The 144,179-nt window shown below is 37.8% G+C and overlaps 2 protein-coding genes and 2 pseudogenes across 2 annotated transcripts; 3 read left to right on the top strand and 1 right to left on the bottom strand.

Moving 5' to 3' along the window:
- The first annotated feature begins 14,282 nt into the window (after positions 1-14,282).
- Positions 14,283-115,376, top strand: FRMD6 (FERM domain containing 6). Its single transcript, XM_036752407.1, has 14 exons — positions 14,283-14,403; positions 49,676-49,927; positions 68,406-68,496; positions 78,768-78,847; positions 79,372-79,448; positions 84,756-84,942; positions 85,476-85,631; positions 88,877-88,942; positions 91,328-91,396; positions 93,959-94,133; positions 98,322-98,657; positions 99,479-99,610; positions 109,114-109,205; positions 112,669-115,376. Exons 2-14 carry the CDS (start codon positions 49,829-49,831, stop codon positions 112,951-112,953), a joined length of 1,845 nt encoding a protein of 614 aa, XP_036608302.1. The 5' UTR covers positions 14,283-14,403; positions 49,676-49,828; the 3' UTR covers positions 112,954-115,376.
- Positions 31,224-31,699, bottom strand: LOC118844507 (annotated as a pseudogene).
- On the top strand, positions 94,332-97,169 carry LOC118841125 (annotated as a pseudogene).
- A 24,210-nt stretch (positions 115,377-139,586) lies between the features above and the next one.
- LOC118840955 (V-type proton ATPase subunit E 1) lies at positions 139,587-140,404 on the top strand. The gene has a single exon (XM_036748343.1). It carries the CDS (start codon positions 139,629-139,631, stop codon positions 140,307-140,309), a length of 681 nt encoding a protein of 226 aa, XP_036604238.1. The 5' UTR covers positions 139,587-139,628; the 3' UTR covers positions 140,310-140,404.
- Positions 140,405-144,179: the final 3,775 nt, after the last annotated feature.

Genomic DNA, 144,179 nt, shown 5'->3' on the forward strand with positions numbered 1-144,179 from the left:
ACTATTACTTATAAAAATTATGAATGTACTAGTTCTTACGGGTTATTTTCATAATACCAAAACCCATCAAATATTTATCTGGTTATGTTTTTATTTATTTTAAAATATTTTTTCCAATTACATGTAAAAAATTTTAAAAGATCACTTTCTAAAATTTTGAGTCCCAAATTATCTTCTTCCCTCCCTCCACATATCTTGAGTCACCTTAGTCTCAATACACTCAAGTCTTAAAGCTTTATTTCTGCCCAAATATACAACAATGTAAGATACCTGTTAATCTGGGGGATTATAGCAATCAGCCAATGTTTTTCTGGGTTTTGAGTAAACTATCATATATTCAATATTTACATGGAATTCCAGAATGTAGTTATTTTCTTGATTTCTAATGATAGATTTTTACACCAGGATGAGTTTGAACTCAAGAAGAACAAGAAGAAAATGAAGGCAAGGATGTCGAGTGAAATTTTTTAAAGGCCTGGTAAGTTTTTATTTCAGCACCATGAGAGAAATAACTTATGCCTGAACTGTGGTGAGTGAAACTTGCCATTTGAGGTAATATCTTGCAGGACTATAATCTGATAGTGTTCTATATTTTGATTTCAGGCATGATTGTTTACACTGTCTTGAGGCCAATAGTCTACCATTCAAGGGGGCTGCCATGTGCTGCCCAAAGGGAGTTGAGTCTGAGAACTGCTACAGTGTCTATAGTTTGAGAGGAGGACCTTGACATAGCCAAAGAAAGGATCTTCCTGACTTCATTTCCTAGCTGTGTAACTTCATTTTGAACAGGAATGTTTCTCATCAGGTTATCATGAATCTGGCTATGACACTCCATAAATGAGGTGAAATTTTGTTCTATGATTGATTGTTCCAAAAATTTACCTATAACTCTTACCTGAAATAAAACAGAGATAGGGATGTTTTATCCTAGTATAACTATGTTGAGTCATTCTTTTCCAGGTATAACTTCTTTTTTTTTTTCAGTTTCTATTTATTTTGTTTTTAATTTCTGGGCTATGTACAATTTGTTATTCCTTTCAGATATACAACAAAATTATCCTATAAATTCTTTCTTTTTCTTTTCTTCCCTCCTCTTCCTGCCTTAGAGATGGCTACCACTAGACACAAATAGGTGTCCTGTTTGAAGAACAAGTAGCAAGTCCTTGCTATTTGTCCTCTGTCATTCAAAATGAAATGTAAGAAGACTGGAAAGGTAAGTGTCCTCAAGAAACTTACAAATCCTGTAGGGATAAGCAAATACAAACTATACAGGGTGTTCCAAAAATTTTAAAAGTAATACAAACTGATTTCAAGATCATAATAAATTGGGGGATCAAGGAAGGTCCCATCCTTAAGTAATTTTAAAGCATAACACTTATCCTCACCTTGTTTCATGAAAGGTATTGAGTAGGTAGTTGTTACAAGACTTAGCTAAACCTCAAATGGACTCGAATGGATTAATTCTCTGGCCTGCCACCTGCAACAATAAGACCGTATCCAGCTGGGAAAAGAGGCCCTGAACACTGGCAGGTTCAAGAAGGTGGCTGAGAAAGCTCCTAAGTTGGAGTCACAGAAATCCTCTTGTTTAGCTACCTTTCTGTTTCCATTCTGGAGAGGGGATGTGTCCCTTGTGACACATAAGAGAAAACAGATGAAGAAATCCTTCAAGTGATCCCAAGAGTGCTTATTAACAAGAGAAACACACAAGCAGGAAATTGGACAGGGTTCCTTTTATCCTCAACTTTCAGCCCTGCCACCCACACATAATTAAAGAAACCATCCTCCCTCAAATCAGACTCTACTAAATGAGGTCTCAAGCTTCTCTTCTGACCTGCTTTCTGTGACATAAATGTGCCTATTTGTGCTGAATGAAAAGTAACTGCCACCAATCCAGGAAGGTTATGGTTCTGATAGAGGCTGTTGGAACGTGGCACATGCCCATATCTGTGTTCTTTTGGTATTGGCTCAGAAGACACCTGGCAATTGCCACCCCCCAGTGCAGGTTGATACATATTCATTGTCTACCTAGAGCACAAAATGTTGATTTATAGTAAAAGATTGTTACCCTATGCATCAGAAGTGACTTGGGAAAAGGAGGGGTGAGTGGAGCAGCCTCACTTCCACATCCTTTTTTGCAACACGAAGAATAACAGTTTCATGCATTAAACCAGGATTCCTACCTAAATATGTTTTTAAAAAAAATATCCAATTTTCAAAATGCTTTCTTCTTTAATTATGCTCAAGCCATTTGAGCATGTAATCCTTTCAGCCAATAGTAAACTTCCTCTCTCATCTCTATTTCTGTGTATGTGTGTGTAAAATTATTCTATACATATTTCTATATATCAGTTCTTTCTCTGGATGTAGAGAAAGCATATGTCCTTTATAGATAATTTGGGTAAAATAACTTATTCGCTCAAAGTCATTTGCTGTTACTGTATACTATACACAATGTTCGCTTGGTTCTACTCATTTCACTCTTCATTATTTCATGTATGTCCTTTCATTTTTTTCTGAAATCATTGGGCTCATCATTTCTTATAGCACAGTAATATTCCATCACTATCATATACCACAACTTGTTCAGCCTTTCCCCAATTATTGGGCATCCCTACAATTTCACCACCAAAAGAGCTGCTATAAACATTTTAGAACATATAGGTACTTTTCCATTTTCCCTAATCATCTTTGGAAATAAACCAAATAGTGTTATTGCTGGGTCAAAAATAGTTTAATAACTCTTTGGACATAATTCCAAATTGTTCTCCAAAATGGTTGGATCATTTTACAATTCCACCAACAATGAGTTAATGTCCCAATTTTTTCCACATCCTCTATAACATTTGTCACTTTTCCTCTCTATCATTTTAGCCAATCTGGTAGATGTAAAATGATATCTCAAGGTTATTTTAATCTCCATTTCTCTAATCAGTAATAATTTAGAGTATTTTTAATGACTATAAATTGTTTTGATTTCTTCATTGGAAAACTGCCAAATATTCTTTGGTCATTTATCAATTGGGGAATGACTCACATTCTTATAGATTTGACAAAGTTCTTTACATATGCATATTTGAGATATGAGATCTTTATCTGAGAAACTGTCTATAAAAAGTCCCCCCCCACCACCAATTTTCTGCTTTCCTTCTGATCTTGGTTAAATATTTGTTTTATTTGTACAAAAACTTTTTAATTTAATGTAATCAGAATTATCCATTTTACACCTAACTTTGCTCTCTAGCTCTTGTTTATTCATGAATTTTTCACCTGTCCATAAGTCTGATCTTAATATGTTCCATGTCCTTCTAACTTTCTTGTAAAATCTCTCTTTACATTTGGGTCATGTATCCATTTTGACCTTATCTTAGTAAATGGTGTGAAATATTGGTTTATGCCCAGTTTCTGCTATCCTGCTTTCCAGTTTTCCCAACAATTTTTTACTAAATAATGAATTCTTATCCCAAAATCTTAAGTCTTTACACTTTTCAAGTATAAGGTTGTTAGCTGCTGTAAATTGCATGTCTACTCTATTCCAGCAATTTACCTTTCTATTTCTTAGCCAGTACCAGATAGTTTTGATCATTACTGCCTTATAATATAGCTTGAGATCTGGTATTGCTTAATTTTCTTTCTTTATATTTTTATTAGTTCCTTTGATATTCTTGACTTTTTGTTTTTCCAAATGAATTTTTTTCTAATTCAGTAAAAAAAAAAATTTTTTTGGTAATTTAGTTGTTATAGCTTTGAATATATAAATTAGTTTTGGTAAAATTCTCATTTTTGTTGCATTGGCCCTGCCTACCCATGAATAATTAATATTTTTCCAATTATTTAAATCTGATTTATTTGTCTAAAAAGCTTGTTATATAATTTCATTTATATAATTTCTAAGTTTCTTTTGGCAGGTATACCTCCAGCTATTTTATATTGTCTAGAGTTATTTTAAATGGGGTATTTTTTGCTATCTCTTCTTGCAGGTTTTTGTTTGTGATGTATAGGAATGCTGATGATTTATTCGGAGTTGCTTTATATCCTGCTACTTTGCTAAAATTACTAATTGCTTCAACTAACATTTCAGCTGAATCTTTGGGATTTCCCAAGAATATAATCATATCATGTGCAAAAAGATAGTTTTATCACCTCATTCCCTATTCTGATTCCTTCAATTTTTTTTTCTTCTCTTATTGGTATTGCTACAACTTCCAGTACAGTATTGAATAATATTTGTCACAATGGGCATCCTCGTTTCACACCTGATCTTCCTGGGAAGGCTTCTAGTTTATCTGAATTACCAATAATGCTTGCTGATTGTTTTACTTAAATTTCTTTTACCAATTTAAAGAAAAAATCCATTTATATGAATACTTTCAAGTGTTCTTAATAGAAATGAGTGTTGTACTTTATCGAAAGCTTTTTCTGCATCTATTGACACAATCATATCATCTTTTAAAACTTTTATTATTGATGTAATCAATTACATGAATAGTTTTCCTCATGTTAAATCATCCCTGCATTCCTGGTATAAATCCCACTTGATCATAATGTAAAATTTTTGTAATATATTGTTGTAATCTCCCAGCCAGAATTTTATTTAGGATTTTTACATCTATATACATTAATGAAATTGGTCTATAATTTTCTTTCTCTGTTTTTGCTCTTCCCAGTTTACATATTGGTGTCATATTTGTTTCATAAAACAAGTTTGATAAAAATGCTTCTTTACCTATCATTCCAAATAATTTATTTAATATTGGAATTAGTTGATCTTTAAATGTTTGATAGAATTCACTTGGAAATCCATCTGGTCCTAGTGATTTTCTCTTAGTAAGCTCATTTGTGGATTGTTCAATTTCTTTTTCTAAAATAGGTCTATTTAGATGTTCTGTTTCCTCTTCTGCTAATCTAGGCAATTTATATTTTTCTAAATATTCTTCCATTTCTCTTAAATTGTTAAATTTATGGGCATATAATTGGGCAAAAGAACTCTTTGTAATTGCTTTAATTTCATTCTCAGTAGCATATTCACCCTTTTCATTTTTGATACTAATGATTTGGTTTTCTTCTCTCTTTTTTTAAATCAAATTAACCAATTGAGTATCTATGTTATTTGTTTTTTTGTAAAACTAACTCCTAGTTCTATTTATTAATTCAGTGTTTTTTTACTCTCAATTTTATTAATCTTATCTTTACTATTTAGGATTTTCAATTTAGTGTTTAATTGGGGAAAAAATAATTTGTTCTTTTTCTAGTTTTGTAAAAATTGCATACCCAATTCATTAATTTGCTCTTTCTCTATTTTAATGATATAAAAAGATATAACTTCATAATTTTCATAATCACTAATCATCACATAAAGCACTTATGTCTACACTGGAAACAAACTTGTAAATTCTTCCCTCCCCCACCCCTTTTGTCTAGGAGTGTTTGTAATGGAGGAGGGATCTCATTAACTCAGTAAACCAATCATGATTTAGGAATTTCACAACACCAGCAAGCTCTTGCACAGGGCTCATAAGATTTTATGACCTTGCCCAAGTGGATGGTCTCAAGAAACCTTCTAAGTTTATAAATAATGACATTTTATACAGTCTTTTCTCTGTACCTTTTCCCATATAGTAATTACCAAATTTTCCCTTTAAAAGAGGCAGGGACTAAATACTGATCCAACTCTTCGAAGAAATAGGGGGAAAGGTTATACGAAGCTGGGAATTATGACCAGTATATTTTTAAAAAATGAGTTTTTGGATAATAATGGGCTCTCTCTTTTGAAGAGAGATATTATGATGGCTAATTTAATTGGGCATATTTTTGGGCATTATTTCATTTAGAGAACTGAATCTTGAAACTGAATTTTGAACAGTAGATGGACCTTGGATAAATTGAGATTTAAATGTTACCATTAGTGATTATAAATCTGGATTTGATTGGATCCTGGATTGGATCCTGAAGGAAATCAGAATGTGGTCTAAATGTATTCTACCAAGGTAATTATGGTAAATCAGAGCCTAACATAAACTACATTTGCTATTCTACCAAGGTAATTATGGTAAATCAGAGCCTAACATAAACTACATTAGCTGTGTGACCTCAAGCAAGTTACCTTTCACCTGTTTATCTCAGTTTACTACTCTGTTAGGGGATAGTAATAGCACCCACCTCTCACAGTTGCTGAGTGGATCACATGATTGTAAAGTGCTTAACCCCATGCTTGGTATCTAGGGCAAGTGCAATATAAATGTTAACTGCTATTATTATTTCTTCAATTAGATGTAATTGCTTCATGCTTGATAAAGCTATATGAGATTTGAGATGTGATCAGTACACAATGGTGAGATGCATGATTTTCTCTGTTAGCTAATTTAGAAATGCATTCAACTGAATTGAGGTCACTTGATTGGTAATGGATTTTGTTTCAAATTTCAAATACATAATATTGTTTATGGTATAGTTATGTTTCTAAAGGTTCTTATATTGTGAAATTTGATAAACTATTATATCAGATGCTGTTAGAAGAGCAATTTCTTTTATAATCTGGATGTTAGATCATGAATTATATTGGTAAAAGGAGGTGGAAAAATGTTTGAAAACTGTAATGTCATTTCATCAGCCCTGCTGAGCCCGTATTGGAATATTCTGAAGTACAAGTTTGCCTATATGTAAGAGGAAGTTTCATCTAAAATTATTTAGCTATCACTTATGAAAATTATTGCTTAAACTATTAGAGGATATTATGATGGCTAATTTAGTTGCGCATATTTTTGGCATTACTTCACTTAGAAAATGAATCTTCTTCTGCACTGCAAATACTTTTTTGGGTAAAGGTGGAGATAATTAGGAATTTATGATAATTAATAATTTATTTATGGTACTTTGAGGATTCATTTACTATACTTAAAGACATTTGATATCAACTTGATTTTGACAAATTCCAATTTTACTGATTTATTTTGCTTTAAGGGTAGAATAATAGATCGATATCAGTCAGTTTAGAGTTTTCCAACTAATTTACTTTATAAAATGATTATCTTTTTACATCAAGATAAATTTCAAGCTATTTTTAAGAAAGAGAAATATTTTCAAAAGAAATGTTTAAGTAAAAATCTTTTTGTAATTCTTAGAAGGCCTGCTAAATTTTAATTTGTTAGCTAATATATTGCAACAACTTGATGATATTGATAACAATTATGTCCAGTCCTACTGTGATTACTGACACTTTACTGTTTCAGGTGAAACCTTTTTGGGACCCTGAATATTCTTTTTGAGTTTATTCTTAGGTTTGTTGTGTCATTGGGACACCCTTAAATGAGGGCTTCAAAAACATCGGCAGTCAGCGGCTCAATGAGTGACATCTGAGAACTAAGGCTAGTGGATATCTGTCTTTGGGAATGAGGTTGGGACCTTGGGGAGGCTAAGGTTGGATTCTTTTAATTCATTTTCCCATACAAGACATCTATCCATCTGGTTCCGTATACTTGGCTGCTTATAGTTATTCTGAACCTTGAAGTAGGCCTTTAGGACTAGTATTGATATGGGGTATTCATGTCCCTTATTTCCACCTCTAATAGCAAATATCTTTAACTAAAGGGAGGTAAGTTGTGATTTTTCATGATGAATCTATTACTGTTACCAAAGTGAGATTATAGTCAATACTTGTCATCAAGGATATGTGATTCTCAACAACTGAATGTACCCAAAGCTATGATTGTCGTAACTTGCTATTTAAGACCTTATGGGACTGTAATTATTATCCTTCTCAGTATTACTCCAGGTCTGATTGTCAAGGACTGTTGGATCTTAGCTCTGGAAAACAGGGTGTCTCCTAATAACAGTAAAAAGAGAAGAGTGAAAGAGAGGGTTGGTCTTGGCATGGGGATTCTGACACTAGCCATAATTAATAAATTGATTACTAGTTACCCAGAAAGTATGTCTTTCAGACTTTTCATTCATCATACCCTCACATACAGCAATTAAGGAGGAAGTGAGATGCAATGGCCCATACCATTTGCTGACCTGCACCTATCCAAATAGTCCTTATTTCATTATAAAAGTTATCAATAAAAGCTGGCTCCATCTTGAATCCCTTGCTGATCTCCAGTGATCAACCTGTCAATGTTTTGCTACTTTGATGTATGTTTCACCTCTTTAATCATGGCAAAAGCCCAAAGAATTTTCCTTTTCACAACACTCTTGCCAGTTTGCTTTCAATTTTATTATGCTGCTAGTTAAACTTTTCCAGGGCAGTCAACAATTAGGGAATGCTGGACTTGGTACTTTCTTTATCCTCCCAGGTAGCAAAAGGACTCTTTTGCTGGGGAACCATATAGTATCCCACCATTTGATCAACTTGCCCCCTGTATTTGCAATGCCCTTCCCCCAACTCAATTGTGATGTGAGCCATGCTGCTAGCTCATCTCTTCCTGATCACCAACTTTGCCAAATGTTAGGGTTAGGGGTCTACCTAATGCTAGAACCCTGCTAATTTAGGTTCAATGTTGAGACAAAATTAGAAATCATTGGACAGTTAACTCAGCAAGTATGTATATGTATATATATATGTATATGAACCAAGGATATAGTGGTACATAGCTTTTCTACAAGAAACTCTACATGGGCATAATTTTTTATGCCTTTTGGGGACGAGGAAGCTGCAACAAGGGAGTCAGGGGCCAATCAAATCCCTGGCTTTTTTGCCTTTTAAGGAAAACTAATTCCTTTTTTAAACATTTAATTAGAAAACAAATTCCTAGTGCAAAGAAATAGGAACCCTAGCCTAGTCCTATCATGTCAGTGTTAATTCATAAGAATTTTACCTTGTCTGGGTTCTCTTTTGTCTTCTTTTTCTTCTGGATTTAACTATAATTACTCTTCATTTTGGAGCAGCTAGGAGTTAGGAAGACTCATCTTCCTGATTTCAAATCTGGTCTCAGACACTTACCAACTGGGTGACCCTGGAGTGCCCAGGTGAAGTGACTTCATTTCACTCTGTTTGCCTCTGTTTCCTCATCTGTAAAATGAGTTGGAGAAGAAAATGGCAAACCTTTCTAATATCTTTGCCAAGCAAACCCCAAATGGGGCCATGAAGAAGTGGACACAATTGAAAATGACAGAACAATGACAACAAACTCTTTATCTGGTACATCATTTCTCTGTGCATGTGCCTGTGCTTGTGTGTGTGTGTGTGTGTATGTTCCTGTTGCCTTGGTTGGACTTTATTTTATGTTATTTGGAGGATAAAGCAGTCTTGGATAAAGTGACTAATCTGCCATCTTGGAAGTTCTATCATTTTTTTTCTTTAAATTATTTTTATTTATTTTGTAAAATATTTCCCAATTACATGTAAAATTTTTTCATAACTCATTTTAAAAATTTTGAGCTCCACCAGCAATGCAACAATGTTCCAATTTCCCCACATCCTTTCCAGCATTTATCATTTTCCTGTTTTGTTATTTTAGCCAATCTGACAGGAGAGATGTGGTATCTAAGAGTTGTTTTGATTTGCATTTCTCTAATCAGTAGTGATCCAAGAGCATTTTTTCATATGCCTGTAGATAGCTTTAATTTCTTCCTCTGAAAACTGCCTGTTCATATCCTTTGACCATTTCTCAATTGGGGAATGGCTTGTATTCCTATATATTTGGCTCAGCTCCCTGTATATTTTAGAGATGAGGCCTTTATCAGAGATACTAGTTGCAAAGATTTTCTCCCAATTTTCTGCTTCCCTCCTAATTCTTGTTGCATTGGCTTTTTTTGTACAAAAACATTTCAATTTGACATAATCAAAATTATCCATTTTGCATTTTGTAATGCTCTCTATCTCTTGTTGGGTCATGAATTCTTTACTTTTCCACAAATCTGATAAGTAAACTATTCCTTGCTTTCCCAAGTTGTGAGCTGATCCAGCCATTTTGGAGAGCAGTTTGGAACTATGCCCAAAGGGCTATAGAAATGTTCATACCCTTTGACCCAGCAATACCACTTCTAGGGTTGTATCCCAAAGAAATCACACAAGCGGGAAAAGGACCCATATGTACAAGGATATTTATAGCAGCTCTTTTTGTGGTAGCCAAGAATTGGAAATCAAAGGGATGCCCATCAATTGGGGAATGGCTGAACAAGCTGTGGTATATGAAGGTGATGGAATACTATTGTGCCATAAGAAATGGGGATGATGCAGACTTCGTAACAACCTGGAAAAACCTACACAACATAATGCTGAGTGAGCGGAGCAGAGCCAGGAGAACGTTGTGCACAGCCACAGATATATGGATTCCGTGAGGACCAACCCTGACATACTGCGCTCTTCTCAGCAACCTAAGGGGCAAGGACAACTCCAGGGGCCTCACGATGGAGAATGCTATCTTCATCCAGAGAAAGAACTGTGAAGTTTGAATACAGATCGAGGGGCACTACATGATCGCCTTTTTTTTGCTTCTCTTTTGTTTTTTTGGGTTGATTTTTTTTTTTGGTTCTGTTTCTTCTTTCTCATGATTCATTCCATTGGTCAAAATTCTTCTCCACGACTTGACTAGTGCATAAATTAATTCAATGCGAAGTTATACATGACAGTTATATGAGATTCCATGCCGTCTTGGGGAGGGAGGGGGGAGGGAGGGGAGAAAATTTGGAACTCAAAACTATGTAGAACCGTGTGTGGTAGACTAAAAATAAATAAAGAAATTAAAAAAAAATAAACAAAAATTTTGAGCTCCAAATTATCTCCCTCCTTCCTCTCTTTGAGAAGATTTGATATCGACTATACATGTGAAGTCATGAAAGACATTTCCATATTAGCCATTGTTGCAAAAAAAAGCAGAAACAAAAGAAACATAAAGTTTTCAAAAAGTATGCTTCACTCTGCATTGAGTTCATTAGTTCTCTCTCTGGCAGTGGATAGCATCTTTCCACATCCTATCATATTAAAAATGTTTTTCTTCACCTTTAATTTTGTGATTGTTTAGACAGTGAAATAGGCACTGTGCTCTTAATTTTAATCTTTTGCTAGATGAACAAGACATGTGGGCATATACAGGTCTGACCAAGTCACTCCCCTGCTTGTCAATCTCCAGTGGCTACGTATTGCCTCTAAAACACATTTATATTTAAAATGTTTTGGTATTTAAACCTCTGCACAATCTGGCTACAACTTATCTTTCAGACTTATTTCATGACTCCCTTTCATGTACTCTACATTCCAGTCAAACTGGTCTATTTGTAGTGTCTGCAATTTCAAGCTTGGTTTGACCTGCCTCACTTCTCCACTCAGAAGTTTTTGATTCCTTCAAGGCTTACTTAGCTCCCAAAGGAACCTTTCCCGGTTGTTAGCTCCCTTCCCTCCTCAAATGATCTTTCACTTACTTACCTGCCTATGTGTATTGCCCAGTAGAATGAAAGTTCCTTTAGAGTTAGATTGCTTTTTGTGGTTCTTTTGGGAGGGTAGACTCAACCCTGTGCAAGTGCCTTCTAGACAGGAGATGTTTTTAAAAGGCTTATTGAATTGGACTGAATTGCTGTTAATACTGGTGTATCTTAACGATTTTTGTGTAACTCTCTCCAAAACAAAAAAGCAGCATGATTTTTTAAAATTAATTTTTAAGTTTTATAAGGTTGATTCCTATTCGACATAATTTATCTTTGCATCCTTGATTCTCATATTCACCTCTATTGATCTCCTCTGTGAAGAACTCATTTTGAGTGGTTTCCACTTCCATTCTTTACCGGTCCGCTAGGACCCAGACTTTATGGTCAAAGGCAGAGGGAAAAGAAAGGAAGAAGAGCTAGGAAGGTAGAAAAGTTGGAGCTACATTTGTTAATGTTGAATGATCATGTTCAGGTTAAAGAAAAATGATGATGGTAGGGAACCATTGGTTTTTAGGGGTGCTGGAGACCCCAAAATACCAACATGCCAAGTCCTGCTGAATGAATTCAACCAAGCCTTCTCAGCCAAGGAAAAAGACAAAGTCTATTAAGGATTCGCCATAATGCGTTTTAAGAAATCTCACCTTTTGTGACACTCTACTGAGCTAGATTGAATTTGAGTGCCTTCATGGAGGCAAGAGGGATTGAGGGGTGGTCAAATAGTCTGGGGTGACCAGAGGAGAGGTTTAGGGAGGGTCTTGAGGAGGGGTCTAAGGAGGATCTTGATGGGACTGGGGTGACTAGAGGTCAAGACTCCAGGAATGGGATTTTCATAGGATTAAGGGTGGGAAGCAGCCAGACAAGAGGGCTAGGCTAGGTAGAGATTTGGGCCTAGATAATGAGAGGCTTATGGCCTCAGGGGAAGGCCAGATCTAATGGGAAGATTCAAGGAGAGTTCAAGAGGGCTTCCAAAGACTGTACCCTCATCAGGTTCAAGGGGGTTCCCAGAGACTGTACCCTGATCACTACCCCCTCAAACGAATAGGACCCAAAGTCCTTTGGGGTGCAAGGGGGTTCCCACAGTCTAAACCACATCATTCATACTCAGGGTAAGGCATGGATGGGGTAATTCTAGATATCCACCTAATTGGTTTTAGACTGTGGGAACCCTCCACCCTTCTCAAGACCTCAAGAAGGGGAAGGACAGGGGAGTCTGCAGTTTGGCAGTGCTCCCACTTTCTCTACCTCTCTCGCCTAACCCGGGGCATAATCGAGGCTGAAGGTTTGTCTCCTCCAGGCTCCAAGCCAACAACTTCCAGACAACTGCTCCAACTATGAACCCCTTATACGGGACCCATCGAGACAGAGACAGCTTGACACCCCTCATCAGCAGGAAGCAGTTTCAGAAGCTGAGACCTTCATCCCTGACTCTAAAAGAATTTGGGTCCCATTCATTTGAGGGGGAATGATGGGGTTTAGACTGTGGGAACCCCCTTGAATCCCACTCTGAATCTTCCCACTTGATCTGGCTTTTCAGGCCCAAATAGTCTTCCATTGTCTGGTTACCTCTGGATTGCCTTCTGGCTGTTTCCCACCCTTGATCATATCAAACTATCTATACCCAAATCTGTTACCCTAGCCCTCTGTGGTATGTCATCTCCAGGTAGCCTTCAGCTATTTCCCACTCTGGAGTCTGACCTCACCCCAGTCATCCCAGTCCATCCTTAATCCCTCCTCCCATCACCCCAGACTACTCAACCACCCTAGATCCCTCCCACAATCTTTCTGTATATAAGCTCCATCTTGCCTCCATGAAGGTGCTCAGATTCAATCTAGCGTAACTCCGGTTAACCTGACCCGTTGGCATACTGGTGTCACAAATGCTCGGGGCTCCCTAATATGACGAATCTTTCATAAACTTTGCCTTTTCTTTGGCTGAGAAGGCTTCAGTCGAATTCATTTGGCAGGACTCAGCATGTCGGTATTTAAGGATCTGGAACACCCCTCAACCCCAATTAAGGCTTCCTTACAGTTACAGGGGAGAGAGACAGAGAGAAAGAGACAGAGAGAGACAGAGAGAGAGAGTGAGAGTTCCAGCATTCAAGGAGCTGGCATTCTAACAGATAAAAAGCTTGTAAATAAGAATCTATCCTAGAGAAATTCTTCTCTTCCAGTGTCTCTGCTCCTCAAAAAGACTTCATCCCTAAATAAAACCAATCTTTGAATTTCCTCAAGCTAACCTGAGCTATTTGATGAATAGTAGAGGGGGGATGAGTCATTTCTGTTCTCCAGATAGTAATGGCAGATGCGTTCATTTTTCAGACACTGTAAAACACACTTTAAAATACTTAGAGTCTATCTAGTAAAAGCTCTGCCTTGTGAAGATGGTTGTTGCGGTATCATAACAATGGAAGAGGAAGAACAGCTGGGAAAAGAAGGCACAGACTCCTCTTTTGCTACCTCCTCTGAGTTATCACCCCTAATTTCATGGAAGTAGAGAAACAACTGGTTAAGCATCCCCGTCCACACAAATCTCCCAAATCCAACTCATATTTAAGGAGTCAGAGAGCAGACCCAGGGGAGGCTATATCTCGGAGAAGGGGAGCCATACCAAGAATTTTTCTGTTAAAGTGAGGGATATTTCTTGTATTGCAAATTTTGCATATTTCTGAAGAATTTTAAACTTGTGGTTCTACTCCAGATTTATGATCCATCGTTTACCGAAGCTTAGCCGCCTGTCTCAATCTCCATCCTTCTGTTTTCCAAGTTTTCCTCCCCTGAAGGAATTTGGTATCGTCCCTGGGGCGGGGCTGCTCGGGCGTCCACGTGCCGCTCCCCGCAGGAGTTCCGATGTAGCTCGGCGGCCACCTAGTGACGAGTGGAGGGAGAGGACGTGGAGGAGGAGGGACTAGGGCGGGACGGAAGCAGGGCGAGTGCTACCAAGGCTAAAGGCAGAGGAGGCTGAGACGGGGAGGAGGTGGAGGAAAGCCCCGGGGAGAGAGAAGCGAAAGGAGTTTCTGATGCCTCCCATCTTCGAATTTATTTAAGGTACGGGAGGTGGAAGGCTGCACCCCACGATGGGGGTGGGGAAAGGTCCGGTGGTGTTTCAATCCGAGCCCTAATAGGCCCCACACAGTCTGTTTTGGCTTCGCTGGCAGACGCGGCAGAGCAGGGCTTTCAGGGTTGGGGAGGGGGGAGGGGGTGCTTCAAAGTGGAAAAAGCTGGCGGGCCTCAGGGGAAGGAATATCTCGGCTCTTTTTCTCCTCCGCCCTGGGCAGTCACCCATGTTTCTGCTCCCCCCACCGCTTGGTTTTTAGGGTCGTTTTGCCTGTTTACAAATTCGCCTCTCCCAGCGAATCCCTCGGACTGGAGGATGCATTAGCCTTGTGGCTTGTAGTCCTAGCTGTGGGGTGAGGCTGCTGGAGGCAGGCGGTGCTGGTGATTTGCTCCCTTAAAGAAATGAGGCTATGCCTCCCGGTTGCTGCCTCCTTTCAACTCTCCGTTCCCGCCCCCGCTTTTCCTTCCCTCCTCCTTCCCTTGCTCCCGCACTTCGCGGCTTCTCTGGGCTCACCGTGCACTGCTTGGTGCTCGACCCCCATCCTAGGACTGGCGGATGGGGGAGAAGGCTGGGGTGGGAGGAACCCGAGGCTGTCACTTGCCCTCGTATTCCCAGCAGGGAGGGAGGCAGCTCCCTAAAGTTATTGCAGCGGACCTGAGCAGCCAGCCTTTGCTCTTGGTGAAAGCTCCTCCGCCTAAGTTTTGGGACCCGGAGGTGGGTGCTGGGACGCAGCAAAGCTGTGGGGCGGCCTCGGGGGTCCCTCGCACCCCAAGGAGCCGATGCTCCCCAGGTTTGAGAGACCCAGGAGCGGCCGAGTCAGCAGGACGGCACGTGTGGAGGCCGAGGACCCTGTACTTCTCACCGACGGGTGCTTTCAGAAGTCGAGATGTCAGGACTAAGAGCAGTTTATCTTTATTTGGTCAGTAGTCGTCTAGCGAGATGAAATAGCGCATTTAAGTGATGTGTTTTGCCCAGAAGGTAAGAGTTGAGTCCCTAATGGAATAAGTTAATAGGGGGATTATTTTTTGGAAGCTGTGAATTAGTGAAAAACTGCCCCTCCAAGCGTATTTTGGGCCGAAGTGAAGAGCAACAGTTTTTCGAGTCACTCATTTGTGGTATGGTCTCCGTAGACTCCAGTGTCTGAACTTCCTCACCTTTCTTTGTTTTTGCCGGCCCCCCCCCCCCCCACCGTGTTTGGATTTATTAACGTATCACAAAATCCTTTGTTTTCTTCTGGAGTCCAGTTGAGCCAGCGAATTTGTTGTTTTAGAGTACTAAGGGAAACTATAATAAACCATCGAAAATTTGTCCTGGCATTTAAATTTAAGGTTCTGTCCTCCGGTGGTTCTGAATCTGATCTTGGAATGCACGGTAAATGTCAAGCCTTCTTGGGATTTCCTCTGTGTTACATATAATCCTAATTGCCTTTCTAGGGGAACCCTAGGTATTTTATTTATTAGCTTTGAAAGAATCTATATAAATTTATTTATACACAAAATACTCTTTTGCTACAGGGTTCAGTTTTAGGGATTATGTTGGAGAAAGCTGCCAGTGGCTTCATTTTCCAAGAATGTTAGTCATTTCCTTTCAGTGATTTCAGCGAGTTGATATTTCACTGCCTCAAAACTTTCTGTGGGGAAACTTTTTTCCCCCCTAGTTATCTTGAGATATATGTATGTTATATGTTTGTTTTAAAATAAGAGCGTACATTTACATGTGGCAGTAAGCAGTGTGAGTTTTTCAAAATAGGACTCTTGAGAATTTTGAAGGAAATAATTTAAATAGCCATCAAGTCTTATAAACATCTCATTCATAAAATGAGGGAAAGGAACAGAAAAAAGAACAGATGTGACTGTGGCCCTCATGTATAAAATTTGCTAGAAATTTAAGCCTTTGTGGTTTGAAGAATGAAGTATAGGGCAGAATATTATAAATATATGTGATACATATGACATCTGGATGACTTCAGTATATTTACAAACATTAAATTCATATTTCACATATAACATATCTTCAGAAAATTTCTTAGACTTATGCTGGCTATCTTCTCCAAAGAGAGTAAGCTTTTATATAACTCCCACTATGTGCTCTAACCCTGTGAAGTAGCAGTTCTATCCACTGAGCCCCCAGCTGCCTGTGGCAGAGCAGAGTGCTTGTAATATGAACTGGACTTTTTTGTTTTTTGATGGGGGTGGGGAAGGGGGTGATTAAGATCTTACACTGATTGACCACTGGAATGTTCCAAAAAAGTTTGTGTGCAGGAAATAATTTGTTTCTCCTCTACTCTCCCCCTTTTTTCTTTCTTTTGGTGCACTGTATTTCTTGAATTTGCACGTTTACGATACTGCAGGGTTGATCAGGACAGAGAACTTTTTGGAAAATGAGTAAAATAGTACAAATGAAAACATGAATTTGTCAAAGTTTAATATTGGTATAATTCAGATCTTCACTGTGGGTTGGATATTCTGGCTGTGTAGGTATTTTGTCTAAGAATTCTTTAAAATTGTTATTGAACTAATGGATTTTCTTGTAAAATATTTAAGTCAATTATGCTCTTTAGTTTTTCTAGTTTGTGGCACTTGGTTTCCAGTTTTACTTTGCAGTGGTCTTATAGTTTTTGGCTCTCAGAATTTATTGACAATAAACTTTAAGGATAATTCTGAAAAGGAAAGATTTCAGATTAATCAGTCTTTTTGACGATGTCAGATTTTAGTGTGAAGGAATATTATCTATTTGGGGGCAAAGTAATTTTGAACTTGGAAGTTGCACATTTTGATGTCTAAAGGGATTTTTGTATAAAATCTGCAAGCAATTATTTTACTGCATGAAATTTGATACCAAGGAGAGATTAATACATACCAGGTGGTAAAATGTATATGAACCTGAGGTTTGAATGATCTCAATGAGATTTTTCTTTGTTTGTGAATGATGCCTGGACCCCAGCTGGAACATATAGAAAGCATAGTTATTTTGAGATTTCTCTAAAACTTCAAATTGGGAGCTAAGTTTCATGTTATATTTCTGTCAGGTATCTTTATGATTTTGTTTAAGCTCTTTAGAAATATGTATTTTTTTTTTCTGCTGAGATGGGTTTTTTAAAAACAGCTAGTTGGAATAAGCCTCATTAGGTGCTAATATTATATATAATTATTTCTACTGAGGCAGAAAAAGTGAACTGGTAGTTTTTAGAGTAAACACAACCTGCCATATAGTTATGTTTGATCCAATCTTTGGATTTTACTTTTTAAAAGTCAGATTTGAAAATGGGCTTAGTAATTATAAAATTATAGTAGAGTTTTGCTATAGCAGCATATAAATGGGCTAAATCATATGTTCCCATTAAAAAAAAATATAACATGAATTTTAGATCACTTCCTCCCCAGATATATGGGCAAAATGCAATTTGTGCATATATCTTCCAATGAAAAAATGAGAAGTTAAAGTATAGGAACTTTTTATGTTTTAGCTATTTAAAAAAATTTTAATTTGTGGAATAAAACATGTGCATATATCTTTCAATGAAAAAATGAGAAGTTAAAGTATATGAACTTTTAATGTTTTAACTATTTAAAAATATTTTAATTTATGGAATAAAACAAGCATTTCCATGACATAATACAATAAAAATATTATTGTACGTAAAACTGCAAATTTACTATGCATAACTTGCTATTCTTTCTTTTGCTGCCCCCCCCTTAATAATACTTTATTTTTTCCAACTATATGTAAAGATGGTTTTCAGCATTTACTACTATAAGATTTTGAGTTCCAAATTTTCCTCCCTTCCTTCTCCAAGGACAGCAAGCAATCTGATATAGACTATACATGTACAATCATGTTAAATATTTCCATATTAGTCATGTTGTGAAAGAAGAGTCAGAACAAAAGGGAAAAACCACGAGGAAGTAAAAACAACAACAAAAAAATACTCTGCTTCAATCTGTATTCAGATTCAGATTCAGTCTCTGGATGTGGATAGCATTTTCCATCATGAGTCTTTTGGATCATTGTATTGCTGAGGAGAGAGCTAAGTCTGTAAAACTTGGCTATCACACAATGGTGCTGTTACTGTGTGTAGTGTTCTCTTAGTTTTGCTCACTTCACTCAGCATCAGTTCATGTAAGTCTTTCCTGGTTTTTCTGAAATCAGCTTACTCATCACTTCTTAGAGCACAATAGTATTCCATTACATTCATATACCACAACTTGTTCAGCCATTGCCCAATTGATGGGCATCCCCTCAATTTCCAATTCTTTGCCACCATTAACAGAGCTGCTATAAATATTTTTGTACATGTGGGTCCTTTCCCCTTTTTTATGATCTCTTTGGGATATGGACTTAGTAGTGGTACTGTTAGATCAAAGGGTATGCAGTTTTATAGCCCTTTGAGCATAGTTCTAAATTGCTCTACAGAATGGTTGGATCAGTTTATAACTTCACCAACAATGCATTAGTGTTCCATTTTTCCCACATCTGCTCCAACATTTATCATTTTCCTTTTTTGTCATATTAGCCAATCTGATAGGTATGAGAGGGTACCTCAGAGTTGCTTTAATTTGTATTTCTCTAATCAGTAGTAATTTAGAGCATTTTTTCATATGATTATAGCTTTAATTTCTTCATCTGAAAATTGCCTATTCATATCTTTTGACTATCAATTGGGGCAATGACTTGTATTCTTATAAATTGGACTTAGTTCTCTATGTATTTTAGAAATGAAACTGTAAAAATTGTTTTCCAGCTTTCTTATTTCCTTCAATTCTTGGTTGCACTGGCTTTTTAATTTGATGTAATCAATATTATCCATTTTGCATTTCATAATGCTTTCTGTCTCATTTGGTTAGAAATTCTTCCCTTCTGCATAGATCTGACAAGTAAACTATTCCGTGCTCTTCTAATTTGCTTATGGTAACATCCGTTATATCTCATTCATGTGTCCATTTTGACCTTATATTTGTATATGATGTAAGATGTTGATCTATGCCTAGTTTCTGCCATATTAATTTTTTCTCAGCAGTTTTTGTCAAATAGTGAGTTGTTATCCCAGAAGCTGGAGTCTTTGTGTTTATCAAACAGTAGATTACTATAATCATTGACTATTGTATCTTGTGCACCTAACGTGATTGATCCACCACTCGCTCTATTTTATATCCTGCAACTTGGATTAGTTATTAATTATTTCAAGTAGTTTTTTAGTTAATTCTCTAGGATTCTCTTAAGGTTATATAATCATATCTGCAAAGAGTGATAGCTCTGTTTCTTTTTTGCCTATTCTAATTCCTTCACTTTCCTTTTCTTCTTTTATAGCTAAAGATAACATTTCTAGTACAATATTGAATAACGTGGTGATAAGGGGCATCCTTGTTTCATCCCTGATCTTACTGGAAATGCCTCTAGCTTATCCCCATTACATATAATGCTTGCTGATAGTTTTAGATAGATGCTACTTATCATTTTAAGGAAAACTCCATTTATTCCTATGCTGTCTATTGTTTTTAATAGGAATGTGTGCTGTATTTTGTCAAGCTTTTTCTGCATCTATTGAGATAATCCTATGGTTTTTGTTAATTTTGTTATTAATATGGCCATTATGCTGGTAGTTTTCATAATATTGAACCAGTCCTGCATTCCTGCTATAATCTCTTTTGCTAATATTTTATTTAATTTTTTTACTTCTATATTCATTAGGAAAATGATTCTATAATTTTCTATAATTGTTAATATATTCTATGATTTATAATTTTTTCCTCTGTTTTAGCTCTTTCCAGTTTAGGTATTGGCACCATATTTGTATCATAAAAGTAATTTGGTAGTTTCCTTAGTAGTTTATAGGGTATTGGAATTAATTGTTCTCTAAATGTTTGGTAGAATTCACTCGTAAATCCACCTGGCCCTGGAGATTCTTTGATGGCTTGTTCAGTTTCTTTTTCTGAAATGGGGTAATTTAAGTATTTTTTCCTGTTCTCTTAATCTGGGCAATGTATATTTTTGTAAATATTCATCCATTTCACTAAAATTGTCAGATTTATTGGCATACATTTGGCCAAAATAGGACATAATTATTGTTTTAATTCCGTCTTCATTGGTGGTGAATTCACCCTTTTCATTTTTGATAACTGGTAGTTTGGCTTTCTTCTTTCTTTAGTTTAATTAAATTAACCAAAGGTTTATCTATTTTATTGGTTTATTTAATAGAATCAGCTTGTAGTTTTACTTATTAGTTCAACAGTTTTCTTAATTTCAGTCTCTTCTTTGCTTTTCAGAATTTTTAATTTCGTATTTAATTAGGGATTTTTAATTTGTTCCTTTTCTAGCCTTTTTAGTTGGATGCTCAATTCATTGATCTCCTCTTTCACTACTTTATTCATATGTAAACATTTAGAGATATAAAATTTCCCCTAAGAGCTGCTTTGGCTGCATCCCATAAATTTTGTTATGTTGTCTCATTGTCATTCTCTTGGATGAAATTATTTATTGTTTTTTATCATTTGTTGTTTGACCCACTCATTCTTTAGGATTAGATTATTTAGTTTCCAATTAATTTTTAATCTGTCTCTTCATGGCCCTTTATTACATGTCACTTTTGTTGCATCATGATCTGGAAAGGATGCATTTAATAGTTCTGTCTTTCTGCATTGTATTGTGAGGTTTTTAATACTCTGATACAGGGCTGTCCAACCTTAGGTTTGTATTGTAACAATAGACAAGCTTGGCTTTGTTTACTAAACTGTTTATGTAAATTTCTATGTTTGTAGGCGGCCCACATAAATTGAACTGGGGACCTCATTTTGGACAGCCTTGCACTAATACATGGTCATTTTTTGTGTAAGTCCCATGTACTGCTAAGAAAAAGGTATATTCTTTTCTGTCCCCATTCAGTTTTCTCTTTAATGTAGAATGATACCTTTTATGTCGTTTCCTTCCTTATCTCTTTTAATTAGATCTATTTTTGCTTTTGCTTTGTCTGAGATCAGGATTGCTACCCCTGTCTTTTTTTTTACTTCAGCTGGAGCATAATATATTCCACTCCAGCCCTTTACCTTCACTCTGTGTGTATCTCTCTGCTTTAAATATGTTTCTTGTAAACAACATATGGTAGCATTATGGTTTTTCCCACTTTGCTATCCACTCCTGATTTGTATGGGAGAGTTTATCACATTCACATTCACAGTTATGATTTCTAACTCTCTTTCTCTTCATCCTATTTTCCCATTTATGCTTTTTTCTCAACTTTCTCCCTTTCACTCTTCACTAGTGTTTTGCTTTTCAACACCAACCACCTCCCTTAATCTGCCCTCCCTTCTATCAGCCCCTCTCCCTTTTTTCCCCTTACCCTTTCTACTTCCTCTAGGGTAAGAAAGATTTTTATACCCAAGTGGATGTGTATGTTATTCCCTCTTTGAGTCAAATCTGATGATGGTAAGGTTCAAACCATGCTCACCTCCCTCCCTACTTTCCCTCTGCTATTATAGGTCTTTATGCCATTTCTTGTGATATAATGTCCCCTTTTCCGTCTCCTCCTTTCCTCTTTTCCCAGTACAATCCTTTTTTTCCGCCCCTTATTTTTTTTATCATCATATCAAAGTCAACTTATACCCACACGCTCTATATATACCTCTTCTAAATGTAATTATGGGAGAGCTTAGGCCAGTAGCTGCCTTTTCTCTTCCATCTTGGCTCTGCCCATTTGTTTCTTATAAAAAGTGATTTTTTTTTTGTATTTTGGTTTCTAATCCATTCTCTTATCCTCTTCTGTTTTATGGGTGAGTTCATCCCATCCACTGTTATGAATTGCTAAATGCTTATTTCTCTCCATCCTATTCTCTTATACTTATTCTTCTCTTTTTTTATCCCTCTATCCTTCTCAGGAGTCTGTTTTGCTTCTGACTACTGCCTTCCTTAATTTACCCTATCTCTAATACCCCCAACCCCTTTCCTTCCTACTTCCCTGTTGGATAAATTGAATATCTCTACTCAACTGTATGTATATGTGTATTCTTCCCTGCCTTGAACCAGTTGAGATGAGAATAAGGTTTAAAGGTAGCACACTCCCCCAATCCTCCCTTCCATTGTATAACTCCTTGCTTTCCCCATTTTCGTGAGGTAATTTTTCCCGTTAATCCTCTCCCATGCCCCCTGCCCCGTTGTAGTCCTCTTTTTCACCTTCCATTTAGTCTTTTGAGATCATCCCATCATAATATAATCACACCCTTGACCTCTCAGTAGACTCCCTTTAACAGCCATAGCAATAAAATTCTCAGGCTTTATGTGTATCATCTTCCCATATAGGGATTTAACCCGTTTAACCTTGTTTAGTCTCTTAGGATATCTCACTCATGTATGTCTTTTTGTACTTCTCTTGAGGCTTGTGCTTGAATGTCAGATTTTCTCTTCACCTTTAGTCTTTTCATCAGGAGTACTTGAAAGTCATTTAATTCAATGAATATCCATTTTTCCTTCTGAAGGATTATACTGTTTTGCTGGGTAAGGTATTCTTGGCTATAATCCTAACTCCTTTGCTTTCTGGAATGTTGTATTCCAAGCCTTCAACTCCTTGTAGTGGTTAACTGCTAAATCTTGTGTCATCCTGATTGTGGCTCCATGTATTTGAATTATTTCTTTCTGGCTGCTTGTAGTATTTTTTCTTAATGTAGGAATTCTGGATTTTGACTATACTATTTCTTCAAGTTTTCGTTTTGTAATTTCTTTTTAGGGGGTGACTAGTGGAATCTTTGAATTTTTACTGCATCCTCTTGTCCTGAGATGTCTGCGGTTTTCCTTTATGATTTCTTGAAATATGAAGTCTGGGCTCTTTTTTTTTTTCCATGACTTTTAGGTATTCCAATGATTCTTAAATACATTTTCTTCGAAATAGAAAGCAATTCTTTGGTAGGGCACCAAAATGTTAATTTGTTCAGTGTTTCCATTTTTGTTATATTGGCACATCCCAAGCATGAACAATTAATATTTCTCTTATTTTTAGGTCTGTCCTTATTTTTGTGAGTAGTGTTCGCAGAGTTCCTATTTATGTTTTTGTAGATAGGCTTCCAGATATTTTATATTCTGTAATTACTTTAAATGGAATTTCTCTTTCTGCTACGTTTTATTTGTAGTATATAGACAAGGTAATGATTTATATGGATTTATTTTATATTATGTCATTTTGCTAAAGCAGTTTCAATTAATTTTAGTTGATTCCTTAGAAATCTCTAAATAAAAGATCATATTAGCAAAAAACTGTAGTACTGTATAATCTGTAGCTAAGATTTCCAGATGTAATTCAGTAGTTGTGATAATCAGTATCATTATTTTGCTTCCTGTTCTTACTGGAAAGATCTCTCATTGTTTTACATATAATCTTGGCACTTGATTTAAAATGTGTGCAAATTAACACAGTAAAGTAAGGTCCGTTTATCCCTTTGCGTTTTATTGCATTTTTTTTGTTTGTTTAATTTATATTATTTTTCAGATCACATTTTTTGAGATATTTTACAATTTCTATTTTATACAATCTTTTGAATTTTTTTGTTTCTTAATTTCTTTTTTTGTGTATTTTATTTTTCCAAATTACATACTAACAATTTTTTTAATCTTTGTTTTCTTTTTGAAGTTTTGAGTTCCAAATTCTATCCCTGTCTCCCTCCCATCCCCCTTTCCTGATAGGGTAACCAATCAGATACAGGTTATGCATGTACAATCAAATAAAATGTTTCTGTATTAGTCATTTTGCACAAGGAGACTAAAATTTTGTTTTAAATGAAAAAAAGTGAAAAATAGCATGCTTCAGTCTGTATCCAGACAATAATCAGTTCTTTTTCTGGAGGTAGAAAATATTCATCATGAGTCATTTGGGATTGTCTTGCATCATTGTATTGCTGAGAATTACTAAGTCATTAACAATCTTCATCATACAATATTGCTATTACTGTGTACAATGTTCTGCTTCTACTTACTTCACTTTGCATTAGTTCATGTAAGTCTTTCCAGGTTTTCCTGAAATCATCCTGCTTGCTATTTCTTATTGCACAATAATATTCCGTCACAATCCACAGTACCACAACTTGTTTAGTCATTTTCCCCAGTAGATGGATATCCCCTCAATTTCCAATTCTCAGCCACCATAGAAAGAGTAGTTATGAAAGTTTTTGTACAAATAGGTCCTTTTCCCTTTTTTTGGATGTCTTCAAGATATATACCTAGCAGTGGTATTGCTGGATCAGAGGGTATACAGTTTTATAGTTCTTTGGGCATAGTTCCAAGTTGCTCTCTAGAATAGTTGGACAAGTTTACAACTCTACCAACTATGCATTAGTGTTCCAGTTTTTCCACATTTCCTCCAACATTTATCATTTTCCTTTTTTGTCATATTAACTAATCTGATAGGGGTGAGGTGGTGCCTCAGAATTGTTATAATTTGCATTTCTCTAATCAGTGATTTACAGCATTTCTTCATATGACTATAGATAGCTTTGATTTCTTTGTCTCAACACTGCCTGTTCATATCCTTTGACCGTTTATCAATTAGGGAATGACTCGTATTCTTACAAATTTGACTTAGTTCTCTATATTTTTGAGAAATAAGGCCTTTATCAGAGATACTTGTTGCAAAATTCCCCTCTCCCCAGTTTTCTGCTTTTCTTTTAATTTTGGTTGCATTGCTTTTGTTTGTGTAAAACCTTTTTAATTTAATGTAATCAAAATTATTTATTTTACATTTTGTAATGCTCTCTACATTTTCTTAGGTCCTAAATTCTTCCCTTATCTATGAATCTGAGAAATAAACTATTCCATGGTCTCCTAATATTTTATTAAAGTTTTTTTTATCAATATTCATTAGAGAAATTGGTCAACAAATTTTTTCTCAGTTTTAATTCTTCCTGGTTTAAGTATCATCACAGTATTTGTTTTGCAAAAGGAATTTGGTCAGACTCCACCTATTTTTCCAAATAATTTATAATAGTATTGGAATTAATTGTTCTTTAGATGCTTGATAGAATTTGCTTGTGAATACATCTGTCCCTGGGGATTTTTTCTTAGGAAGTTCATTGATGGTTTGTTCTATTTCTTTTTTTGGGCAGGGCAATTGGGGTTAAGTGATTTGCCCAAGGTCACACAGCTAGTACATGTGTCAAGTGTCTGAGGCTAGATTTGAACTCAGGTCTTCCTGACTCCAGGGGTGGTGCTCTACTCACTGCACCACCTAGCTGCTCCTATTTCTTTTTTTTAAAATGGGAATATTTAAGTATTTTATTTCTTTTCTGTTAATCTGAATTATTTATGTTTTTGTAGATATATATCCATTCCATTTATCTTGCTACATTTTGGAATCATTAGCTTCCACTTAGCAAGGTCTAATTTTTAAAGATTTATTTTCTTCAGTGAGTGTTTTGTTCCTCGTACCTTTTGGGAAATTACCAATTTTTAAGTAGTTCTTTTCTTCAGTGTTTTTTGTCCCTCTTTTAAATAACTGTTCATTCTCTTTTGATAATTATCATGCATAGTTCTCATTTCTTTCCCCAATTTTTCCTCACTTGCTCTTAGTTGATTTTTAAAATCATCAATTATTCCTGCTTTATTTAACTCTTCTAGAAATTCTTGTTGTTCTTAAATCCAATCTGCATTTTATTTTTGAGGTTTCACTTGTAGATGTCTTTAGGTCATTGGGAATGGTCTAGACCTCAATCAATATTATACAGCCATGGGCATCAAAATCATCTAATAGTGGCTTTAAAAGTAGATCAGTGGAGGGGCGTTGAACCCCGATTGCCTTCCCCTCTGCAAAAAAAAAAAATACATCAATGGAATAGAGTAGGGAAGGGAATCAGATATAATGAAACTCAACCCAGTTTTCAATAAAATAGAAAATAAAAGTTACTTAGGAGAAAACTACTCGTTTGATAAAAATTGATGGGAAAACTGAGCATTCTGGCAGAAATTAGGCTTACATGAAGAACTTAAGTACTCCATGCTCCACATATATTCTACATGGATATACAATTTTAATATTAAAGATTATATATACTATTAGAAAAAAAAGAGAAACAGATCACATACTTCTCACAGCTATGGGTAGGAGATGTATTCTTAAACAAACTAGTGATAGAGCCAATTACAAAAGATTTAATAGATACTTTGGTTACTTGAATCTGGAAAGAGTCTGTATAGATAAAATAATGTGCCTAGGATAAGAAGCGAAGTTGTTGAATGGGAAAAAAATCTTTTTATCAAATTGTTTGGTTTCCTAGACATATAAACAATATATGTATTTATGACATAATCATTTTCCAGTATACAAGTAGTTTAAAGATATGAGTAAACAGTTCTTAAAGAGGAATGCAGAGTATTTACAACCAAATGAAAGAATGTCCAAAATAATAATAAGAGAAATTCAAATCAAAACAACCTTGAGGTTTTACCTCACAGTTGGGCAAAAAATGACAACAGTGTTGGAGAGATTGTGGAATGGTAAGGACAGTAAGTCATTGTTGGTGAAATGGTTGTTGTGAAATGGTATCACCATTTTGTAAAAGCAATTTGGAATTATATGTATACAGTGTCTATACTCTTTGAATGAGAGATTGTATTGCTGGGCATATACCCCAAGGAAGCTATCTATAAGATAAAAATCTTCACATACTTAGAAATATTTATAAGAGCACTTTTTTCTGATAGGCAAGAAATAGAATCGAAGTAGATGCTCATTAGTTGGGCAATGGCTAAACAAACTGTGGTATATTAAGGTAATGAAATATTGTATTGTAGGAAATGATGTGTGTAATAAGTACAGAGATGTATAGATGTATACTGACTGATGCAGTGAAGTGAGCCAAGAAGACAATATACACAGTAACTACTACAACATTAATGCATGAAACTACCACCCCCCCAAAAAAAAAATCAAAAGCAAATGTGACAAAATTATAAAGATCCGGCAGGACTCTATTGAAGAAAGTTCATTCTTGATTCATCCCCTCATCAGCTAGGTAAGTCAATAGGTAGTACACACTCTACATGTTTTTTAGACTCTTTCAGTGTATTGATCAGTTCTGCTGATTTTTTTCCCCCTTTAAAAAATACTATTTGCCATATTAGGATGGCTCTCTGGGAGGGGGAGTGGGTGGAATACATAGGGTAACACTGATGATGTGCAAGAATCAAGATAATCAACAAAAGCTTTCTTTTTTAAAGATAAGTCTAAAACTTTCAGATTGCTCTTCAGAACCCTTCCTGCTGTTGAACCATACCATTTTTTCAACCTTATTTCCATCTACTTTCTAAATAAATGCTGCTCATCATCCTTCTCTCCTCTCTTGCCTGTAATATTACTGTCTTTTTCTGACTTATGTAAGTCTTAATCTTCCTTTAAGGCCAACAGCAAGCCACAACAAATCTTTCTGTGGAGCTCTACTTGTTAATATTAACTGTGAGTATCTTCACCCATCTACTGTACTCTTGTAGCAACTTATTGTCTGTGCTACTTGCTGTCGTATGTACACATACATATATACATGTCTTGTTTACTCAAGTAGGGCATCAGCTTCATGAGGGTGGGAACCATTTCTCATCTTTCGCACTACCATTGCATAGCGTAACACCTCACACCTCATAAATATATATTAAGTATTTATTATTAAGGTAAATAAGGTTTTTCATTATTTCCCAAATGCATTTTAGGAATCTGTCCTATTGCTCCATGCTTCAGGCTACCACACATCCACATAACATGCCTTGGGGTAGCCAATTAACTCATGAGAACTTTTGCTGTAGAGCTGAACTGTCCTTATGCGGAAGTGAGCTAGCAGAAATTAACATAACCTACTATATCTTGCTTTCCTGGGACCAGGTCATGTTTCACATCCTATCCAGCCATCCACTCTTCTTGCCAACTGTGCCTGTGCATCACCTCCCACCGCCCTTCTTCCACCTCTTGTTCTGGAAATAACAATCAAATCAGTACTATTATTGCTTCTACAAAAACTACCCTGTGGCTTTACTTGTTTCCCCTGAGATTTCACAGACCAAGCATTTCCCTGTCTACTATTCTTATAGATACTGTCTCCACCCATTTGAATGTTAGCTTCTTCAAGGCAGAAGGTGACTTGCTTTTTTATTTGTACCCCTAGTGCTTAGCACAGTTTCTGGCATGTAGTAAATACTTAATTTGTTCATTTGGCCTTGGAACACTTTTGTGCTTGAATATTACTAATGGAACCTATAAATGCTAGTTTGGGGATATGACATTATCCATATGAAGACAGATCAGGGAAATTTAAGAGTAAAATGGAATTAATCTCATTTTCATGCTAAAAATTGATTTCCCATAGTGAGCATTTTGAGAAATAATATCCACAAAGTACTGAGTACTCTGGACCTGGGTTTAAATCTCACCTCTAATGCTTTGTAATTGTGGATTCTTGATCTCCCTGGCATCAGTTTCCTTATCTATAAAATGAGAGAGTTGTGGCTCCTTCCAGCTCTAGATCTGTGATCCCAGGAATGCTTGAGTTCTGCAGAAAAATGTCACTAGCACTGAAATTTTTTTCTTATAACCCCCATGCACGTTCCTATGAAACCAAGAGTTCTGTGAAATACAATTTGAAAAACACTCATCTAGATGCATTTTGGGAAATTGTTTTCTAGGGCTATTGCAGAAATAGTGCTGCTGGTTATCATGGATCACTGATCTTTTAACAAAGTGCTGATAGTATGAGTTAATGTTCAATAGCTCATCCAACTCTAGTGCTTTATGGGTTCATATAATTTAAATTTGTATTATGATAATACGTTGCTTTGTTGCAGTGAAATGTATATTACATGAAATGACTTTTCTAGATAGTTAAAGCTTGCCTTTGTAAGTGCCAAAGACTTTTTTTTTTTTGGGCAGGGCAATTGGGGTTAAGTGACTTGCCCAAAGTCACACAGCTAGTACATGTGTCAAGTGTCTGAGGCCGGATTTGAACTCAGGTCCTCCTGACTCCAAGGCTGGTGCTCTACTCACTGCGCCACCTAGGTGCCCCTGACAAAGACCTTTTTAAAAAATTGAATCCTTTTGGATGGAATTTTCTGAATTGTGGCATATACTCTACCTTTCTCATGTAGCATAAATCTAATTTAATCTTTTTTATTACTTGTGATTTTTAGTATTACACACTATAATAATTGGTACTCATTTTTAAAAATTTTACCCTAGTATAGTGATGACTATCACCAGAAAGATAGTGCAACATAGTGAATCGAAAGTTTTCCTGAGAGTCTGGAGAAACTGGGTTCAAGTCTTGCCTCTGATACGTACTGGCTTAGTGACCCTGTGCAAGTCACTTAATCTCCCAGTGTCCCCCAAAAATGAGATTATAAATTGTAGGGACTGTGCTTATATGTCTTGCTAGTGGGATTTTCCCTATTGGGAACGGACAATCTGAAAAAAAAAATGAAGTGATGCTTGTTAACTAGAATAGTCATTTGATTTTTAATTTTCTTGTCTGCTTTGAAATTTTATGACTTCTGTCAGCAATTGCTTCTTACTGCTTTTACTCTCCCTCGCTTTAGATTCAGCTTCTAATTTATGTGCATAAACCACATAACTAAACTTGTTAAAAGTTTGTCAGTATAGGAGTGTTGGTTTCTATTCAGGGCCAAATATTTGTCTGAATTTTAGTATTTATGGAATGATTATAGGGTATTCAAGGGTCTTTATTGGGAAAAGGTGCTACTCTCTCTTACATGGGACTCAAATGGGTGGAACTATCTTTTCTTAATTCTTCCTTTCAGCTGGGTCTGACTTCTTCTTAGTTACTCAGGAATTTATGGCCCCTTTTTTCCTACTGGGAGAGAATAACAGAAAAATCAAAATTGCCTGAGGCCACTGCCCCTGAGGAAAGAGGCCTGCTTACTACCATAGTCTTTTTTTCCTTTACTTAAAATGTCTTCAATTTGACCTGGAGACATCGATCCAGTTTCACCTGGCTTGATCTTTTCTCTGCTTTTCAGGGAGTTATGAAATATTAAAAATCATTTGGGTTCTTTCTCATTCGGCACTAGACCTCCCAGTCAGTATAATTTCAACAGTTCTGACAGGTGTATCTTGTATCTTTTTCCTTTATCTACGTGCCTTGGCATCATTGTCCCTCCAATTTTTAATTCTTAGAATTAAATATAATCTTAATGCATTGTGATCTGCGAAGGATCTATTTAGCATTTCTTTTCTGCATTTGTGAGGATTTTATGATCTTATACAGTGATGTCAAATATAAACAGAAACATCCCTGTTGGCCACATATTGACTTTAAACTACAAATGAACATTGGCTGTGTTTTATTGTATTTATATTTATTTTGTTAAATGTTTCTTTTTAAATATTTATTTATTTTTAGTTTCAACATTCCCTTTTATAAGATTTTTTTTTAATCTTCAAAAAGCTTAGAAATAAATCTCATTTATAGGCTATTGCCACAGATCATTACACTCATTTCATACAAATTTCATGAGGATCTTTTCCCTAAATGACCACTCCAAGTCATGACCAGTAAGTAGCACAGTCATATAATGAGACTTTTCTAATCTTGTGCTATATTGGGTTAAAATCTACCAACAGAGCCACTCAAGGCTCCAACACAGTCACTTGCTTAGTTTTGGACATTTAATGATTTTCAAAGTGGAAAAGCCAAGTCAAGGTTTGGGGTGTAATTCCTGTATGGAGGCAGAGAAACCAAAGACAGCCTGTTCTGTATCAGCTGTTTTCAGGACTTGAGCGTTGCTATTCGAGGGATGGTCAACCAGCCAACATTGTCTGTTTGTACATGAGGGGCTTCCATCACTCATTGATTTTGCACATTTTCCCATAGCCTTTTCTGCCAGCATCATAATCTTTTCGATACTCATCTGGTACCTGGCCCCCAGATCGTCCTCGTCCATACTGTCGGCCCTCTTTGAAGCCTGCATCCCAGTCTTTTCGGATAATTCCATTGTCCAGGCGGGTCCCATTAATGTAGTGCATGGCATTTTCAGCATCTGCTCTGGAGTAGTATTCCACAAAGCAGAACCCCCATGCCGTTTTCTTCCCTTTATCTAGGCCCATGATAATTTTCTTGATGTCACTGCTTTTGCCAAAGAGCTCGTAGATCTCGAGATCTCAGTGGTGTAAAAAGACAGGTTCCCAACGTACAGAGTGCAGCTTTTCTTCAATAACTTCTCTTGGTCCTTCTTGTCACCCCAGAAGTGCTGGTTGCGGTACTGGCCCAGCTGCACGTAGGAGTCGCTGTGCAGCGCGCTCAGGAGCCCGCCTGACATGGCAGGGGTGCCGGCAGAGGCTACTTTCATAAGATTTTGAGTTTTAAATTTCCTTCCCTTCTTTCCCCTCTCTCCTCCCCAAGACAGCATGCAATCTGATGTAGGCCATACATGTACAATCATATTAAACATATTTCTATATTGGTCATGTTATAAAGAAGAATTAGAACCAAAGGGAAAAACCATGAGAAAGGAAAGATAGTCTGCTTTGATCTGCATTCAGACTCCATAGTCCTTTCTCTGGATGTGGATAGTATTTTCCATCATGAGTCTTTTGGAATTGTCTTAGATCATTGCATTGCTGAGAAGAGCTTAAACATTTTTGAATTACATTTTAATCCAGTTCAAGCCACACTTAGGAGTTTTGAGTGTCACAAGTTGACACCTCTGCTCTAGTACATGGCCAATTTTTGTAAAGTTTCCAGTACGTGTGAAAAAAATGTTGACTCCTTTCTTTTTCCTGTTTAATAACCTCCCAGAGATATCATCTATACTATTTCTAAAGTTCTTCTCAGGTCCTTGTTTGCTTTATTTGTCTTTGTCAGATTTGTCTCTTGAAAAGGAGTACCTTGAAACCCCACTATTACCTATATTACTCCCTGTAATTGTTACATTTTCCTTTAAAAATGTAAATGCTGTGCTTGTAATGTGATGAACGTTAATATAACATATAAAGCATAATAGATTTTGCTCCAGCCCCTCATTTTAGCTTGTGTAAATTTTCATTTAAATGACATTCTACTAAAAAGTCTTTATTTTCCAATTCATCTCTTTTATATTAGCAGTTTATCCCATTCTTGTTTACCATTGTGATTTGTTAATTGTGTGTTTCCCTTCATCCATAACTCATGTTCTTTTCCTCTCTTTACCTCTCTTTAAAGAGAAGATACGTGACTCTCACCTGATCCATAAATAATAGTATCTGTTTCTACTCTATTACCTGTCACCTTCTCTTTGCCTGCCCTTAATAACAACTTTTCATTGTTTCTCTTATTTTAATCCCTCTTTATGATGCCCTCTCCAATGCTGAAGGTGTGTTTTGCTTATAACTACTCGTTTACCTATCCTACTCTTCTTCTTAAGCCTCCCTTTACCCTTTCACTGTTGAACCTGTTGTATTTGTGCACCGCGCTCTGTGTATTCAGTGAGAGAGAGAGAGAGAGAGCGCGTGTGTGCGTGTGTGTTTGTGTGTGTGTGTGAGTGTGCGTGTGTGTTTTCAAAACGTACTTTGTTAGTTCCTGTATAGCTACATCAAGTATCATGCAAGGTATCGACTCCACTTTCTTTTAGAAGCTCTGCTTGGCTTCTACTCCATGGAACATAGTCTAACACGCTTAGAACACAAACATGGTACAAAAAAACCCCCAAAAAACCCTGAGGAGCTAATAGCAGAGAAAGCTGATTCCAAACCTCTAACACATTCCCTCAACACCTCCTCCCCCATCACCCACCACACCTTCAAGCAGCAGGGCTGCATAAGTCCATGCATGGATTGCAACAGAACTCAGTTGAACACCCTGACCACCCACTTTGCCCCAGTACCGCAGAGATCCAAATGGCACAAATTTACTCAGGCTGCAGTAGCATAATGTAATGCTCTGTGCTGCAACAAAACTTGGGCAGAGAATGGAGGAATACAGAGAAAGTGGGCAGGGCATGTATATGAGGCTGAGTGGCACTCCACCAAACCTAAGAAAAAGATCCCAGCATTCAAATGGGCATAGTTCTACCTTCCTAAAAGTCACTTAGGGTAGAGACTGAAGTTGGTAAATCTTGAATTGTTCATCATGGGAAAAGACTGAGATGCTTTGAGAACCAGCACCTAGGGTAACCATCATCAAAGCAAGGGGAGTCAGAACATGAGCAATAGGGGAAAATAAAGAAAAAAAAATTACTGATTAGCTGAGGAACTACCATCTTGGCTCCAGGTTCCTTTTATTAGGCAACTGTAAATAAATATTGCAAGTCTAAGGAAAATGAATTGGCAGAGAAAGCTGTGGTTTACCAACCCAGCATAGGACTACAGCCAGATTTTTTCCAAATGGTTTAAAAGAGAAATAAGAATTGTGAGAGCAGAATTTATGTCCTGCACAGCAGAAATAAATGTAGAATATTAAAAACTTGAGTCCAAAGTGACAGATCTCACCAAGGAAAAAAGAGAGGATAACTGATTGGGAATGCAGATACATAGAAATTAAAGAAAATATGGAAGAAAAAAACCAAAAATCAGTGACATTAAAAGAAATTATGATCTCTGTACCAGTAAAACATACTGAACATGAAGGCAGGATATATGAACAAATAAAGAATTACAGGTCTCCCCAAAGAACATGGCAAGTCAAAAAAACCCAAATACCATAGGGTAAGAAATTATACAAGAAAACTGTGCATAATTTCTTGTGTGTGTGTGTGTGTGTGTGTGTGTGTATGTGTATGTGTATGTGTGTGTAATTTATTTATTTTCAGCTTCCAATATTCACTTCCACAAGATTCTGAATTCCAAATTCCCCATCTCTCCTTTCCCCCTACCCCAAGACAGTTGCATTTTGACTACGCCTTCCTCCAATCTGCCCTCCATTCTATTAACCCCCACCCCTTTCTTTTATCCCCTTCCCTTCTATTTTCTTGTAGGGCAAGACAGATTACTATACCCCATTCCTTGTATATCTTATTTCCCATTTGCATGTAAAAAGTTTTTAACATTTCATTTTTAAAGCCTTGAGTTCCATATTCTCTCCCTTACTCCCCACTCACCCTCATTGAGAAATCAAGCAATTCGATATAAGCTATACATGTGTAGTCATGCAAAATACTTCCATAACAATCATATTGTGAAAGACTAACTATATTACTCTCTATCCTGTCCTGCACTGTATTTATTCTATTCTCTCCTTTGACTTTTCCTTCCACAAGTATTTGCTTCTGATTGCCCCTTCTCCCAATCTGCCATCTCTTCTATCATCTTCCTCCTCTTATCCCCTTCCCCCCTGCTTTCCTGTAGGGTAAGATAGATTTCCATGCCCAATTTACCGTGTATGTTATTGCCTCCTTAAGCCAAATCCAGTGAGAGTAAGGCTCACTTATTCCCTCACTTCCCTGCTCTTTCCCACCATTGTAAAAGCTCTTTCTTGCCTCTTTTATGTGAGATGATTGATGACATTCCACCTACCCCTCCCTTTCTCAGTACATTCCTCTCAACACTTTATTTTTTAGGTATTATCCCTTCATATTCAGCTCACCCTATGCCCTCTGTCTACACACACACACACACACACACACTCACACACTCACACACTCACACTCCCTCTAACTTCCTTAATACTGAGAAAGGTCTCTTGAGCTACAAATATCATCTTTCCATGTAGGAATGTAAGCAGTTCACCTTTATTAAGTCTGTTATGACTTCTCTTTCATGCTTCAATTGATTCTTGTTTTTGAAAGTCAGATTTTCTATTCAGCTCTGGTCTTTTCAACAAGAATGCTTGGGAATCCTCTATTTCATTGAAATTCCATTTTTCCCCTTGAAATTTTACACTCAGTTTTGCTGGGTAGCTGATTCTTGGTTTTAATCCTATTTCCTTTGATGTCTGGAATATCATATTCCAAGCCCTCCAGTCCCTTAGTGTAGAAGCTGCTAAATCTTGTGTTAACGTGATTGTATTTCTACAATACTTGAATTATTTGTGGCCACTTGCAATATTTTCTCCTTGACCTGGGAACTCTGGAATTTGGCTACAATATTCCTAGGAGTTTTCCTTTTGGGATCATTTTCAAGAGGTGGTCAGTGGATTTCTTTCTTTTTTTTAATTAAGATTTTTTATTTTTTGTTTGCAACACTCAGTTCTACATGTTCTTGAGTTTCAGATCTTCTTCCCCTCCTTCCTCTTCCCCTCCCCCCCAAGATGGCATGGAATCCGATATATATTCTACATATACCTTTGCATTAAACTTATTTACACAGTAGTCAAGTTGTAAAGAATTATGACCAATGGAATGAATCATGGGAAAGAAGAAACAAAACCGAAAAAAAAAAAGAGAGAGCAAATAGTTTGCCTCAATCTGCATTCAGACTCTATAGTTCTTTCTCTGGATGTAGATAACTCTTTCTATCATGAATCCTTTGGAGTTGTCTTTGAACCTTGAATTGCTGAGAAGAGCCAAGTCTATCAAAATTAGTCATCACAGAATCAATATCTCTGTGGTTGTATACAATGTTCTCCTGGTTCTGCTTTGCTCTCAGCATCATATCATGTAGGTCTTTCCAGGTTATTATGAAATCTGTATCTTCCCCATTTCTTATAGCACAATAGTATTCCATTACCTTCATTTACCACAGCTTGTTTAGCCATTCCCCAACTGATGAGAATCCCCTTGATTTCCAATTCTTTGCCACCAGAAAAAGAGCTGCTATAAATATTTTTGTACATACAGGTCCATCTCCCACTTGTGCAATCTCTTTGGGATACAACCGTAGAAGTGGTATTGCTGGGTCAAAGGGTATGAATATTTTTGTAGCCCTTTGGCCATAGTTCTGAATTGCTCTCCAGAATGGCTGGATCAGTTCACAACTCCACCAGCAATGTAACAGTGTTCCAATTTTCCTACATCCTCTCCAGCATTTATCATTTTCCTGTTTTGTCATGTTAGTCAACCTGACAGAAGAGATGTGGTAGCTAAGAGTTGTTTTGATTTGCATTTCTCTCATCAATGGTGATTTAGAGCATTTTCTCATATGCCTATAGATATCTTTAATTTCTTCCTCTGAAAACTGCCTGTTCATATCCTTTGACCATTTCTCAACTGGGAAATGACTTGTATTCCTATAAATTTGGCTCAGTTCCCTGTATGTTTTAGAGATGAGGCCTTTATCAGAGACACTAGTTGTAAAGATTTTCTCCCAGTTTTCTGCTTCCCTCCTAATCTTTGTTGCATTGGCTTTTATGCAAAAACTTTTCAATTTAACATAATCAGAATTTTCCATTTTGCATTTTGTAGTGCTCTCTATCTCTTGTTGTGTCATTAATTCTTCCTTTCCCATAAATCTGATAGGTAAGCTATTCCTTGCTCTCCTAAATTGCTTACAGTATCAGCCTTTATTCCTAAATCATGAACCCATTTTGACTTTTTTTGGTATACGGTGTAAGATATTGGTCTATGCCCAGTTTCTGCTGTACCGTTTTCCAATTTTCCCAGCAGTTTTGGTGAAATAGTGAAATCTTAAACCAGAAATTGGACTCTCTGGGTTTATCAAAGAGTAGATGGCTATAGTCATTGACTGCTGTGTCTTGTGTACCTAAACTATTCCACTTACCCACCACTCTGTTGCTTCATTGTCTATGGTGCCTTTTAGCAGGATATAGTGTCCTTCCTTATCTCTTTTAATTGGATCTGTCTTTGTTTTTGCTTTGTCTGAGATTACCCCTACTTTTTTTACTTTATCTGAAGCACAATATATTCTACTCCAGTCTTTTACCTTTACCCTGTGTGTATCCCCCTATTTCAGATGTTTCTTGTAAACAACGTATTGTAGGATTATGGTTTTTAATCCATTCTGCTATCCTACTCCATTTTATGGGAGAGTTCATCCCATTCACATTTACTATTATGATTACTATCTGTGTCTTTTTCTCCATCCTATTTCCCCCTTCTTTATGCTGTTATTTCTCTCTTCTCCCTTCCACTCCTCAAAAGAGTTTTGCTTTTGACCACTGCCTTCCTCAGTTTACCCTCCCTCTTGATTCACCTCCCTTATCTTACCTTTTTCCTCTTGCTGCCTCTGTCTATCCCCTCCCTTTTCTTTCCCCTTTCTCTTCCTACTACCTGTAGGACAGGTTTGATTTCTATACTTATCAGAGTATGTTATTCCCTTCTTGAACCAAATCTGATGAGAGTAAAGCTCAAATACTGCCCTTCTCCCTCCCTTCTTTCCTTCTACTATAATGTGTTTTTGTGCCTTTTCATGTGGTGTAATTTACCCTTTTCTACTACCTCTTCTCCCAGAACCATCCTTTTATATATCTTAATTGTGTTTTTTATCATTATATCAGTTATTTTATACTGACACCCACAGTCTATGTATATCCCTTTCAATTGTCATAAATGTACTATTCTCAAGATTGACATATATATACATATATATATATATAAAACATAAATAAAACAATATAATCCTATATAAGGATGTAAATAATTTGCCTTATTGATTAACAAGGGATTTTCCCCCCTGTTTACCTTTTTATGTCTCTCTTGAGTTTTGTATTTGAAGATCACATTTTCCATTGAGCTCCGGCCTTTTCTTCAGGAAGGTCTGGAATTCCCTTATTTCATTGAATATCAGTCTCCTTGCCTGGAAAATTATGCTCAGTTTTTGTGGGTAGTTGATCCTTGGTTGTAGTCCAAGTTCCTTTGCCTTTCAAAATGTCATATTCAAATTTCTCCTGTCATTTAATGTAGAAGCTGAAAGATCCTGCATGATCCTGACTGTGGTTCCATGATATTTGAATTGTTTCTGGCTGCTTGAAGTATTTTCTCCTTGACCTGATAATTCTGGAATTTGGCTATATTTCTTGGAGTTTTCAATTTGGGATCTCTTTCAAGGGGTGATAGGTGGATTTGTTCAATGACTATTTTACTCTCTGGTTCTAGGACCTCAGGGCAGTTATTCTTGGTGATTTCTTGGAAAATACCGTCCAGACTCCTTTTTTCATTGTGGCTTTCTGGTAGACCAATAATTCTTAGACTGTTTCTCCTGTATCTGTTTTCCAGGTCAGTTGTTTTTCCAATCAAATATTTCACATTTTCTTCTATTTTTTCATTCTTTAGAATTTGTTTCACTGATCCTTGATGTCTCATAGAGTCATTAGCTTCTACTTGCCCAATTCTAATCATGCAGCTGTTTTCAGAGATATCTCTAGGGACTTGTAAATTCTCAGTTCCTCCAAAGTGGTATGATCAAAAGAGAGGGCTTTACTCTTCTCTTTGCCTGTGCTCTGGTCCATGAGTAACCAACCACAGGCACTCTTTTCTGCCCTGGAACTGCCACCAGCTCAGCCATGCCAGTGCTCCTCCTCACCTCAGGACTCTGACCCAGATCAGCCACTTGATTCTCTCACCATGTGTAGGCCAAGAACTCCAGAAGCAGCCACAGCTGAGGCAGTGGCTACCACTGCCCGGGGACTGAGGCTGTGGCTGTCCCTGTCCCTAGCTCCTCTCTCATCCGGGTAAGAGAGCTTTCCCACTGATCTTTGAAGCCATCTTTGGCGTTTGTGGGTTAAGAAATCTGTCAACTGCTGCAGCTGCCAGTGATTTAGTGCCCTGAGGTCTACTCCGAGCCCAGTGTGAGCTGTGCTCTGCTCAAGCACTGTGTGATAGATCCTCCCTGTCGGCCTTCCAGATTGTCTTCGGCTGGAAATCTGCTCCATTCTGTCATTTTGTGGCTTTTGCTGCTCTAGAATTTGTTTTGAGTCATATTTTACAGGCGTTTCAAGAGGATTGGAGGGGAGAGCTCAGTCAGGTCTTTGCTTCTACTCTGCCATATTTGCTCTGCCCCCTCTCTATCCATAACTTCTGAACAGAAAACAAATAGAAAGAATCCACTGATCACCTTAAGAGGAAAAAAACAGAACAAAACCCTAAGCTGCAAACTCTAAGAAAGAAATTAGTTAAGACACTAGAAACAAAGGGGATCAGGAAAGGTTTCAGATAGAAGATAAGATTTTAGCTGGACTTAAAGGAAGCCAGGGAGTGGAGATGAGGAAGGAGAACATTCCAAGTATGAGGTATGGGGAGGGCAAATGAAAATGCCCAGAGACAGGAGGTAGTGTCCTCTTTAATGAACAGTAAGGAGGCCGGTGTCATTGAGAGTACATGGAGGGGAGTAAGGAGAAAGAATACTGGAAACGTGTGTATCGGGCAGGTTATGACAGACTTTGAATATGAAACAGAATTTTATATTTGGTCCTGAGGTATCCACTGGAATTTATTAAGTAGGAAAGTGATGTGGTAATCCATTTATTCATTTCAGGAAGATCACTTTGACAGTTGAATGGAAGATATAGACTAAAGGGGAGAGACTTGTGTCAGGGAGACCAGCCAGCAGGCTATTGCAGTGATAGTACAAGCATGAGGTAATGAGGACATCAGAAAGGTGGTACTTTCAGAGGAAAAGTATATTTGAGAGTGTTAATAAAGGTCAGGTCCACTAACTGTGGGTGTCCCACAGGTTGATAGGCCTTAGCAAGATACTGAATATAGAGGATTGAGAGAGTGTGAGGAGCTAAGGATGACACCTGGATTTTTAGCCTGAGTTTTTGGGAGGATAGTAGTACCCTTCACAATAGGGAAGTTTGGAAGGGGCCAGGGTTTAGAGGGAAAGAGAATGAGTTCAGTTTTGGATGTGTTGAATTTAAGATTTCCCGTTCGATATGTCCAATAGGCAGTTGGTGATGTGAGACTGAAGGTCAGTAGAGAGTTGAGTGAGAGAAAAGGAAGTCGACCTCAGGGATTCTAGCCACTATAGGGAGGAGAGATGACAAGACAATATCTGACGGATGGATGGATGGATGGATGGATGGACAGATGGATGGATAGATAATTGATGATTGGATGAAGTAAGGATTTTTTGTAGGTGAATGTGGAAGATGTAGTTATAATCGTAGATAGTAAGAAAGTAGCCAGTAGACAAGGAGAGAATTTTAGTGAGAGAGGATGATAGAGGGAAATCTCCTGAAGAAGATGGGATCATTTATGCTTTTAAAGGGGTTTGCCTTGGCAAGGAGAAGGGCCACTTGACTATGTGAGACAGGAATGAAGGCTCAGATGGTAACAGAAGACATCTGGGTTATTTGAGATGTGGAAGAGAGGAGAAGAGGGAGCTCTAGGTGAGTGGCTTCAATTTTTAAGTAAAATATCAAGCAAAATTCTTGGCTGAGTGACAAAGAGGAGCCATGGAGTTTTGAGGAGAGGTGAAAAGATTTCAAAGAACCACTGTGGTGAGAGATGGTTAGGGAGGTGTAAAAGATTGCCTTGCATCTTTTATCTACAAAGATGCACTTGATTCATGTGTACATGACTTTCATAAAGATTCTGTTTAGTTTGGAGAAGTAGGCATATCAGGCAATAATTGTTTTTTAGCCATCTATTCTGTTATTAATAAGGTCTGATTTTTTAAAATAAGCTTAAGAATGCAATAATAGATTCCTTGTGTCACCTTTTCCACCTCCCCTCTGTATCTTGTGTTCGTCTTTTAATATGCTTTACTGATGTTTAAGAGAACAAATAGAAGCACTCCCTTATAAGCTTATATCTATATCTATGGTGAAGCAAAACAAAGCAACCTTTTGGTCCTCTGTGAGAATACATGTCTGATTTTGTACCTGTAGTCTTACCACTTATACCTGAGGGTAGAAGGTAGTGTTTTTTTTCTTACCCTTTTGAAGTCACATTTGGTCCATGCTTTAGTTCTGAGGTCTTTCAGAGTTATTCCCCTATTTTTGGTTATTGTTGTGTTTTGTTCTCCTTTGCCTGTTTTCTTTTCTGAATCTTATCATATTCACTTATAAAATTCTATACAGCAAAATTTCCTTAGTCTCATAGTGCAATTTATTTAGCCTTTCTCCAATTTATGGAGTCTTCTACCCTCCACCCAATGATTTTTGCTATAATGGAAAGTTGCACTATAAATATTCTTATGCATAGGGAACCTTTCTGTCTTTGATTTCATTGAGTATGAGCATAATCTCTGGGTCAAAGAGGAGGCACAGTTTAGTCAACTTTTTGGTCTAATTCCAAATTGTTTTCAAAAATGGTTGAACCAAATACACAACTTCACCAACCATATACTTTTATGCTTTTATGACCAACCTATCTAACGCTTTCTGTTTTTGTCATTATCTTTGCCAATCTGATTAGTATAAGGTAGTTGTTTTAATTTGCGTTTCTCCCATTATTACTGATTTGGAGCATATTGAAATAGGTACCTTACATCTCTTTTGAGAAATAAGTTTTTATCTTTTGACCATTTATCTTACTTATGGTTACTCTTATTCTTGTATGTATTATTTTTTCTATGAATTACTTATATCCTGGATATTAGAACTTTATTCTGATTATTAGATTTATTTGTCCTAGATGTTAGAATTTTATCAAAGAAATTTGCTATGGATATTTTTCCCAGTGATTTCTCTTAAATAATAACTTTGCTTATGAAGAAGCTGTTTTTTATGTGATCAAAATTGTACATTTTGTCTTTTATGGTCATCTGTCTTTAAGTAAGTGTTCTTTTCTTAGCTGTAGTTGTACAAAGTATATGGTATTACATATGATTCTATTTAAAGTATATTATAATAGATAGTATAAGATTTTGGCATAAACCTAATTTCTGCTGGACTGATTTCTTGAAGTTTTTCTCAGATAGTTATTTACCCCAGTCTTCTGTGTCCTTGGTTTTATTGAACATTATGTTACTGTGTTTGATTCCTTTTGGGTCTTATTTACCCAATTGGTTCTATTGATCAACTTTACTAAATTTTAACACGTATCAAATAGTTTTGGTGATTGTTACTTTGTAATATGTTTTAAGATCTGGTACTGCTACTTTTTTTTTTTTAAATCGTTGACCTTTTGTTCCTCCAGATTGACTTAGTAATGTCTTTGGATAATTTCACTATGATTTTGTTTTGGTAGTTTGATTGGTATGGCAATAAATTTCTAACTTAATTTAGATGGTATTTAAATTTTTATTATAATTTGAATATATTTATTATTATTTGTGGCTTGAATGTGAAGTTAATATCTTTCCAATTAAGTCCTCTATTTCTGTATTTTGCTATAGTCGTATGTTCTGAGTGTCTTTTGTAGACTTTTAGATACTTTATACATTCTGCATTTCTTTTGACCCTGGTTGTTTTCTATCACTTCCTGCTATTAAAAAAAAGTAATATACAGAAAGACTGATCATTTTTTATGGGTTTACTTTATGTTCTGCCACTTTACTGATATTATTTCAGTGAATATTTGAATATGTTGATGATTTTGTTTCCTCTTAGCCTGTACTTATTTTTCTCAATTTCGTTTTCAAATTTCCCATAATAGGGAGTATTTTTAGAACTATATTAAATAATAGCATTGGATAGTCTTGCTGTACTCTGGATCTTATTGGAAAAGCCCCTAATGCCATTCCCCAAATGATAAATGGTCAAAGGATATGAATGGGCAGTTTTCAGAAGAAGAAACCAAAGCTATCAATAGTCATATGAAAAAATGCTCTAAATTGCAATTGATTAGAGAAATGCAAATTAAAACTGCTTTGAGGTACCATCTCACACCAGTCAGTTAGCTAAATGACAGAGAAGGAAAAACAATAAATGTTAGAGGGGATGAGGGAGCATGGAAAAATAGGTATATTAATGGGTGGAATTGTGAACTAGTCAAACTGTCCTGGAGAGCAGTTTGGAACTATGCCCAAAGGGCTGTAAAACTGTGCATACCCTTTGACCTAGCAGTACTACTACTACATCTGTATTCCAAAGAGAACACAGAAATAAAGAAAGTGACCTATATGTACAAATATATTTTTAGCACCTCTTATCTATTTATTTTTTATTAGTTCTCAACATTCGCTTTTATAAGATTTTGTGTTCTAGATTTTCCTCCCCTTCCTCTTCCACAAGACATCATGCAATCTGATATAGACTATACATGTACAGTCATATTAAATATTTCCATATTAGTCATGTGAAAGAAGAACCCGAACAAAAGGGAAAAGCCATGAGAGAGAAAAAAAAATAATATGCCTCAGACTCCGTGATTCTTTCTCTGGATGTGTATAGCCTTTTCCATCATGAGTCTTTTGAAATTGTCGTAGATCATCGCATTGCTGAGAAGAGCTAAGACTAACAAAGTTCATCATTGCACAGTGTTACTGTGTATAATGTTCTCCTGGTTCTGAAGCTCAGTTCACTCAACATCAGTTCATTCAAGTCTTTACAGGTTTTTCTGAAATCTGCCTGCTCACCATTTCTTATGGAACAATAGTGTTCCATTACATTCATATACTACAGCTTGTTCAGCCATTCCCCAGTTAACGGGCATCCCCTTGGTTTCCAATTCTTTGCCCCCACAAAAGAGCTGCTATAAATATTTTTGTACATCTCTTTGGGGTACAGACCTGGATGAAAGGGTATACAGTTTTATAGCCCTTTGGGCATAGTTCCAAATTGCTCTCCAGAATGATTTGATCACTTCACAAGTCCAGCAACTGCGTTAGTGTTCCAATTTTCCCACATCTTCAACATTTATCATTTTCCTCTTTTGCCATGTTAGCCAATCTGATAGGTATGATGTAATACCTCAGCTTTTTTAATTTAGCGGTTCTTTTTCTGGTGGCAGTGAGTTGGAAATTGGGAGAATGCCCATCAATCATATGATGGTGATGGAATGCTATAAGAAATGATGAGGGGGATCATCTCAGAAAAACCTGGGAAGACTTAAATAAGCTGATACAAAATAGAGTAGAGCCAGGAGAACGATTTATGCAGCAACAGCTATATTATAATAACGATCATCTGTGAAAGATTTAGGTACTTTAATCAGTATTGTGATCCAAGACAATTCAAAGAACTCATGATGAAAAATGCTGTCTACCTACAAAGATAACTAATGAACTCTGAGTGCAGATTGAGGCATGCTTTTTTAACTTTATTTTTCTTGCCGCCGGCCCCCCCCACCACACCGTTCAACATAGGCTAATATGGAAATATGTTTTGCATTATTTCTCATCTATAATTAATATCATATTGGTTGCCTTCTCAGTGGGTGGGGAAGGAATTACAGGGAGGAAGAGAATTTGGAACTCAACATTTTAAAAAATGAATGTTAAAATAAACTGTAAAACTATAAAAAAGAAGAAAATGGAAAAAAATGTTTCTCCATTATAGATAATACTGAGTCTTGCTTTTAGGTTGTTTACCATTTTGAAGAAATGTTCATTTATTCTTATGCTTTCTAGTGTTTTTAAACATAAATATTTTATCAAGTTTTTTCTACATCTGTCAATGATTTTGTGATTTATTTAAATTTTTAAATGTATGATTATGGTGTATTATAGTATTCATAGTGTTGCAATATCTTTTCTTGGCATACATCCAGGTTCATCATAGGAGATAAAATTTTTTATATTTTCTTGTAGACTCCTTACTAATAGTCAACAAGCATTTATTAAGTGCCTCCTATGAGACAGGAGCTGTACTAAGCATTGGAGATACAAAAAAAAGAGAAAAAGTGTCAGTGGTCAGTCCCAGTCCTCATGTAAACAACTATCAACAAACAAGATATATACAGAATAAAATTGAGGGTGATCTTAGAGGGAAGACAGTTAAAAGGATCTGGGAAGTGTTCTGGCAGGAGGTGAGAAACATTAGTTGGTTGAAAGTTGAAGGAAACCAGAAGATAGAGATGATGAGAAGAGAGAGTTACAAACATGAGGGGACAGACAGTGAAAACACTCAGTTCAAAGTGTTATGCATGTGAGGAATACCAAGGAAGCCAGTGTAACTGTATCACAGAGTATGGGGGGAATGGGGGTGGTGAGTAAAGTATAAGAAGATTGGAAAGGTATGCAGGATCCAGGTTATGAAGGGATTTAAAGACCAAACAGAGAATTCAGTATTCATACCTAGAGGTATAGAGCTGTGTGGGTCTGAGACCACTACTCACATTAAAAATAAACAGAGACTGTTCTTGAGAAAAGGCAAAAAGGAGTTTATTATTTCTTTCTCATGAGAAGGGACACACCCTAGCGTGGCCCAAGATGATGCCAGTATGTGTGTGTTTGGGGGGGGGGCATATAGCTCAAAGCAAGACCCTAATGCAGAGTTCCCCCATCCCCTACTGGCTCCTCTTCCCATTGACTGGGTTTGGAGCTCATATTCTAAATGCAGAATTTTTTCCCAGCAACAGAGAACAAAGAACAAAAAGACAGGCCAGAGACCAGAGACTAGTATTCAGCAAAAAGAGAGTAAAAGCTAGATAAACAGGACCTTGCATGTGTCTGTACTGATGTAATTTCTTATCTCTACTTTCTCAGCAGAGCAGTTTCTAAAAATATAGAAGGGGTGCAGGGTGGGGGTGGATGGTAGGAGAGGTATGGTCTTGTCCCACACTGAGGGGGGGGGGCTTCACTATTTCAATATTCTATTCAATACCATACTGAAGGGACTTCACTATTTCAGCATTCCACTCAGAGCCACTGAAGTTTATTTAATCAGTATGTGTGAAGGTGTGACATGGTCAGACCCGTGCTTAAGAAAGATCAGTTTGACAGCAAAGTCAAGGGTAGACTGGAGTGAGAAGAAACTTGAGGCAGGAAGACCAACTAGCAGGGTCTTGCAGTAATTTAGGGGTGAGATGATTAAGGCCTGTACCAGAGTGGTGGCAGTGTCAGCAGAGAGAGAGAAGTGGTTATATTTTAGAGATCAAAACAAAGATCAAAAAAACGGAATTTGGCAACTGATTCAATATGGCGGATGACAGAGAGGAGTTGAGAATGACACCTAGGTTGTGAGCACAAGTGATTGGGAGGTTGGTGGGTACAATAGGGGAGGTTGGTGGCTACAATAATAAGAAAGGAAGAGGAGAGGTTTGCTGGGAATAGGTAATGAATCCAGTTTTGCACATGGCGAGTTTAAATGACTGTGAGACAGGTAAAAGGAGAACCAGGTAAAAGCAGTGTCATGAAAACTGACAGAGAATGAAAAAGAGGGTATTTAAAGGCTTCAGAGAGGTCAAGAAGAATGAGAACTGAGAAATGGCCATTAGATTTGACAATTTAAAACATCTTTGGTAACTTTGGAGGGAGCAGTTTGAGTGGAATGATTAAGTTGGATGTCAGACTTTAGAGTTAAACAATAGAGTGAGCAAAGGAAATGGAAAAACCTGTTAAAGATGGTCTTCTCAGAGATTTTAGCCACAAAAGGAGAGATAAGAACAATTGCTAGCAGGATTGGATGGATCAAGGGAGGCTTTTTTACAGAGAGGGACACATGAGCGTGTATATAGGCAATCAGGAAATAGCCAGTAAACAGGGAGAGATTGACATTAGTGAGGAAATAGATTATAGAGGTGGCAGTCTGATGTAAAAGATGGGATGGAATGGGATCACTTAGGCACATAGAGGGGCCACTTCTTCATATGAGAGAAGAGTAAAGGAGGTAATGGCAGCAGGCATCTGGGTTAGGTGAGATGAACAGGGCAGAAGAAGGAGTTCTTAGAGAATTGGCCTGAATTTTTTCACTGAAATACGAGGAAAGATTTTTGGCTCAGAGAGTAGGGGGAGTGGGAACTACGGAGTTTTGGAAAAGCCAATGTAGTAAGGGGAATAATGCATTGATTAGGGAGGTATAAAAGAATCGCCTTGCTATAGTGGCAGCCCAGTTCACATTTGTAACATAATTTGTAGTGAACCTAGTCGGCATGGTTTTGTGTTTTTCTCCATCTTCATTCAGCTGTGTGAGTAGGGTAAATGCAGGGGATGGTGTGAGTAGTATAGGTTTGAGGTGTGATTGGGTAATATCAGTAACAGGATGTTGGGGGAAGGGACTTAAGGAAAGGAGACTGAAGTCCTCTTCAACTAGAGTTGAACTGGTTCACCATGGGGTCAAGATGGAGAAGGGTAATTTATGGATACCCATTTTTCAAGTTGTTTACTACAGCAGAAAGTTCTGTTACAAATATTTTTGCGTACGTATTTTATTTGTCACTTTGTGTAAGCCTAGTAATGGTAAGGCTGTGTCAGTGGTTATGCCTAGTTTAGTGGCTTTTGGGGTATACTTCTAAACTACTTTCCAGAATATTTGGACTTTGTAGTTTCCCCAGTAGCATTTCAATGTACCTATCCTTCTGAAACCCTTTCAACAATGATAAATTTCTATTTTTGTCATCTTTGCTACCTTTGTGTATTAATTTAATTTGATTTAATTTAATTTGATTTGACTTGATTTTAACATTTGTTTTAAATGGATCTTCTTCTGCAGTGTCACAATCTTAGAAATATTTATGAAGGAAGCTGTATTGTGTCATTCTGTATCTCCAATCATAAGGACCTATCCCATTCTCTCAGCCTTCTCGGAAAGTGATGTGAGTGAGGGTATAAGCCAAGTTTGTATCCTTTTCCAGAATGAATTCTTTGGAGAGAGGACCGATCCTAATTAGACTTCTAATTTCTTTTCCCTCAAGAATGGAAACCCCTATAGTTTCCCCTCTAGCTGGTTTTGTGCTGTTTCTCCTAGCACAGTTACTCTTTTTTTCCTTCACATGGATAGACAGAGTCAGTGTCATCTTCCTCTTGCAAGATATGGAATGGTTTCAGGTTGAGGCCCTATCTTAGAGGTACAGGAAGGGATCCCTCTATCCTGAAACACAGCCCTTTCAGGTTACTTTTGTTAGCTGTGTCTGACAAGTGATAAAGGCCTGGGGTGGGATGTCAGTAAGGAGGATTCTGTTATCCTTTTAGAGTTTAGTTTCTCAGCATCCATGGCCATGGGAATGTCTAGTTTTCAGGTGTTAGATAGTATCCCAGAGTAGTTTTAAGGATCCTAGATAGTAATTCTTAGAATCATAGTGACAGACAGTCCTACTGAGGCTTCACCATGAGATACAGGGGTTCATAATTGATATTTGCTATGCTTGCGCAGAATGATGATATTGCTAAAGTTAACTTGTGAGCTTAATGTTGGCAAGATGCCTTCATTGTCTGGTGCCCTATAAAACAAGTGGGCATTGGTCAATGTGTTGAGGAATCCATGGGGAATCTATGGGGAATCCACAGGTAACCCATGGGTAATGCATAGAGGAATGCATGTACTTGCTTCAGCTGGCCCCCATTTAGGCTTGAGGGGATTTAGGAGAGTGCACGAGCTGTGCTTGTTCCAATTGACCCCGTCAAGATGTAGCAGTAATTGCCCCCCCTTTTTGCTGGCCCCTGTGAGAAGGGTGATTAGGGAATACTGTAGGAGTTTGTGCTTATTATCAGCAGTACTGTGTTAGAGAAACTAGACTAGAATAAAGCTTATTATTAACCCCTTTGAAGCTGTTTCCTGCCTGACCAGATCAAGAGTGAACTTGTCAGAGGCTAGAGTCCAGAACTCCAGTGCCTCCTGTATGTTATCTGTGAAACATGGGAACACAGAGTGAGAACCCCAAGTTGTCCAATGTTATTTCATGCATCTTTTTTATAAAAAAAACCTTGTACTGTTTCTGTCTTATCCTGTAGATTGAATTATCCTAGATTTGACACTGTTTTCTTTTTGAGGTTGTTTGAAACAGGTGTGAAAAATACCTACCATCTTACTACTTGTTGTCAGTTTTGAATCAAGGTACCATACCCTGTTAATGATCACAAACATGCCTCTTCAGTTGAGTCAGCTTGACTGGGGGCTCATCTCTGATTGAAGTCAAGAAGGGAAAGGGTTTTTTCCCCCCTCCCATTTCCAAGTAGCTACAACTGTTAATCGTAGCGTTGCCAAAGATGACTGAGTACACACGTTCTTCACAATGCTTCGTGTATTCTTCTTCTGTACATGTGTTCATACTGTTCACTTTGCCTTGAACACCTTCTTTTTTCCTTTCTACCTAATTCCTACCCTTCCTTCAAAGTCTAATTCGAATCTTACCTTTTCTGCCTTAGAACATATCCCTCAATGATGAGCCTTTCCCTGGGCATCTCTACTGAATTTACCACTCAACTAGATTTTAAGTTCCTTGAAGGGAAGGACCATGTTATACTTTCTTTGTATTCACTGCAGCACATAGTAGGCACTTAGTAGTTTGAGACTTAAAATTCATGTTCTGAATTACTAATACGTATGAGATCTGTCTTTTTAACATATAACTGTGAAAAGTCAACAATGTTGATACTATGTTTAAATTCTTTACTTTTCCCACTATATACTTGTTGTACCAGTATCTTCATTTCCTTTTCAGCTGTGATGCTTTTGGAGACAGATGCCACCTTTCCTGTCCTGTGAAGTGTGTGATGAGGAGTAACATTTGGCTCCCTTCTGAGTGCTCTGAACCTGTGGAATCTACAAGGTCTCAGAGCACAACTCTAAGCCAATAGAGTAAGCCCGGAATACAATGAACAAATTGAACTTCCAAAATAATAGAGTCATGCAAGACCGCAGAAGTGTTTGCATTTTTCTACCAAATGATGAGTCTCTGAATATCATCATAAATGTGAGTAAACCTAACACTAGAAGTTCATAAATGTGTTATTTTCCATCCACAACTCCCAGGTTTATGATAGGAAATTTTGTCAGTACATAAGGATACTATATTTATTAATATGGTAACATTATGGGATCACCATGTAGTATATGTGCTTTAGTATAAACAAAAAGGTATGGTTTAAGTTCATAATCTAGGGATTGTTGACTTTACCCAGCTAAACTTGGCAGCCAGAAAATTCAGGCAAACCTTATATCTTATGAAAAAAAAGTTTGCCCTTGAAGTGGATATCGAAAAGTGTCATCCACTAACTTGAAGGCCTAATAATTGCTTGCCGTTCATGTTTTATTGTTGATGTTAAAATTATATTAAATCTTGATCAAACTTTTCTCTCTAGTATAGTAAAATTATATAAAATTTAGTGATAATATATGATTCTGAGTCAGTAGATCATTTTTAGTTATTTGTAGTATTGGATAGTAGCAAAGTAAATTGATTGTGATGATTTACTATTCACTATCCTATTTTACTCTATCTTTGATTCTTGTGTATTTTTGTCCTCAGTTTCATATTTTTAACAATAAACACAAGTCACATTTATCTCTTATCACCTTGCTTTCTCTACCATTACTTTGGAAGTAGATGATTAAGAGAAAAAAGGCAGCTTTGTCTTACTTTGGTTATTTTTTTTCTGCTTATGTAGTATGTTTTATAGACTTATTTAAAAGAATGTAATTTAAATTATTTTTTTCCCTTAATATACAATCTCTATAATTTCATGAAATTTTTTTGCTTATGTTTCCCTTCTTAGCAATAAAATCTGACCTATTCATTGGAACTGTAATTTTCATAGTATAAAAAGTATTCCTGATTCACAAATAAACACAATTTTTGCCCAAACATTTAAAAGCTCTATTCATTTTTGGCAACTTTAGCACTTCCTTAATTGCAGAGATGCCAGTTTGCAGGTAGAGGATGTTCCTGACCAGGAAATTCCCTACCCTGATGAAACAGTAGTTTCAGTTTTAAAAAATAACAGTCACATTCCACAATTTTGAAGAGGAAAACATGAATTCAAACAAATAACTATTATCCTATTTTCTACATTTCTGCCTTTTTTTAATGCAACTCGACTTAATTCAAGTCAAACAAACATGTATTATATAATTATTCTAAGATTCTAGGGATATAGTACTTACTATAAGCCTGTAAAAATCCAAAGTAAAAAAAATAAAGTGCCTCTGCCTTTAAAGGAGTTCATATTTTGTTGGGGGTAGGGTGCAAACAACACGTACACAGATAAATATATACAAAGTAATTTCAAGAAAGATACATAATGTGTCAATGAAGGATATCAATAAAGGCTCTATGTAGGAGGTAGCTTTTGAACGAAGTCTGAAGAAAGCCAGGGAGAAGAAGCACCATGGTTTAGTGGAAAGAGCATGGACTCTCGTGTCAAAGGACCCAAGTTCAAATGCTTACTCATTAGCACATGTAATACTTTACCAGAGATCTTGAGCAAGCCATATAACCTCTGTGAGTCTTAGTTTCCTCCTCTCTAACTTGAGAGGGTGGCTCTACATTTATGATTCTACGATCTCTGATTCTAAGGGGCAGGGATAATTGGAGGGTACGTTCCAGGCATGTAGACAAGTCTATGCAAAGGCAAAGGGATGGAGTACAGAACATGTGATTGAGAAATAGCAAATAAAAGTGCAGTTTGTGTGGAATGTAATAAACACAGAACTTGAGAGTTGGAAGGAAACACACATGCCATCTAGTCCAAGCTACAGCCAAAAGGAATTCTCTCAGCTTGAAGACCTCCAAGGAAGAAGGATCCACCAACTACCTCTCAAGGCAGCACATTCTACTTTTGGACAGTCCTAACTGTTAGAAAGTTTTTACTGACATTAATTATAAATTTTCTTCTTTGCAACTTTAACCCATTGCTTCTGGTTCTCGGGCCAAACAGAACCAGTCTAATCCTTCTTACAGAAGACAGTTATTCCAAGTTTTTTCTGGTAAACATTCCCAGTTCCTTCAAGTGAACCTCCTATGACATGGACTTAAGTCACTTAATCAACAAATATTTATGAAGTACCTACTATCAGATACTGAGTTAGGTGGTGGTGATATAAAGACAAAAATGAAAATCCCTGTCCTTAAGGAATTTACATTCTGGAAGAGCATGTGTATATGTGTACATACATACATACACACACCTTTGTATATATGTGTGTGAGTTTAGGTTTGTGATTAGTTGGAGAGATGAATAGATGTAGACAGGGGTGTGTTTATGTATATTTGTGTATAGGCATAAGTATTAAGTATAGATACAAATGTAGGCACATATATATTTAGATGTATTACCTAAGTGGCTGTGCATGTAAGCATAGGTTATGTAATATAGATATATAGGTTTAAATATATTATACGTAGAGAGGCAGTTCGGTGGCTCAGTGGATGGAGCATTAGACCAGGTCAGATCCTTCCCGAAACACTTGTTAGCTTTGTGACTCTGGGCAAGTCACTTGACCTCTGTTTGCCTTAATCCATTGGAGAATGAAACGGCAGGCCACTCCAGTATCTTTGCCAAGAAAATCCCATGGCCAGTATTGGCATACTATAATCCACAGGGTCATGAAGAGTCAAACACAACTAAACAGTAACATATACGTGTACACACATGCATTCAGGTTTTGGTGTGTTATATAATTACATACCTATATAGTTATAGGTATGTAAGACATAACTGAACAATGACAACATATACGGATACATACAGGTATCGGTGTGTTATATACTTATATACGTATGTAGGTGTGTGTTTGCACATGCATATATTTTTGTGTGTGTGGTTGTGTGTATGTATGGTCAGTCAGTAAGCATTTATTAAGTACTTACTATGTGCCTAACACTGTACTAAGCTCTAGGGATATAAAGCAAGCCAAAAGACAGTCCTTACTCTTTAAGTAGAGTTCACAGTCTAATGGAGTGGATATCATGTAAACAGGTATAAAGATGTGTGTGTATCTGTATCTGTCTCTATATACAGGATAACTTAGAAACAATCGACAAAGCAACATCACCAATATTAAGGGGAGATAGGCACCAGCATTAAGGGGGTGGGCATAGGTATGTGCCATATAACTGTGGAGATGTATCTTGTATGTGTGTAAAGTAAATACAAGGTACAAACAGACAACAACAGGCTACATAAAGCTTAAGCTGAATCTTCAAGGAAACTAGAGATTCTTAGAGACAGAAGTGAGAAGGAAATATATGTTAGACATGATGAGTACCTGTACAAAGATACAGAAATGAGAAATGGAGTGCTGTTTTTGAGGAACAGTAAGAAGGCTAGTTGGACTAAACCATATAGTATGTGAAGGGGAATAATGTATAACAGCTCTGGAAAAGTAGATTGGAACCAGATGTTAAATAAATAAAAGTCCAGAAAGCTTCAGGGCACTTAAGCATGCAATTCAATGGGAAATTTGAAGGTCAGAGAACTCCATTAAAGAGGCCCTAGGCAGTTAAATACCTATAAAGCTCTGGAAGTAGGACATGAAGTATAGGGCCAGTAAAGCTCCTTCTATCAAGAAGGCAGTAATCAATTCCTATATGTTGAGGGCTTAGAGAGTTTGCAGAAAACCTTTAACTCTTCTAAATCTCTTTATTACTATATCATCAATACTTTTTCCCCATTTAACCAGTCTTACAGTTTTTGTGTCATCTTTGACACCTTTCACTCACTCTACATATCCAGTCCACTACCACATCTTGCCATTTCTGCCTTCACAATGTTTTTTGTATGTGTCCCTTTATCTCCACTCCTTACTACAACCATAGTTTAGACCCTCATAACAGAATACCCAGACTAAAGCAGTAGCTTTCTGGCTGGTCTCCCTAATTCTAATCTCTCCTGAAGTGTAGATCTAACACTGTTATCCTTCCCCCTCTCAATGCCAACTTCCACTCTCCTCCCCCACCCCCCAACCTCGATCCCCTCCTCCAGTGGTTTCCTGTTTACTTCCAGGGTCAAATATGAAATCCTCTGGCATTTAAAGGTCTTTCCAATCTTTACTCCTTTCATGTACTCCATGATCCAGCTATACCAGTCCACTTCTTTTGCCTTGATTCTTTGTATCCCATCTCTGTGCCTTTCATGCTTTCCTTCATGCCTCTCCTTCCTTCCTTTCTCTTTTTACCTTCTTTGGCATTCTTTGACACTCAGCTCTAATCCTACCTTCTGTAGAAGGACTTCTCAGCTAATGCCTTCCCCTTTCAGATTATGTATAAGTAAGTATAACTTCTAATAAGCAGCATTTATTTCCGTAAAATGTATGTTGAGGCTGTGAAGATCTTCTGCATTAAAACTTGGGTTTGGAAACAAAAAAAGACCTTGGAGCGCAACTTGGAATTTGCAAAAAAGCATTCCTTAGAGTCAGAGGTGGTCTTCTTTCAATAGATGTGTAAACCCACTTTTTAAAGAATTTATTATTAGTTTTTAACCTTCACTTTTATAAGATTTTGAGTTCTAAAATTTTTCCTCCTTCTTCCCCTTCCCTCTCCCCAAGATAGCATGAAATCTGATATAGGCTGTACATGTACAGTCATACTAAAAATATTTCCACATTAGTCTTGTTGTGAAAGAATGTGAAAGAAAAAAGAGAAAGAGAAGAAAAAAAAAACAAATAGAAAATAGTATGCTTCAGTCTGAATTCAGACTATAGTTATTTCTCTGGATATGTATAGCATTTTCCATCATGAGTCTTTTGGAATTGTCACATCATTGTATCGCTGAGAACAACTAAATCTAACAGAGTTGGTCATTGCACAGTGTTGCTGGTACTGTGTGCAATGTTCTCCTGATTTTGCTCATTTCACTCAGCATCAGTTCATGCAAGTGTTTCTAGGTTTTATGGAAATCTACCTCCTCCACCATTTCTTGTGGAACAATAGTATTCCATTATATTCATATGCCACAACGTGTTCAGCCATTCCTCAATTGATGGGCATCCCCTTGATTGCCATTTCTTTGCCACCAGAAAAAGTCCTGCTATAAATATTTTTGTACATGTGGATCCTCTTTCCTTTTTTATGATCTCTTTGGGATACAGACCTAGTAGATCAAAAGGTAAACATAGTTTTATAGCCCAAAGCATAATTTCAAATTACTCTCCAGAATGGCTGGATTAGTTCACAACTCCATCATTAATGTTCCAATTTTTCCACATCTTCTCCAATATTTACCATTTTCCTGTTTTGTCATATTAGCCAGTCTGATAGGTGTGAGGTGTTTTAAGTTGCATTTCTCTAATCAGTAGTGATTTAGAGCATTTTTTTATATGACTACAACATGCCCTGGTTTACCATTTTGTTAAATTTTGCTCATGACATAGTTATCCCAATAGCTTTTATCAAATAGGGACTTCATCCTAAAGGTTTTGTGTTTTCAGTTTTTTTCAAACATAGGCTTTGAATATCCCTTGTTGCTGGTCCTCCCTTGTCTGGTCTGTTCCATCAATCTAGCACTCTATTTAACTAATGCCATATGTGTGATGACTACTGCTTTATAGTAGATTTTGAGTTCCAAACATGCAGTTCTGGGGCGGAGCCAAGATGGCGGCTGGTAAGCAGGGACTAGAGTGAGCTCCCTACCTGAGTCCCTCCAAAAACCTATAAAAAATGGCTCTGAACCAATTCTAGAACGGCAGAACCCACAGAAAAGCAGAGGGAAGCATGGCTCCAGCCCAGGACAGCCTGGATGGTCTCTGGGTGAGGTCTACTCCACACGGAGCTGGGAGCTGGGAGTTGGGGACGGAGTGGAGCAGAGCCCAGCCTGAGCGGCGTGGACCATCCAGACCAGAAGCCGGGTGGAGGGGGCCCTAGCGCCCTGAATATGTGAGCTGCGGCAGTTACCAGACCCCTCGACCCACAAACACCAAAGACTGCGGAGAAGGTTAGTGGGAAAAGCTGCAGGAGTGGAAGGAGTTCGCGGTTCGGCTTCCAGCCCTGGGGGCAGCAGAGGTGGGGCAGCTACAGCTGTTGTTATTTCTGGCTCCAGGCCCACCTGGTGGGAGGAATTAAGTGGCGGATCAAAGCAGGAGTGCAACAGCCTGCTGAAGATCTAAGCCCAGTCTGGACTGGGGGTTCTTGGGGAAGGAGTAGTGCGGGTCTGACAGAGCTGACACCTCCCCCCCAAATGTGGAACATAGAACTCGTTAGTCTACAAGCAGTCATACCCCACTGAAAAACTCAAGGGTCAAGTTAGTTGGTTGGGAATATGGCCAGGCAGCGAAAACGTGCCCAGATTCAGTCTCAAACTTTGGATTCTTTGGTGACAAAGAAGACCAAAACATACAGCCTAAAGAAGACAACAAAGTCATAGAGCCTACAACAAAAGCCTACAAGAAAAACATGAACTGGCCCCAGGCCATAGAAGAACTCAAAAAGGATTTAGAAAAGCAGGTTAGAGAAGTAGAGGAAAAATTGGGAAGAGAAATGAGAAGGATGTGAGAAAACCATGAAAAACAAGTCAATGACTTGCTAAAGGAGACCCAAAAAAATACTGAAAAATACACTGAAGAAAACAACACCTTAAAAAACACACTAACTCAAATGGCAAAAGAGTTCCAAAAAGCCAATGAGGAGAAGAATGCCTTGAAAGGCAGAATTAGCCAAATGGAAAAGGAGGTCCAAAAGACCACTGAAGAAAATACTACTTTAAAAATGAGATTGGAGCAAGTGGAAGCTAGTGACTTTATGAAAAATCAAGATATTATAAAACAAAACCAAAGGAATGAAAAAATGGAAGACAATGTGAAATATCTCATTGGAAAAACCACTGACCTGGAAAATAGATCCAGGAGAGATAATTTAAAAATTATTGGACTACCTGAAAGCCATGATCAAAAAAAGAGCCTAGATACCATCTTTCAAGAAATTATCAAGGAGAACTGCCCTGATATTCTAGAGCCACAGGGCAAAATAGAAATTGAAAGAATCCATCGATCGCCTCCTCAAATAGATCCCAAAAAGAAATCTCCTAGGAATATTGTCACCAAATTCCAGAGCTCCCAGATCAAGGAGAAAATACTGCAAGCAGCCAGAAAGAAACAGTTTGAGTATTGTGGAAACCCAATCAGAATAACCCAAGATCTGGCAGCTTCTACATTAAGAGATGGAAGGGCTTGGAATGCGATATTCCGGAGGTCAATGGAGCTAGGATTAAAACCTAGAATCACCTACCCAGCAAAACTGAGTATCATGTTCCAAGGCAAAATATGGATTTTCAATAAAATAGAGGACTTTCAAGCTTTCTCAGTGAAAAGACCAGAACTGAATAGAAAATTTGACTTTCAAACACAAGAATCAAGAGAAGCATGAAAAGGTAATCAAGAAACGGAAATTGCAAGGGACTTACTAAAGTTGAACTGTTTTGTTTACATTCCTACATGGAAAGATGATGTGTATGATTCATGAGACCTCAGTATTAGGGTAGTTGAAGGGAATTTGCATATATATATATATATATATATACACACACATATATATATATGTATCTTTGTAAGTGAATGTGTATGTATGTATATATCTATGTGTATATGTATGTATGTGTGTATATATATATGTTTATATATATATGTAAAAGAGAGAGAGCAGACACAGGGTGAGTTGAAGATGAAGGGAAGATATCTAAAAGAAATAAAATGAAATTAAGGGATGAGAGAGCAACATACTGAGAGAGGGAGATAGGGAGAGATAGAATGGGGTGGATTATCTCGCATAAAGGTGGCAAGAGGAAGCAGTTCTGTGGGAGGAGGGGAGAGGGCAGGTGAGGGGGGAATGAGTGAACCTTGCTCTCATCAGATTTGGCCTGAGGGGGAATACCATACATACTCAGTTGGGTATCATACCCCACAGGAAAGAAGAGGGAGGAAGATAAAAAAAAAATAAAAGGGGGGAGGATGATGGAGGGGAGGGCAGATGGGGATGGAGGTAATCAAAACAAACACTTCGGAAAGGGGACAGGGTCAAGGGAGAAAATTCAATAAAGCAGGATGGGTTGGGAAGGAGCAAAATGTAGTTAGCCTTTCACAACATGAGTATTGTGGAAGGGTTATACATAATAATACATGTGTGGCCTAGGTTGAATTGCTCGACTTCTTAGGGAGGGTGGGTGGGAAGGAAAGAGGGGAGAGAATTTGGAACTCAAAGTTTTAAAATCAGATGTTCAAAAACAAAAAAAGTTTTTGCATGCAACTAAAAAATAAGATACACAGGCAATGGGGCATAGAAATTTATCTTGCCCTACAAGAAAGGAAGGGAAAAGGGGATGAGAGGGGAGGGGGGTGATAGAGGGGAGGGCTGACTGGGGAACAGGGCAACCAGAATATAAGCCATCTTGGAGTGGGGGGGAGGGTAGAAATGGGGAGAAAATTTGTAATTCAAACTGTTGTGAAAATCAATGCTGAAAACCAAATATGTTAAATAAATTTAAATAAAAATAAATAGTTTATGCAGCACTGTAAAGAAAAAAAACATGCAGTTCCTCCTTCCTTCTTAATTTTCATCATTTTTTCTAGATCTTTTATGACTCATTTATTTTTATAAATCTTTTATCCATTTTAATCTTAAATACAAAACAAAGAAAAAAAAGAACAGTGCCATGTTCACAGCTGAACATAAGAGGGGATTCAATATAAAACAATAAGTTTCCATTTCAAGAAAACCTACATAATAAATACTGCTCATTATTTTCCAGGCTTCTCAGCTTTTCTTTGCTTCCTTGAAGGTTTTCTTTTGTTCTCTGCTGTGTATTTTTTAGTTTATTTTTTCCCTTCCTTTCTCTCCTCCCCCAAAGGCTACAATTAAACAAGTATATATATATCTATAAACATAGCCATACATACACAAATACGCTCATACACATGAATGTGTATGACTAAGACTGTACCATGCATATTTCTGCTTGTGGTCTTTTTCTCTGAAGGTGGATCTTCTTTCATTGGTCAAAGTTTTTCCATGGTTTTCATAATCAGTCATCGTTTCCTACACCACAGCAATATTCCGACTCAATCACATCCTACCTGAGAGATTGTCTCTGAAAGGTTTTTTCTCAATTTTCTGCATTCCTTCTATTCTTGGATACATTGGTTTTATTTATACAAGAAACTTTTAATTTAAAATCATTGAAATTATCCATTTTACACTTTAACACTGCTCTCATCTTATAATATAGTTTAAAGTCTAACACTGCTGAAACTGCTTCCTTTACATCTTTTTTCCCTTGTTTCTTTGAAATTCCTGACCTTTTCTTCCAAATGATCTTTGCTGTTATTTTTCTCTAACTCATTAGGATAATTTTTTAGTAATTTAGTTGGGATGGCATTGAATAAATTAGGTAAAATTGTCATTTTAAAATCTTATTGGCGTTTCCTACCCATGAACAACAAATATTAGTCCCAATTATTTAGATCTGATGTTATTTGTATAAAAAGTGTTTTATCTTTATGTTCATTTAATTCCTGTATCTGTTTTGGCAGGTATATTCTCAGGTATTTTTTACAATCTAGTTATTTAAAATGGCCTAAAACAATATTGAATAATTTTGCTGACACATGTTGTCATTTCCCTATTTTTCTCTTATTAAGTCTATTTTAGCTTTAACTTTATCTGAGATCATGATTACTTTTTTTTTTACATAATTTTTTAATATTATTCTACTCCTGCCCTTTACTTTATCTTTGTGTGTATCTCTTATTTTTATATTGTTTAGTGAAAGCAATATATTGTCGAATTCAGATTTTTAATCTGCTGTCAATTTCTGTGCTATGGCTAAACTCATCCCATTACATTCTAAACTATAATTACTTGCCATGTATTTTCCTCTTTCCTGTTTTTCCTCACTACCTTTCTCGCCCTGTTTACTCTATCCCTCCTTACTCCTTTACTTTTACCCTCTACTTTGCCCTCCTATTCCTCCACTTCTTTTATATCAGTTCTTCCTTTTATGCTTCATTTGTATGGGATAATTACCCCTTTTTAATTTCTCCCTAGTTTTTTTTAGAATCACTCTATCATACACAGCTAAACCCAATACTTTTTTTCAGACTACCCAAATAATTATAACAGTCATAAATGTACTGATAATATTTTGACATATAAGAAGTAAACAATTTGACCTTATCGAGTCCTTTATAATTGGTCTTTAATGTTTACTTCATATTTTTCCTGGGTCTTACATGTTGAATTTCCCATTAAGTTCTGCTGTTTTTGTCTCAAATACCTGAAAGCGTTTCAGTTCATTAAATGTCCTTTTTTTTTTCCATTCGGGATTATACTTAACTTTGCTTGGTAAGTTACCATTGTTTGTAACCCCAAGTCTTTTGCTATATGAAATATAGTATTTCAAGACCTACGGTCCTTCAGCATAGTAGCTGTTAGGTCTTATATAATCCTTATGGTAACACCATGATATTTAAATTTTTTTTTCTTGTTGCTTTCAATATTTTCTCCTTTATCTGGGAGATTTGAAACTTGACTATGATATTCCTGTAAGTTTTCCTCCTGGGATCTCTTTCAGGTGGTGACTGGTGTGTGTTTTTTCTATTTCTGCTTTGCTTCTTGTTCTAGAACTTTAGGGCAAGTAGCCTTGATAATTTTTTGTAATACTGTATCAAGGTTCTTTTTTGATCATCTTTCAGGTAGTCCAGTTATTATATTATTTAGCCTCAATCTGTTCTCCAGATCACTTGTTTTTCTGATGAGATGTTTCACATCCTCCTCTATTTTTTCATTCTTTTGATTTCGTTTTATGATTTCTTGGTGTCTTAGAAGGTCATTAGCTTCTCCTTGCCCAATTCTTGTTTTCAAAGAATTATTTTTTTCAAGTTTTTGGTTCTCTTATTTCTAGTCAGTTGACTTTCTTTCCACAATTTTCTTGATTTTCTTTTATTGCTCTTTTTTTTCCTAATTTTTTTCCTGATCTCTCTTATTTGATTTTAAAAGTCCTTTTTAAGTTCTTCTAAAGACTATTTTTGGGCTTGGGACCATTTGACTGTTCTAATAGAAAAAGGAGTAGTTTTTTTTAGCTCCATTATCTTCCTCTGAATATGAACCCTGATCTCTGTCCCCATAGTAGCTATCTATGGTTGGGTCCTTTCTCCTTTACTAACTCCTTTCTGTTTTTTTGTTTCTGTTTGTTTATTTTTAGCGGCTGTTTAGCCAGACTTGTTAATATTTATTTGTATAAGTGTGTATTTATTAACTTCATACTGTATGTATCTTTATATTTATTTGTTGTCTTCCCTATTACAATGCGTTCTCATTGCTAGTAGGGATTGTTTTATTCTTTGTATTTGTGACCTTTGGGTCTAGCACCTGTCAGACACTTGATTACTTGTTGAATGATTAATTGGGGCCCAATTTTTGGAGCAGATTTTTTAAAATAGTACTTACCACAGAATTTATTTTCCTCTGGTTTTTTTTTTGTGTACCTAATATGTTCCGTTGATCGGCTTTGAGAAATTTTTAAATCAGTGTCGTTATTATATTGCCGTATATAGGCAATGAAAATTCTGAATAACATTGCTTTGATGATGACTGCTTTATGGTACTTTTTTTTTTTCAGATCTGGTACTTCTCAGTCCTCTTGCTCACGTTTTTCCTCATCATTTCCATTGGTGTTCTTGATCTTTTTTCCTCCTGTTTATTTTTTTCCTAGCTCTATAAAATTCCCTTGCAGGTCGCTGTGTCATAGAGTCTCTTTTCGTGGCTTCCATATGCTGATCTGGAAACTTGAGCTTATCCCCATTCAATAAAAGTTCATTTTGCTGTTTTATTGGGGTTCCCACTCCTGGTATTCCTGATTCTAACTCAATCGTTCTTTGGTCAGTATATTGAGTATTTTGCAGAATCTTGAATCCTCACCTGAAGCCATGCTATTATTCTCAATCCAAAAGAAGGGTGGAGGAAAAGATGGCTTCCTACAAAATAATGCAATACCCTTTGGGCCCTACTCCCTAAAGTTAAACTGACATATTAGATCCCCAGAGAGATGGCTGCTACTCTTTCTCTGGGCTGTAGGGATAAGTAATCCCAAGGAGTTGTATTTCAAATATTTCAAGATCTCCCACTTTTGTGCTTTCCCTTAACAGCTAGAAAGCCAGACTTAGTTTTAGAAAAGCTATCTACTGAGAAGGTATTCTAAGAATATTTGGCATAAACATTTCCCTCAAAATCTGGAGTATACTCCACAAATGCAACATCCATAGAGAGAATGGGTTCAAACTTAATTCACTTAATGACAATGGAACTCTCTTGTTTTCTACACATATCATTAAGATTGGTCTCCCAATTCTTGTCCCAGGAAGTTCTTTTCTCTCTTTCTGAGTCTTTATTATGATTACCATTAGGTGTAGCTCTCATCTGGGCATTCCATTCTTCTGGATCCATGCCTCTGTTGAATCCATATCTCTCTGCCACATGGATCATACTCTATGACGCTGTTCCCAGCACTGGGTGAACTCTTGAAAGTAGTTCAACTGCCGTTAATCACTACAACTCTGGGAGACTCTTATTGCTGCCATTCATTTCCAGCTCCTCGAGGAACCTCTGGATCTCCAGTCTTTGTCAGGTTGCCTGGACCTTTCCATTCCAGAATACTTGTTTGCATAAGATCAGGCAACAATAAGGGGCAGTGAGGTGGCACAGTGGATAGAGTGCTGGGACTGGAGTCCAGAAGACACATTTTTCTTGGTTCGAAAACTGACCTCAGACCCTCACTAGCTGTGTGACCCTGGGCAAATCACTCAACCCTGTTTGTCATAGTTTCCTCATCTGTAAACTGAGGTGGAGAGGGAAATGGAAAACCTCTCCAGTATTTTTGCCAAGAAAGCCCCAAATGGGGTCATGAAGAGTTGGAGACTACTGAAAAATGAAACAAAAAGGAAAGAATAGGCACAAGGATCAGTAGCGGTGTGCTTACAATCATCATTGTCAGGTGGGAGACAGGACAGCCACCTTTTTCTTACCTAATTCTTGGGGAGACATCCTAAAAGAGCCTTCTAGGTGTAAAGTCAGTCAGTAAACCTTTATTAAGCATTGGTTACGTGCTAGGCACTGTGCTAAGCTCTGAGGATACAGATATAAGCAAAAAGAGGCTTCTTGTTTTCAAAGAATTTATATTCCAGTGGGGAAGAACACCTAAAAGGGAGCTGAAAGGTGGGAGTGATGTGAGGAGAAGTGGGGAGAGAGAGACCACCATTTTAGGGCATTGTAGCAAAATCCAGAGGATCAGAAATAGAACTGGAAGAGAAAGAAAGATGACTGGAGGTATTTACCACTGGGAGAAGGGATCCTATAGGAATGAAGGGATGTTCCAGAGTGAGGCAGCCTCTGTAGAGAAAGGGATGTTTTGACTAATGTGGAAATATGTTTGATATGATTGTACATGCATAGCCTTTATCAGATTGCATGCTGTCTTGGGGAGGGTGGAGATAAAGGAGGAAAAATTTAGAACTCAAAATCTTATAAAAGTGAATGTTGGAACCTAAAAATAAATTAATTAATTAATTTTTGAAAATGAAAGGCAGAGATAAAAAAAAAAAAGATGTTCTAATATGACAAGAAAGCTGAGTTATGGTGGTGAATGCCCTGGGAGGATCTCCATGAAATCTGCCTCATTGAAAACTCTACCAAAGGGTGCTTAATTTAGGGTCCATGAACTTGGTTTTAAAAAATATTCTGATAGCTATATTTCAGTAATAATTGTCTGTCTTTGTAATCCTATGTATTTTATTTACACATTTAAAAACATTATTCTGAGAAAAGGTCCAGAGGCTTTTTCAGACTGCCAAAGGGATCCATCTTTAACACACAAAGATTAAGAACCTCTCCTCAGTCATGTAATACAGGAAGATTCTTTTACATGGAATTTCATATGGTTTCTTTCCTGGGCTTCCCCGTGATGTTAGAAGCTTGAACTTGTTTTCCTTCAATAAAAGTTTTTTTTTGTTATCAGAGTCTCAAAGTTCTTAAGTTCTTGTGCTTCTGTGATTTCAATCCAAACCCTCTGCTGGCACACCCCACATCTGTGAAATAATTTCTCCTTCCCCTTCCTCATTTTTCCCCAAATTCCTTTTCCTCTCTCCTTTTTCTTTATCCTTGTAAACCAACAAAACTGAGAACATAGCCACACCCAGTCCCTGGTTCTTTTATTTAATTCCTGCGAGCTGAGCCTGAAAGACTCTTGAAATGTCTTAAGAGATACTTCTTTTTTCCCCCTCCCTTTTCAAAGATTGCAGGATCACAGATTTAAAGCCATAAAGTATCTTAGAAGCAGTCTCACCCAAACCCCTCATTTTACAAGTGAGGAAACTGAGTCTCTGAAACATGACATGACTTGCTAAAGGTCACACAGAACTTAGGCAGCTTGCTCAAAGTTTCAGAGATGGGATTTGAACTTAGACCCTTTGACTCCAAATCTAGAGCTCTTTTTATTTTACTACAGTGGTATTAAAATTATTAATTATCTATTAGCATTCATCCTTGGTTAGTTAGCCCCTTGCAATTACTCAAATATGTTTACCTTTTTATGTTTCTTTTCAATCTTATGTATTTCAGATGTTCTGCTTAGTTCTCATATTTTTCAAGAATTCATGAAAGTCCTCTATTCTATTAAAGATCCATTTTCCCCTCTAGTCAGTTTTCCAGGAATAACTAGCTGTTGATTGTAAGCCTTTATCTTTTGCCTTTTAGAAAGTGATATTCAAAGGCTTTTAGTTCTTTATAATAGTTGCTAATGAGTCTTATGTAATTCTTACCCTTGTTTCTTAGTACTTGAACTCTTAAAGGGTTTTGGATGTTTTCAATTTGTAATTTTTTTAGGAGATCATTGGTGGATTCTTTATATTTTAACTTTTCCTTCTGTTCCAAATAGATACAGACAGTTGTCTTTTGAGATTTCTTGAATTATAGTGTACACAATTTTTTGTTTAGTTACTGTTTTCAGGAAAACCAGTGATCTTAAATTCTCTACCTGACCTGCTTTTTCAAGTTACTTGTTTTAAATAGCAGGTAACTTACGGTTTCTTCTTTACCATCTTTTGACTTTGTTCTATTTTTCTTCTTTTCTCATAAAGTCATTGAATTTGGTTGCTCCATTCTTTATTTTTAGGAAGTCTTTACTTGGCTAAAGTTCTCTATCTTCTTTTCTCAGCTTTTTATTCTCTTTCCAATTTTTTACTAATGAATTGTAATTTTGCTTCCAATTTTATTTTTAAAAAATTTCTTGCTTTGTTTAAAGCCACTCTGGAACTTCTTGACAAGTCAGCAAACATTTATCAAGAGTTTGCCATTGGTCAGGACTGTTGTAAGCGTAGGAGTACAAATATAAGCAAAAAGACAGTACCTACGTTCAGGAAGCTTACCTTCTAATGGGTCAAACAATACACAAAAAGGGCCTGAAAAGTTGGGGCGAGAAGGTACCTAGATAGGGGCATGGTGGAAAAGTCTAGTGAGTCAGATTTAGAGCAGGGAGAGGAATAAAGAAGTGAACATGGTTAGTCTGAGCTCATCATCAAAATAGAGTTTCTGTGAGGAACTCAGTGGGGGCGGGGGGCAGGGAGGGAGCTTCAGGAAAGCGGGGGGGGGATCTTTATGGGCGAGAAGAGCCTGGTGGCCAAGCCTTTTTTTTTTATAGTCTCTGCTTGTAGTTTTCATTGGGGTAGCTCTATTTTTCTCTCTGCTCCATGGGCTTCTTTTTACCCACAATAAATTTTTATCATGTTGTTTTCTTGTTCAGTTACATTTTTAACCTCTGTTCTTGGTTTGAGATTTTGTATTCAGGTCCTTGGGTAGGGTTTTTTGCTTGTTTGTTTTTGTTTTGGTCCTGGCCCTTTTGTAGTATAGATGTCATTGACTTGACTATCCAGGTAACATGGCTGTTATTAGGCCCCACTTACTGTCTCAGTGCCTGACCACTGTTTTCCATTTTCTGCTAGTGCATTATGATTTCTGACCTTGGCTGGAATCTGTCATCTTCTCTTTGCACAGTACCTAATTGGGAGTTGGTTCTACCCCATAATGTAGCTCTGACAGGCCTCAGTGCGGTGTTGGAGATCACACCGATCCAAGGTCTCCTGCCTAGCACCCCTGGTCCAGGTGCCAAGTTGTTCTTTACAGTGCCCTATGTGGGCTGGTTTGGTTCCCATTTCTTTCCTGACGGGTTAGGGAGGAGTTTTGCTTCAAGTTCCCCTAATGAATAGAGATTGTGCTAATTTTCCATCTCATCTGTTCAGAGCACTTGCTGGTTTCAGGTTCAGAAACTTTTACTAATTTCCCTGGCCCATCCTTCTCCCATTCTCTGCTAATTTCTAGTTTACCTGAGTTCACACTGACTTCCCTGGTGCAACTTCTCTTCCGGTGTCTTCAGGCCAATTGTCTTTTTTTGTGTACCTTTGTACTAGATAGGTGATCTATTTTTTTGAAGATTTCTTAAGTGATCTTTCTTTTTAAATCTTCACTGGGCTTTATGTTGAAAAATTGTGCTTTGCTCTGACCTTTTCATATACTCACCTCAATCAAATGTTTTCTAGATGACTTTTGCTAAGAGTTTGGTTGGATACAATTTTTATAAGACTGCATCCAGAGTAGTCTTCATGTGTCAGAAATAGTCAAGCTTTCTCAAGTATGTTCTACAGAAGACTACATTTTTACTATCAAAGCAACAACTGGAGGATATAAAGTATACAATATTCCACTGTGCTTGTTTGTTGACTGTAAAAAAAAGCAAACATTTGATTTGGTAGAACAAAATGCTTCCATGAAGGCTTTCTTCCAAGAAGGTATCTCCCATGTATATATCAAAATAAAAAACATAATTCCCAAAAAGATACCACAATACAGAGAGTCTTTTTCAACAACCCTCTGATTATAAACATTAAGTAAAGATAAAGCAGAGACATATGCTCTCCAAATATGTTTTCCACTGTCATAGATGAGATCCAGTACATAGTTAATAAATCAATAAAATATTTTTCAAGTTACCGATATGTGCTAGACATTGTACTACCACTGGGGTTCAAGTTGAAAAGGGATTCCCTGTAGATGGCTGGATTTTCTAGATACTTATATCTGCATATGGCATCAGGTTGAATCTTAAAAGTGAAATGTATCATTTTGTAGAATCTTGTATAACAGTGCTTTCATGCTTATTGACTTAGAAAACCGTAAAATAACATTATCTGTGTTGTACTGTGTTTTTATTTTGTTAAATACATTTACATTTTAATCTTGTTTGATCTGCACTTGGAACTGTTGGGGGCCACATATTTGACACCTCAGTTGTACATTACTTTTCCAGTTTCTTGTTTCTTTTTTCTGGTTTATGTTATTACTTTTTCAGTACTATAAGCCTGATTTTCGAAATCATTCCATTTGAAATCAGAAATGTATATTTTTTATTAATGTCTTTTAAGTGTTTATTAAGGCCTAAATATATTTAAATATTACGTTTATCTTGAAATGTATCTAAAGAGTTAAATACATTTGAACTTTTTTTTTAGTTAAGTTTTATTTCTTCTCTGATATTTTATTCACAATTTACTTTGATCTGTAGTATTATAACATTTTTTATATGGCCAGCTGAGGTCAAGGTTGCCCAGAATAAAGTAAAGTTTAACATGATCATTCAGCTGAACTAACAAGCCATAATTTAGAAATTGAAAATATTTTTTCCTTCTCGGGCCTTAAAGTATTTCCCTATTCTTGCTAACTCTACAAGATCTCATTCATGTTGGATGCTTGTTATTTAGAAGATGTGGTACACATCATGCATTCTATTTTTAACAAACACCTTTATATGGTAGATGGTATTTTAGAGGCTAAGTGCTCAAAAGAGTACTTATCCAGTTTATAGTCATAGTAATAAGGGTAGACATTTTGAGCATCTCAGAAAGGTATTATGCAATGTTATTTGGGAGTAAGGCTTTGCCTGTATGTCTTTTGTGTGAGATTTTTAATAGTATTCATTTTAATGTGCTGTTACTCTGTTTTCTTTGGGGCAGCTAGGTGGCATCAGGGGCAGCTAGGGTGGCATCAGTAGATAAGAGTGCTTGTATCTGTAGTCAGGAAGACTCATCTTCCTCAGTTCAAATCTAGCCTCAAATATTAACTGTGACCTTGGGCAAGTCACTTAACTCTGCCTCAGTTTCCTCATGTGTACAATAAGCTGGAGAAGAAAATGGCAAACCACTCTAGGATCTTTGCCAAGAAAAACCCCAAATGGGGTTATGAAGAGTCAGACATGACTCAAAAACAACTGAACAATAAATTATTGTGTTTTCCAGACAAAATACTTAAAGATTAGCTGTAGAGCAACAGAAGTTTTCTAGTGTCCACTTGACCTGTAGGCATGTTTAGGATTCACTCTATGAATTTGACTCAGTTTTTGATCTTAGGTCTTCATTTTTTCTTACAGGTTAAAGTACTCTGTCATCAGTTACTTGTCCAGGTGTGTGATTTGTTGAGGCTAAAAGATTGCCATCTCTTTGGACTCAGTGTCATACAGAGTAAGTTTCCATCTCCACATTAATTGTCCTTATCTAATCAGCCCTAAACAATGGATCTGTTGATTACTTATAATTTTTTAATCTAGTTTACTGTTATAAAATTGTATTTTTAGAAGTATTCATTATTGGATTTGGTAAATAATTACCAGTATAGAAATCTAATATAAGTTTCGACCCCTAATGACTAGATTTCTTGGGACACTTATGTTTTAGGATCAGAGATCAACTATTAGTCTGAAAATAAAAGTTGATTACTAGATAAGTGTGTCTACTTACATCTGTATGTCTTTTTTTTTTTTTAACAAATATTCATTTTGCTTTTAGGTTTTATCTGGGCTACAACTGTAAATGGATGGCTAGGTGTGGTGTATTGGATAAAGTGTCAGGCCTGGAGTCAGGAAGACTCATCTTCCTTAGTCCAAATCTGGCCTCATACACTTAGTAGCTGCATGACCCTGTGCAAGTCATTTAACCTTGTTTGCCTCAGTTTTCTCACCTATAAAATGAGCTGGAGAAGGAAGTGGCATACTGCACCAGTGTCTTTGCCAAGAAAGCCCCTAATGAGGTCATGAGAAGTAAGACATAACTGAAAACAACTGAACAACAATTTTAAATACAAAATTTTTATAGTTTAATTTTATTTTCATTTTTAGAAACACTCAAGAGGAAATAGATTACTTCATTCTCTCTGAAGTTTTTTTTTTTAACCATACATAACAACAAATTATGCCTTTATACAAATATTTTAGGTTTTTTTCTCAGCCGGGCAATATTAACATACTTTGGAAATATAGGGCTAATTTTTCATTTGTAATTTTTGTAGCAAATATTGTCGTTTGGACTACATAGATTCCATTTGCATATGTTTGTGGAAGAGTTGAGCGTAGAGTTCAACCTTCTTTTCATATACCTCTCCAGTGATATTTATTATTCTTGGTTTTTTCCTAGAGTTACTTCCAATTGACTTTGCATTTTGAAATCACTCTGAAAAATTTTGCCAATTCACACTGTCCATCATCATGCCGAGACTTTTAAAAAAAAGAACACTTCATTGTTCATCATACACATAGAGTAAATATGTCTGATTTACTGGTTTTGAGTCAGAAGGCATGGCTCTGACATCACGATCTGGGATAAGTCACTAACCTTGTCTGGACTTCAGTTTTCTTGTGGAATGAGGGGATTGGATTAGGTTATCTATAAGGAACTTTCAAGATCTTAAATTTGTATTATTCTATCAGTCTAACCACTCTGAACCTCAGTTTTCTTATCTGTTTTTAATGGGTGGGAAGAAACCCTGGCACTTAGTTACTCACCTTAGAGTTATTGTGGGGCTCGTTTTTTTTTTCTTTTTCTTTTTTTAAGGGAAAACAAAGCAATTTATTAGCTTTGCTTTAAAACAAAGATTATTCACTCCCCCCCGCCCCAAAAAGTTTAAGGAAATTGCTCAGTTTTTTTTTATTTAATATATTTAGTTTTCAGCATTGATTTTCACAGGAGTTTGAATTACAAATTTTCTCCCCATTTCTACCCCCCCCCCCCCCACTCCAAGATGGCATATATTCTGGTTGCCCTGTTCCCCAGTCAGCCCTCCTTTCTGTCACCCCACTCCGCTCCCATCCCCTTTTCCCTCCCTTTCTTGTAGGGCAAGATAAATTTCTACGCCCCATTGCCTGTGTATCTTATTTTCTAGTTGCATGCAAAAACTTTTTTGTTTTTGTTTTTGAACAAATATTTATTAAAACTTTGAGTTCCAAATTCTCTCCCCTCTTCCCTTCCCACCCACCCTCCCTAAGAAGTCAAACAATTCAACATGGGCCACATGCGTATCATTATATATAACCCTTCCACAATACTCATGTTGTGAAAGACTAACTATATTTTGCTTCTTCCTAACCTATCCGCCTTTATTGAATTTTCTCCCTTGATCCTGTCCCTTTTTCGAAAGTGTTGTTTTTGATTACCTTTACCCCCATCTGCCCTCCCATCTATCATCCCCCCTTTTTTTATCTTCTTCCTCCTCCTTTCCTGTGGGGTAAGATACCCAATTGAGTATGTATAGTATTCCCTCTTCAGGTCAAATCTGATGAGGGCAAGATTCACTCATTCCCCCCCCCCTCACCTCTTCTCTTCCTACAGAACTCCTTTTTCTTGCCACTTTTATGTGAGATCATTTACCCCATTCTATCTCTCCCTATCTCCCTCTCTCAATATATTCCTCTCATCCCTTATTCGTCTTCAACTCACCCTGTGCTTGCTCTCTCTCTCTTTCCACATACACATATACATACATAGACACTTGTACACACACACACACACACACACATATACATATATATATATGTGTATATATATATATATATACACACACACACACACACACACACATACACACACGCATATTCCCTTCAGCTACCCTAATACTGAGGTCTCATGAATCATACACATCATCTTTCCATGTAGGAATGTAAACAAAACAGTTCAACTTTAGTAAGTCCCTTGAAATTTCTTTTTCTTGTTCTTTTTCTTGATTACCTTTTCATGCTTCTCTTGATTCTTGTGTTTGAAAGTCAAATTTTCTATTCAGCTCTGGTGTTTTTACTGAGAAAGCTTGAAAGTCCTCTATTTTATTGAAAATCCATATTTTGCCTTGGAGCATGATACTCAGTTTTGCTGGGTAGGTAATTCTTGGTTTTAATCCTAGCTCCGTTGACCTCTGGAATATTGTATTCCAAGCCCTTCGATCTCTTAATGTAGAAGCTGCTAGATCTTGTGTTATTCTGATTGTGTTTCCACAATATTCAAATTGTTTCTTTCTGGCTGCTTGCAGTATTTTCTCCTTGACGTGGAAACTCTGGAATTTGGCGACAATATTCCCAGGAGATTTCTTTTTGGGATCTATTTGAGGAGGCGATTGATGGATTCTTTCAAATTCAATTTTGCCCTGTGACTCTAGAATATCAGGGCAGTTCTCCTTGATAATTTCTTGAAAGATGATATCTAGGCTCTTTTTTTGATCATGGCTTTCAGGTAGTCCAATAATTTTTAAATTATCTCTCCTGGATCTGTTTTCCAGGTCAGTGGTTTTTCCAATGAGATATTTCACATTGTCTTACATTTTTTCTTTCCTTTGGTTCTGTTTTATAATATCTTGATATCTCAGCAAGTCACTAGCTTCCACTTGCTCCAATCTAATTTTTAAGGTAGTATTTTCTTCAGTGGTTTTTGGACCTTCTTTTCCATTTGGCTAATTCTGCCTTTCAAGGCATTTTTCTCCTCATTGGCTTTTTGGAGCTCTTTTGCCATTTGGGTTAGTCTATTTTTTAAGGTGTTTTCTTCAGTATATTTTTCAGTATTTTTTTGGGTCTCCTTTAGCAAGTCATTGACTTGTTTTTCATGGTTTTCTCGCATCCTTCTCATTTCTCTTCCCAATTTTTCCTCTACTTCTCTAACTTGCTTTTCCAAATCCTTATTGAGCTCTTCCATGGCCTGAGACCAGTTCATATTTTTCTTGGAGGTTTTTGTTGTAGGCTCTATGACTTTGTTGACTTATCCTGGCTGTATGTTTTGGTCTTCTTTGTCACCAAAGAAGGATTCCAGAGTCTGAGACTGAATCTGGGTGCGTTTTCACTGCCTGGCCATGTTCCCAGCCAACTTACTTGACCCTTGAGTTTTTCAGCGGGGACTAAAGAGTTCTATGTTCCAAGCTTGGGCAGATGTGCTGCCCCACCAGCACTCCTCCTTCCCCAAGAACCCCCAACCCAGACTGGACTTAGATCTTTAGCAGGCTCTTCACTCCTGCTCTGATCTGCCACTTAATTCCTCCCACCAGGTGGGCCTGGGGCTGGAAGCACCTGCAGCTGTAGTTCTGTAGCTGCCCCTGGGGTGGTGGCTGAATCACAAACTCTATCCCAATCCCCAGCAGCTTCTCCCACTAATCTACTCTATTGTCTTTGGTGTTTGTGGGTTGAGAAGTCTGGTAACTGCTGCAGCTCACTGATTCAGGGCACTAGGGCACGCTCACCGGGCTCCTGGTCTGGTTGGTCCGCGCCGCCCACGCTGGGCTCTGCTCTGCTCAGCTCCACTCCCCTCCGCTCCCAGCTCCGTGCGGGATAGACCTTACGCAGAGACTATCCAGGCTGTTCTGGGCTAGAGCCCTGCTTTCCTCCACCATTTTGTGGGTTCTGCAGTTCTAGAATTGGTTCAGAGCCATTTTTTATAGGTTTTTGGAAGGACGTGGAGGGGAGCTCATGCTAGTCCCTGCTTTCCAGCCACCATCTTGGCTCCGCCCCTCCTCCCCCGCCCCCCCAAGTTTTATGATGCATATGTACCATCCACTTTGGTATACTCTCCCAAATTGGCACTCCTACTCATTGTTTGAAGTCCTGAAGAGTGAAACCTCAGGTTACCATGGCTGACTGTGGTCCACAACAGGCCTTCACAAGTAATCCATCCCATTAACAATGTGCCTATAGACTGATTTAAATTTTAAACAAAGGCATTTACTCAAATGGCCTAACAAGAACGGTAATTCTAGAACATCCTCCTTATTAACCTAGGGTAATTACTGCCTTTAACTACATACTGTGAGGAGTACAGAGAACAAGATGTGGTCCCTATCCTTATGAAATAAAAACTAGCCATGGGCAGTTTCATTCAAGATTTCAAAGACAATACTCTTTTTTCCTGAAAATTGTTATGAGGACAGAAGAATGTGTACCTGTAATATTGGTGGCCATTCCCCAGTCAGTAAGTGGTCAAGGAATACAAATAAGCAGTTATCAAATGAAACACTTTGAACCATCAACAACTGTGTAGGAAAAAATGTTCTAAATCAGTAATAAAAGAAATGGGAAGCCACTCTCTATCTTATACCTTAGCCAGCAAGTATTTATTAAGCACTTTTTTGTGCCAGGTATGATGCTAGGTTCTGGGGATCAAAAAAAAAAACTCTCAAGGAACTCACATTCTAATTGGGGAGACTGGGAAAGACTTGCTACATAAGCAGGTGGGATTTGAGCTGAATCTTAAAGGATGTCATTGAAATCAGGAGGAAGAGATGAAGAGGAAGAGCATTCCAAGTAAAATCAATGAAAAGGCACAGTCAGGAAAGTGTCTTGTTTGAGGCACAACAAGGAGGCCGGGGTGAGGGGAGGGCAGAGTGTAAAAAAATTTGAAAGGTAGGAAAGGATCATATAGGGAAGGACTTCGAAAGCCAAATAGAATTTTTATTTTTTATTTTAGAGATAATAGTGAACCACTGTAGTATTGATTAAAGAGGTGATAAGGAGAGCCTTGGAGCCCTGTTCTTTAGAAAAATCACTTTGCTAGCTTAGTGGAATATAGAGTGGGACATGACTTGAGGCAGTGAAACAAACATGAGTCAAGACATGAGATGATGAGGGTGGAAGCTATGAGACTATAAAATGTTGTGAAGCTGAAAATGACAAGACTTCACAACAGATCAGTATGAGTGGTGATTGTGAGTCAGGAGTGAAGAATGATACCAAGATTTAAAGTCTGGATGACTGGGAGGATGGTGGTGTCCTCATCAGTAATAGAAAAGTTGGGATTTGTTATTGTGGACATGTTAAATTTGAGAAACCTATAGGACATCCAGTTCAAGGTGTCCAGTAGGCAATTGAATTTATGGGACTGGATCTCAAAAGAAAGATGAGAGCTGGATATAACAGATCTAGGGATCTGAATAAAAGTGATATTTGAATCCATGGAAGTTGATGAGCTCGCCAAGCAAGACAGTAGAAGAAGAAGACAGAGCCTTATGAAATATCCAAGTGGGTATGATCTAAATAAACATCCAGCAGAACAATCTCCTGATTGAGCAACAGTTACCTACAACATTGGCAAAGATGATAAAAGAGGAAAATGACAGTTATTAGAAGGGCAATAGTGTAATCTTGAGGGAATTATTAATTCATTTAGCCGTTATGGAAAACTTTTTGAAGTCATAATGAAAATTATTGTTATTATATATCAGTGACATTAAATAGCTAATAACAGGCTTTCCTAAGAATAGTTTTTTGCTCTTTGGCACAAGAGTGGAAGACTAGACGTTTTTTTCTGATTCCCATGACTGTTCCCATGACCATTTAAATGTCTCCAAAACAGAAATTATGCACCAAGGATAAAGCAGCTTCAGCTATGTCCATGACCTAGGACCGGACTGTTATAACTTAGCAGTAGGTAGGAGCCAAAACAAAAATAAGCTAAACTTCTTTGGACTGCAGGTAGGTTTTTAGAGGCTAACTTTCCAAATAAAGGTGTAATTAATGATGAAACTATTTCTGAAAGACACTTTTTTATTGGGACATAATCCAGAAACTGCCAGTAAACACTTCTTTATAAAGTCACCTTCAGTAAAGGACTTCCCAGCATCAGTAATTTCTTTAGAAATCTGAAAACTAACCTTAGTAGGTACCTCATTTATGCATTCATTTTGTACGTATTGTGTAGTGTAGAGGGACAGCACTGAGAAAGTCCATTCTGGGATGAGATACAGGAGGGTGAGTGATAGGAGAGTGGATTGTGGGAGGTAATAGTCAGAAGCAAAACACTTTTGGGGATAATATTAAAGATTATGCTATTAAAAATGTAAAAGTAAAACATAACAGAAACTGGATAGGAGATGTATTCTCAACCAGACAAGAGATAGAGACAATTACGAAAGATAAAATAGGCAACTTTGATTACTTAAATTTGAAAAATTTCTGCATAGGCAAAATTAATGTACATAGTATAACATTGGAAATGGTTCAAATAGGAGAAAATCTTTGTATCAAATTTCTCTGATAAGGGTTCCATACCTAAGACATATAAAAAATAAATTAGATGGAGATGTAGGCAGCTAACTAGTGAATAGAGTACTAGGCTTGGAATCAAGAAAACTCAATGTTCACAAGTTCAAATGTGGCTTCAGACGCTAACTATGTGACCCTGAGCAAGTCACTTATAACCCTCTTTGCCTCAATTCCTTGTCTGTGAAATGAGCCGAAGAAGGAAATGGCAAACCACTCCAATCCTTTTGCCAAGAAAACTCCCAATAGGGTGTTGTAACAACTCGGCTAGCAGCTGCTGTGGAGGTGGAAAACCAATAACAACCTGCTCACAGAATGCTGCAAGCCCAGGTTCTTTTGATCTGCTTTACTAAGGAAAGCAACATTAAGTGATTAACAATCTCACTTTAATCCAGCATACAAATATCATTCAGTTAATTTAGGAAGAAAAGCCAGCACCTTCAGAGCAAATACAAAAAAACTACAAACATACATTATAAACAGACCAAATACAATTCTTAGTTACCAACATCTTAGTTCAGCTGGGAGCTCGACAATGGCTGACTCAGAGTCACATGCGCCACTACTGCCGCATCTCAGAGCTCTGAAAAAAGGAAAGCCAACCTCTGGTTTTATATATCTTGTTCAGGGTCAAAGGTGGGTCACACATGCAACTCACCCACGTGACCTAAAATGATCACAGAAATGCAACTTAAACCTATGTGAGTCTTTGGTGACCTCCTTGCCTCAAGGGAAAGCCTAGTTTACACGGGTTTGAGTGACATGTTTGTGACAACAGAGGCTTTTAGACCACCTCCACAGCAGCTGCTAGCAGTTTCTGGTTGAATAAGTGCTAAGAGCCCATCTTGATTCCCAGTACATCTGACCTCAGGCAGATATGACTGAATAACAGAAGAACAAAAAAAAATTGTGTGTGTATATGACTAATAGCCATTTTCCAATAAATGAGTTATAAAAGGATATGAGCAAACAGCTCTTAAAAGAATGACAAAGTATTCAAAACCACATGAAAGAATGCTCCAAATCACTAACAATAACAGCAATGCAAATCAAAACATCTCTGGATTTTTACCTGACGCCCTGTGTGTCAACAACCCGGCTGGCAGCTTCTGTGGGGGTATAAGATTCACCCACAGCCAACACCCAGAAAGCTGCCAACAGCACAGGTTCTTCTGATCTGCTTAATTAAGGAAAGCAAGGTGAAGGGGTTGACAAGCTTACTTTTAATTCAACATTCAAATATCATTCAGTTAGTTCAGGGGAAAAAAACCAGCACCCTGAACTTCAAAACAAAATGCAAATTACAGACATCAATAGACTTTGTCTGATTCAAGTCCCAACAGATAGTTACCACAGTTCAACAAAGTTTCAACATCCGGGTTTACAAGCTGGAGGGCTCCTTAGCTACAGCTGCCCGGAGTCTTCTCATCAACACCATCTCCAGAGCCCCGCACCAATAGCTCTGTCCTCCCTTCTTATAGGGCTTTAGACATCATCAGACATCATCTGAATCACCAGAGCTCAGGCTCTGGTGATTGGTTCTTGAGTTGGCCCCTCCCCTTAGGACCCTGGGATGTTCACATCCACATGGATTACATTAACACCTAATGGGGTTTGGGCCTGGGGCTTAGCACCTAGTAAACCTCACTGAGATAAATTGAGTCACTCAAAGAAAACAAAGACAATTCTGGTTACACCCCGCAAATTGGCAAAAATGGCAAATCATTGTTGGAATGGAGGTATGTTGATTGGCACATATGGTTTTGGTGGCACTATGAAATGGTGTGACCAATTTGGAATTATGAAAATAAAATGACAAAAATGTCCGTTCTCTTTGAAAAGACTCCACTACGGGGCTTATACCACAAGGAAGCCATTGATAAGAAAGTCTCCATATACTTCAAAATATAGCCGTAATTTTGGTGATTCCTAATCATTGGAAATAAAGCAGCTGCCCATCAATTGGGGAACCTCCTAAACAAATTGTGGTATTCGGGTATAATGGAATATTACTATACGTACTAAGGAATGATCTTTATGATGAATTGTGATTCGTCCTTTGTTCTCAAAGAGGACCATGACATCAGGGAGATGATGGCATGACTTGCAACTGACTTTGATTTGAGTGAGAGTGCTGTGCATAGTCACCAGCCTCACTTTCTCCTCCAGAGATATCAATCAGGACAACTGGAGATGGCCCAGGATGCAGTGGGAGACCTTGGCCCTTTTAAGCTAAGGCCGTTTCAGGTTCTCACTGTTAGTGAGGCAATGTCCATTCAGTGAATTCTTTAAGAAGTGAGTCAAGGGATGGCCCCTTTACATGATGAATGTGATTGGTTGGTTGGTGGTTGTCCTTTGTGCTCAGAGGACTAAAAGAACATCACTGTGCTGGAGTCAAGTTACAGTGTTTCCAACTGTGACTGTCAGACCAAAATGAGCTCAGAATGTCCTACCACAGATCAGGCACAAATAGTCATTGTGATCATTTGGGGTGGATTGTCTAAATTTGCGCATCTCTCATTTCTTTTGGGCTACTTTAATTCTGCTTTGCTCATAGAATACAGCACCTTCTTTGATGAGGGCATGCCATGCTAAGTGGTCCTGTGCCAGTGTCTCCCATGTCACACAATCCATTCCAAAGTTCTTACGAGAGACCTTGAGAGTGTCTTTTTATCACTTCCTCTGACTGAATGCTTGTGCTGTGTGAGTTCTCCATAAAATAGTTTTTGTTGGCAAGGGAAGTATTCGTTTTGCGTTCAGACGATATGGCCAGCCCATTGGAGTTGTGATCTCTGATGAATTGATTCATGAACTGATGCATAATGAATATAAAAAAGCAATGAAAGATCTTGTATGAATTGATGCAGAGTGAAGTAAGGAGAGTCAAGAAAACTCTACGTAATAATTACAACAGTGTAAATGGAATAAACAACTACATGTTAAAACATCAAATGTTAATATGATAAAGATCCAGCAGAATGCAAATTAAGAAATAGGACAGGACACCTCTAACCTATCCTTTTCTGGAGGTAGGAGGGTCACAGATGTTACACGTTGTGCAGAATTGCAGACATTTTTAATGTATTGATCAGTTGTGCTGATTTTTTTTCTTTAAAAATTCTGTTTGTTATAAGGGATATGAGAAGGGGAGCGGGTGGAGTGTTCAGGTTAATTATAATGATGTAAGAAACAGAAGCTAGTGACGTACCTATTTGTACTTATATAAAGATAGTGATAGACCTTAATTATTGATGTACCTGTTTGTACTTATGTAAAAGAAAAGTAGGGGGACTCACAAGTTTCTGTACATTATGCCACTGTTTCTAAAAGTGAAGTTATGGTATATTAACATATCTGCTGAAGTTAATTTTCAGTTATTTTACTGTATCTTAATATCTTTAAAAAATTATACTCATTTTTTCTTTACCCTCTTTTCTTCCCCATTTTTTGATCCAGATAATGAACATGTTTACATGGAGTTATCACAGAAACTTTATAAGTATTGTCCAAAAGAATGGAAGAAAGAAGCCAGCAAGGTATAGCAATAAGAAATCACTTGAGTGAGATTATCCATGAGCCAGATTATTTTCATTTAACTTACTGTTTCAAATTTAGCTGTTCTAAATTAGAGACAAAATAAAATAAGGCCTGTCCCACAGTTGTGAATGAGAAATGGAAATGAATCATATTAGTAAATACCAAATGATTTAGATATCATTGATCTAAATATCATTGGTCCAAATATTTTGGAGTTTTTAAAATCGGTTAAACAAAAAATAGATTGTAAATATCATTGAGGGACATTGCTTTGAAAAGGTCACAGCAAATTTTACATTTAGAGTTAAGTGATATGTTAGGAATGGCAATTTATGATCTTTTTTGACTTTGTTCTGAATATGGTATTCATAAGGGATAATTGACTTCATAGTAGCAATCATCAATTCATAATATAAAGTGTATAATAATCAAGGTGATTTTTTGATATTTTCAATTTTTGAAGCTCTCCTTACTTCACTCTGCATATATCCAAATGACGTATGTGTATGTCTTTTTATTTTAGGGTATTGACCAGTTTGGTCCTCCAATGATCATTCACTTTCGGGTGCAGTATTATGTGGAAAACGGCAGGTTAATAAGGTATGGAAAAACTAGTCTAGATCTTTGTGTCTTTTTAAAAAAAAAGTAACATAAAATTTTCAAATGTTAACTTAATATCACTCATGAATTCATAATTTATTATAACTATAATTTGTATTGTAATTTATTATAATTCCTACATTCCAGTTCTCAATGACAAGTCAGTCATTAGCAAGATACAGCTTTTGAAGGTGTTAAAAAAATCTCATGTTACAGTGAAGATAGCACAGAAATAAGGATTGTAGTATTTATTTATCATTTGCTTTGCAAATTTACAAAGCATATAACATATCTTTATTTGATCCTTAAAAAATGTTATCTAGCAAAAAAAATTACCTATAAGCTGTCATTGTGAGATAATACTTTGATTTTTAGGTTTTGCTTTCAAAATTTATAATGCATTTGGTGTATATTTTCATTTGAAGTTTTTTTTAAAAAAATCTCTTAATATTTTAGCAAAGAAAAATAATTTGTAAGCTATCTGTCTATGCTAAGTGGTAGTCTCTACTTTGTGGGATAATGCTTTGATGAGAAAGGCAAGATAAGTGCTTTTACTATAATAGAAAAGAATTTTGAAAATTATTCTCCTTATTGTGATTGTAATGTTGAATGATTCTAAGCCCTTAAAACAGTCCTTTGAGATAGCTATTACAAGTGTACTAGCTTTTTAGTAACCACTACCACCCACTCCTCTACCATTTGCTGTTTCTTATAGATGACATTCTACCCTCTCCCTGCATGCAGAAGGCACGGAGGGCTTGGTTTTCCTTCTTACCATTCTGAGTTTGGAACTAATTCTACTTCTTGCATATCTCTTCTTCTGCTCTCTCCTCTCCTCACCATTCACCAGCTATTAGCAAACTTGCTCCCTTAATCACTTTGTATTTGCTTGGTTTATATTTTATATAATGTACTAGTAGAATGTAAGCTCTTTGGGGGTGAGTACTTTATATTTTTGTTTTTGTATTCCTGGTATGGTGTGACACATAGAAGTTGCTTTATTGAATTGAATCATATCCTCATTTTACAGATAAGGTAACTGAGCAAATCATTTCATTTCTCAGAGCCTTAAAACCATAGTTAGGCAATGGCTGAACACAAACACGAACACATCTTCTCATTCCGAGCCTGGTGCACATTCTGCTCTACTACATTTCCTCCATAATGAAAATATTTACTCTGGTAAATAAGAGCTTGGAATCAGAAAAAAATAAGACAATAAGACAACTGGCTTCAGGCCTAATCTCTGATACTTGCTGTGTGATCCTGAGCAAGTCATTTCATTCATATTGCCTCAGCCACCTTGCTGGGACTTGACCACTAAATTGTAGATTGTGATCTGCCTTGGTGACTCTATGGATAAATTCGCTGCATCAGAAAATAATAGTTTTTTAATGTATTTCTGTAAGGAAAATGATGAAAACAAATCATCTGAAGCAGTGTGATATAGAGGAAGGTAGTGCTAGATTTGAAGTCATAGGACGTGGTTTCAAATACCAGCTGTTTACTACTTCTGTGACCTTGGGCAAGTCATTTTCTGGGCCATACTCTCTTGGTCTCAGCTTCCTCACATACAAAATTTTTTATTCTGAACTTAACAAATAAAACAAGCATTTCTATAACATAGTAGAATAGAAAAAATAGATAATTGCCCATGAAACTGTAAATCTCTTTTGTGCAACTTGCTATTCCTTTTAAATATATAATAAAGTTGTCATGTAACTTCCTTTTTTTTCCTCTTCCCTGTCCCTCCTCCTCACCCTAGAATGGCTACCAAATATGTGTGTATGTATATATATAGATATAGATATATATGTGTATATATCTACATATACACACACATATGTGTAAAATTATTCTGTACATATTTCTACTCGTCAGTTCTTTCTCTGGGTATTTATAATAATCAGAAACACTTGGTCTTTCAAAGTTGTTCTTAAAACAATATTGTGGTTACTGTATACAAACAATGTGGTTCTGCTCATTTTGCCCTTCACTATTTTGTACGTCTATGTTTTTCTAAAATCACTGAGTTCACTGTTTCTTATGGTACGGTAGTACTCCATCACATTTATATACTACAGCTTGTTCAGCCATTCCCCAGCAGATGGGCAACCCTGCAGTTTCCAGTTCTTTGCCACCACAAAGAGAGCTGCTATATTTTAGAACGTATACGTTCTTTTCCTTTTTCCCTAACCATCTTTGGAAACAGACCTAGTAGTGGTATTGCTGGGTCAGAAGGTATAGGCAGTTTTATAACTCTTTTGGGCATAATTCCAGATTGCTCTTCAAATGTTTGGATCAATTCACAGTTCCACCAACAATGAATCAGTGTCCCAATTTTAACATATCCTCCCCAACATTTGTTGTTTTCCTTTTCAATCAGTTTAGCCTGTCTGATAGGTGTAAAATAATACTTCAAGGTTGTTTTAATTTGCATTTCTCTAATCAATAGTGATTTAGAGCATTTTTTCATATGCTTATGAAATGTTTTGATTTCATTGTTCATACCCTTTGACAGTTGGGGAATGACTCATACTCTTATAGATTTGAAAAAGTTTTTTTATATATTTGAGATGAGACCTTTATCTGAAAAATTGTCTATAAATTTTTCTCCCAATTTTCTGCTTTCCTTCTGATCTTGGCTACTTTTGTTTTATTTAGTATAATCTAAATTATCCATTTATACCTCACACTTTATGTCTTGTTTATTCATAAACTGTTCACCTACCCATAAGTTTCATAGGTAACATGTTCTTCAAATTTTCTTGTAATATCTCTCTTTACATCTATGTCATGCATTCATTTTGACCTTATCTTGGTAAATGGTGTAAGATAATGTTCTATGCCCAATTTCTGCCATACTCTTTTCCAGCTTTCCCAACAATTTTTACCTAAAACTTAAGTCTTTACACTTGTCAAACACAAGATTATTGTAGTCATTGCTGCTGTAAATTGTATATCTACTCTCTTACACTGTTCTGCCTTTATATTTCTTAGTCAGTACCAGATAGTTTTGATAATTACTGCCATATAATTTAAGATCTGGTACTGCTAAAACTCCTTCAATTATGTGTTTTCTTTAATATTCTTGACCTTTTGTTCTTCCAAATGAATTTTGTTAATACTTTTTCTAACTCAGTAAAAAAATTTTTTGTTAATATATTTGGGGTGTATATAGAAGGTGAAATTTAGGTTAAATAGTCATTTTTACTATATTGGCCCTGCCTACCCTTATGTACTTCTGAGGTTCCTTTAAACTGTAAGACTAGGAATACAAACAAATCACAGGGCCAGTTATACTTTCATACATTGAATCTTCTGTTCTTGGTTTTATATTTTAAATTCAGCATTAGCCATGTTTTTACAGCATCAAGTGTTGAAACCTAGAGGAATGAGAGCACAAAGTCACTGCTGTGTGGGAACTTTAGGAGCAATTTGGTCATAAAGGAGAAGAATAAATAAGTAAAGATAGTACTTGTGGTTGCATTATTAAATTTAGAGATCATTTTTAAAAAAAAACTTATACTGGGTTTTATTACTGAATAACTTTTGAACATTAAATAGGTCATAGAAAATGATTTTAGAGTAAATTTTTAAAGAAATAGTCCCCTAAATATGTCATGTGTTTCACTTATTTGTTTTTAAGCTCCAAGAAACATGTAAAATGGGAAAAGTAAATTTAGCTGAGTGTCTATAAATAATAGGTTTATCTGTTTTTATGCTGTGCCATTTGTAGCTTACAGTAGTAGAGCCAGGAAAGCCTAGGTTCACGTTCTACCTTGAATATGTACTGGCTGTGTGACCTTGGGAAAGACATTCTCTGTGACTCCGGGTTTCAGAAAAAGTGCCACCCTTCATTGTAGAGAGAGTTCTCACCTGGATCCTTCCCATTGCTTACTTCCTTATCCAGTGAAATTTGGGGGGGTAACATGCTTTATTGTGTATCCTCAGAAGCATGTTGGTCATCTAGTTGATCAGAGTTCTTCAGTCTTTAAAAGTTGTTTTTGTTATTATTGTATAAATTGCTCCTCTTTCTGCTCACTTCATTCTCCATCAGTTCATAAAAGTCTTCCCTTTTTTCTCTGAAACCATTCCCTTTATTATTTCTTATGGCAATCTTATGGCACAATTGGTATTCAGTGTCATTTATTGATCTCAGTTTATTCATCCACTCCCCAGGAGAACCAAAGGGGTTTCCAGTTTTTTTCCACCATAAAATGGGCTGCTATAAATATTTTTGTAGCTGTAGGTCCTTTTCCTCTTTAATCTTTTTTTGGCCTAAGCTTAGTACTGATCCTACTGGATCAAAGAATGTGCACAGTTTAATAACTTTTACCCACCAGCTTTCTTGATCATCCATTAACATCTTGGCTCCCTCGGGTAAGCCATATAAGGTAAATTAATAAGAAAAGAGATAAAGGTAAAAAGGGAGGGGGGTCCAAATTTCTATGCATTAATAATACAAAACTTTCTTAAAGCAGAAATCCTTGTCATTGTTATTTGGTTTTCTCCACTAGTACTTTTGAGTTAATTTAATAGGAATTATATCTATTTCCAATTTACTCCTCTTACTCCTCTTATATCCATTTTTCATTCTTACTAACACCCTTATTCCTTCACCCTCAGTACTTTTTCAAGATGTCAGCCCTACTCTGTCTACGCTCTTCCTTCCCAACCGTGATCCTAGTGAAGTAGTTCTATGCTATACTATCCTCTACTTTTCCTTTTCCTTCTACCTTTCCTTTTCCTGCTTTGATTCTATTAATCCTGCTTTATTCTTATATGCTGCCTTCTACTCACATACTGCTAAACAGAGCTGAAGAAAAGCACTTAGCCAACCTGACTGAGGTCACTATGGTTTTATTTTTCTTATCTAAACTGAGCCTTTACTGCAGAAGGACAGTCCCTTTACTCTTCCAGAACTGATTCTGTAGTTTGATCAAGACAGTAGTTGTTCTAAACCCTTCCTTTTATCCTTGAGCCTCTTGCTGCACCTGCTTCCTTCCCCCATTCAGCTTTACTGAGAAAATTTAGGTTATTTGCTCCTCCTTCACACTTCTTCCAAATTAAACAAGTTTCTTTAAAAAGCAAACTTTTTTTGGCCTAGAATATTTTATGTTTTAAACTCTTGCTCCTCTCCTATTGAGTATTCTGAATCAAATGCTTGTTGCAACATACCTCTTCAATGAGGAAAATAGACATCCACAAAAACAGAAAGCCTATTAGTAAATGGACAAAGATCTTGGGTTCTTTTTACATGCCAGATCATCACGATTCAAGATTTGTTTTTGCTTTTTCTCCAAGTGACAGAATAGCAAGATATTATTATTACTGGCACCTGAGAAAACAAGTTCTTCATTCCCAGTGTATGCTTCAAGAGGAGGCCTACTTCTTGCTGGCTGCTTTTGCATTACAGGCTGATCTTGGAAACTTCAAAAGGAATAAACACCATGGGAAATATTTTGAGCCAGAGGCTTATTTCCCATCTTGGGTAGGTAATGTTTTGAAACTTTAAAGAATAGTTTTCTGCCAGTTCACACTGCTGCTGCTATTTCTTATCTTTTTCTTTAAGAGGGCAAAAATGCAGATTTGTAGAACAATGCCATCTGAAATACCAAAATACAAATATGATACTTAAAAGAACTGTATGAGAATAAGAGTAGGTGTGGTGGTAGTAGTTCAGTACTATGTCTTAGTTGACATAGTCTGCCTTAGTAGATGCTGAGAATATAGAATTAAGAGTGATAGGTTTGATGTTATTGGTGGGCTTTCTGTAGACATTTCCTTGGCTGGAACCTTCTGACTTTCTACTTTTGCTTATTGGAACTTTTATCTTTTGAAAGGACAGGTGCTAGTATTGAAAAGGTGAGATCATTCTTAGTTTTCCCATTGGTGGGAAAAACAAATGAGCAAACATGAGTAAAACATCTTAATTTAAAAGAGGAAATAAGAAAGAAGAAAGAAATAGTTTATATGTTTTTCCATTTCTCCAAATAGTTATTGAGCTTTGTTTTATTCCAACAGGTTATTACAAAGAGAGGGAAGGATTACATCCTAAAACACATTCCAAATATGCACAAAGATCAGTTTGCACTGACCGCCTCTGAGGCACATCTTAAATATATTAAAGAGGCCATCCGCCTAGATGACATCGCCGTTCATTACTACAGATTGTATAAGGTAATGGAGTAAAGTCAGTTTTGCAGCTTCAGTCAAGAAATACTTTCTAGCTTGAAAAGGGTATTCATTTCTAAACAAAACATGTACGTACCATGACCATTTCATTGTATTTATAATATATTCTAAACATTTATGTTTGAATTTCTATTTGGTTACTAAAAGTCAGTCTTGGAGGTAATAATATAAAATTTAACTCATAGGGACAGGATGTAGTATATTTATATAATTTTATTATATATATGTAATATATATGATTTATGATACATTATATTATTGATATAATTTTATATTATCTTATGGCATAAGATACTATATTCCATAATATATAAATGTATATTTTACATAATTTTTATATAATACTGAAAATAGAGATGGATATGAGATAATGAATATTCTTGAACGGCTTGTCAAACGATGAAATATTTTATAATACCCCATGAATTTAGTATAGCTTCTCCTGGCCCTAATAAAACTTAAATTACCTCCTCTAGGAGTTTCATTAGAAATTTATTTGATCATTCTGATGTTTTATTAGACTGTTTTTAAAATCGTTCAGAGTGAAACTGTGAAACATTCTCTAATGTAGTGTCCTACGAACTTGAGCACTCCCTTCAAGTGTGATTTTTTAACATGACATTCTCATTTAGCAATGAGTCTCCTGTACCCTGCCTCTCTTGTTGGACAGAATAACTTGGATCATGCAGCCCAAAGAGATAAACTCTTTGGACTACCTCGTGTCATCTGTTCAGTTGCAAATGATTGGCCATGTAGAGAATTTATAGACCCAGAAGCTTACAACGGTTGCTTATTTAGAACACCACTTGGTGACTTCCAAAAGGCTTCACTCAGCCTAGTCTTTATGGACAGAAACCTTCAGAAACATGAGCCTTGCAAGGTCATAAGGGCCCAAGGAGAGACTACTCAGATAGCTTTTTTCAGATCTTCCAGGGATGTAGCCTGTTTTGTGCCCCACTTGAAAAAAGTTCACTTTTATACCCGAGTGGCAAATATGGGTTCTCTAATACCTAAAGAGTACAAGTTTTAGAACTTCCTTCTTAGATCATAGAGAAGTGAAGTTAGTAGCTTATTTTGTATCATTCCTAGAACTCTTTGTGTTTTCCCCTACTAATATATTCCCCCAGTATAGCAGGCTGGTTCTCAAATTTTCTCAGGATTGATTTCGTGTTCCTTGCCTTTTCTGTGGGCCACCATATGATCTAAGGCTTCTGCCACTATAGCCTTATCTGACCAGTCAACAAAATGTCATCATTGTAGTAGCATACATCAGTGCCAGCAGGAAGGGAGGCTTCTTTCAGGTCTCTGCCCACGATCATCTGAAAATAGTCCTTCATAAAACAGTCTTCATAAAAGAAGACTGGACTCCTTCCTACTCCTGACTAATCCCAGTCTATTCACAGGAATAAAGACAAAAGCTCTGATGAAGTCAGTAACGCCATACCAATGGGCTTGGGCCATCTGCCTTCCTCTCAGGCCATGCAAGATTGTTGTGCAAGAAGCTGATATTACAAAGTAGCTCAGTTTCCTTCCTCTCCATCAGTGAGAAAAAATATTTTTCACCCCCTTGGGGTAAAACACTATTGTTTGGTGTTATAGACATGGGATAGTTTGGGCAGCTGTAAGGGTTTCCTTACCTTTGACCCTTTGTACAGTAACATTCAAAAACTACTGAAAGAGCTTGCACAGATACTAATTCCCAAGAGCCCATGATACTTTCCCTCCATTGTCTGTCCTCTATTACCTCAATTACCCAAGCCTTAGGATTGTAAGGGTGAGACTAAAGGGCCCGCTTTGCCCTGGTGCTGTACAGTTTTACTAGCTACTGCACATGCTGGCCTTCAAATTCATTTTTCATCACCCCCTTATAGTAGTAGCCATATCCACAGTTCCCTCTAGGGGAAGGTGTCATTGCCTTCTACCCATCTGTTAGGATGGTAAACTTTATTCTTTCTCCTATTTCTGGACTATCTTTTTCTACCAAAAGTAGTATTTGCCCAAGCCAGAACTATCCTAATTTCTTGATCATATTTCACCAGTTAATCAGCCCACATGTATACGGCAAGGGAGACCCATTAGCTGAAGTCTGAAGCCATTCTGGTGGGGCTTCATCTAGAAAGCTGGATCCAATTGTTCTCTCAGGCAGACTGGGCATATGATGTGGTGGACCTTGGTGGGGAAATCCAATCAATCAAAACCATTTCCCTTAGGAACTTCACCCCCTTTCTTGCAGATTCCCCTTGGGGTGCTAGTTACAACAGGAATTCATCTTCATGGAGCCAGGTACAAATAATATCCTATTTAAGTCATCTAAAAAGGGACAAAAGACAGTCTGCTATATGGAGTCTCATTTTGTTGACAATAACAGTAAGTCACTAGGGAGCTCCCCAAGCTTATATGGAGCGTCTCAACCTTAGGTCCATCAGACCGCACTCTCAGGAACCATTGCTCCAATGTTTCCTCAGGTTTCTGTTTGAACTTTTTGTGCACCCTCTTCCAAGGGATCAGTAGGAAATCTATTTCTGTCTCATCCTTGCTTCCATTCTTATGTAGATACTCCTTGCTAATTAAGTCTGGCTCACTAATTGGAAAGAAACATACCCCTCTGCCCAGCTTAGCCCTAGAGTCCTATGGAGAAATAGCAGCTGATTTCTGAGGACCCAACTTGTTGCTACAAGTGAGAGATGGAGCTGGTAGCCACAGAAAAAGTGCTACACATGCTTCCCACCCCTTGGCAGAATGGTTGAACTAGAGGTACAGAACAAGACATTTTCATACATGGCCGAAGTGTTGATTTATTTTCCTTGATTATGTTTCTTTGCTACAAAGATGAGTTCCTCTTTGAGGTTGACAGTGGTAGGGAAGGAGGGACAAAGAGAGATACTCACTGAACCATTTTTAAAATACACAGAAGGGAACAAAACCATGTTCAGAAGAAAGAGACACACAGATGAAGAGGGAAATCAGTTTTGTTACTATTGTGTTAAAAATTTTAAAACTGCCTATAATAGAAGATTTATATACAATCCTTTTTATTTATATATTGAAATGATCATTCTCAGTCATGTAGTTTGTTCAGTCATGATGTTTGTTAAGATCTTAACAAAAAAAATTAAGAACAGTGAGACTGTTTCATCCCGTTGATTTCTGGTATTACTCTCAACTTTCTAATACTGTGCATTGTGGATTAAAATTTGTATTTTTCTTCAAAAGATATTTTGTTCCTGTAGGATAAAAGGGAAATCGAAGCTTCATTAACTCTTGGATTGACCACACGAGGAATACAGATCTTTCAGGTATGTAGATGGAAAATCATTATGGAATGGGCTGTTTTTCCTTTGGACAGTGTATGTACATTATATTTGCCACATGATATTCAAAGCCAGTTTCCTTGGGTTTGAATAGGTATTCTTTCCCCCTTATCTAAGTTAGAAGATGATGTAGGCTTTGATCTAGTCCTTGACAATGATCATTATTCTTCTTCCTTCCTCCCCAAAGAGCTGTATTTCAACTATAGGAAATGTTTCAGTTAACATCCACAAATGTATTATAGAACACTGACTTGGGGGCTTATTGAACTAGCCTAATAAAAGCATTTTTTAGTGAGAACACTAGAAAAAGCATACAGAGAGAATGAAAGCTTGACATGCTTTTTACCAGGTGGTCTTCATGATATGCTTTATATGTTAAATATGTTTTAAATTAGGACTAAGAAAGCTTTGGACTGTGCGGGGGTCAGAAGGCTAGTTCAGCCTTGCCACTCATTTGTTCTGTGACCTCAGGGGAAGACATGGACTCTTTGAGCCTTAGCTTTCTCCTTTGTAAAATCATTATATTTCCTGTATAATAGCATTGTTGTAAGTAAAGTGCTATGCATTAAAGTCCTTTTCACATGTCTGAGTGTCAGTTTTACCTCGTAAGCCTGATAAACCCTGAGGTCTGTCCCAGCTCTAAATCTCTGATCTTTTGATACTTCATCTTATCTGATCCTATGAAATATTTCTTAATTATTTTACGTAAGAATCTTTTTAAACTCCTTGTTTACCTTTCCTCTCAGCAATGTAGAGTATCTTTAGTGTGACCTCAATAGCCTCAATTCTCCTAAGAAGGTAAATTGTCTGTGTTGGAGAACTAAGGCTGGCTGAGTCCATTTAGAACATTATTAGGCATAATTCACAGTGAGCTAAATGGTTCCTTTGTTGCCTTAAAATCTTAAACTCTTATAGTAAATAGGATGATCAAATTTGCCTTGTGTTCCTCCTCCATTTTTCAGGATTATAGAAAAAAGGAAAAATTTATATGTCCTCCTTTTTAATTGTTGCACATTTCATTACCTTCTCATAAACCTTTTGATTCACTAAGAACACATTAAGACATTGAAAAGTAAGAGTTTGGAGGGAGGCAGTATGCCATATAACCAATATAGAAGAAAATAATTAGCAATATTATTATTAACTCTAATTCACTTTGAATTCCAGCTGCAAATCTTTGTAATATGCTTTAAATATGAGAAATGGTGATTAATATTCTGGATTGCTTGAAATTGATTTTATAAAGTAGGATGGAGTTCAGTTAAAACTTCAGTTTTAGGGGAGTTGTGATTTATGTAATTTGTATTTTGTTTTCATAATAATAGAATAAAAATAAAATTTTTAATTTAAACTATTTAGACTATTTGGCTAGATTGCCCATTGCCATGATGGACAAATTCTAGGAAACCTGCTCCTCCCAATAGGTGATAATTATCGTCCCTTACTTAATGCATGAGCAGAACCCCAAGGTGTCTCTGGGTAAAAATCCTTTTCTTGTTACTTCATGGATGATGGTTATGTGTCCTAATCCTGTCCTACTTAACAAAATTCCCTTCCATGTCATTGAGAATATGTATGATGGGTACAAAATAATCAGTGGAAGCCTAGAGCCTTGAATATTAAAAACCACTTGAGTCAGCTGTGTCAGAATAACACCAGCAATAACAGCTCAAAGCCCCTTTTTGAATATCAGCTCGCCACTAATTTCACCCTGAGTTTCCCTCAGCATGTTGACAACAGTCCTGACCCCCAGGTCGGAGCTGCCCTGACCCACCCTGACACCTTGTCCTGCTTGATATAGATAAGATCTCTATAAAAACTCACCCTGTCTTCCCCATACTGGACTCTTAACTCTGTCCATCTGACTGCCTCCCCCGACCACCTCTGTACTGTGTGAGTATCTCCCCTTAATAAAGTTTAATTGTTGCACTTTGTCTCTGTTGTCTCCCTCTTCATGTTGTATGTGTTTTGGGTTTGTCCTGGGGTGCTCTTACTCCTGTCCAGTCCTCCTCAGTTTATTGTGCAGAGCTGTGACTATCAGTTGGCAGCTCTACTTGATTTCCAAGACTTTTGTTTTAGGGAATTCAGAGAGCAAGGACTGAATCATGACCTTGGAATTCTAAACCTTCCCAAGTTTGTATCCAAACAAGGTGATATAATAGAGAAAGTACTGCTTCTTTTTTAAAAAGTCCTTCCCAAGCTGAAGCAAGTAAATTAATCATCTGAATAAGATCTTTAATTTCTCCAAAGAAATTTAATTCTCTTTCAGATTTTGATTGCTGTGTTATGTTTTGAGAGTTTTAAAGCTATTTTTGAATACTTGTTTGCAGTTTTTCCTAGTAACCTTCTATCACATAATTCTTTCCACAGAATATTAATGAAGAAAAACAGTTACTTTATGACTTCCCTTGGACAAATGTTGGAAAACTGGTATTTGTGGTAAGTTCAAAATCCTTAGGTCAATAGTTCTGGGTTTTCAATACCATCCCAAGACACACAAGTTAAATTTTCTCACCCTGACCAGTGTCTTTAATTTTTTCTGCAAAAGCACAGAGGGTGAAACATTACAAGAAGCTGTTACTTCCAAAGGAATAGTTTTTATGTGTATTGAACAAGCAGTATGACAAGGAAAAGATCACATGTTCTAGGTGCTCACTTTACTGATAGCGCAGGTGGTTACTGCCATCTAATTTTGCTCTAGGAGTTACTAACATTGCAAGTTTTACAGTAAATATTTCATGATGTTAAAGTGGCTTTTTCTCCAGGTAGTGGAAGTTCAGACTGTTAAATGTTAGGTGTTTACTCATACTGCAAAACATTGCGCAGAGAGCCCAAGTTAGTTTGCTTTCGTGTAAAATTAATGAGGCATTATTACTATAGGTCAAGTCAATAGAGCACTGTGTGTTGTAGGTTCTTCATTTCAGTGTTAAATTAAACATTACGTGGAGTATTCCTCTACCGTAGATATGTTCATTCTTGGATAGTGGAATTGTATTTCTAATATTAAATAAACTGATTAAGGTGATCTCTTCAGCCTTTATCATCCAGCCTTTAGTGACAAAAGTATGAATGAGGGTGAGGATATCTAATTAAGTTGTGTAAATAAACCATAAGTTAAGTGTAGATAAAGTTGGAAACAAAAGCATTGAGCACAAATTAAATTAATGTAAGTATGTAAGGGTATTGGTTGATTCATTTGGTTAATTTTTAAGGTATTTTTTGCTGTATCTTTATATTCATCTCTGTCTCCTTAATGTGAGCAGGGGAGAGGGCTTTGTTTATGACTAAGAAATAGAGGGGAAAAATATAGGAATTTGCTTTTAACAAAAGAATATGTCATTATTCTTCCCTTTCTAAAAATAATGATGAAAGTACTATTTGTGGCTAGGATTACAGATTTCCTTTATCATAATTTGGGTTCAAATTGGGTCTGGCATTTACTGATATAAATTATTATATATTTTATTGACTATTAATTACATAGTTATGTATAATTTATTTATAAAAAGTAAATATAAAATAATATCAATATAAATCCATTTCTCATCTCATAAATGGAGCACAACCTTCCCTACCATACCCTTTTTCACAGTTATGTTAGTATATTTGAAAATCTATACAAGGTGTTTTGAACTCCTTGTAGCTGAGCTTGTTAAAAAGGTTTTTCCCTTTCTTTGGTAATGTTATACAACACATTGATAAAAGTAGCTATTACCACACATCTAAAATGGAAGTTTTAAACCCATAAAATATTGAAACCTAGTAGAAGAAATCAAGAAATCATAATTCTGTCCGCTATTAGAGTCATCCACAAGATAGTTTCAATAAGCATAGTGTAAACTTCATCCATAGTACATTTATTGAACTACTAAAAGCAGTATTTGAAGATGACTGAGTAGCAGATAGAAGTATAGCTGGGCTCTCCTGCAGCTCCTCCAGATCTAGAAAATGCACCAAATTGAGTCCTAACTGGGAAATTCAAGAAAAAGTTACAGTGATTCATTTTACAGCCCAAGTTGTCATACGGAGACAGAGTTTTGCAGACACTAGGAATAGTGTCTCGCTGGGAACAGTCATGTGGAGCATTCCAGCAGAGACTGCACTGAAAGATGGTTAAGACTGCATAAAGGCAAGAAGAGACTTCAGACTCTCACACAGGATCCCAGCACCGTGCAGGGTCCAGGAACAGATTCCCAGTGGAAGCTCTGTTGCTTGCTCCCCAGGTCCAGGTCATATACGAAGAGTGTGGGACTTAGGAGGGGACCAGTCCCACAGTTTGGTTCCAGGGTGAAGAGCAGCAATGGGCTGTATACTGACACAAACAATAGCTGTGTTCTGATCCCAGAAGTGGAGCAAGCTCTCAGATCCAGCCTCTGGCCTAGTCTGAAGCCTAAAAGCAAACTAGCCAGGACAGGAACCCCCCAGGGCAAAGAGATGCCTCACAGTTGTGTCATTGAACCAGTAGAGCTTTACAGCTGATAGTGGCTGATTCCAGCAGCTGTGTGCTGGAACTGCAAACAGACAAGCCCGTGGATATGTTGCTTAGACCCAAACTCAGGTCAGGAACCTACAGAAATAAGACCAGGAGGACAGTGATGAGAATTTGCCCTGGATCAGGCCACTTTGGAAACACAGGTGCCTAGCCTCAGCTGTTCTTGAAATCCTGGCATGTTAGAACTACTATAAAGAAGAGAAAATCTTATAACATTCCAGAAATAAAAGCTTAAAGTTTACAGCCAAGAACTGTATGTAAATATAGGAACATGTATGTATTGTATTGAGATATATATATATATATATATATATATATATATATATATATACACACACACACATACATATACATATATATATATAATTATGGATATGTATTTTATATGTGAAAGTGCTACGTGCTGTGAGGGCAACAGGAATTCAGTTATCATTATTTAAAGTGCATCTGCATTAAAAGAGTTTGCACTCTGAATTTCTGGTTTTGTTTTTGTTTTTTGTTTAACCTAGGGTAAGAAATTTGAGATTTTGCCAGATGGATTGCCATCAGCCAGGAAGCTCATCTACTATACTGGATGCCCCATGCGTTCCAGACATCTCTTAGAGTTACTCAGCAGTAGTCATCGTCTCTACATGAACCTGCAACCTGTTCTCCGTCATATTAGGAAGCTTGAAGAAAATGAAGGTATTTAAGGGCTTATGGCAGCTGAGATGTATGTGCCTGATTCCAAAAGCAAAGATTTCTGTAACCTGAGTTCCCAAATCTCTTTATGTATGTGAAAGGTATGTATGATCAAGGGTCAAGCTTCAGCTCCTGAGTGGTTAGAGAATCTAGATACTCAGTGACTAGAGAATATTCTTTTGATGCTAGTCTTATGATCGGATGATTAAAATGACAACAGAGATCATTATCCATTCCTTGAAGACATTCGTGGATACCCTTGGTAGCTATTCAGAAATTCAACAGGCAATGTGGTATAACCAAAAAAAAAAAAGTGCTTAATTTGTAGCTTCTTTTTGTCTCTGAGAAGTCAGGCAAATGACCACTCTCTAAGTGTCATTTCTTCGACTTTCAAATAGTGGGGTTTGGAGAGATGACCTCACAGGTCCCTTCTAGCTCTCAGTGTCTGCCTATGATATAAGCATATTGTGCAAGATCATAGAACAGCAATTCCCACTTTTTAAAAAACTTATGCTTTCCCATCTTTAAGATGATTGGAAGATACTACAAGATATTTAAAAAAAAAAACAGGTTCAGGGATCACTGGGAACATTCTTTCTAGCACACATAGAGCCATTTCCTGGCTCTGTGCCTGACTGTAACATTTAGCAAACCATTTGAATTCTTTCCTCACAGAATTAGAGATCAATTAAGGCTTCTCTTCACAAAATCTTATTTTCATTATTGTGAATGTCCTTTCAAAAAGTATCCCTTAATCTTTTAAAATAACTTGCAATTTGGAGTTTTCTGGCGTCGTCATAATAATGATTAGAACTTTGCCAGAGTTTGTGTCAGCTAAGCTAAAATAAAGAGCAAAAGCATATCTTAGGCATTCATTTTTCTGTAAGAATCAGTGCGCAAAAAATGTTGCTTAATCAGCCTCCACTAATATAGCTAATCAATTACTAAAAGAAAGTCTAGCTGGTTGTGCAATGAATTTTTAGAGGGAAGGAGACTTCTAGTGAAGATGACAACAGCTTTACTAAATATATTAGCTCTGCCACATGTTTCTCCAGAAAATCTATGAAAAGGTTGAAAGATGAAGCAATGATATTGAAAACTAAAGAGAAACAGGAGTAAGCTCCTGCCCAGTCCAGAACAACTCAAAAAGACAAACAATAGCTTGCATTGGTCCCAGAGAAGCACCACATCAAGGAAGCAAGTTCAAGTGCTGGAAAATGATCGTGGGGTCCAAAGGAAAAAAACATAGAAAGAAAATAAATGAGAACAGAGAGAAAAATCCTACCCACGTAGTAGATACAGAGCTGGCCTCAAAGACCTGTATTCCAGTCTTAACTCTGACGTTTCTTGGCTATATGACTCTGGGCAGGTCACTTACCTCTTAGAACCACAGGCAATTCCCTAATACTGAGTTACAGAGGAGTGCTCACCTGCATTGGTAGAAGGCAAGTTCCCTATGCCAGTGAAAACACAGATTCAGATTTTATCTCTTATTAAATATGATTTAATAGATGAGAATATTCTATAATAAGCATATTAATTTAGAATGAATGGTTTTTTCCCTCTGGTACTTAAGGCAATTTTAAAAGTTTGTTGCATTAAGGAGTTGGCACTTCAGCATTTCATAGATGTATAATTTCCTCAGTGTGAGTGCTCCTTTTAAACATTCTCCCTAAAATCTAGTTTCTACAATTTACAAAACAAATTCTTTTCCACTTTGTAGCTACTACAAAGGTAAAACTTTAATCTCTCTTCAGTTCAATGCAACTCATTGCCAGTTGTGTGCCAGGTAAAGTAGTAGGCACTGAAGGTAGAAAGAAAACATCTTATAGCCTCAAGGAGCTTACCTTCTACTAGAGAGAAACAGCATGTAAATAGATGAGTAAATATACAAAATAAATGCAATACCATTCGGAGTTTGAGGTAAACCAGTTAGAATCCTCAGATTTACAATAAAATATACCTTATATTTCTTGTTTTACTCTGACTTTTGCATTAATATTTTTTTTTGATTCATAGAGGCATTCACTTCTGTTTGGTCCATTATAATTTTCAGGAAATTTGTTGTTTGGGTAACTCTTTGTACCTCTTAATTCGGTTTCCTCCATAGTTCTTATTTCTTCTGCAAATGTTTCCTCTAGTACTTTCTTTTTATTTACAAAATAATTTTTAACTTTTTATACTCTTGTTTTATTTTTTCTAGAGTTTCTAGTTGAACCTTGTGCCCACACTATGTTTTCCTTTGAGACTTTCCCTTGTAGATATTGTAGAGTCATTTTCTTCTTCTGAGCTTGTGTTTTGAGCATCTCTGCCACCCCAATAGCTCTGTGATACAATTTGTTGTTACTCTTTTTTCCTATCTTCCTTCCTGAATTGGGACTTTGTCTTAGAACTAGTCTCTACTCACTTCTTGAGAGAATACCAGGTTCCTGCTTGGCTCTATTCTCTCTTCTCTAGGATACTACTGCTCCTTTCTTGATACTGATTTCTGGGTTCTTCAAGATAAGACACAGCCTCGGGGAGCTACCAGCCGGGTGTCTCACCGGCTGGGGGTGCCCGGGAAGGGCGCGGCTCACGCTTTCCCTAGCGGGGCTTGCACTCTCCGCTTAGGCACTGCACGTGAAGGCGGAGCGCGTCAGGAGCTCGGAGTACCGCGCCTATTGCGACGTGGGCGAGTCCATCAGCTGTTCCCGCGTGTTTTCCTCTCCATGGAGTAAGGGCTTTGGCCTGGTGGAACCCCTCCTGGGTCCTGACAGCATCCTGAACCAGTCCAACAGCATCTTCGGGCTTCTCTTCTATAGCCAGCAGCTCCTTCTGGGCTGCTGCAGTGCTCTGTGGGCTTCCTCAGTCCTGATGGTCAGCTCCGTGCTTTGTCTTTTGGGTTCAGTTTACCTAGCCTGGATCTTGCTTTTTGTGCTGTATGACTTCTGCCTGGTTTGTGGCACCACCTATGCTATTAATTTGGGCCTGGACATATTCAACTACCAGAAGGCAGTGGGGCCCTTGGGACTACAGGATCTAAATAAAAAGAGACACTGACTTCAGTGACCCTAGGGGGGATCCACAAGCCCTAATTGAACTCTGATCTCACTTAGGAGCCCACACCATCAGCTACTAGAGTTTGGGTGAAGACTGAAGGATAATGGCAGGACCCCTGCTCACAGTTTTGACTGTGTTCCATTAATTTTCCGTCCCTTGACCTCTCTTCCCTTTAAATATCTACCATATCTCCTCTTGCCTCGCACATACAAAGACCTCTGTTCCCCCTTTCTCCCCGAAATGGAAGAGCTGCTTCCAGGTTGCCTAGGCAGGCCCCTACTCTTCAGTATTAGTTGTCTCTGGAGTCACCTGCTGATTCCACCTTTTTCCCCTAGACTACCACTTCCAGGAGAAGCTGGGGTAAAAATTGCTTATCTCTTATGGGCAGGGGCAACCTAATCAATGCTATTCAATAAAGAAAATGAGAAAGGCAAAAAAAAAAAAAAAAAAGACAGCCCAAGCGAGGGCCATATAAGCTTTCAGTGCAGGCAAAACTGTTTGATCCTGGGTGAGGGTATGATTGCTGCCCTCCTGATTTGATCTTTGCAAGCTTTTTCCTAGTTTTGGATCTTAGCAACACAGTTCTGGGCGTGCCCCTGGTTGGAGCTCCAGCAGACCACTGCAGGCCTCAGCCACTGTTAGGTAATTGGATGGTTACGCTCCCTGCCTTGGTTGTTCAGCTCCAGCCTTCAGACAACACCAAGGCCTGGATCTGAGGTTCCTCTCCAAGGTTACAGTATTGAAACTCAGGCCAGCAAAAGCTCCTTGCCATGTTCTACCACTGCTAGGCACAATTCTTTTTAATTTGAACTGGATCCGTGACCTAGCTCTCAGACAACAGAACTGCCTGTTAGCACCTGTTCCTGCCCCCTTCACTATGTCAGGCACCTTTGGGCTAGATCTATAACCTCTGTTTTACTTAGTACGCTCTCCCAGGATCTCATTTAGCGTCCCTCTGCTGTATGATTCCACTTGGTGCCCTCTTAGCTAGACTTAATCCTCAGTGTCTGCAGACTTCTGTCTGTCTCCTTGAGCCAACCTGGCATCTAAGTTATCACTGATTCTATTCCTGAAGTCTTGTAATATTTATAGACAAGTTCCATTCATGTTTTAACTAAGGATAATAATAGAGGTGTGTCACTTGCCTTATAGAAAAGAAGCAGTACAGAGAATCTTACATCAGTGACAACCTAGACCTCGACATGGATCACTTGGAGAAAAGATCCCAGGCAAGCGGGAGCAGTACAGGCAGCATGAAGCACAAGCGCTTCTCTCGCCATTCTGCCACCAGCCACAGCAGCTCCCAAACATCAGGCATTGAGACTGATGCCAAAATAAGGGACATGGGGCCAGAAGACAGCTTCTTAGGCAGTACTATCTACCACAGACTAAAAACCTGCAGCTCCGTGACCAGCCAAGACAGCTCCCGTACCTCTGGGGTGGAAAGTGGTGGGAAGGACAGGCTGGAGGATGACTCACAGGATGATGGTAATTTACTCTAACGGACCAGCTAGCTAGCATTATTTTTACTTCACTGTCTTTCTACTTTGTGTTTCCTAGTTTTGCTGAATAATTGGTACTCCCAATATTTGTAGATGTGCCAAATAGACTAGCACAGTGACTCTCTCTCCCTATAACGCATGGCTATGAACAGAACTTCCTTCAAGCTGTGATAGCTGTATTTTTTTTAAATTTGGAGTTTTCTAATTATGAGTAAAAATAATGGTTAATAATTTTACATTTGTATGGGGATTTATAATTTACAAAGCACTTTCACACAGCTATCTAATCATAATACCTAGGCATCACTGACCTTCATAACAGTCTCTTAGAATGCAGAAAGTGTTGCTCTAGAAAAGATGATCCTCACAACAGCCTTATAGCAGGTAGGGCAAATAGTGTCAGTCCTGTTTTGTGTTATGAAAAAACTTAGGAAGGACTTCTAGGCAAGGCTTGGTAGTAGATTTAGGAGTTAAGCAGCTATTTGTTCTGGTAGTTTGTTAGTTAGACAAATTACCTAAAACATTTGTACCTTCATTTCTTTTTCTGTCAAATGAACATGATAACACCGATATAGAGGAGGACTTAATGTTTAAATGAGTCATAGTTTTCATAAAATATACAGAGAGTTTGTGGAAACTAATGTGTACAAATGAGAATAGCTATAATTACTTAAATTCTACTGAGAATCAGATTGAAAATTTTCCTTTCAAGTCTAATTTATGACTTTTCTCAATGTGTATGTGGCGTTTTCCTGCACTAGCACCCATACCATGTGAAGTAAATGTTATTTTCCTCTTCTGCATCAGAAATAGAAATGTTGGTTGATGACCCCAGAGACCTAGAGCAAATAAACGAAGAGGCTGTAGAGGTCAGCCCAGACATGTGTATCTACATCACTGAGGACATGCTGATGTCACAGAAGCTTAACGGCTATTCAGGTAACTGTCATGGGAAAATTCTTCACATTGTTCTCAACTTACTGCTTACTCTGGAAACAGAAGAAAGTGTCCTAGAAATATAAATAGGGAACATTTTTAACCACCCGTATATTTCAGAACAGTCAGCTGGAACATGAGGCACCAGGAATAAAGCACATAATTGATACCACCATGTATTTTCAGTGTATTTGGTATAAGGAGGTATAAAATGAAGAGCTAGGAACTTTATTTTAGAATAAGTTTTTGGGTTTGTTTTTTTTTTTTTTTTTGTCCAATACTTTAAAAATCAGTCAACCAACAGCTGTTCCTGGACTAGGTCCTGGAATTATAGACTTCTTCTTTACATATTTTGAGTTTTATACATTGTAAGGAAACAATAGTATTTTAGAATTGGGCCTTAGAGTCCAACCCCTTACTTTATAGTTGAAACTTAAGTCAAATGAGTTGGCAGTTATACAGTGCATCATAATGGTAAACTTAAGTAGAACAACCTACATTTTCCATTCTCATGTTCTTTATTTTAGCTTTGAGGAATTTTTCTCTCCTACAAGCTTTTCATATTAAATCTAGTATAGTCATTTTATCTCCCTTTTTTTCAAACATACTCTCAGACCCAAAAATGATTAGCATATTTTTTTCTTTTCAACAAGCAATCTTAAATTATTTGCTGTATCTCATCAGTAATTTTCTGGCACTTCAAGATAAGTCTTTAAAAAGAGTGCTGTCAAAGTTGAATTGGCTGTTATGCCATTTATGTCTCCTTCTGACAAAGAAAGCTCTTCTATTGTCCACAAAGCCATATTTTATAACTTCACAAGACTGCATGTAACCTTTGAATTGATCCTTTTCACTAGGCTAACAAAGAAGAACTAGGCTATCATGGTTTATGAAGAACAACTAGGAAATATTTATTATTGGATGTCACTAGATTTGACCAACAGAGAAGCATCAAACTGTCATCTACACCAATTTTAATTCCTGTACTAAGCTATACTGCTTATATTTCCCCAACCGAATATGGCATTGAGTTTTCTCCTTTAAGGAACATTTTGAACAGTTGAAGCAGTAGCACTTCTTTCTCCTGTATTTAAGGTTATTGTAGTTTTGCTTAGTCTTCTACACAAATGGATTTCCTAGAGCCTAGTCTGTGACTTTTAACAAAACATTTGCTCTGTGGTAGATCATATATATGAGTCCATGAAGATGCAGCCAACATTTAATTTTCTTATGAAAGGCAAGTATACTTTTGGATATATGGTTTCTTCATGCTTCACTCACTGTGAAAATAATTATTGTAGAAATACAGCAGTTAGACATTCTGTTTCTGAACACAAGCTTCTTAGAACTTCTGGGCTTATTAATCATTTAGTGTTGGATGATGAAAAATGAAAAACATTTCTAAAAGGACCCAAACGTATATCATTTAAGTAAACATCATATTAACGAAGATTCTTCATCCAGAATTAAAATGTACCTTTCTTTAAAACTTACTGGTGACAAGTTATGTGACTAGAAAGATGGTAGATTAATCACTTTCTTTCTTCAAATGTCCTCAACTTTTAGCCTTCCCAGAAAGGAATCATGAAGCAAATTTATAGCTAGCCAAATCTGCAGAAACTAGAAGGTAAAAAAAAAATCTTAGTAATCACCACTAGAGAACTCCAACACTTAAAGTACTCACTGCCACTCCTCCACCATCCTCAATTCATCTATAGCAGGTGTACGTACAAGCTAACTTTCAGGCTTGTGCCAGGACTAACCCTAAAACAGGAACCCCTGTTGCTGCAATAACTTGTCCAGAAAGGTATCTTCTACCTTACCCTCAATACCCAAGAAGCAGCAGATACTCTCTCCAGCCATCTAAAGTAAAACACTAGAAAATCAGGAAAGGTTATCAGCGTGGGCAGCTGTGTCCAGCCTGAAAAAAGGGGACTAAAACCTGGCTTGGAGTCAGTCCTAGCCTCTAAATTTACTTAGAACGGGGACCTAAACCAGCAAACTTGATATCCCGCAATGAAAGGAGGCTTACAGGCTAACTTTGGAGTTCTGTGCACCAGCAAGGTGGAAAAAGAGGGAGGGGACTTTGGAGTGAATATAGTTCAGAATTAAGAGCTTTCACTGCAGAATTTTAAAATTTGACACCCAAAAATACTGAAATAAAACTTGAATAAGAAGCAAAAAACTTTAAAAGAACACTTGAATTTTATACAAGCCAAAATGATTGATATTGAAGGCAAGATGCTCTGAGATAACTATAGGCCTTCCAAAAGAACATGTCAAATCTAAAATTAAATAATGCAAGATATAAGAGAACTCTGTAGAATTTCTGAATGTTACCAAAGCATACACATAAACCACCACCAGAAAAAAAGTCCTGCACTTCAAACTCCAGGACACATAGTGGTTAAATTTAATAAATTCAATGACAAACTGATTTTTGAAAGTAGGCTGATGGCCAAGATGGCAGAATAGAGGATGCAGCCCATCCAAACTCTCCCAACATTCCCCTCCAAAGACCTATAAAATAACACCTTAAGGGAGAGGATTCTGGGAAGATGGCTGAGTAGGTCAGAAAATTTCAAGCTCTCAAGATTTTCCTCCACAGAAGAGATAAAATAGCACCTCTGGGCAAACAGAGTGGGAAAACAAATAAGAGTATGCAGAATAGGGGTTCTCTTTGGACAAACAGAAGACCTGAAGAAAAATCCCAGGACAGGATTTCCTCCACATGAAGAGTAAATGCCTCCAGTCTAGGTAGGTCTGCTTAAACAATAAGCGGCAAGCTGCCTCGGGCCTGCCACAGGAACTTTTACCCCGGGACAGTGACCGGACTTGGGCATCTCACCTGGGGAAGATCTAGGGAACCTCTGCTTACAAGGAACGCCACAACCAACTTTGCTGTGGAGAGTGGCAGGGGCAAGAAGGAACCAGCACGCATCTGGTGAGTGCAGAAGCAGTGGGGCAGAAAGCCAGTGGCTGTGTGCACTTACAGGAGGTCTGATTTGTGTTAGAGGTCAGAGAGAAGAATTGAAGGGAATCAGAAGCCAGAGGCGCCATCCCCCAAACCCCAGGACTAGAGTAAATTATTACCAAAAAAAGTGCACAGGCAAAGGAGAAAGAATCCAACCATAAAGAGCTACTATGGGAATAGAGAAGACCAGGGTTTGTCTTCAGAGGAGGGTACTGAAGCAAAGAAACCCTCTTCTACTCCAAAGAGTAATGTCAAATGGTCACCTGCCAAAGAGTTCATTGAAGAACTTAAAGACTTTAAAAATCAAATGAGATAATTCTTTTCCACAACTTGACTAGTGTATAAATTAATTCAATGCGAAGTTATACATGGTAGTTATATGAGATTCCATGCCGTCTTGGGGAGGGAGGGGGAGGGAGGGGAGAAAATCTGGATCTCAAAATTATGTAGAACCGTGTGCTGTAAACTAAAAATAAAAAAAATTAATTAAAAATAAAAAAAAAGAAATTTAAAAAAAAATCAAATGAGAGAGATGGAGGAAAAATTAAAAAGAAAAATAAGAATAATACAAGAAAAACAAGAAGATTATGACAAAAAAGTTAGCCACTTAGAAAAGGAGATCCAGAATCTTGAGAAAATGACTCCTTGAAAATCAGAATTGGACAAGGACAAGCCAGCACAGTTATGAGAGATGAAGAGGTAAATATCTATATATATCTATATATATATATCTATATATATATCTATATATATATATATATATATATATATATATATATATGAAATGAAAAAATAGAATGTGAAACAAGAAAAATTGGAGTACCTGAAAGTTCTGATCAAAAAAAAAAATCTTGGTACAATAATACAAGCAATAATTAAACAAAATTGTCCTGAAGCATTAGAACAAAAGGGGAGGGGCAGCTAGGTGGCGCAGTGAGTAGAGCACCAGCCCTGGAGTCAGGAGGACCTGAGTTCAAATCCAGCCTCAGACACTTGACATATGTACTAGCTGTGTGACCTTGGGCAAGTCACTTAACCCCAACTGCCCTGCCAAAAAGCCAAAAAAAAAAAAAACCCAAAAGGGAAAAGCAGAAATAGAAAAAATCCACTGATTATCATCTGAAAGAGATCCTATGAGGAAAACTCACTGAATTATTAATAGTTAAACATAAGAATAATTGGACTACCTGAAAGTTCTGATCAAAAAGGGAATCTTGGTACAATAATACAAGAAATAATTAAACAAAATTGTCCTGAAGCATTAGAACAAAAGGGGAAAGTAGAAATAGAAAAAATCCACCGATTATCACCTGAAAGAGATCCTATGAGGAAAACTAACTGAAATATTAATAGTTAAATTCCAAAAGCCCCAGATCAAGGACAAAATATTCCGAGCCACAAGAAAAAACAATTTACCAATGATGATACCACAGTTAGACTCTCACAAGACCTAGCATTGGAAACACTAAAAGATTGTGGGTCTTGGAACACTATATATCAAAGAGCAAAAGGACGGCCTCTGGCCAAAAATATCATACCCAGCAAAGCTAAGTATAATTTTGAATGGAAAAAAATGGACATTTGATCAACTGTCAGACTTTCAGAAAAAACTACAACAACAAAACCCTGAACTCAATAGAAGATTTGACATACAGGAGCCAAGAGAGATAAGGTACATGGATAGAATGTTTACTTTTTATAAAGTATGGAAAATGTAAAAGCTATGTCTAAGACTGTTAGTAGTAAGGTAACTTGTAAGCTTATATGTGTATACATATGTCAGTACTTATATCTAAAAATGTATCCATGCTCAACTATAGCCTTGGGGTGGAGGGTAGCAGGGAAGAAGGGGGGAAAAAAGAAGAAAGTAAAAGGTGTACAACAGAGAACAAAAGAAAACCTACAAGGAAGCAAAGATAGACAGCTTTCAGCATAGCATATAGTATTTAATATATGTAGGCTTTCTTGAAATGATATAGTTTGAATCTTCTCCTTTGTTCTGCTGTACATATGACTTTTTTTAATTTTATATTTGTTTTATATTGTGTTTTTTCTTCTCTTATTATGTATTTAAATATTATTATTTGTCTAAAATAAAAATGGGAGCAGGTAGGTGGCACAGTGAATAGAGCACCGGCCTTGGAGTCAGGACCTGGGTTCAAATCTGGCCTCAGATATTTGACACTTACTAGCTGTGTGACCTTGGGCGATTGCTTTGCCTTCCCCCAAGGGAAATCAGATTTTAGGATGTTAGTACCAACAAAAGGTTAGAGTGTACATTTTTCCAACCTAAGACAACTTAGGAGGTCAGCAGGAAAGATCTGTGACACTGGGATAGGAGCCACCTAAAGCACATTCACCAGCATCACCAGGGGTGGGCCTTTGAAGTTGGAGAGGCAGCAGCATCATCAGCAGCTCTCAACCCAGAGATTGTCAGAAAGAGATTATAGAGGACCTTTTGCAGGTACTGAATGCAGCTGGTGCTGATTAGCTGATTAGCAGACCCACATGCAGTTCCGGGTCACAGTTCCAGGACAGAGAAGGGCACTTGTGGTTGGTCACAAGTGAGCAGGAGCCCTGATCACAGTCCCATTGCCAAGGGGAGCACCGGCACTTGTGGCTACAAGATTAATGACCACATCTCTCCCTGGATCCAAAAACTTGCAGACATCCAAAACTAACTCTGAAGATACACAATAAAGCCTAAGTCTTGAGATAGTGCCTCTCCATCCCCAGGTGAGCAGAGCCCAACCTTAACATAAAATTCAGTGTCAAGAAATAGACTGGAAAAATGAGCAAACAGCAAAAATAGATTTTGACCATAAAAACCTACTACAATGGCAGGAAAGACCAAGATGTAAACTCGGAAGAAAACAGCTACAAGTAAAGCCTCAAAGAAAAAGGCTAATTGGGCCCAAGGCCGGCAAGAATTCTTGGAAGAGTTAAGGAAAGAGATAAAGAATGGTGTGGGAAAAATTGGGAAAAGAAATAAGAGTGATGCAAGAAAATTGTGAAAAGAGAATTAACAGCTTGGTTTAAGAGGCACCAAAAAAAATACTGAAGAAAACATCTCAAAAAACAGAATTAGCCTAATGGTAAAACAGGCACAAAAATTCAGTGAAGAAAATAATTCCTTAAAAAGCAGAATTGCACGTAGGGAGGAGGAGAGGAAGGGAAACCACAGTTACGTTATAATCTCTCCACCGGTCAGCTGAGCCCGCTTGCCAAAGAAGATGGAAAATAACTGTTGTGCTTCGTTACTCTGTGAGCTCCTCAAGGTCAGGATGGCCGCCTTCCGCCTCTTTGTCTGTCCCGGCTCAGCTTCATAATAGACACTTAAGTGTTATTTTGAATTGAATTACTGAATTTATTTGAATTCATCGGTTATCTTACCTGAGCCTCGTTGCTGTGTAACACTATAGAAGGATTCCACCTTGAGACTGAACCCCTAGGGAGGAGATAACTCACCTGAGCTCACCGCTTGATTCACTCTCACCTAGCCCGTCGTACCCTCACCATTCAATTGTTCTGAACCCCGGATGCTCCTCCCTTATCTCCAAAATTATCCAACCCTTCCACCATTTTCTCTTAATGCTTAATCCGTAGGTAACATTTACTTTCATCTTAATTTCCTTTCCTTTTCCTTCCATCTTTTTGCATTCACTTAGACACCGTCCTCTTCTCTTAAATCTCTCGCTCCCTCATTCTGTTTCTGAGCTTGTCTTGCCAAGCCTCAGCTCTGGATTATTCCCACCATGCCCTGCTTTTGCTTCTGCCTCGCACAGGGTGCTCAAGAATGCTAGAGGAAAAATATCAAACTCGTGGTTCCTGGATCCGCTACAAATTTGTTAGATAATTTCAACCGGACCCTTCCTGCAGCAAGGTATTCCTCCCTAGTTGTCCCATTCAACGCAGTGGCTTTTCCAAACCTTTAAATCCTTCCTAGAACTTCCCATAGTTTCCCTTCCTCCTACCCTCAGCTGAGAGCCTTGTCTCATTTCACTGGAAAAAATTGAGGCCAGTTGCCAAGAGTTTCTTCTCATCCCCTCTTCCTCAGCTCATATGTCTCAAATACCTTCTGCTACTATCTTCTCCTTCACCCCATCTCACAATGAAATGGCCCTTCTTGCTAAAGTAAATCTCTGTATATGCACAAGTGATCACTTTCCATTCCATCTATATCAGTAAGGCAAGATTCATGACCTGGAGGATGACCGTGAACATGCCCATGTGGTTCAGAATCGCAAAGTATGAAAAACTCTTTAGGTAGAAGGCAGAGGAAGTATAACATTTATTTAGGAACCAAAGAATCGGATCCCAGAACCAGTAATTCCAGTTCGATATAGCTGTAATTGTATTCCAAAACCAGTAAGCCCATGTCAGTGTAGCAACAAGGAGATTAAAACACAGTATTACACCAAAGAGCCAAGTCTTCCTGTAACCTTCCCCCCTGCTGGGGCCTTCCCATAAACAGTCACTCATGAATCCTAGCTGTTTACTTGTCTGTGTCCTCTCCCCCCTCTGTCCTCTGGTCTGCAGCTCTTTCCCCCAAAACCTTCCTCACTTCCCAGCTTCCCTATTAATGGTGAGGTCACCAGATCCTTCCAGTTACCCAAGCTCACAACCTACATGTCAACCAAGACTTCTCACACTCTCTCACCTTCTATATCCAGTCTGTTGCTCAGATACTGCTACTATTTTGATGCTAGTCTCCATTACCTTATATCTGGACTACTGCATTAATCTCCTGCTTGGTTTCTCTGACACAAGTTTTCTTCCTACTCCAGTACGTCTTTCATTCATTTGTCAAAGTAATCTTCCTAAAGCAGAAATCTGACCGTGCTACCCTATTCTGTTATCTCTAGGATAACATGTAAATTTCTCTGCTTGACTTTTAAGGTCTTTGTAATCTATCCCCTTCCTACCTTACTTTTTTTTTCTTAAACTTAGATGCCTAGTATATACTCTGTGATCCGGTGACACTCCTTATTCCTAACTCCTCTGTCTCTTTATTCCATGCATCTTCACTGATTATGCCATGCCTGAAATTCCCTCTTTGTCTCTGCTTGGCTTCATTCAAATCTCAGCTGAAATCCCACCTTCTGTAAAAAGCTTTTTTTGTCCCCCTTAATATTAGAGCCTTCTTTCCCAGAATCCTTATCGTGTGTGTGTGTGTGTGTGTGTGTGTGTGTGTGTGTGGTTCGTACACCATTGTTTGCATGTTGTCTCTGCCTTTAGAATGTAAATTCCTTAAGCAAAGTAAGCCTTCAAGGTTCTCTTTCTTTTCTTCGTATCCCCAACACTTATCATCATGCCTGGCACATAGTAAGTGCACTGTCCACGATGCTTGTTGAATTGACTTAATGCTTCTGAGCCAAGAAAAGGGAGAGAATTCGAAGGAAGGGGGGCAATGACTAAAGGAGAGGCCTTGTCCCGAGTCAGAACCAGATGGTAGAGAGAGTTAAGATCTGGAGTGTATCAACCATTCCTACCGGGGGGAGGTGGGGTGCAGGTGGGATATTGAATACATCTCAAAGACCCAAAACTATTTTTTTTGTGGGAGGTACTTTTTGCTTCTTTTTTATTTCTACACCAATCATTTCTAATTCCACAGCTATTGCTATTCAACTCCTTTGTAACAGAAAAAAATTAAGCAAAACCAACCAGTGGAGTGACCTACTCGGCTAGCATATATGCCTCATTCTACATTTATAGTCCCCCTTACCTGAGAGAAAGAAGATATGTGTCATCATATGTTCTCCAAGACCAAGATTTGTTATACTTCATTAGAGTTGGGCAGCCTTTCTGTTACTATTTTGTCTGTTATTATAGTCAATTTGTGTAATGTTCTGCTTTTTCTTGTTTACCTGTACAACGTTTCCATGTTTTTCTGAATATCTTAGTTGTCCATTGCATTCCTATACCACAATTTGTTTATTCATTCCCCAGTCAAGAAGTACCCACCTCATTTCCATTTTTTATGGCAAACTGCTTCAAAATTTATCAATGAATATTTTGCTTTCAGACTATTCCCTTTCTCCTGGTTTTGAAAAGTATAGGGACTGGTGTCCGTGAAGCTGTGACTTATGAAATTTTGAATATCAGTGGGACAGTCCCACTAACAAAAAAATTAAGAGAGGAATACACTACTGATAATAATGATGGTGGTAGTTTTGAGTTTTTGAGGCTATTTTTCACAAACACATGTATAGTTATGCTTAATAGTTTATTAAGATGTGTTAAAGTATCCTTATGTACTCTTTTTATTTTGTTATTAATTTTGCAATAAATATCCTAATTTATATAGAGGGTTGTTAATAGTTTGAATTCTAAACCTTTCCCTGTACTGCTTATCTCCCAGCAACCTTCAGATTCTCTTAGCATTGCTTTGCCTTACCCCAACTCTAAAATTGGTGATTATTTCTTGTCTCATTTAAAATATTCGCCATCTATTTTGTAGGTTTGTCTTTCAAGGAAAATGCATGTTGAGTAAGTTGGAGAACTTCATTGTTCTTTGTATTTTCTCATTCAGGACTAATTGTAAAAGAAATCAGTTCTTCCACATCTAGCTCTTCAGAAACAGTTGTCAAACTCCATGGCCAAAGCACTGACTCTCTCCCACAGGTATGTGATCAATTATTTTTTTTTCTAATTACATGTAAAAATAGTTTTCAACATTCACTTTTATAAGATTTTGAGTTCAAATTTGTTCTCCCTCTCTCCCTCTTCTCCCCCCTACCCAAGATAGCAAACAATCTGATATAGGCTATACATGTACAATTATATTAAATATATTTCCACATGAGTCATGTTGTGAAAGAAGAACCTGAACAAAAGGGAAAAACCTTGAGAAAGAAGAGACAAAAAAAATTAGTATGCTTCACTCTGCATTCAGACTCCATAGTTCTTTCTTTGGATGTGGACAGCATTTGCCATCATGAGTTTTTTGGAATTCTCTTAGATCATTGTATTGCTGAGAAGACCTAAGATTATTATAGTTAATTATTGCACAATGTTGCCGTTACTGTGTACAGTGTTCTGGTTCTGCTCCCTTCACTCAGCATCTGTTCATTCAAGTTTTTCTGAAATCTGCCTGCTCTTCATTTCTTATAGCACAATAGTATTCCATTACATTCATATACTACAGTTTGTTCAGCTATTCCCCAGTTGATGGGCATCTGCTCAGTTTCCAACTCTTTGCCACCACGAAAAGAGCTGCTATAAATATTTTTGTATGTGTGGGTCCTTTTCCCTTTTTTATGATCTCTTTGGGATCTGTTTATGATCTCTTTGTATTGCTGGATCAAAGGGTATGCACAGTTTGGTTGCCCTTTGGGCATAGTTCCAAATTGCTCTCCAGAATGGTTGGATCAGTTTACAACTCCAACAACAGTGCTTCAATTTTCCCACATCTTCTCCAACATTTATCGTTTTCCTTTTCTGTCATATTAGCCAACATGATAGGTGTGAGGTGGTACCTCAGAGTTGTTTTAATTTGCATTTCTCTAATCAGTAGTGATTTAGAGCATTTTTTTAATTTAAATTTATTTATTTAACATATTTGGTTTTCAGCATTGATTTTCACAACAGTTTGAATTACAAATTTTCTCCCCATTTCTACCCTCCCCCCCCACTCCAAGATGGCTTATATTCTGGTTGCCCTGTTCCCCAGTCAGCCCTCCCCTCTATCAGCCCCCTCCCCTCTCATCCCCTTTTCCCTTCCTTTCTTATAGGGCAAGATAAATTTCTATGCCCCATTGCCTGTGTATCTTATTTTTTAGTTGCATGCAAAAACTTTTTTTGTTTTTGAACATCTGATTTTAAAACTTTGAGTTCCAAATTCTCTCCCCTCTTCCCTTCCCACCCACCCTCCCTAAGAAGTCGAGCAATTCAACCTAGGCCACACATGTATCATTATGTATAACCCTTCCACAATACTCATGTTGTGAAAGGCTAACTACATTTTGCTCCTTCCCAACCCATCCTGCTTTATTGAATTTTCTCCCTTGACCCTGTCCCCTTTCCGAAGTGTTTGTTTTGATTACCTCCACCCCCATCTGCCCTCCCCTCCATCATCCCCCCCCCTTTTATTTTTTTTTTATCTTCCTCCCTCTTCTTTCCTGTGGGGTAAGATACCCAACTGAGTATGTATGGTATTCCCCCTCAGGCCAAATCTGATGAGAGCAAGGTTCACTCATTCCCCCCTCACCTGCCCTCTCCCCTCCTCCCACAGAACTGCTTCCTCTTGCCACCTTTATGTGAGATAATCCACCCCATTCTATCTCTCCCTATCTCCCTCTCTCAGTATGTTGCTCTCTCATCCCTTAATTTCATTTTATTTCTTTTAGATATCTTCCCTTCATCTTCAACTCACCCTGTGTCTGCTCTCTCTCTTTTACATATATATATAAACACATATATATACACATACATACACATTCACTTGTATAGATACATAAACATATATATGCATATTCCCTTCAACTACCCTAATACTGAGGTCTCATGAATCATACACATCATCTTTCCATGTAGGAATGTAAACAAAACAGTTCAACTTTAGTAAGTCCCTTGCAATTTCCGTTTCTTGATTACCTTTTCATGCTTCTCTTGATTCTTGTGTTTGAAAGTCAAATTTTCTATTCAGTTCTGGTCTTTTCACTGAGAAAGCTTGAAAGTCCTCTATTTTATTGAAAATCCATATTTTGCCTTGGAGCATGATACTCAGTTTTGCTGGGTAGGTGATTCTAGGTTTTAATCCTAGCTCCATTGACCTCCGGAATATCGCATTCCAGGCCCTTCGATCTCTTAATGTAGAAGCTGACAGATCTTTGGTTATTCTGATTGTGTTTCCACAATACTCAAATTGTTTCTTTCTGGCTGCTTGCAGTATTTTCTCCTTGATCTGGGAGCTCTGGAATTTGGTGACAATATTCCTAGGAGATTTCTTTTTGGGATCTATTTGAGGAGGTGATCGATGGATTCTTTCAATTTCTATTTTGCCCTGTGGTAGAGCATTTTTTTATATGACTATAAATAGCTTTAATTTCTTCATCTGAAAACTGCCTGTTTATATCCTTTGACCATTTATCAATTGGGGAATGACTTATACTCTTAAAAAATTTGACTCAGCTCTTAGTATATTTTAGAAATGAGGCCTTTATCAGAAACACTTGCTATAAAAGTTTTTTCCCAGCTTTCTCTTCTAATCTTGAAATTGGCATTGTTGGCACAAAAATTTAATATAATGTGATCAAAATTAATGTGATCAGTTAATAATTATACAGTAGGTCCTCAAAGTATAGCAACTAAGTAAAATACTCCCCAAAAAACTGATCTTACACTTTCTGTTTTTCCGTTTGGAGTGTTTCATTCTTTATTTTCTTTGAGATTTTTTTACTTGAAATGCCTGTTTGTCCTCTGATTCTCATATTGTCCATATCAGAGGGAAGAAATCTGTGGCAATTTAAAACCACAATAACTGCATATTAGTATAAAATGTCTTACTGATTCTGAGACCTTGCTTGAAGCTGTGTCGGCAACACTTGAATTTCTTGCCTAGTTAATTTTTTTTTTTATTCCAACAACACTGACATTCCTATCAATTATGATCCTTGCCTGGTAAAGCACTTGAGCACTTGAGCTTGTTGGTTCATATAATTGGTCTACTCAGGCCACAATTCTGTCTCTGGAGAAAGTATGAAGGGATATCTTATGTCCTGACATTTGTTGTCCTTTATTAGATCAAAGAGCAAATCTAGAGACTGTCTTCTAAACAATTCATTTTCCCTAGACAACCTATTTTAAAACTATTTTTATCTCATTTATTTATTTGATTATGTAGTTATTTGAATTAATGACATCTGTAAGATTCATTCAGTATCTGCTAGATATAATCTTTATTCTAATCACCACTTCTTTCTGTTTTTGAGAGGTGACCCCATTGTTTTTAATCAGTGTTCACACTTGTCATTTTCTAAGATTCCATTTTATCTCTATCATATTTTTGTATTTACAGAGTATAAATCATTAAACCTTTTGTATCAGATGTCTTATAATTGTTATAATCTGTGGATTTTTTTTGCAGGCTATCTGTCGAAAACCAAAGACTTCCAGTGATCGACATAGCTTGAGTCTGGATGATATCAGACTTTACCAAAAAGACTTCTTGCAGATAGCGGGTCTGTGTCAGGACACTGCTCAGAGTTACACTTTTGGATGTGGTCATGAACTGGATGAAGAAGGCCTTTATTGTAATAGCTGCTTGGCTCAGCAATGTATTAACATACAAGATACTTTCCCAGTAAAAAGAACAAGCAAATATTTCTCTTTGGATCTCACCCATGATGAAATACCAGAATTTGTGGTTTAAAACAACATGAGTACAGCAGGAATACTGCTTCGAGAGAGATTATTCAAGTTGATTCTTCTTGTTTTAAGGGTTCCTTATGCCGTATTTCTCCTGCTTACTCTCTCATACATTCCCTCCACCCTCTCCCACTATATAGAGTTTTCTTCCTAATGATGTCAATGCATATCAAATATTTGTAAAGATTGCACTTTAAGTACTGCCCGCTCTGCAGTTCATGGCAGCACCAAAATTGTGCAGAATGGCTTGAGGTCTTCTCAGTTTGCACTGCTCACCTGGAAAGAAACTCTGTTTCAACTTTACATCTAGAACATTAGCATTTTTTTTTCAGTTCCCATAAGCTCATACACTTGTCTTGTTAAGATACCATTGGCTTTTGTGTAAACGTTGCCATTCTATTGTGGCTTCTGCCTTCTTAATATAGGTACTAGAGAGAGGAGTGGTTCTGGCAAACCAAAGATCTGTAAATATTATAGATATTTGTATCCAAAAGACACAAATTAAACAATGTCTAGTGGCCTTCTATGTATGTAGTTATACCTTGTGAAACAAATTGCAGTAGACAGATTTCTATTTAGTGACATACAATCATATCTCTCCAGAAATATTCCAGAACTGATTTGAGAACTTACTCAAAAAATGAGCTTTTTGCTCAAATCCTAACATGTTTTGTGATGTTTACAAATCAAATTTCTGTTAAAAAAATAGGAAAAAACCGCTAAAGTATATGTTTCTTTTTTGTTAAATGAACAGTGACAGGTCATTCTGATGCCATAATGTTTGTTCAAAGTATTTTTAAAATATGCATATGTTATACATATATAAATATATAGGCTTGTGTGTGTTTATATGTGTATGGAACTTAACATTTTTTTTTTCACTTAACAAATAATCAACATCTGTCTCTTTTTGTTATGTTACTTAGAAACAGTAAGTTTTCTAAGCTTTAACTTATGTAGTTTGGGACAATTAGATTGCACAAGCACAATTTTTCTGTTGTCCCTTTTCATATAGAAAGCCATTTTCCTGTATTTTTGAAATTTCTTACCAAGGAGAAGACCTGTAATAGGGAGAATGTTATTCTTACCATTAGCTTAGAGCAAATTTCAAAACCAACCACTAAGCCATTATCATGATAAAGTAAAAGCAAGTCAGTATAATTGTGAACTTGCCTCTTTCAAGTAAGGTGAAGATGTTGCTGAAACAGTGGCAGAGACCTTCATAGCACAATGCCTTTTTATTGAAATATTTTTAAATTAATAGCTTAATATTCTTGCAGTCCTATTTTACCATATTTTGATATGTCATTTTATATCATGTTTTCTTTTAAAATACATTTATCTATATTCAAATATATAATTTTATATAGAAGTGTGATATTTTTATATAAATGATGTTGTAAGATAAAAAGTAGAGTTGGAGTACAGCAAAACTTTTTTGTATGACCCTGGCATGGGAAGCAGTATTACAGAACACTATATGGAAGTACTCCAGCATTGTCGCACCTCATGTATTTGTGATCCTTGAGGTTTTGCAAGCACATATGGTCAATTTATGTATAGCTTGCAAACTTGTCAAATTATTTTAATTGACAGCTTAAAAGCGGAAAATGCTCTGTATTCATGAAAATATTTGTTCTTATTCAAATGCATTAATTAACCAAAGTTTCAGATATCCAGATTTGCAAAAGTATCTGATCAAGTGGCAGTGTGCAATATGAAAACATTAGCTAATATATGTTTTTCATATGTCATTAAACAACTTATTTTTTCCATAAAGAAGGCTTATGAAATAAACATAGCAAAGCTAAAGTTCTAAAGGATATTATATGGCAAATTCCATTAACACTTGATATTTGTTCAGACATGTAAAAAATTCATAGCAAGTGATAAAAAGAGTAGCTTATGCTTTGCATTCTCTAACCTTTGGTTAGCATCAAGTGTTTACTTATGTTTCCAACCTCATTTATTTGGCTCAACTTCTTTCCAGTTGATTTTATAAGTGGTTTTCTTATGCTTGTGTTAATAATGACACAAAGAAAAACTTTTGCTTTTCATTTCTCTAGTCTAGTTGTTGGCAAACACCACTGTTGCAAGGAAAATGGCATGTGGAAAACCCAACTTGAATATTCTATGTTTTTTGCATTTGAAAATTGTGGTTTCAAAAGTGTAAAACTGTTATTTATACTGCATCTGATTTTTTAAAAACTCATAATTGGTCAGTATACAGATTTGGTTTATATTGCCTTTTTATATGGACAACATATGTTGGCAACAATGAACTTAATGCCTAATCAAGTTGTAAATAATCCTTTCTGTGAAAGGATCATCATACCAAGATGATAACGTAATTGAATTATTTTGTAACAAAGTTTGTTGTGTGCCTTTCATGATATTATTAGAAATTCAATAAAATATATTTGTTTGCATTTAGAGCCTCTTTCTCCTGGAGCTCAGTTAAGCAAAGACCACAGAAAGATTCTAGGCAGTTATTTTGACCGTACTTTGTAAAAGAAATCATACGACAGAACCCTTTTGTTTGTACTCTGATTAATGCAGCCAGAGAATTCATGTGCTTCATTCTAGCCTGGAAGAAAATCCCAAACTGAATGTTCTGTAGACATCTCAAATTCAACATGTCCAAAACAGAACTCATAATCTTTTCTCCAAAATCTTCTCCTCTTCCAAATATCCCTATTAGCATCAATGCCACCACTGTCCTTCCATTCACCCCAGGTTCACAATCTCAATGTCTTCTTCCATTCCTCACTTTCACTCACCCCACATAGGTGCCAGATTTTGTCATTTTACCTTCACATGATCTCTCATACATCCACTCCTCTCTGTTCACACAATCACTACTTTAGTTCCATACCCTCACCACCTCTTACCTGGAATATTACAAAGAAGTAGTATTCTAACGGGTCTCCTGTCCTCAACTCCAAATCCATCCAAAGTTATTTTTCTAAAGCATAGGTCTGATCATGTCACCCTCCTCTCCCTCCTCAGTAAACTAAAGTGGCTTCCTATTGTCTCCATAATCATATATAAACTCCTTTGTAACTGAACCCCTTCCACCTCATCGGTCTTGTCATACTTTACTCTCTTCCAAACACTCCACATCCCAGCAACACTCACCTACTTGGAGTTACTCAGACACCACTGCATCTCCCATCCATGCCTTCCGGCTGCCTAGTAGTATGCCTGGAAAGCTTTACCCCTCACCTCTGCCTCTTGGTTTTATTTTTGTTTTCTTCAAAACTGACCCCCAAATCCCGCCTTTTCCAGAAGATCTTTCCTGTACCCCTTCCCCACTTCTTAGCCCCAAAGTTGCTAGTTTCTTCTCCCAGATTGCCTTTCATCTACTCTGCATATACTTAATCATTTACATGTTGCTTCTCCCAATAGAATGTAAACTTTAAGGAGAAGGGACTATTTTTGCTTTTTTTTTTTGTCCCCAGTGCATAACACAGTCTGGCACATAGTAAGTACTTAAATGCTGGTTGACTGAGTTGATTATAGATTCATGAGTAAGATTAAGTTCCAGCTCTTCCACTAACTAGCTGTGTTATCACAGACAATTCTAGTAATTTCTGTGTACTTGAGTTTCTTCAAATGTAAAATGGAGATGATATTGATGTATCTCAGGACTGTTTACACGCTCAAATAGGATGGCACTTTCAGTAGTTGAAGCGATATATCCTTACCGATAAATCACTGTAGGAAGTAGCATATAGTAAAAGGGCATCTTGTACTTATCCCTTCACTGATACTTTTGGTCATGAGGACTATATAAGTTGTAATTAAAAAGAGTGGTCTGGGTCTGATCTTGGTAAGGAGGGGCAAGAGAAGTCTGGAAACAGGCCTTTTCAACTGTAGATTACTAATGTTAATTTAGTTCCCTCTCTTTACCACCTTTTTTTTTTAACACGAATAAGAGTTAAGAGAGGAAACAGAATAGGATGGGTGGAAAATCAAAAGTACCAATTATAACTATAAATGTGAAAAGAGTGAAATAGCCTATAAAATGGCAGAGGGTAGATGAATGAATCAGGAAAATAACCCAACAAAAACATTTAAAACATAATGACGCAGTTACGAGGAGTTGGGGGTAGCATCTATCGTAACTCAGGTAAATCCAGAAATGTTGGGGTGGAATGACGATCTTGGACAACTCAATAGAAAAAAAATATATATTTGCTTAAAATAGGTAAGTAAGGAAACTACATTATGAGTAAAAGGCCCTTAGACGAAATACTAACATACACATTTATGAGTATGTGTGATATATATATATATGTGTGTGTGTGTGTGTATGTGTATATATGTGATACTTAGATACATAGTGGTGTTCATGTACATATAGATGCTGAATGGCATAGCCTTAGAACAAGGAGAAACATTGTAAAACAATAATTGCTACAGCCTTCAATGTGCCCCATTCAGTCCTAGAAAGACCTAAAAGAAATACAAACAAGAAAAAAGCCAATAAACAAGAGCAACACCTAAGATATTACTAAGGTTGAGCAATCCCTCCTTTTCTTAAGGAACTACCATGTTCTAGGCAACTGGTAATACAAAATTAAAAAAAGGTCAGCCATAAATACTTACAGATACACATGTTGCAAGTATATGTGTTGTGTGTGCGTGCGCACATACATATATGTATGTAATAGACTATACAGCTCAAAATAGGTCCCTTTAAATATCTTTTTAATTGGAGGAAGATGAATATCGATTCATTCAAATATAAGTATGGCTGAGGGAAAATTCATAATCAAATAGAAGTCACAAAAATAAAATATATAATTTTGATTACATATGATTAAAAATGTGCTAACAAAATTAACCAAGATATGAAAGGAACGTTAAATAGTTAAAAATCTCTTTAAGTATCTCTAATAAGGATCTGATAGTCAAGATATATGGGGAATTAGCACAAAACCGAGAGCCATGTCCCTGTAGAGACGTTAATGGTATTTCAATAGTGCTTTAAGGTTTGCAAGGCACTTTGTAAATATCTAATTTTATCCTCACAACAACCCTGAGAAGCAGGTGGTGTTAACTTCATTTGAAGAAACAGGTTCAATGACTTGCACAACTCACACAACTATTAAGTGTTAGGTTGGATTCAAACAGCTCTTCTTGACTCAGTGTCTATTGTCTGTGCCATTTAACTGCTTAAGTATTGAAAGACATAAACAGTTCTCAAGAGAATTACTACAAACTTAGCAATCACATCAGAGATTGTTCCAAATCACTAAGTGCTCGTTGAAATAGCATTGATGGGGCAGCTAGGTGGTTCGGTGAGTAGAGCACCGGCCCTGGAGTCGGGAGGACCTGAGTTCAAATCTGGCCTCAGACACTTGACACACTAGCTGTATGACTTTGGGCAAGTCACTTAACCCCAATTGCCCTGCCTTCCCCCCTCAAAAAAAAAGAAAAAGAAGTAGCATTGATGCTACGCCCAGCAAATTTCCAAAAATTATAAACGTTGAAAGGCAGACACAGTGCCAATGGATTTATGCAACTATTCTGGAAAGTATACCAAAGGACGATCATCAATTTGGAAATAGCTAAGAACTGTGGGACACTGGTGGAGTGTCACTGGGTCATAAAATGAATATATGAATAAAGGCATGGAAAGATTTATGTGAACTGAGGGAAAATAAGGTAAGCAAAATCAGAAAAAACAATATACATGATTACTACAACAATGTATTTGGAAAGAACAATGAAGCAAAACAATGTTGAGTGATGACAAAAGAGAAGGTTTAACCTCAGAGGAGTTAGTGCTCTCTTCACTGCAATGGTGAGAGATTGTGGGTGTGGAATGCAGTTTGCTAAAGTTTGTGGGTGTGGAATGCAGTTTGCTAAAGTGCTTTTCCTTTTTCTTTTCAAATCTTATTTCAAGGGATGGATCACTGCATGAGATGGAGGAAAATGGGATATATTTAGAAATGAATGCAATTTTAAAACAAAAGGCATCATTAGAAAAAGGAAAAAAAGACTGGCATAATGTATAGAGGGCCAATCTTAGCATAGAAAAGACATAGGTTCAACCCCTAGCTCTGACATAGACTAGTTGTGTGGTGATGGAAAAGTCACTTAACATCTTATTGCCCTAGTCAATTGTAACACTATGTTACAAAACAGTTGCTGATCTGAATCACTGTAGGGAGTTTCCATACCAAGAGTTCCCCATTCTGATACCATGGCTCTGTACTACGTAGATAAATAGGCATCAATAAAACTTTTTAAATGGAGAATTATCTGAAAAGCTGTTCATTAATAATTGAAGAAATGCACATTAAAGCAAGCTATGGCGACATAGCCATCAAATTAGCAAAGATGTGTAAATCCAATGTTAGAAGTGCTATGGGCAGGCAGGCATAGCAATTCACTGCTAGTGGAAGCAGGGAGTTTGGAATTCTGCAAAAAAAAAATTCCTAAATACCCTTTGACCCAGAAATACCACATATAGGTTTATTACCCAATCCAGTCCAACAGGCATTTATCAAGTGCCTACTATGTAGTTTTTTTGCTAGGTACTGTAGCTACCAAGTCAAAAGGTGTCCTTGCCTTCAACATATTTTACTGGGGTATAGTATATGTATAAATATAAGCATTCTTATGGTAGTTTGAGGTCAGAGAGAAAACCAACCACTAAAAATATCAGGAGAGATTTTCCTCAGGGACAAACATACCATCATACATGAGCCAAGCCTGATCATTCCAAGAGATAGAGTTGAAGAGAAAGTCAGTATTGAGGTGGGGAGGGGTGTTGGGAGGAGCAGATTATGCAAAGATATGAATGAGGAAAGCAGAATGCCAAGTTTGAGGAACACCAAGTACTCTAATCTGGTGAAGATACAAAATACATGAGGCAGAAATATAGCTCACAAGGAAATTTGGAGCCCCGATTGTGAAAAGGACTTTAAGTGCTAAGCTGTGAAGTTTGTGTTTTATTTTAGAGGCAATGGGGTGCCAAGAAAGCCTCCTGATCAGGAAATGACACAGTCAGGTATGTACTCTAGGTGGATCATTATGGGAGCTATCTGGAGGATGGACTAAAGACAGAGCATACCAGGAGGTCAAATAAAAAACAGTTGTAATTATCCAATCAAGAGGTGATGAGGGCCTGAGGTATCCCAAGGAGTTTAATGACAGCAAGACACGCTGCTACATATAAAAATATTCATGGAATCATTTGTAGTAAAAAGCTAGAAACAAAATTTGTGCACAATAAATGGAATTGATTGAGCAAACTGCATGTGAATTTAATGAGGTACTGAAAGGTAGAGAATAACAAATATGAAGAATTCAAAGACACAATTAAAGTGAAGCGGATTGGTGTCTCTGCCAAAAGAATAATATATAGGACCACAACAAGGTGAACAAAGACAACACTAAAAAGCAATAAAACTCAAGTAAAATATAACGTACAATGTTAGTATTATACTCTTACAGTTTAAAGCAATGTTTAAAGCAACTTTTCTGTTAACAATTGGCACAATATGAAAGTAAAACTTTATAGTCAAAATAGAGCTTGTAGATTATGTTCTTCCTAACATCCTGTCCCTGGAAGGGCACAATGGAGGGGCAGCCCTTTACTTCCATTTTTCAGAGGACACACAGATATTCTCTATTTCCATGAGCTGGTGAAAAGTCCTTTATTTGTCTTCTGATCCGTAACTGAGTGGCCATACAAAAGGCAAAAACAGTCAAAAAGCTGTCTCTCCCCTGGTGGAGGATTGAGGAGGAAGGACTGCTCTAAGTTTCTGGGTATGAAGAGAAACACTGAGGCTTATCGCTCCATTTGAATGCATGGTGCTTGCTCAAAATAGATCACTTTTCTCTCTGTTATGTTTCTTATTTCCTGATCTTAGGTGAATAGGTATCCATGACAGAATGGACCAGTTGTGAGATTTAAAAGGTTGGAAGAACCATTAGAGGTCCAACAACTAGAGTCTGTGACAGCAGACAGCCCATTGAACCAGAACAGCACCTGTGTGCTCCAGCCAAGCAATGAATCAATGCAGCAGCCAATCCGTTATGCCCCAACCAGAAGTGAACTTAATGGGGTGAATGTCTCAAACTTTAAATCTGAGGCCATTCTCCCTAGGACCGTAGGTGACAGAGTGAGCTCCCATTTAGGAGGCCTTTTGTACTCCAGATTCTGCTCTATCCTCTCATGAAATATCCCTTTGTAAAAGCTAATTGATGTTAATTTGTTCATTGATATGGAGAAGATAGCGATGAATAAGATGTTGGAGAAATAGTAACTGGAGATGATATTAAGGGAATATACCAAATGGGGGTTCATGAACTATAATTATAAGAAGATAATTCAATCCCTCAGGATCCCTTAAAATGCTGAGGAGAGATGTTGCTAGCTGACTTCTGGAGACTTAACCCATCAGTGCTTTGGAGAGTTTGGAAAGTGAGCCCAGAGCATGTGGTTATATTTACTTGTTTTCAGAAATATTTTTTTGTGTTCAAGTTGGAGGTGGGATGGAAAATGGAAGGTCATAAAGGATTATTTAAGTGTTCACTGGGAAGTGCCTTGTGTCAAAACAATAATGAATCAAAAAAATTTTGAATATTGATATATTTGTGTAGACAGTGGTATTTTATTTTGTGCATTTAGGTGTGCCTGACACAAAAAAGGATAAGAACTCTTGCTGTAAATCTTGTCCATTTGTAAGACCCTTTATCAGTGTAATGCTACAGTTTCACAATCAGAAGGTGAGTTGAATCTGACTTTTTTCCCCCTGAGATAGCCAGCAAATTTGTTGGGGCCAGGGAAGATGATTAGGGAACAATGAAGAGGTTAGTTGTCCTTTGATCTTATTAGTTCTGGACATTTTTTCTTGAGTAACCTCTTGAAAATTGGTAGTTAAGATTCTGTTATTACCATTTTGGGTATAATATCTCTTGGATTAAATTTTTGAAGTGCTATCATATTTGCACATAAAGTTTCCAGGACTTTTTCTAGTTGAGTACATAAGATCATAGATTGAGATCTTACAGAATCTTCCAATGGCATCTAGTTCACCCCCACTTACTTTCCAGACGAAGAACTGAGGTCTGTAGAGCTTAAGTAACTTGCTTAAAGTCACAGAGTAGGTAAGTTTCTGTTGTCACTGGTCCTCTGATTTCAAGATCAACATTATCTACTACCTCTTCTAGTGTGGGTACTTAATTTTGTTGCATTTTCTCCCACTTTTTCAGATAGGCCTTTCAACCCAAGGATGTTATTTTCTGTTTATTCCATTTCTTTGTTCAAATTCTCTCCTGTTTCTACTGTAATCTTGAATTTTGTGATCAAATTTGTCCTGCGCCTTTTTTAGTGACAATAACTCTCTCTAATAAAGATGCCTATCTAGTCTGGCACTAAAGTGTAACACAGACTTGAAAAAAATTGTGGGAAAGTTCCAGTAGTATAGCAAAGAGAAAGCTAGTTCTTAAATTATCCTCTAATGAATATACACCAGTTCCTCACAGTTCCCCTCCTCCCCCAAAAAAAATTCTTGTGGAAAACATAGAGAAATGTGGACTAGATTAATTAGGATAAATTAAAAATTACATGTATTATAACTGACTGAATGGGTAATCTCAAAGAAAAGTTAATACATCAACTTGGCAAGAGGTCTCGCCAGTGGAATGCCTCAGTGATCTGTGTGTGACCCTGTGCCCTTTGACCTTTTGACATTTTTACCAGTGACTTGCATAAATCCATAAATGTCCTGCTTTTCAAATTTAAAGATGACACAAAACTGGGAAGTGTAGCTAATACACTGAATGACAATTGAATTCAAAAAGACCTTGACAGGCTAGCATGGGACTGAATCAAATGATCTGTTATAAGGAAAATCTTTACAACAATTAGAGATGTCAAAAAATTGAATAGACACTGACAATAAATTATCATGAATAATAATGTCATAAATATTCATAATACTAGCATTTATATATAGTGCTTTACATATCTCATTTGATCCCCACAACAACCCTATGGGGTAGTTAATGTTATTATCCCAATTTTACAGATGAGGAAACTGAGAGACTGAGAAAGATTAAATGATTGACCCAGGGTCACACAAGTAATAAGTGTTTGAGGCAGGTTTTGAACTCAGGTTTCCTGACTTCAAGTTTAGTACTATATCAATTGGACCACCCAGCTGCCTCTGGTCTGATAGTGACTTCCAATGTTTAAGCAAAGGCTGGATAGACTACTTGTCAGATGTTGTAGGGAGGAACTGATTTAAGAGGACTTCGAGGTTCTTTCTCAAATTTGAGGTTCAGTAGTTTTGTGACCAGAATGTGTGTGTATTTGTAGCACCTTTTTTTCCAAATGGAAACCTAATTGGGAGGAAGAATGATATATTTAAATATGCAGATAATTAGTAACTGTTGACTAAAAAGAAAGCAATTGGCCATCCAGCCAATTATTATAGTTTGGCTGAGAACTCTCAGGTATCTTAAAGTAAACACTGTAAAGCAGGAATGGTTTCTATATGGAATTACAAATTCTGTGTCAGGGGAGAAACAAATTTCTCAATGTAACTTATGGAGATGGACAGTAAAAATGTAAACCTTTGTTGTTTCTCTTGTCCTTCTCCTTCTAGTCTGAGAAAGAAAGGTCTTTGCCTATTTGCTTAGAATTTTCTTAAGAGAAATATGTACTAATATATATTGCTTGTATCATAATATAGCTTTATATACCTTACATGGTCAAGAAAGTTTATCAGCCTTATGAAGCTAATTCCTGTGTCATTTGGCCATATTAAAGTTTTGTCTTATTGGGGTCCTATTTTCCTTTAATGAAAAAAAGTGACAAATTAATCTAGTTAAAATATTAAGTAAGGCAGCTGGCAACAGGAAATTTTCTTCCCGTTAATATATATATATATATATATGTATATATATATATGTATATATATATATATGTATATATATATATGTATATATATATATGTATATATATATAATACATAATATCTATATATTAATATACAGAAACTGGAAGTAAATATGTTATCTGAAGTAGTGAGGGCAAGGGAAGTTGGCATGATTCTAGGTGTGTGGGATGAAAGACCCTCACCAATTAAAAGTTAATAAGGAGCCATCTCAGGATGGGAACAGAAATAAATTTTATTCAGTTCTCAAGAATTGGGCATCCCCTGCTAGAATGAATCCAGCAAGGGAGGCACTTTACAAGAGGCAAGGCACCCATAATTATACCTAACACAAGAGAATTCCCACCCACCTCTGACCCTTCTCGCCATTGGCTGGGAGGTGGGCTTACAGTCTGAGCATGAAAGCTAGACCAAGAACTGGGAAATTGAGGCACAGAAACTCCAATTCCCATTCCCTTAGTTAAGATTACAACTGAGGTGACATCTATAAATCTAAAGAAGGAGAATAGGATAAGGGGAGGGGGAGTACAGTAGAGAAAAACAGGTCATTATGACCCTGTTCTTACTGAGCAAATCTTTAAACCAGAACCAGAAGAAAGAACAAAAAGTTTTAAGGTAAACTTTCCCAGAGGCTGAGCCATCAGACTCTCATGGCCTCAGAATCTTCCCCTTCCCTATATCTTGATTTTTAAACATTCCTGTATGTAGATATGAATAGAAATGAATATTAAACACATCCTCCCCTGTGAAGTCTTCACATTTCATTTATTTACCTCACACATAGGGCAATGTGATTGCTTCCCAGCTGCATCTCCTTTTTCTTGCCCCCAATCTTCACCTGGTATTTGCCTAACATTGTGTAATGTTAATGGAATGGGAAGATCTTCCCCACCCACTAATAGACCTCATGTGGAGCTCATTAAGGGAAGCTTGCTTAGGGGAGGCTTGCTTGTAGGAAGGCTCACACCTTTTGCTAATTTCTAATTAGGCACTGGGTCACGAGGGTTGTGATGCCCTCTGGTTCTGACAAGTGTATATATACTCTGAGGTGAGGTTTTTGCTTTGGGGGCTCACTTATGAGGAGGACCTTATGATTCCCTGGTCAAGACTCTTGAGTGGCCATATGTTCAGAGCTCCCTGACTGCGCAGAGGTAAAGGCTCTCTCAATCCAGTGGTGTGTGTAAAGTGTATAACAATATTGCTTTGATTCAGGCAGTAGAGCCTGGTCTTTATTTCTCTGCCAGAGCTAGCTCAGTGTTTGGAAGGCTCCAAAGGAAAGTGTGGGAGAGAAGAGGTATTAGACTGATTACCAAACTGAAGGTCTATAGAGCCGTTATGCTGACCTCATTGTTGTATGCCTGGGAAACCTGGACAGTCTACCAGTGCCATTCCAGGAAACTGAATCGCTTCCATTTGAATTGTCTTAGGAGGATTCTGAAGATCATCTGGCTGGATAAGGTACCAGACACTGAGGTTCTTACTTGAACTAAACTGCCGAGCAGTCAAATTCTGCTTCAGAGAGCACAACTCCGATGGACTGGCCACGTTGTTCGAATGCAAAACATAAGCTTGCCAAAAAGACTGTTTTATGGAGAACCCTCACAGGAAACGTATTCATATGGTGGTCAGAAGAAGCGATACAAGGACACTCTCAAGGACTCTCTCAAGAACTTTGGAGTTGATTGTGTGAGATGGGAGACTGGCACAGGATCCCTCAGCATGGCATGCCCACATCAAAGAAGGTTCTGTGCCCTATTGATGGGGTTTAGACTGTGGGAACCCCCTTGAACTCCACCCTGAATCTTCCCACTTGATCTGGCTTTTCATGCCCAAATAGCCTAGCCTCACCTTCCATTATCTGGCTACCTCTGGATTGCCTTCTGGCTGTTTCCCACCCTTGATCATGATCAAAATATCTATACCCTAGCTCTCTTATTGTCTGTCATCTCCAGCTAGCCTTCAGCTATTTCCCACCCTGGAGTCTGACCTCATCCCTGTGCCATCAAGCTCCTCCTTAGACTCCTCCTCAAGCCCCTTCCTAAACCCCTCTTCCCATCACCCCAGGACCACCCTAGATCTCTCCTACAATCTTTGTGTATATAAGTCTCATCTTGCCTCCATGAAGGCTCTCAGATTCAATCTACTTCAGATTGAATCTGGCCGCTTGTAAAAACAAGGGTCACAAGGGGTGGGATTTCTTAAGACAACCCAATATGGCAAACCTTTAATAAACTGTGTCTTTTTCCTTAGCTGAGAAGACTTGGGTCAAGTTCTTTTGGCAAGACCTGGTGTGTCAGTATTTTGGAGTCTCCAGCACCCTTTAACCCCAAACCTCTTCACTATGAGCAAAGCAAAATTGAAACAGCTCAAAGGAAATGCAGGATGTGCAAGTTTGGAGTATCCATCCCAAATATTCACATGGATTATTTGGTCCCACCTGTGGTAGAGCATTCCAAGCTAGTATTGGTCTGATCAGCCACAGTTGGACACACTATAACTTGACTCAAGCATAGTGATGTCATTTTGGTCTCCTTTGAGAACAACCAACGAATTTCTCTGCTTGCATTTTCTCTGAAGTTCAGGATGCTGACTTTTCCCCTGAACTAAGTGAATGATATATATGTTTAATTAAAGTAAGATTGTTGACCCCTTAAACAGCTATCTTTCCTAGTAAAGCAGATCTAAGAACCTGTGCTAGCAGCCATCCTGGGTATGCCAGTATGGCTGATGTTACACGCTGTTCTAGTTTTATTTGTTCCATTTTAGTTGAATCATTTGTACTTAAAGACATGATTAAACAAGAAGAAAATAGGTTTCAAGATAGCCTTTTGAACCTCCAATAAATTTTTTTATCATCATTACAGAAATCCCCATAGATTGCTCTTCTATTAACTTTTTTGTGGCAGTTACTAGATTTTGTCATTTTTCAGCTTTGTCAAATTTTGTCAATCTGTCACATGGTCACCTCTGTGTTATATGTTAAGGAAAAGATTATGAGAATATTAAATCAAAACTAAAAATGGTAAATTATTTTGTAAATCTTTAAAATAAGATGCACATACTTGAAATTGCATGTTGCAGTGTTCCAGTGCTTGTGAAATTCTCTGCATGAAAAAAGGTGTAAAAGCGAAATTTGAAAATGGATATCATTTAATTTGTTTTTCCCATAGTCATTTTGGGGAAACAATCTTACTAAAGCTTTTTAGGCATAACAAACGACAGATGTGTACTAACTGATCATTTGGAAAGATACAATTTGGGTTAATGATGTTAATGTTCCTGTTAATGATGTTAAATATTTCCTTGTATTTTATATTAATGTCTTTCACTAAAACTTCTTGGAGCTTAGATTACTCCTTATACATGCATTAAACAAATACCCCATTTAGCAAGGTTAGCAAGAAACTTTTTCTATTTATTGTCATTTTTTATTTTTATTTTATTATTTTGTTATTATTGTCATTTTTCTATGCAGAGAATATGATGTGCTCAATATTTCGTATTTTAATTTAAAAAGATTTAGTTTAATTGTGAGAAATGTGGTTTTGGGGATCACTGGACTTCCTAGGCAGGGCCAAAGTCCTGAAGAAGAACCCTATGATAATCCCTAGGGAAGGCTGTACAGACCACAGGACTCCCAGAGGAAGACCAAGTGGTAGCCATCCCTTAATCTGTGGGGATCACAGGGCCTCCTAGGGGTCAGACCCTAAGGAAGACCCAAGTGATGGCCCCTTAGGATGGCAGTAAGATCACAAGGCTCCCGAGACAGGGCCGGAAGTCCCATGAGATGTCCCCTTAAGAAGGCCGTGCAGACCACAGGGTTCCCCAAGGGAATCCAGAGTGGTAGCCCTCTTAACACCACAGTGGGGATCACAGGACACCCCAAGACAAGATCCAGGAGTAAGCCTGGCGAGCTTCCGCTGCCTGTTGCTTCCCTTCACTTGACCTTAGGAAAATCCATGTGATTTACCCATTCACACCCAAAGATCTCAGGACCAGAGTGGGCAGAGGAAGGCATTTTATTATGCTCCCCAAGAGAGCGGGTATAGTGCTTGCGGGAACGCTCACACACTGATACAGCTGCAGGAGCAGGGGTAACCATTCCCTCCACTCCTGCTAGAGTTATGGTTAGTTTACAATCTTTGTTTTTTACATAGTTTTCCTAGGTTATACAGTTTGTATAAATAGGATAATAAGGATACAGAAGCAAAAGTGAAGTTAATTAGATTTTTCCTTGTATTAAACTATATTCTTTTACTTCCCCTACTTTCCCTCTTTAACATATGCAAATGATGCAAATCAGTAGGCCTGGATTCTTGACCAAGACCAGACCCTAGATAAGCTTGAACAGGTTCAAGTGGGTTTGGCCTCTAATTCCCTAGACTGACTTCTCAAAAAGTATGCACATGCGTACAAGCCTCTGACCTCTCACCTGACCGACCTTGAGGCCTGGTCTCTGCTAAAGCTGGGGTGGGGGAGGGTGGGGAAGCATACCTTTGGTTCTGTGGAAACAAAACTCCTCCTCCCATTTCTTACATAGTAAAAGATGATGTTTGGAAATAGTAATGCTGGTGGTATTTAGAATTAAATTTCCATGATTATGATCTAAAACTGCAACATATTGATATTCCATAATTATTTGCAAATGTAATTAATCATAATTTTAAAAAGTAGATTTGGAATAGATTTCAAAATACCTTGCATTTAATTGATATAAAAATCACTATCATTTCTCATCATTTAAAATGACAAAAGAAACCATACTTATTCCTTAACCAGGGGCTTATGATCTATATTTATCTTTGTGTAGACATGGATTCTGTCTATTTCCAGTTGCTTTGAAAATTACTGAAAAATTCTGTCACCTGTAAGAAAACTTTATTTCAACAGTTCCTAGTAATAAGATTCTAATGGACCTGCCTGGAATTCTGAAACTCATTTATACTTTAGTAAAATCAGATCACTCCTTGATCTGATTTGGGATTTAATTTGGTGGTGTAGGGGCAGTGATTAGAGAGATCAAAATAGTAAAATAAGGAGATCATGTTGTTCTGGCCATGTCAGAAACATGTTGGGGGGAGTAGCAACTATTCTGGGCTCTTAGATAAATAAAGCTTACCTTCCTAACTTTGGAACTTGGGTGGGGAAGATAAAGCACTGAGTTATGAATTATAGTTGATTAGCAAATTCTGGGCCAGGATCCCAGTGTCCTAGCCACTGTTTCCCAAAATGGCTTTCTATTCCTGGGTTTCACCCCTATTCACATATATATATGTATGTATATGTATATGTATATATAGATATATATGTTAGGAAATAGACCTTATGACACCTGCAATGTATGGTATTCTGTAAGAACTTTCAATACTTTCTTAGGCTTCTGATACATGCATTGAATGAAACAGAAAAGAGAGGTGTGTTGTTGTTTCTTTCCTCCTCAGATTCCATATAACACACACACACACACACACACACACACACACACTCCTATTGTCACCAACACTAGAGTTGCTTCTGTTCTGGGACTAACTAAACATTACATCCTCCAGCCCCAAAGAAAACTCTTTAGGAGTTGTTCTACCAACTTCACTTTTTTCTAACTTATTCTTTCACCAACGGAAAAAAAGTCAAGAATAAAGGAAAGAGAAAAAAATTTAAGAGGAGAGATAGGTACTCATCTCAAATGTATATGCTACATGCCTATGCTGATTTTTATTTTAGTGACTTAGAGCGCTGAATTAATATCCATGACTCTTATGATTTGAGATTGTCTAATGTTTTGGATTTTAATTTGTTCCATAACTTAATTGACAGCTAGTTATTAGATAGTGGCTTCCTAATTTAATTCCTTATATGTACTGAACAGAAAATACAGCATAATATTCAATTACATATATCCGTTTACTTGAGCAATGAATACAATATTTTGATTAAAAAACAGTATTATCTAATGTTCTGAGCCATGATCTGAGATGATAGTTGATTGATCATTTAAACTGAACTTTAAACATATATCCATCCATCCATTGAACTTTAAACACCAAACTTTAAACACCTATCTTTTCCAAAATAGGAAATGGAAATCAAATTTAAGTGATTTTCAATCTTGACTAACACTAAATTAACATATCATAAGCACATAAAATTCAATCCGGAGCCTTTACATATATTATCTCATTATATTCTCACAGGTTCTGTGTTAGGGTTATTTATGTACATGGGTTCAGGAAACAGGTAAAGGAGGAAACATGTGGAAATTGAAACTGAGTGGCTGGCCCAAGGTCCCATAGTTACACAAATCTAAGAATAGAGCCCAAGTCTTTTGAACCCCAATCCAGGGTTCCTTTCACCACATAACCTTATTTCTAATCTAGTATTTTTTTTTATGTGAGTACCAGTAGAGAGAAGCATACTCTTTAGTTCGTAAGTGGACATGGTGGTTTCTCTCTCCAATGATGAAGTGCTATTTCTAACCTCTGGTGAAGATTCCTCATGAGTCATCTCTTTGGTTTTGTATTAAAATAATTTATTAGGTAAGCTGATACTAGTGACACACTCATATTATGACCATCACTTCCCTCTGTCTTATTTTATCTGCATTTCTCTTCGCCCCTTATTCCAAATACAATGACCCAGGAACAATTTTATCAACTCATCATCCTTCACTGTTAGGACCCAAAGAACAAAACAAAACAATGTAATTTCTGTTAAAATAACAACAACAACAACAACAACAACAACTCCTCAAATACTCAAAGTATTTGAGAATTTATTAATAATTGCAAATTGTGATTGAAATGCATGATTTATTTTTGCAAAAATGAACAGGTCTTTCCCGATTTTTTCGTTTTAATATTTTATTGATGGCTTTTGGTTGTCTTGGAGTTTGTTTGTTTTTTGCATCAGAATAATTTTCTAATTCTCCTACATACTCCACCGTAAACTCTTCATATAACAAAGAAAAACAGTTACATAAAACTGACCAACAAAGTGGCGGAGTCTTAGAATATAAGTAATGGTCCACATTCCTGGCCCTCCCACCCCTCTCTTAATGGGGAACTTTCCTCTCTTTTCCCAAACAATTCTTAGATTATAAGAAGCACAGAAGCTAAAATAATGTATGAGAAAGCATTTTGTGATTACAATGTGTTACATAAAAGTGAGGCGTGGGTACTTGTGGGTAATGGTACTGAAGGAGAGCACCAAATGATAAAAAATCCCCAGCTCAGTATGAAAAAAAATGTAATATAGAGCCTCTGCATGATAATCCTTTCAGTTCTTGAAACATGTTTTCCAATCAGGGAATATAAAGAAAAATGTGTATAGCACCAATGTGATACCCCCATAGCAGTTGCTATGAATATGCAGGCGTATTCCCAGGTTTGAACTGCAAGATACAACAGACTCTTCAAGACATTTATTCAAACACCAGAAAGCCAAATGTATCATAGTAATAAAGAAATCTATACACATTACCAATGCAGGGGGCACTGCCATCCCCAAGCCTTCCCCTCTGTCAGGCCCTCCCACAAACAATCGCCCTTGGGCAAAATGCCCTTCTCTTACCACATTAGTGGCTCTGCTCTCTCTTTCTGCCTCCTCTCTCTCTCCCAGCTCCAACTTGCTCTCTCACTTCCTGTTCCACCCCTTTGGTAAGCTCCTCCCACCACAGGCTCCATGTGACCCAGGCTCATGTGACTCAGGCTTCCATGTGACTCAGGAGCTCAAAGCAGGTCACATAGGCTTATTAATGGATGGGAAACATCTTTGCGTTGCATAAACATCACAATGTGATACTTCTTCAGTCAAAATGAAGCTAAAATATTGTATAGTTGTATTAACAGATTTGAATTGTGGGTATAACACTAGAATTGGAATACTTTTCTGTAATTAGAGAAATCCAAAAAGCACTTGGGAATTGCTCACACATCTACCAAATGTTGCACTACTTTAATAAATTATTGCAGACTCCAAAATAAAAACCTGGAATATAGATACCTAAAAATAAATACATTATATATTTATAAATCTGTGTCAAATGTTGGTCTTCCTAAGTACAGGGTAGGGAGGGAAGAAGACAATTTGGAACTTAAAATGTAATTTAAAAATAAATTTAATTTAATTTAAAAAATAAAGATTAAGAGTAACCATATTCTGGTTTCACAAGATATGGGGAGGCCCCTGTAGCAGCACTCACTCCAGGCAGAGTAGAAAGAGACAGGATGGGTGAAGGGACTAAAGGGCTGGGTCAAAATGCCTGAGCCCACTTTTGTTCTTAAAATGAAAGGTTCTTTATAGTTTATTACGCCAAATTTTGGTGCCACAAGGCAATTTTAAGTTCTCCTGATAGTTAAAACTTCAAACCTCCAGAAAAGTGTTGGGTACTGAAAGCTTAGAGATTTCAGTACGAATTTAAAGATGTGATTTTAATACAGCTAAATACATTTAGGTGGAACTTATCTTTTAATGTAAGCAGATTTGTAAACTTTTCCATTCTGTCAGGGTGTGAAGTTAGTTCTTCAAACTTTGAAGGTTGGCAAGATTCTAGCCCCTATACTATTTCTCAGGCTTCAGCATTATCGTGTTGTCACCAGATGAGAAGACCTTGTAACTGTGCCCAAATAGCAAGCCTCAGACAACTTATCAGATAAAACAATCTAAGAGGTCTTTGAAACCATTATTATACTCCTAATGAAATAGAATATACTTAATGAAATATTTAGCAGCTTTTAAACAACTCTTTGGCAGCTGAATTTGTAACCTAACAGTTTTCAAGTTACAGGAGAAGCCTGTTTTCTAACTGAATTGAACATGAAACAAACTTGTCACCAGTCAAATTAGTCAAATGCATTTCCAAACTATCTTACATAGGAAATAATTTATTTTCTCACAAGTGGCTTTTAAATTTACAATCCGTTGGAGAGTGCCAAACATATTTCATTAAAGACACAACCATTCCTTTAGACCAAGAGAGTAGTGAATGAGAAGGATATAATTTGTGAAGACTTCACAGGGTAAGAATATAGGGGCTACTCTCTTCTCATATTTCTGGAATAGGGAGGGAGTAAGATAGGCTTGGAATTTAACCTTGTAGTGACTTACCTAACTTCTGTAAAGTCAGGGCCCGAAGCTGTAGGTACCCATCCCTTCCCCCTCTCTTGGTGCTAGCACAAGAATTTTACCAAATAGGGAGATAATGGACTACCTGTAAGCTGTTCGTTCACTGCTCCAGGAAGGTTCCCCTCTCCTTCCTCCTTCCTCCTCTTTACCCTAGCCATAGCATTGCCACAGCAGTAGCCAAATAAGGAAAGTATGTATGGATTGGCTCTGTATTTTTGTGCCTAGATTGTAAGCCCACCTCCCAGCCAATGGCGAGAAGGGATAGAGGTGGGTGGGAATCTTTGCATTAAGGGTATAACTACTGATGCATTTCCTTTGTACCTTGCCTCCCTCCACTACTTTCCTAGTGGAGGTGATGCCCAAATCTCATGAGGTTTGTAAAATAAATTCACTTTGCTTGTGCCTAAAGATGCCTCTCCCATTATTTGATTTTCCATCCCACACAAAAGAGTAGGCAGGAAAGAGAGATTGCTCCAGTCTGGCAGTTTTTAAAGATGTAGTCTGTCCCATGAAAGGAGGCTACTCATGTCCAGATAGTAGAAGGATGCAGGAGTACTACAATCTTAAGAAATCTGGACATGCACCAAAGCCTCATTACATTTGTTTGATACTGAATGTGAATCCTTAGTTTATTGATCATTATGTCTAGTGCAATTTTTTAATGTTTTTGTTGAAGTATCTACCTGGGGGCACTGAGCTGCCTGTCTCATCTCGAGTCATTCTGTTTGCTACTTCAAAAAAGAATAAAAAGTGGAAAAAACAAATTTCTTGATTTTTAAAATATGAAAATATGCAATATAACAAAAAAATAATGAAGGAAAATTTGAATGAACAAGATCTTTGGAACATAAACATTTACATATATCATTCACTTGGTTCAGGGGAAAAAGTCAGCACCCTGAACTTCAAAGTGAATATAAACAGAAATTACAGAGAAAAAATAAACAGAGCAAATAACACAAATCAACAGATAGGCTTCTAGCTGTCCGACCAAAGCTATACATACATAGTTACTAGAGAGAGAAGCACCAACATCTGGATTTTCAAAGCTGGGGGGCTCCTTAATGGCTACCCAGAGTCTCCACACCAACACTATTCCAATGAGTGAGCCCCAAATAAAATGCTAACCTCAGAGTATTCACACACTTCTTCAGGGTCAGAGCATTTCACACCTCTTGAGGGTTTAACACCTCTCATGACCTAACTAGCAAAAGAGTGCGGGCCTCCCTACAAACACAGTCAAGACTCAATCAAAGGCACCTGATTGCCTTAGTGCTGAGAAGCACTCCAAAACAATAAAAATTCCCACTTTACTTGCCATTACACTTTTTTATCTTACAGTCTCAATGTGGCTTCTCCCTTCTATTCTCACAGGCCCCAGATAAGCCACCCTCATTCAATTTGACTAAAACCCCTCTCAGACCTGTAGGATACTCCAATCATCAAAGTGATACTTTATAATCAATTTTCTCACTTTGACCTATGCACAGGGTCTCCTGGTTGCCTCTTATTATTTTACCCATGTTCTTAGGTTCACAGCAATTCCAAAAATAGTCCTGGGAAGTTAGCAGTCCAAAGAGGGGCAACTCCTGCCTGGAGATATTAGGGCTGTTAGAAACCAATGGAGTACCTCCCATTCTCCTTAGTGTGTTTCCCTTTTCTGATACTAGATCCCAGATGAGCCCCCAAATTGTGAGAAATGTGCTCACTCTAAACAAAGAACAATACTCATTGTGAAGCCAGGAAAGTTCTCATTTTATTTTAGCTAGTTATTCTACATTCCTAGTGAATGGGTACCTCCCAAATGGAGAGTACACTTGCTTAGACAAATGCCAGCCTTTTATGCTGTTCCCAATTTGAATTTCCTGCCTTGCTCCCCCCTGAACCTTTTACTTAATGTCCCCTTCAAACAGCTCATTAAGCATGAGTACAAGCTTCTGACGTTTTACCTGATCAGAAGCCTGGTTTTGCTAGGTCACAGCTCTCATTAGAACCAGCTACCTCTGACTTACATCCTGTTATCACTTAAGGCTGGGAGTGGTTTTTAATCCTCTGGAAACAGAATTCCTTCCTTTTGTTTCCCACACCACCTAGAGATAGGCATTGACTCACAATTATAGAAGAGGGACATCAACCACTTCAACAGGGATTCATACCATTTGTTTTACCCATAAGTGTTGAAAAAGTCATCTTCTTCTTTCTCATTTTAATAGCAATGCAACATGGAATTTAATGTCTTGGACTTGATTTTGCTTGGAATAGGCTTTTCCACTTCAAGACACTTCAAGAATGCTTTCTTCTTGCAACCAGAAGCCAGTAGATTGCAGCAAAAATCCCTTTCCAATAGAATATGCTAAGATCCTGCAGAAATTGACCCCATCCACTAGATCTAGTAGGGGTCTTCTTGAAATTTTTCCACTGCTTTTGAAGCTCTGCCTATTAACATTCAGTGTAAAACACATGGAGTAGAAAATTGTGAAAGCTTGACACGAGCAAAGTTTCCTTCAACCAAAATTCACAGAAATCTTGGACATCATCCAGATGTTGAAGGCAACCTTTATCTTCCTCTATTCTGATAATTTTCTGCCTTCTATCACATTTATGAAGTTTTCTATAGACTTTTTCCTACCCAAGCATGGTTTTCCCTTTTAGTCAAGGGTTGACCAAGGCCAATCCATTTTGCAAACTCAGGCAAAGTCAAAAATCTGAATTCCTCCACCAAATTCAGAAAGCTCAGCAGTCTGTAGCTATTACAATACCTTCTACCCCTGGGGAAAAAGAACTAAAGATATCACACAACTGATTTCAAACAGCCTGCTCCCTCAGCTGAGTGGCATGCAGGCAGAAAGAATCTATGCTATCCTGGTTTTGCTGGGACTTGTTGACATAAAAACAACATTTCTCATTAATAAAAGCACACATGCCCCCTTTTGCAGCAAGGAGGGCATCTAGTGCCTGCCAATTTTGTAAGACTACCCTGGCCAAGAAGCTGATTTCACCCTTCAGATCTCTCACAACTCTTGCTATTTGGTCATTCATGTCAGCCATCTGTCGGGACAAGTTTTTGAAAACCTTCTTTGCAGAGATAAGACCTCCTATTCCAATCCCTGTAGCGGCTAGGATATGGTCATCTATGATGAGGGGCAAAGCCAGGATCATGCGTAGAGAGTGGTGGGACATAGCAGTGACAAGCCTTTGGAATGTCAGAGGTATTGTGGTAATACCTGGAATATACTGGAGGTCAGGTACAGCATGGGCAATGGTGCACTGCCCCATATACCAAGGAAGAAGGGTCTGATAAAGGGAGGTGCCACACAGGAAAAACATTCCCCGGGATGAAGGTAGGGTAAGCGAAAACATGAGGGAAACTGGAAGCTAATTGAAGCTAATCCTCAAGTCTCTGTTTGTGTTGTTGTATAGAAGCCAAGGATGGGGGAGAAGCACACCCCTAGAACGGTTCAAGCAGGGGTTGTTTGACATAACATTGGAAGTAGGGCCATACCTGTGTTTTGCCCAAAGATACCCTAGGTAGTGATCCCAGTAACCTATTTAGTTGCTGATTTTATTGGGCCAAATTTTCAAGCAGGTTCTGGCAGAGAAAGTAGTACTGACAAGGAACCAGTCACTGCTGCAAGGAGTGTTAACAACCCCAGTGGGTTGACCTCCACAGAATGAGTCAGAGGCACTTTGGGTTGTATTAGTTCCTAGGGTCCAAGGAGAGGGCAGGCCTCATAGACTGCATTTGGGTCTCCTCTTGTGGTTGGGTGTGGCTCATGGACTAACCCAGTTGTGTAATTACACCAAGCTGGATCAAGGTTCCCTACAGGGCTCCCAGAGGAGTGATTTGATAAATAGCAAAAAGTAGCAAGTTGGGGAAGCTGAGGAGGCCCGGGTGGCTTCAGAGAAAACAGGACTTTGAGAGCTATTAAGAGCCAAGCAGATGAGGGTTTTGCCCAACTGCTTCTGGAAATAGGGGGCACTAAAGAAAATATTGAACCTTCTAACAGACCTGCTTTGGTCCTCCCCTGAATCAACTAGTTTTTTGGGGTCTCTGGTCTCAGAGAATCTCAGGCCCTGGTTGGGGTGGGCCTGGGCTACTAATTCAATAGACTCCCAGTTTTGGCGGAGATAGGTTGTACTGCAGCGGCCCTCAGGAGGTCAACACACAACCAACTGCTAGACAGATTAAACAGTCTGACTGCCGCCTGGCCCAGCCTCCATATGGGGAGAGCAGGTATGGAGGAAGTGAGGTTGTCTTCCTCCCTGCCCCCCTCCCCAGTTGAACACCTCTGGAGGCAGACAGCCATTGTAAGCAAGCAGAGGGAGCAGGTCAAAAGGGAAACCAAGGTAGGGGAAGTGAGAGGTGTAATGGAAGAGAATAGTACAGCTAAAGCAACCAAAGCTAGCATGGCCAAGAGATGTGGGTAACAGTGTTGGGCATATGAGGGCTCGAGGGGAGAGGGGCTCTTTTCACAGGCCTGGTCCAGACTCTTGGGGGAGCGCATGCCTCAGATGTTGTCTTCTTCAGGCCCTTACGGAGCTAAAGGGCAAGATCTTCAATGGGTTCAAACATCCACTCAGGGATGGGGGCAGTCTTCAGGTGTAACAGATGAATCCATGAATTAATCCCCTGGAGTCTGGCAGCATGGAGGTGGTGAGGAGCACCTGGAAGGGTCCCTTCCACTGAGGGTTCCAAGGAGTGACTCTGCAGGTGGCACTTCCGGTACACCCAAACACTGAGTGGAATACAGGGATCAGCCTCAGGCTGTGAATTTAGAGAACAAGACTGAGAGACAAGGTCTTAAATCTGGTGGATTTGTTGCCTAAACTTGATACAATACTCCTGAAGAAAATGTGCCTTGAGTGGGGAGAGATCTACAGGGCTGAGGGGCATTTGCCTCCCAGTAACGACCTCATATGGAATGCAAGAAGGGCAATGGGGAGCACCTTAATCCAGGGTGCCTGGAAATCAGAGGTCAATTTTCCCAGGAATCCCTTCAGCACCCCACTAGTTCTCTTGACCAGCCCGGAGGATTGAGCACAATGTAGGTGCTGGCAGATTCCCCAGGCCTCCAGCCTGAGCCCCTGGCCTGAAAAATGGGTTCCTTGATCACTACAAACCTCCTCAGGGACCCCCCCAGCAAGGGATGATGTGTTCACATAGGGCCTTCCCAACCACCCCTGTAGAGGCCGCCTGACGTGGGAAGACCTCCACCTAGCTGGAAAACATACAGACCATAATCAGGGCAAACTTATATCCTTGACATGGGGGCAGCTGGATGAAGTCAATCTGTCAGATCTCAAAGGGCAAGGAAGGAAGCAGGAAGTGGCCTGGGGGAGGCCAAAGGGGTTTGGAGGGGTTGTACAGGGGACAGGACTGACATCCAGATACCACTTGGCCTCCCTTTTGGATATTCCCTACCAATGCTGAGAAGCAAATTCATAAATTTTGCCTGGTCCTCAGTGACACAGGTGATGCAGGTGACTCAGCAGCGGTCAGTGAAGCTGATGGGGGAGGACAGCTTGGTGTCTGTGTTTCCAAAGTCCTGTTTCAGGGTCTTGGTTGCATCTTTGTAGTTCCCATTGGTGTACTGTCTCTGGGGAGACCAGGGCTTGAGTCTCTGTTAAAGCTACTAGATCAATATGTGGGGGTGCAATGACGGAGGTGCAGGAGATCATTGTAGGGATGGGGGTGAGAGGGCTGCTTCCCTAGCTGCCTGGTCAGACAATTGGTTCCCCTGGGCCTCTGGGGTGGATTCTCGAGAGTGACCAGCAGTTTTGACAATGGCTACCTGCTTGGGGAGTAGCAGACACTCTAGGAACCTGGAAACCTGCTTACTGTCTTTTGTAGGCTGTCCAGGGGAGGTTAAAAATCCTTGTTGCTTCCACAGCATTCCAAAGTCAGGGACCAGCACAAAGGCATACCTGCTGTCCCTTTCCCAGTTCACAGGTCTCTGGTGGTCTAGTGGTTAGGATTTGGCATTCTCATCAGCCTGGGTTTGATTGCCTGTTGTGCAAAGTGAGCATGGGGCAGGGGAACTGACTCCAGTACCTCATTTACCGGGGTGATACCATAACCTACAGCCATTTGTCCTTTGGAGTTCCTTTGGCAGGAGCCGAAGGTCAGCATATAGAATGGGTGTTTCTTGGAGGTTGGCTCTTAGAGTTAGCAGATTGTCTAGGATCATCATGTAGCCATGGTTAGTGGTATTAAACCGGCCTGCTTCAAGGCTTGGGATGATTTCTAAAAACTCAGTGGGATTTAGCACATTAAGTCTTTTGATGGTGACATGGGGTCATGTCAGTAGTTGGGTCTCAATTTTTGCCAGGTGATGTGAATTTAGGAGGGCCTCAACCACATGAGGTAGAAGAAACATTATAGGATAATAGAGTAAAATGTCCTCACTTTGTCTGAGAGTCTCAGCTATATCAATAATGCTCCTTAGGCAGGGTGGTGGGCCTCTGGCTACTGTGTCCAGTTGTCTATTATAATATCCTGCTGGTCTGTACTGACCCCATGTTTATGTGCTAAGACTTCTACTGCATCCCCTCCTTTTTCCATGGCAAAGAGCACAAAAGGCAAGAAATGGCTGTACTCTGAGGCTGCCAGATCAGTGTAGGGGTAGCTGCTGTCACCATGGCTCTCAGCGACGCCGACGTCCAAAAGCAGATCAAACACATGATGGCTTTCATTGAACAGGAAGCAAATGAGAAGGCCGAAGAAATAGATGCAAAGGCAGAAGAAGAGTTCAACATTGAGAAGGGTCGTCTTGTGCAAACACAGAGACTGAAGATAATGGAATATTATGAGAAGAAGGAGAAACAAATTGAGCAGCAGAAGAAAATTCAGATGTCCAACTTGATGAACCAGGCAAGATTGAAAGTCCTCAGAGCCAGAGACGACCTCATCTCAGACTTATTAAGTGAAGCAAAACAGAGACTCTCCAAGGTAGTGAAAGATACAACCAGGTATCAGGTGCTTTTGGATGGTCTGGTCCTTCAGGGTTTATACCAATTGCTGGAGCCACGAATGATTGTCCGTTGCAAGAAAGAGGATCTCCCTCTGGTCAAGGCTGCAGTGCAAAAAGCAATCCCTATGTATAAGATTGCGACTACAAAGGATGTTGATGTCCAAGTTGATCAGGAGGCATACTTGCCAGACGAAATAGCTGGAGGTGTTGAGATTTATAATGGGGATCGTAAAATAAAGGTTTCTAATACCCTAGAAAGTAGACTGGATCTTATAGCCCAACAGATGATGCCAGAAGTCCGTGGGGCCTTGTTTGGTGCTAATGCCAATAGGAAATTTTTGGACTAAGCCTCTGATGAGGTGGGATCCATTCCATCTGCTGTTTTGATGAGTTATGTGTGTCTAAAATTGAAGAAACAACTATCAATATTCCTCCTTTCTGATGCTCTGACATTGTCCTGTGTTCTTCAGTGGAGTAACCTTTGTGTAGAATGCCATCAGCCTAAATGTTAACTTTGGGAGAGGATTTATGGACTTAAAACTGTCAAGAAGTAACCTAGTTCCTCTAAAAGTGACTAAGTTCTGATCTACATTCTAGGGACAAGGGGATTACATAACAGTTGCATGGTTTTCACTGAGAATCCTTCTGTGATCTGCCTTAGATTGGAGTGAGCTGTGTATGTGAGGTATATCATAGCCTCTTTGTATTTTATTTCTGTAGGTTACTTTAATAATGCATATAGAGCATGCCTTCACTCCAGCATTAATAGTATTACCCGTTAACTATTTGGGCTTAGAGGCTTTCCTCAGTTATATCTGTGATTCAAAAACCCAAGCTATGAATATGCTTTATTTATTAAAATAAAAGATAATGTGGATCAAAAAAAAAAAGGCAAGAAATAATTGGGAAGGCACAGAGCAGGGGGCTCAGAGAGGGAGGTCTTCATGGATTCTATAGCCTTATGTTGCTCCTTAGACAGGTGGGGGCAGGAGGAGCTAGGATTTTGGCAATGCAGGGCTTCGTAGGCAGGCTAGGACAGAAAACTTGGGTATCCAGGACCGGCAGTACCAGCAAAGCCCAGGAAAGCCTGTGGTTGCTTTTTGGATGTTGGGAGGGGAAAATTGTGGCTAGCTTGGATTCGAGAAGGGTCAAGGGAAACTGCCCTGCGAAATGAAGTACCTGAGGCATTTTACAGAGGGGCAGCAAAACTGGAGTTTATCTTGGGAAGCCTTATGACCATTCAGAGTTAGGAATGTGAGAAGGGTTGTGGCATCATCCTTCCCCGAAGTTGCATCAGGGGAGCAGAGCAATAGGTCATCTATATGCTAGAGGAGCACTGAGTAGTGGGAAAGTACAAGAGAGGCAGGGTTATCATGCAGAACCTGGCAGAAGTAGGAAGGGGACTCAGTGAAACCCTGAGGGAGGACGGTCCAGGTGTACTGCTGTCCTTCCCAAGTAAAAGCAAAAAGGTGTTGGCTGGAAGGGTGCATAGTGATAGAAAAGAAGGCACTGAAAAGGTCTATGGCAGTGGGCACAGTAGTGGATGGAGGAATGAGGGATAACAGGGTACAGGGATTAGGAACCACGGATTAATGAGGTAGAACAATGGCATTAGTGGCACCAAGGTCTTGGAGAAGGTGCCAACCTCGGTTACCAGGCTTCTTAACAGGGAAGACAGCGGTGTTGTAAGGGGAGGTACAGGGGACAACTAGTCCTTTTGAAATGTAACTCTGGAATAGGGGCCTAGCACCTTCAATAGCAGCATGGAGAGGTGGATACTGGGTGAGACATGGGACAGGGCACTAGGGGTCGACTTGAACTTCTATGGGGGCAGCCGTAGAGATTCGCCCAATGTCCATGTGGTCTGTGGCCCATAACTGGGGCAGGATCTTTCCAAGGGGCAAAGGCTCTTCAAAGGTCTCAGGTGCCTCAGACTGAGGCAGGAGGGATAGGGCAGCTGTTGGCCTGAGAGTAGGGGAATGGTGATCCAGCCAAAGGCCAGCTGGGGTAAAACTGAGCACAGCAGAGAGGAAGGTTAGGATATCACAACCCAGCAGGTGACAAGGGGCCTTAGGGAGAAGGAGGGAGGTGTGTTGGAAGTGGTCTTGTACAAGAATGACAGGGAGAAGAAAGTTTGGAAAGCTGGAGGGGGGAGGTGCATTCAGGGTGGGGGCTTGTTAGCAACCCCCACCACCAATGGGCTATCATTACTCCAGGGAAGGGGGGTGGGGAATTGGCAAGGATCCAAGACTGATAGGGTGGACCCTGTATCTGCCAATGCAGAGATGGGGTGCCCAGTATTAATATGGATAATTCTTCTAGTTGGGAGAGGGGCAAAGAGGGACAGATGAAGACAGGATTCTGCAAACCTTCCCTGGAACATCCCTAGAGTTGTGGGAGAGGGTCTTCACGCCCCTGGTGTCCCTTACTCTGCATAACTTTGAGGCAAGTGAAGCATTCGGATTTCCAATGCCCAGGTCTTTTGTAATAATGACAAATGCCAGGCTTATGATCCCATACAGGACCAGGAGTGGGAGGTGGGTTTGGCATAGGAGCCCTTATCTGTTCAGGCTGCATGGTATAACCTTGGTTCCTTTCAGCCTGGAGTTCCCTTTCTGCTTTAAAGTCCTCCTCCATCTGAACCACTAAGATCTGGGCAAGCTGGGAGGCAAGTTCAGCTACAAACTGTGGGTGTTTAGACTGCTACTCTGGCTGGATAATTTTGATATGCCATGATAGGGAAGGTTGCAGGTTATTAAGGAAGTAGGAGAGAAGCTGGGTCTGTACCCCACCCCCCAACACAGACTAAACAGGAGTTAGCCTCAAAAGCCTCTGCCAAGCCATCTTAAAACTGAAAGTTTCACCAGGCCCCTGAACAACAGTCTTGATTTTGGAAAAACATACAGGTCAAGGGAAAGGCAGCTGGGATAGGCTCAGCTAGGGCTTCACCCAGAGCTTTGGCATCCTGGTAGTGCCTTTCCTGATCCTGATAAGTGACCCAGTCTGTCTCTAGCATTTCCTCAGGGGTGGCTTTTTAGTCTGTCTTCTTTTTTTTTAATTTAATTTATTTAATATATTTAGTTTTCAGCATTGATTTTCACAAGAGTTTGAATTACAAATTTTCTCCCCATTTCTCCCCTCCCCCAACTCCAAGATGGCATATATTCTGGTTGCCCCATTCCCCAGTCAACCCTCCCTTCTGTCACCCCACCATCCCTCCCATCATCCCCTTTTCCCTTCCTTTCTTGTAGGTCAAGATAAATTTCTATGCCCCATTGCCTGTGTATTTGATTTCCTAGTTGCACGCAAAAACTTTTTTTTTTTGTTTTTGAACATCTGGTTTTAAAACTTTGAGGTCCAAATTCTCTCCCCTCTTCCCTCCCCACCCCCCCTCTCTAAGAAGGTAAGCAATTCAACATAGGGCACATGTGTATCATTACGTAAAACCCTTCCACAATACTTATGTTGTGAAAGACTAACTATATTTTGCTCCTTCCTAACCTAACCCCCTTTACTGAATTTTCTCCCTTGATGCTGTCCCTTTTCTAAAGGGTTTGTTTTTGATTACCTCCTCCCCCTATCTGCCCTCCCTTCTATCAGCCCCCCTTTTTAATCTTCTTCCTCCGTCTTTCCTGTGGGGTAAGATACCCAATTGAATGTGTATGGTATTCCCTCCTCAGGTCAAATCTGATGAAAGCAAGATTCACTTATTCCCCCTCACCTGCCCCCTCTTCCCTTCCTACAGAACTGCTTTTTCTTGCCACTTTTAGGTGAGATAATTTACCCCATTCTATCTCTCCCTCTCTCAATATATTCCTCTCTCATTCCTTAATTTGATTTTATTTTTTTAGATAACATCCCTTCATATTCAACTCACCCTGTGCCCTCTGTCTATATACATACACACACATATATACATACATACACACACATACATATATACATACACACATATATGTATGTACATATGTACATATATATGCATATTCCCTTCAGCTACCCTAATACTGAGGTCTCATCAATCATACACATCATCTTTCCATGTAGGAATGTAAACAAAACAGTTCAACTTTAGTAAGTCCCTTGTGATTTCTTTTTCTTGTTTACCTTTTCATGCTTCTCTTGATTCTTATGTTTGAAAGTCACATTTTCTATTCAGCTCTGGTCTTTTCACTGAGAAAGCTTGGAAGTCCTCTGTTTTATTGAAAATCCATATT

The sequence above is a fragment of the Trichosurus vulpecula genome, chromosome 3, assembly GCF_011100635.1.
Source record: "Trichosurus vulpecula isolate mTriVul1 chromosome 3, mTriVul1.pri, whole genome shotgun sequence".
NCBI classification, from domain to species: Eukaryota; Metazoa; Chordata; class Mammalia; order Diprotodontia; family Phalangeridae; genus Trichosurus; species Trichosurus vulpecula.

Bases quoted from the DNA above. Each gene is read 5' to 3' on its own strand.
- FRMD6 (XM_036752407.1), top strand. From the start codon at position 49,829: ATGAACAAATTGAACTTCCAAAATAATAGAGTCATGCAAGACCGCAGA. The intron at 68,497-78,767 runs GTAAGTTTCCAT...TTTTTGATCCAG, and splicing joins TGGACTCAGTGTCATACAGA to ATAATGAACATGTTTACATG. The intron at 98,658-99,478 runs GTAATTTACTCT...CTTCTGCATCAG, and splicing joins GGATGACTCACAGGATGATG to AAATAGAAATGTTGGTTGAT.
- LOC118840955 (XM_036748343.1), top strand. From the start codon at position 139,629: ATGGCTCTCAGCGACGCCGACGTCCAAAAGCAGATCAAACACATGATG.